General features: G+C 44.3%; 3 protein-coding genes across 16 annotated transcripts in view; 2 read left to right on the forward strand and 1 right to left on the reverse strand.

Annotated features, from left to right (window-relative positions):
* The first annotated feature begins 12954 nt into the window (after positions 1 to 12954).
* STAT3 (signal transducer and activator of transcription 3) lies at positions 12955 to 85874 on the forward strand. 12 transcript variants are annotated; one of them, XM_072747159.1, is made up of 25 exons: positions 13052 to 13301; positions 50444 to 50592; positions 53776 to 53926; positions 55355 to 55499; positions 56238 to 56336; positions 63556 to 63651; positions 63850 to 63931; positions 64165 to 64259; positions 64435 to 64586; positions 67618 to 67776; positions 67906 to 67998; positions 69050 to 69109; positions 72441 to 72470; positions 72570 to 72663; positions 72768 to 72815; positions 75997 to 76080; positions 77130 to 77228; positions 77328 to 77463; positions 78255 to 78307; positions 78524 to 78618; positions 78738 to 78877; positions 79380 to 79592; positions 82746 to 82788; positions 83070 to 83182; positions 83856 to 85874. In XM_072747159.1, the coding sequence occupies exons 3-25, from the start codon at positions 53799 to 53801 to the stop codon at positions 83909 to 83911; spliced, it is 2313 nt and encodes a 770-aa protein (XP_072603260.1). In that variant the 5' UTR covers positions 13052 to 13301; positions 50444 to 50592; positions 53776 to 53798; the 3' UTR covers positions 83912 to 85874. The 12 variants fall into 12 exon arrangements, with proteins under 12 accessions (XP_025842776.1, XP_025842779.1, XP_025842778.1 ...); XM_072747164.1 differs by having other exon boundaries at positions 13130 to 13301; positions 79380 to 79589; positions 83120 to 83182; XM_072747161.1 differs by having other exon boundaries at positions 13136 to 13301; positions 79380 to 79589.
* A 1278-nt stretch (positions 85875 to 87152) lies between these two features.
* On the reverse strand, positions 87153 to 109236 carry LOC112910775 (signal transducer and activator of transcription 5A). The gene is made up of 19 exons (XM_072747166.1): positions 108988 to 109236; positions 108015 to 108152; positions 107521 to 107677; positions 106243 to 106332; positions 103563 to 103737; positions 96878 to 97008; positions 96466 to 96617; positions 95892 to 96047; positions 95296 to 95475; positions 93615 to 93702; positions 93390 to 93512; positions 92931 to 93023; positions 92228 to 92434; positions 91538 to 91632; positions 91312 to 91442; positions 90708 to 90863; positions 89977 to 90028; positions 89558 to 89665; positions 87153 to 88563 (listed from the first exon to the last, which is right to left on the reverse strand). The coding sequence occupies exons 2-19, from the start codon at positions 108140 to 108142 to the stop codon at positions 88401 to 88403; spliced, it is 2385 nt and encodes a 794-aa protein (XP_072603267.1). The 5' UTR covers positions 108143 to 108152; positions 108988 to 109236; the 3' UTR covers positions 87153 to 88400.
* Positions 109237 to 119038: 9802 nt separating this feature from the next.
* Positions 119039 to 143235, forward strand: part of LOC112910740 (signal transducer and activator of transcription 5B) — a 68043-nt gene continuing 43846 nt past the window's right edge. For 2 of the 3 annotated variants that reach the window (XR_011999644.1, XM_072747167.1), the window contains exon 1: positions 119052 to 119186. The gene's annotated coding sequence lies outside the window, so the exon portion shown is untranslated. Of the gene's footprint in view, positions 119187 to 143235 lie in introns of all 3 variants that reach the window. The other variant, XM_072747168.1, reaches the window with a different exon arrangement.

The raw sequence follows: 143235 nt of genomic DNA on the forward strand, positions 1-143235 counted from the left end.
AAGTCAGAGACCCTGACTCAGAGTGCTGAACATCCTAGAGAAAGGATTCCAGAGAATGTCATATGTGCCAGTCATAGCCACACAACATAGTTAATTCTCCCCACATCCTGGGATGGGCACCTATGTTGTTGCCCGTACAGCCTCTTTTCCCCATGACCAAGCAGCCTGCTCTACCTGTCCACAGGTTACCGATTTCCTTTTTTTTTTTTTTTTTTAATTTATTTGATAGTCACACACACACACACAGAGGCAGAGACATAGGCAGAGGGAGAAGCAGGCTCCATGCACCAGGAGCCCAACGTGGGATTCGATCCTGAGTCTCCAGGATCACACCCTGGGCCAAAGGCAGGCGCTAAACCGCTGCGCCACCCAGGGATCCCCAAGTTACCGATTTCCTAGAGCAATGACTCAAGTCATCATGTAGATTCTGCGTATCAGAACCACCCTAATGAAAATAGTGTCATTTCTGGGGCTCCATCCTAGCCTTCTGCCACTACTCAAACAAGCTAAGTCCTTCCTCATGAGCCACACATTCCTCTTCAACTCTCCTGCCCTTGCCCCCCAGCAATAAGCACAGCAGAGTCTGGAGTTCTAAATCTCCAAGAAATGGTTGGCTTCCCGCCAAAAGAAATGAAATGAAAGCTGATGCTGAAAATTCAGAGCCTGCTAGGAGTGGATCCTTCTTCCTCTGGGACCCAGATGTACAGCTGTGAGAAGCAGGGAATGATGTCAGGGTCCCAGCTGTAGAGTAATATGGGAAACCAGGAAAAGCCCTGGGATACCAGGCCATCATTTACTTCTCTTACCTACAATAAGGCACCTGACACACACACACACACCCCTTTCCTTGTTGTCATGCCCTTGGCTGGTCCACCTCCAGGATGACTTGGCTGTACCTTCCTTACTCAGTTTTATTTTGGTTACCACTTGTTAAGAACAGTCCTAATTCTCTGAACAGCCATATTTCTGCTGGTTCCTGCTCCATGGCATTCCTTCTTTACATCTAAGTGTGGCGCCACAGCTTCCCTGGAATTCTTTTCCCCTTCCTTTGCTGCTGAGGGGAGGAGGAGGGCTAGTCTCAGGCACTGATGATATAGTCAACTGCCTACGAATAGGATTTGATGGCACTCCAAGGTCCCGTAGCTTCAAAGCATCTCTTCCAGTAACTAGTCCTGAACTTGCCCACCAAGCATTTTCCATAACAATAAACTAGGGGTATTGTCTTCTCAAAGGATCCCCAGCAAATGTGATCTGGGATCTAAGGAATTTCCACTACAGCCTCAGATTGAGTTTATCAGATCTCTAAATGGTACCTCCAAAACCCTAAGAGGTAACTTTCTATTGTGGTAGAAAGAAAACAGCTGCAGCCAGTCTCACATCCGTGCAGACCCTTATCTGCTCTAGGAGCATTTGAAGGCCCTGGAGTATTTGAATGGACTTTAGATTTTCTTTCCAATCCATTCCCCACATTGCTGCCACGTAGAGATAAAGATAGAAAATAGAGGGTTCTAGAAATAGGGAAATAGATTTTTTTTTTTTAAAGAAAACATATAGTTAAAGCCTTCTTTTGACCAAAGGGTTAAACTTGGTGACATGGCTCATGAGGTCCCTTAAGAATCTGGTCTGGGGGCGGGGGGGGGGGGGGGTCCCTGGGTGGCTCGGCGGTTTAGCGCTTGCTTTCAGCCCAGGGTGTAGTCCTGGAGACCTGGGGTTGAGTCCTGCATCGGGCTCCCTGCGTGGAGCCTGCTTCTCTCACTGCCTATGTCTCTGCCTCTCTACTTTCTCTCTCTGTGTCTCTCATGAATAAATAAATAAAATCTTAAAAAAAAAAAAAAAAGAATCTGGTCTGTGGAAAGCCTGGATGGCTCTGTGGTTGAGCGCCTGCCTTCAGCTCGGGTCATGATCCTGGGGTCCTGGAATCAGGTCCCCGCATTGGGCTCCCAGCATGGAGCCTGCTTCTCCCTCTCCCTATGTTTCTCTGTGTGTCTCTTATGAATAAATAAATAAAATATTAAAAAAAAAAAAAAGAATCTGGTCCCTGCTCCAGTTCTTACTGTTCTTCAACATACTCTTCATAGAGTTTGCTGACCAGAAATGGACCATACATTTTCAAATCTGCGGGCCTTTGCTCAGTCTGTTCCCTCTCCATGGAATGGCCTCCCTCTCCCCACCTCTCCTCTTTTTTTTTTTTTTTAAGATTTTATTTATTTATCTATGAGAGACACACAGAGAAAGGCAGAGACACAGGAAGAAGGAATAGCAGTCTCCCCACAGGGAGCCCGATGTAGGATTCGATCCCAGGATGCTGGGAATCTGGGATCACACCCTGAGCCAAAGGCAGGAGCTCAATTGCTGAGCCACCCTAGTGTCCCTCTCCACTTCCCCCTCTTAAACTGACATCTTCTTCAGCTCCACTTCCAGTCATTCCCTTCTCAGGGCTCCCATAGAACTTTAAGTCAATAAACACTTATTGAATGAATGAATGATTGATTGAATGAATGAATGAATGACAAGACTCTTTCCATTATGTCATAAACTCCTCTTAAACTGGCTTCATCAGAAACAAGACAACAACCAGGGGCGCCTGGCTGGCTCAGTCAGTAGAGCACGTGAATCTTGATCTCAGGGTCATGAGTTCAAGTCCCATGTTGGATAGAGAGGTTACTTTAAAAAAAATTCAGGGCGCTTGGTGGCTTAGTCAGTTAAACATCCAACTCATGATTTTGGCTCAGGTCATGGGTTGTGGGAGAGAGCCATAAATCTCGCTCAGTGGGAGTCTGCTTGAGGTTCTCTCCCTCTGCCCTTCCCCTTACTTGTGTGCACATGTGCGCGCACATGTGCACATACATGTGTGCGCGTGCTCTCTCTCTCTCCTTTCTCTCTCTCTTTAAAACAAATAAATAAATCTTGGGGATCCCTGGGTGGTGCAGCGGTTTGGCACCTGCCTTTGGCCCAGGGCGTGATCCTGGAGACCCAGGATCGAATCCCACGTCGGGCTCCCGGTGCATGGAGCCTGCTTCTCCCTCTGCCTATGTCTCTGCCTCTCTCTCTCTCTCTGTGACTATCATAAATAAAATAAAAAAATAATAAATAAATAAATAAATAAATAAATAAATAAATCTTAAAAAAAAAAAAAGAATGAAGGAAAAAAGGCTGAAAACAAATACAGAGGAAATTAATGTAATCAAAAAGTTCTTGGTATTAGGTCCAGGAGTGTCTGGATGCAAATTCTGATGTAATATCATTGGGAGTTTCTCTCACCTCCTATTTTCTCTTTTTCACTGTGTTTGCTTAATAATCAGATTTTCCCCATGTGTTGGCAAAGATGACCATCAATAACTGTAGGTTTATGGCTTAACAAGCTGAACAACCCCAGTTAAGAGGGTTTCTGTCCAAGTCCTTCCAGCGGAATTGCGAATATGATGTCCAATGGCCCTGATAGATCGTAAACCCGAATCACTGTGCCTCTGACCACATCCAGGCAACTTCTAGAACCATGGAACAGAGAGTGAAGGAAGGCTGGTTTCCCAAACAAAAATTGAGTTGCTGTTGTCCACAGAAAGGGGAGAGGATGATGGGCAGACAAAACAACAGATGTTCTTTCCCAATGATCTGTTTGTGATCCTATGCTAGGAGCCAAGAGAATAAAAAGACAATATATCTAGCTGTTGATTTTAAAGGGTTTGCAATTAGTGGGAAAAGCATATGTACAAAAGAGCTCAAGAAGATGACTGTGAGAGAGGTAAAGCAAAATCCAAAGGTGGTACTCTGGAGAGGGATTAATCCTGCTTGGGGAATATGTGGATATTTAAAGGAGGAAGGGGGCTTCTAAATTGCTCTCCTAAACATCGGTATGATTTCAAATAGATGTTGCAGGAGAGCTGAGAAGGTATTTTATATGATTTTTGTGCCACCAGAGCCTAATGGTTCCTCAAATATTGTAGTGGTTCATGCTTATTTGGTTGGGAAATATAAGAAAAAGACATCGGTCATAAAGGGAAAAAAGAACTTACATTGGAAGACTGCCAAGATATCCCATGGACTCTAAGGAATCACTGAACATCTAAGGTAGGAAGAATAGGAATCAGGGTCTCTCCAGAGACTTCTGAGAGGGAGTTGATGGATAGCCCTCTCTAACATGCTGACATTAATGGAACTCAGCTCTAAGGGCTCCTGGGTTTTGAGCCTCTCAGTTTCAAATTCCAGATTCCTGGTACAGAGAATCTGATTAAGGCAGTTAACATCAGTGTTCACCCTGGATTTAATAATCTATGGCCAGGAGGATGCGATCATGCAATATAGACATGGCTGAAAGAACCCTTTCCAGTGTGTGATTACAGTGCAGAAAGAGGGGTAGTTCTCAGGAAGGGAGGACTTGTTGAGAGCCAGGCAAGATCCAAGAGATCTCTGTTAACATAGTAGGTACTCAGTAACGGTAACTGAATGAAAGCAGTGATGTGGGACATGGAAAGTTCTGCAGGTAAAGGGAACAGTATGTGGAAAGGCAGAGGCAGGAAAGCTGAAAGCATGGTTGAGGAACAGCTAATAGAATTATGGAATGTTGGAGCTCAAAGGGTTTTTTTTAACATTTAAAAAAAATTTTTTTATTTATTTATGATAGTCACACACACACACACACAGAAAGAGAGAGAGAGAGAGAGGCAGAGACATAGGCAGAGGGAGAAGCAGACTCCATGCACGGGGAGCCCGACGTGGGATTCGATCCCGGGTCTCCAGGATCACGCCCTGAGCCAAAGTCAGGCGCCAAACCGCTGCGCCACCCAGGGATCCCAGGGGTTTTGTTTTATAGATGAGGCAACAGAAGGAACTATTTTATTTTATTATTTTATTTTTTTTTAAATTTATATATTTATTCATGAAAGACAGAGACAGAGAGAGGCAGAGACACAGGCAGAGGGAGAAGCAGGCTCCATGCAGGAAGCCCAATGTGGGACTCGATCCTGGATCCTGGGATCACGCCCTGAGCCAAAGGCAGATGCTCAACCGCTGAGCTACCCAGGAATCCCTTTATTTTTTAATTTTTAAATTTTATTCAGAAGGAGCCACTTTATTTTTTTTATAATAAATTTATTTTTTATTGGTGTTCAATTTGTCAACATATAGAATAATACCCAGTGCTCACCCCGTCAAGTGCCCACCTCAGTGCCCGTCACCCAGTCACCCCCACCCCCCGCCCACCTCCCCTTCCACCACCCCTAGTTCATTTCCCAGAGTTAGGAGTCTTTCATGTTCTGTCTCCCTTTCTGGTATTTCCCACTTATTTTTTCAGAAGGAGCCACTTTAAAAGGAAGTTGCTGTGCACCCAGGAAAGAAAGTAATTTATCTCCACCTACGACTCAGCACAAAAGAGTTGTCAAAAGACAAGTGGTCCTTAAAGTGCTAGAGTTTGCCAAGGGAGGGAATCAGGAGGAGAAGAGGATGGAATTTAGACTTAAAGATAGGAGTGCCCACCTTTGGGAGGTTGTGGAGATTGAAAGGTGAGGAGCTGCCAAGTGGACCATGGATGGTCAGAGAAGTGAGAGGACACCTTGGTGAGTGTATGGTACTTTCATAAACATTATTTCAGGTAATTCTGACGAGTATTGGATGTCCCTCTGCTCAGAAAAGCCCCTTTCCTTCCCTCCAGGGCTGTGTCTCTACCAGGTGACCGTGATCCTTGCCCCTGTCCACAGCTGCCTTGTCAAGGACGGATATCTGGTCCTTTTTGGGCCAATGAAATCCTCTCTGCCAGCAATTCAGAATTTTGAGCTGACAGCCACAGAGACTGAACATTTTCATCAACAGCTTCAAGTCATAGCAAAGAATGGGCAGAGCTTGAGTGAGACATTCTTTTTTTTTTTATTTTAAGATTTATTTATTTGAGAGAGATAGAGAGAGCACAAGGACGGGCAGAGGCAGAGGCAGAGGGAGGAGAAGCAGGCTTCCCGCTGAGTAGGGAGACTGACTTGGGGCTCAATCCTAGGACCTGGTGACCATGACCTGAGCAGAAGGCAGATGCTTAACCATCTGAGCCACCCAGGCACCCCGAGTGAGTTGTTCTACAAAGATTCCCTTTGGTGTGTGGTTCCTGAAATTGCCTTTCCCAAGATGTGGTTGTTCAACTCTTCATCGGAAGTTGGGATGGGACGCCTGGGTGGCTCAGCGGTTGAGCGTCTGCCTTCAGCTCAGGGCATAATCCTGGGATCCTTGCGGGGAGCCTGCTTCTTCCTCTCTGTGTCTTTGCCTCTGTGTGTGTGTGTGTGTCTCATGAATAAATAAATAAAAATCTTTTAAAAAAATAAACCTTTAAAAAAAAGAGGAAGTTGGGAGAAATCTGTTTCCTTCCAACAAGTCTCCCTGATTTTGCAATTTATTTTTTTATTTTTATTTTTTTAAAGATTTTATTTATTCATGAGAGACACAGAGTGAGAGAGAGGCAGAGACACAGGCAGAGGGAGAAGCAGGCTCCATGGAGGGAGCCTGATGTGGGACTCGATCCCGGGTCCCTAGGATCATACCATGGGCCCACGGCAGCACTAAACTGCTGAGCCACCTGGCCTGCTCTGATTTTGCAATTAAAAAAAAATTTACAAAAAAAAATTACATAAGATAATGATAGCTAACATATACATATATATTTTTTAAAGATTTTTTTAAATTTATTCATGAGAGACACACGGAGAGAGAGAAGCAGAGACACAGGCAGAGGGAGAAGCAGGCTCCATGCAGGGAGCTCGATGTGGGACTCGATGTGGGACTTGATGTAGGACTCGATCCCAGGTCTCCAGGATCACGCCCTGGGCGGAAGGCGGCGCTAACCTGCTGAGCCACCCGGGCTGCCCCAATAGCTAACATATATTGAGGGGTTTCCATGAGCCAGACTATACTGAATGCTTTGCAGGTTATCTTATCTAATCTTCACAACAACCTATGAGGGAGGTGCTCTCATAGTTCCTGTTTCATTGAGGAGGAAACTGAGGCTCGGAGAGGTTGCACAACTGGCCCAAAGTCACATTACTGCATAGGTGGAGTGGCTGAGCACTGGACCCTGCCAGGACCTGGCTTTTATCAGCTATGCTTCAGTTAGCTTGAGATTATCTTCCAAAGACATTTTGGGGCACCTGGGTGGCTCAGTCAGGTAAGTATCTGTCTTGGACTCAGGTAATGATCCTGAAGTCCTGGGATAGAGCCCCAAGTCAGGCTCCCCTTTGAGCGAGTAGTCTGTCCTCTGCCCCTCACCCCACTCATGCTTGCTCTCTCTCTCAAATAAATAAAATCTTCTTTAAAAAAAAAAAAAGACATTTTAGGGACGCCTGGGTGGCTCAGCAGTTGAGCGTCTGCCTTTGGCTCAGGGCGTGATCCCGGGGTCCTGGGATCAAGTCCCATATTGGGCTCCCTGCAGGGAGCCTGCTTCTCCCTCTGCCTATGTCTCTGCCTCTCTCAGTGCCTCTCATGAATAAATAAATAAATCTTAAATATAAAAAAAATAAATAAGACATTTTAATGTAAACTAATCAGTATCAGAATTATGTTCTCCATTCAAAGATGTGAGTGCTGAGGCTCAGAGAAGGTAGGGAACTTGGCCAGAGGAGCACAGTTCATTTTGTGTCAAAGCCAGGATTCAAACCCAGTGTGTCTCACTTCAGTTCCATCAGCTTTGTAGTTAATGCAATGGCTTCCACTGACCACTGCAATGGTCAAGGGAAGAGAAAATATCTTCAGAGATAAAAGAGAAGGATAAGTAGAGAAGGTCAGGAAGGAGGGGAGAATTGATAAAACCCAGAGAGGAGACTGGTGGGATCAGACCAAGAGCACTTCTATTCATTCACTAAGTATTTATTAAACACCTACTATATGCCCAGCACTGCGGAGACAAGGAAACAACAAGATTCATTTTCCTGGAACTGACAGATAAGAGAGTCTATACAGATAAATAAAATGAGAACAATAAGAGTTCCACAGGAAACGCACAGAAAGATAGTGATTAACACACTGGGAGCAACTGCAACTGCTGGTGGAGGTAGTTAGACAAGGCCTCTCTGAGCAGCCGAGACCAGTAGGGTGAGAAGAAACTAGCTGTGCCAAAGAGGAGAAGGAAAAAGAATGGACTGTGCAAAGGCCCTGAGGTGGAAAACGGATTAGCTGGAATTTGGCAGGCAGGAGGGAGGTTGGTGAGATAGGCAGGGCCTTGACAGGGATAAGGAAAAGGAGAACAGGGCACCTGAGTGGCTCAGTCATTTGGGCGGCTGCCTTCGGCTCAGGTCATGATCCTATGGTCCTGGGATTGAGCCCCACATCGGGCTCTCTGCTCCTCTGGGAGCCTGCTTCTCTCCCTTCCTTTGCCTCTCCCCCACAACTTGTGCTCTTTCTCTCTCTCTCTCTCAAATAAATAAAATCTTAAAAAGAATAAAAAAGAAAAAGAAGAACCATTTTATCCTAAGCCCCATGGAAGGCCACTGAAGGGACAGAATGACATGGTATGCATGATGTTTTAAGTAGCATAGGAACAGAGCTTTGCCTTGAAAATATTGAGGAAGGAGGACTGCTCTTCAGACAGGAGGAGGGAGAGATGATCTTCTCTGTTACTTTAGTGAGGGGGAAGTTGGGCAGTCCTGGTGAGTCTTCCCATGGCTGAGCCCCACAGGGGTCACCACATACACATGTTACTCCTTGCCCCCTTTGGTCACCACAGTGACTTGCCACTTATCACCCCCAAGATTCTTCTCCAAACCTCTTCTTTGCTGTGTCTTCTAGATTTAGAGCTTAACTGCCAATTCCTCCAGGGAAGAGAGAATAAGTAAAGTTTCTAGAACCTTACAAAGTCAGTTCCTAATCTACTTCCTGAGTCTCTCTGAAGTGATAAATGGAAACTTATCCTACTTATTGCTATGTAACAAACCACCTCAAAACTTACTGGCTTAAGACAATGACAACATTTATTTTGCCCATGAATTTGTAATCTGTGTAAGACTCAGCAAAAATGACTCACGTCTGCTTCACTAGGCCTCCATTGGGGTAGCTTGAAAGCTGGGGGCTGGAATCATCTGGAGGCTGATCACAGTTGATGCTTGCTGTCAGTTGGGCCTTAGCTGACTGTTGGCCAGAACACCTTTATGTGGCCTCTACATAGAGCTTGGGCTTCCTCAAACTGTTCCAAGGGTGAGTATCCCAAGGGAAAGAGTCACGTGGAAGCTGTATCGTGTTTAAAGGCCTAGCCTCAGAAGTCATGCAGCATCGTTTCCACTGTATTTATTAGAAGTGAGTTACTGAGGGAGTGGACTCAGACTCTACCTTTAAATGGGAGAAGTATAGGGTACCTGGGTGGCTCAGTGGTTGAACGTCTGCCTTTGGTTCAGGTCATGGTCCCAGGGTCCTCTGATCGAGCCCCGCATCAGGCTCCCTGGAGGGAGCCTTCTTCTCCCTCTGCCTATGTCTCTGCCTCTATCTCTGTGTCTCTCATGAATGGATAATTAAAATCTTAAAAAACATAATAAATGGGAGAAGTATCAAAGAATTTGCAGACATGTTTATAAACCACTACAGGCTTGGGGCGCCTGGGTGGCTCAGTGGGTTGAGCATCTGCCTTCGGCTCGGGTCATGAGCCCAGGGTCCTGGGATTGAGTCCCGCATTGGGCTCCCTGCTCCGTGGGGAGACTGCCTCTCCCTCTGCCTCTCTCTTTATCTCTCATGAATAAATAAATAAAATATTAAAAAAAAAACACTACAGGCTTGAATGGGATGGACTCTGGGTTATTCACTTGATGGGTAGATGGTGGGCACTCCATCTTTCCCCTCCTTTAGACTCTTCCTTGGGAATCCAAGAGGAAATTTAAGCCTGGAGATATAGTCGAGGAAGAGCAGCTATTCAGGCTCTCAAGTTAGACACACTTGGATTTGAATCCTAGCTCTGCCATTTATCTGCTCTGTTTTTGGATAAGTCACTTAACCTTGGATAAGCAAGCCTCCTATTCTTCATCTGTAAAATCATAGTATCCTTCTCATGGGGTCATTATAAGGATTAAGTAAGTTAAAAGCTGGGTTACATAATATATGCTCAGAACAGTGGCTTCACAGTAAATGCTCGTGTTAGCTACTGCTGATATAATTATTCAAAATATGTTTATCAATATTTAACCCATGCTTAGGTGAGTTCTGGGCTAGATGCTATACCCTAGAATTACGAAAATGAACATGAAGGGGCTCAAGCTTCCAGGAACCTACAGCTCAGGGGGATATATTTTCTTTTAAGTAATCTCTATATCCAATATAGGGTTTGAACCCATGTCTCTGAGATCAAGAGTAGTATGCTCCACCGGCTGAGCCAGCCAGGTGCTCCTGGGATGTGTTTTAAGCATGCAGGCAGAGTCTAGGCTTTGAAATCAGCCAGACCCGATTCTCATTGAGTTTGTCCATAGTTTCTAGTTGTGGGAACTTGGACCTGTCTTTCACTTTCTCAACCATAATTTTCTCAGTTGAAAATGAAAATTACAATAGTATCTACCTCACTGAGTATTGGTGAGGATCAAATGAGATAATTCAGGTAAAAAGCTTAGCACAATTCCTAGAACATGGTAGTTACTTAATACCTGTTAACTATTAATTTCATTTATCGGGAAGTAGGCTAAATAATGGAGACATTATAGTCCAAGGTAAAGAGTGCTATACTAGACCAGGAAATAAGCTACTAAAGGAGTCCAGCAGATTACTTTTGCCAGGAAGAATCTCAGAAGGCCCCGAAGAGGTAATGTTGGACTGGGCTTTAAAGAATGAGTAAGAGTTTTCTGTCTGGATGAGGAAAGAGGAGGCATTCCAGACAGAGGGAAGAAGATCTGCTAAGGCATAAAGTCACAGAAGGTGTTGACATGTTTCGAGGACGATTATAGATTCAGTGTGGGAGTTTAAGGTGTGTGGCATGGAGGGAAGGAGGTGGGACAACATACTTCAGGTCAAAGCATTGGCTTACGTGGGAGAAACTGCCATCTGTAAGCTGGGGAGATTCAGTAGAGTGTGGAGAAAGGCCAGTGGTGGGGCTGGAGAGAGTTTTATAGGTGGAACAGATAGGCTCAGGGGAACATTTTATGTGCATGTGGGGGAGGGCAGTGAAAGAAACAAAGGCCATCTCATGAGGAGTCAAGGGAGGAGGCAGGGTTTGAGTGGATGGAACAAAGCTATGGGATGGGGAGTCCAAAAACCTGGCTCTAAACCCACCTGGTAGGGACTCCTGGGTGGCTCGGTGGTTCAGGGTTCAGTGGCTGTCTTCGGCTCAGGGGGTGATTCCGGGGAATCACAGCAACACACACACACACACACACACACACACACACACACACACACACATACACACCAGATAAATAGAGTAATTTCCACATTGGTGCTGGGCTGGATCTACAGGAGGGCAACGGGAAACTCAATTCTACCACCAGTGACTCTACCAATTGTGCTATAGATGTTTCACTTCTCCCTTGGATTTAAGGTGGTCCAAAGATCCAAATCTGGAGTCTTTGGGCTTCAGGTATCTGGGGAACTATCAGAATTGTGAGTAGAAGTCATGCTATTAATTTCTTGGGGTTAGAATCCATAGTCTTTAGCCAATCTCAGAAGGATCTGTGACACTCTCCCTCTACCCCCTCCCCCCCAAAGATTAAGGGTCATTGATTTTTCTCACCAGAAATTGAGAAATTTCTCACCAGAAGGCAACAGATGTTCATTTTTAAATTTTGACTATTTGATTTTTCAAACCATGGGCATGTTTCATTGAACCATGAAATGAAAAGTTTCACTGAAAAAAAACTCATCAGGGGTTATCTGGATGGTTTGATAAGGGCTCTGTTTAGATTTCATTTTTTTTTTAATTTTATTTATTTATGATAGGCACACAGTGAGAGAGAGAGAAGCAGAGACATAGGCAGAGGGAGAAGCAGGCTCCATGCACCGGGAGCCCGACGTGGGATTCGATCCCGGGTCTCCAGGATCGCGCCCCAGGCCAAAGGCAGGCGCCAAACCGCTGCGCCACCCAGGGATCCCTAGATTTCATTTTTATACCTCTTTGTATTAAACACAATAAATGCAAATATTAATAGCTGTTATTTAAAAAAACCCTGGTAGTGTCAGCTCGCAAACACACACACACACACCCCATTCCATTATGCAGGGTACATCCCTTATTTTGTAAGGTAAAATGTCTCCATTTCCTATAAACTACTGACTTCAAAGCAGTAAAACTTGGAATCGAAATAGAGTAGACGAAAAAGGAAAAGGCAGGTAATTTCAAGTATTTTAGCTCAGACGCATAAAGATAATGTGTCTATGTGTCAGTCTTCACATGCTCTCTGGGCTGCCTTCTTGTGAACCCGCCAATGTGCGAGCCGTTGGCGTTTGATGCTAGAAGCGACGGAACGAGGGACAGGGTTAAATCCACTACCCTCTCCCCACGCACTCTAGTAATTACTCTATTTCCACGTCATGTTTCCGGGTGTGTGTGTCCCGACTCACGCAGAAACTGAAGTTCAAAGCAGGCGGGAGTCACCCATGTTCATTTTGCTGTCCCCAGAAACCCAATTCTGGCTTTGGGCCCCCTGAGAATCTGGCGATACCTGGGGACTATCTAACTGGTTGATTCCCACGTGGTAAGTGGCTTGCAACCTCGCCCCCACGTGGTGCCAAGAGCTGGGAAAAGGGAGAGCGGGCAGGAGAGAGCCGCATCAGGGGCATTTAAAGTGTCCTGACGTCACGCATTGCCAGGAACTCAGCTGAGTTTTCAGCAGGACATTCCGGTCATCTTCCCTCCCTCCCCCCGGGCTTCTGTGCCCAAGGCCGCCGCTCCTCTTCTGCTGTGGCGGAGGGAGGAGCACTAAGCGCTCGGAACAGCCAGCACTGGGGCGTTCCCAGCCCAATATTGGCTCCGCCCTTTCCCCCAGAGGCTCTCCTCATTGGCCGGTGGGTGGGGCCTCGGGTGTACTGTATATGCATCAGTGCCCTGGGTGGCCGGGAAACCTGGCCGTCTCATGAATTATGCAGAAGCGGCGTGTCCCTGCCAGGCTGGGGCTGGGCGGGGATTGGCTGGAGGGGCTGTAATTCAGCGGTTTCCGGAGCTGCCGCGGCGTAGACAGGGAGGGGGGGAGTCTGGGGTTCCGACGTCGCCGCGGAGCGAGCGAGCCCGAACCGGATCCTTGACGAGCACCCCTGCTCGGCGCTCTCTCTCCGCTTCTGCCCGGAGAGGCCCCGCGGCCTGAGGGAGCCCCGCGGCCCGCACCCCGGCGCAAGTGCAGCCCCGGCCTGTCGGGCCTGAGCCCGAGAAACAGGTGAAGGGGGTGAAGGGTGGGGCCGCCCCCCCCCACACCGGCCCCCAGGCCTGGGGATCCCGGGTGGAGGGTGCCAGAGGGTCCAGGAGCTTCTGCCTTGTGTGGGGGAGTTGTGGATGGAAACTTGAGTGGGGCAGGGGGGAGGAATACGTGGAGATGGGAGCGTCAATCAGAAGAGACAAGTCCCGGGATGACAGGAGCGGGCCTTGAAGGGACAGGGGGCGCTGGAAGGAAGTTTCGTTCTTTGGAGAAAGGGCAGACTCCGAGGGAGAGGGAAAATGGGGTTAAGGAGGAGGACTATGGGGCGAGGACACTCTAGGGTGGGGGTGGCAGGAGTGAGGGACAGCCCCCCGACTTCCTGCTCCCTGAGGCTCTGGGGACGTTCCGGCCTCAGGAGCAACTGTCACGCCGGCGGAGATCACGGGGGATCCAGGGGTGGGGGTTTGGGAAAGAGCTTTCTCTGCGCTCCCCGGCGGCTGCCGGCGGAGCCAATTCCTCGGCCTTGCTCTGTGCCCTCTCCTTTAGGAGCCAGCCTTGCCCCTCCAGAAGTAGGAATAGGTGTCTTCCCCCTACAGCCCCACAGGCTGGTTGGTTGTGGGTCGGATTATTGCATAAGAATCAAGTTTCCTGTAGGGAAATTGACAGTCTTGTACTCTTTTTAAATTCCTTCCCGGCTTTTTTTTTTTTTTTTTTTCCTCCCTAGATTAAAAACCCTGCTTCCCTCCTCCCCTTCTGAAAACAAAGCAAAATACCCCCCCCCCCTTAAGCCAGTTCTAGGGAGAAATAAGCCTCTTTCTTCCTTGACATTGTTCTTTTATAGACACCTGGTAAACTTGGCCAGAAGATAAATAATTGAGTCCTTGCGTTTACTGGATTGTGGTGTTGCTTAATTGCATAGGACAGAATGAACCAATCGCGAGTGGGAGTTTTCTGTCTTGGAGCCAAGATCTTGGGTAAACGCAGAGGGAAACAAAGACAGGCTGGCCTTGGCAAAGCCATGTGTGCAAACTTTTACCTGTGATTGGGGGGTGTGGTTGGGCTTAAGTTAGCAAAATTCAAACCCTCATCCAAGTTGCTTTTTTCTTATTTAGTGCATATCTTTCTCTATTACATCAGGTGAGTGTGTGGTATGGACACACTTTTTTTTTAAGTTAAAAATGTACATAATGTGTCTCTGCTGGTTTTTATCGGGTGTGCATCTACAGGCTATGTTCTGTGTATGGGTTGTAACTTTTTGGCTGCTGTGCTGATAATGCTCTGGTTTGAATAAATCAGAACTATAAATCATCTCAATCTTTTATATGTGAATTTAGACTGCGTTGTGACTTGATTCAGCCAAATTTCTGTTTTATATTAAATATGTCTGTGTTCCTTGAGGCAACACATCTATTTCCTTGTTATATGTGCCAGACTGGATTACTAGCAGAATTTTTGCTCAGACATTTATTTGCATAGTGAGATGGGGAAATCTGGGGGAAAAAAAAAAGTATATATTGGGAGGTTGATCTTGAAGTCTATATATTTGTTAGTGAATCTTCCACAGAAAACGACTAGCAAATTCACGATTTTTAAAATTTCTGTATATAGTACTTTTGGGAAGGATAACCATTTAGAAATATCCACAGCTATGACTTGCGGTACAGAGGGTAGGTAGTTCACATGACATTAACCCCATTTTATAGATAGGGGAACTGAGGCCCAAGGAACAAAGCACTTGCCCAAGGCAGTGGAGTGCCATAGTGTTAGAACTTGTACCTTTGGTGTAGTTTGTTATTTTGACCTATCTATATTAAGTATTAGGTATTGGTTTACAGTGAGTGAGTGTAGACCCTGCTGGGAAAAGTGTCATTGAAATTCTAACATATATCTGGACAGTGAAATATCACCAACAGGCTGCTAAGACTCCTACAGAGAGAGCCAATAAACAGATGCAAAAAGAAGTAGAAATAGGGTTTGCCTAGGTTATTTTTCCATCTTCTGTGTCTAATGTGGGAAGTCACAAACTTTTTAGTCTGTGTGACTTGTCATTAGAATTTAGCTATTTGCTAATGGAGGGAGATAAAAATTCCCTTTAATCCAGAGTGCCTTGTGGCTTCACCAGTGATCATTTGTGTCTCAAGAAAGTTGCTTTCTCCTGCTTGCCTCTACTTGTCTTGACTTTCAGATGTGAGTTGGGGCAGAGGTAGTGACCATCGCAGATGCTGAGGCCAGCACCTTTCTACCTTACAGTTTCCTCAGAGATGGTGTACAGGTCAACAAATATTTACTTTTTGCAACGTTGTGAAAGTTGCCATGAAGAATCAGAGGATTTGTTCACAGCACTTGCAGTCCACTAAGGGGACTTGATAAATGCTTTGTCCCTATAGTGCAACATGTCCTCAAAGAGATGGTGAGTCGTTAAGGCTGTGCTCTCCAACAAAGAAGCTATTATATATTAAAATATGGATAGCACAGCTATAGAACATTTCCGCTATCCTGAAAGTTCTATTGGATAGTGCTGCACTAAGTGCTACTGGTCTTCAGAGGAAGGAGAGGTCATGAGACCTGGAATGGTCTAGGAAGTCTTCTTGCCAAAGGTGAGATTTGATCTGAGTCCCAAATAATAGTTGGAATTTGATAGGTGTAAAGAGCTTGGGGTGAGGAGGTATGATGGTACAGTAGGAACAAAATCCTGGTAGATTAGGAAGGTGAGTAGGGGAGGAATGTTTGCTTCTTGTTAGAGGCCTCATTGAATGCCAGGTCACAGAATTCCAGATTCTGTCCTTTTAAAGATTTTTGAGGTCAAGTATTAGTGTTTAATTATGGAGTGCCTACTATGTGTAGGGCATGTTCCTGGCATTGGTTAATTTGTACAAGGTAGATCAGTGCACATGGCCTCTGCCCTAGGGGAGTTGTCTTTGGGGCTGAGCTTATAAATTGGGCCAGACCCAAAGAGAGGTGTTCTGACTTATTACCAGATTTGTGTGTTTAAGTGCAGAAATGCCTTTTAGGATTTTTAATTGGCTGTAAATAGCCACTTACATTTTATGTCTTCCATATTTGAACAGTTGTACTATATTTTTTGGGTCATTCATAAAACCACCAAAAGAGCAATTGAGGGACATCCCCAAATCTTGAAGGAGTCCTGGTGTTCTAGAGCAGCCTTGGTGAGATCCAGCAGGATGACACTGAATGGCCGTTTCAGTCTTTGTTGGCTATAGTGAAAAAAATTAATATCACCATTACACATTTGTTACTAGGAACCTTGGCTTACTATGGTGTACTTTAGTCAAGATGGCCAGATGGTACTTTGGTGGTCAGTTGTTAGAAATGTCTCTAGTTTTAAAAGGAATAGTGTGTGGAAGAATGAATTTCTGTTCTGCTTAGTTCTCATTTGTCATGTTAAGATTATTGTAACTCTTAAGTCAGATAAGGCAAACATTTCATTTTGTTTTGCTTTAATTTATTTATTTATTATCAGCAAACATTTTATGCTGAGAGCTGATTACTGTGCTAGGCAGTATCCAAGGATAATGAAATATGGTTCCTATTTTCACAGAACTAGAGGTGTTGTGCGGACCAAGGTATGTGTTGCTTTACACAGGGCAGAGGAGGTGACAGGATAAGTGGTTTGAATCTCTCTCTCTCTTTTTTTTAAGATTTTATTTATTTATTCATGAGAGACACACACACACAGAGAGAGAGAGGCAGAGACAAAGGCAGAAGGAGAAGCAGGCTCCATGCAGGAATCCTGATGTGGGGCTCAATCCTGGGACTCCAGGATCATGCCCTGAGCCAAAGGCAGATGCTCGACTGCTGAGCCACTCAGGCATCCCAGTGGTTTAAATCTCATGCTCTGGAGTCAGACAGGTCTGGGATCAGATCCTGAATCTGCTACTTCCTCTTCAGAACCTGAATCTCAGTTTCTTATCTGTAAAAGTAGAGGATAACAGTGCCTATCTCTGAGGCCCATTAAAGATTCAATGAGATAAAAGAGGTAAAATGCTTAGCATAATGCATGGCACACAGGAAGAACTCCGTAAATCTAAGTTCTTATTAAATGCCCCAGGAAAAGAGATTAATTGTCTTCAGGAGTGAGAAAAAGGCTTTATTACAGAGGGCCTTTATTACTTCGAACACCTATGAACAGCATTTTGTAGGATGAATAGGAATTCTGACAAAGTTGAGTGGTGAACAGTTGCTTACGGGGCCAGGAAACATGAATGTGCAGAGGCTTAAAACAGCAGATTGTGTCCAGGGAGCTACAAGTAGAAGTTTTTTTTTTTTAAAGATTTTATTCATTTATTCATGGGAGACACACAGAGAGAGACAGAGACATAGGCAGAGGGAGAACTAGGTTCCCCACAGGGAGCCCAAAGTGGGACTTGCCCGCAGGACCCCGGGATCACGCCCTGAGCTGAAGGCAAATGCTCAACCACTGAGGTGTCCCTAGAAGTGGAAGTTCTTAATTTAGGAGGACTGAACTGAGGGGAGAAGAAGCTGCTGAGCCATGGCTCTTAACCCTTCTCTTAATTATTCTTTTCACATATCATTAAAAGTAAGTTGTTTTGTCCTTCTTACAAAAGAAATATTTGCTGTTACAAAAAATTTAAATTTGTAGAACGTAAACTATGTGTATTTTATGTATATCTTGTTAATAGTTTGGTATGTATTTCTCCAGATTTTTTTGTACCCTTTTCTATTTACCAATTTATCTGGGACATATTTATTGCAAATTTCTTTTTAATAGCCTAATAAAAGAACAAGAAGGAAGGCAAATCTGCCCCCCAGAATACAGTAAGTTTTGGATTATCTAGTTTTTCTTTCTGCTACCCTCATCTATAAGAATAATGACTCTTCTAATCAGTGAACTTTTGCCTGACCTTTGATTTTTTTTTTTTTTAACTACATTGGAAAAGGAACCTATTTTGAGCATTTATTAGGGAACATGGTAGTGTCGAAACTCTTAGGCTGTGTATTGGAGGGTTTCATGATCCAACATTGCTATAGGAGGTGAAAGATCAGGCTATGAGGTCAGACTCCTTGGACTTTAATCCCAAATCCAGGGACCCCTGGGTGGCTCAGTGGTTGAGTGCCTCCCTTCAGCCCAGGGTATGATCCTGGAGTCCCAGGATCGAGTCCCACATCGGGCTCCCTGTATGGAGCCTACTTCTCCCTCTGCCTGTGTCTCTGCCTCTCTCATGAATAAATGAATAAAATATATATATAAAAAAAAACAAATCCAGTGCCTCTTAGACTTTGGGTCAGTTGCTTTAACTTCTCTGGGCTTCAGTTTCTCTAGCCATAAAACATAGATACCAGGTTTCATTGTAGGGAAGTTGTGAGGATTAAGCAAAACAATGTGTGTATATATGTATGTGTATATGTTTGTTTCTTTATAGTATAATAGGCTCTATGGCCAATATGGGGCTTGAACTCACAAACTGTAGATCAAGGGTCGCATGCTCTACCGGCTGAGCCAGTCAGGTGTCCCGCAAGATAATATATTTAAAGTACTTTACACAGTGCCTGGCAGATAGCTAAAATTTGAGTGCTAATAATTAATATCATTAAAATATCTACCTACAAAGGCAAGTTATGATTCATGGTAGCCATTAATGAACCAAAGGAAAGAAGGAGTAATTGGGAGATTCTAACTAATAGGAAAAAAAACTAAATGAATAGGGACCAGGGGGATTTACATTGTGGTGGAGGAGATGGAGGCTGTCACGTAAAAGGAATAGGCAAATCGTAAATTCCTGTCTACATGAATGTTCCTGTGATAGGTCTCTTTGCATCTTCCAAAGCCTATGATTGGGGGCTATTTAAGTAATATTTAACACATTTTTAAAAAGATTTTATTCATTTATTCATGAGACACACACACACACACAGAGGCAGAGACACAGGCAGAGGGAGAAGCAGGCTCAATGCAGGGAGCCTGATGTGGGACTCGATCCCTGGACTCCAGCATCATGCCCTGGGCATGAAGGCAGACTGTAAACCACTGAGCCACCCAGGGATCCCTATTTCACACATTAAAAATGTATTACACTTAGGAATTTGAACAGTCCCTTAGAGTTCTTCATAACACTAAAACTGGAGGTGATATTGAAGGTTTGAGGGGTAGAGGAGTCAGACACGGAAGGTGGGGGTGTGGCATATCCCAAGTAGAATGAATGACCTATCTGAGGCTAGGAGGTGGTTTGTCCCTTCACATCTGTGTGTGTGTGTGTGTGTATTTAAGTGCATCTGTTTTCACCAGAGGAGTAGAGCTTTATTTTCTTATCCTGTAACTTTCCTTTGCAAACGCATCTGTATTCGAAATAGCCTTGCGGTTAAGAAGAACCACTCAGCTTCTCCCTGAAACGGGTTTTCTCACACTGACTCTTCAGTTTGGGATCCGAGAAGCCAGGAAAGAAAGGCCCCCCAGTTGCATCTAGTCCGTATGTGGGGCAGGAGGAAGCCAGCAGAGCTTGAAAGAGAAAGTAAACCTTCTGGTAAATAAATGGCTTCCTTATTGTGGAGGAGGAGCACAAATTATTAGGGGGATGTTTGGGTAGTTTTTGTAAAAGCCATTTCTGAAAACTGATTTAGATTAGCGAAGGTGAGCTCAATTGAGGAAAACCCTGCCCAGTCTGGTGTTAACCACCTGTTTTCCCGCTTTGTTGATTGATTTTATTAGTTTTCGGTATCCTGACCACTCATTCTGGTTTTGAGAAATGGAGGATTTGAGTCTGAATTTGAGCACCTGCTTAAGTGAAAGCTTCCTAAAATGCATATTTTTCACATCTTTTCTAATGTTAATTTTGTTTTGTAGTTTAGCAGACACTTTTTCTGGCAGAGTGAAAAACATTAGACTTTCCTTCTTTGTCCTCCCCTACTCTCCCCACTAGGGTAATCCTCAAAACCCCAAAGACCTATGTTAGCTGTGTAATTACCTCTCTAATAAACCAAACAGTGCAATATTGCATCGAGTTAGCATTAAAATAGTCAGCCTTTGAATTCTTTTCTACTTGTGGTTTAGACATGATAAATATTTAATCTCAGACTGATTTTGTCTGGCAAATCAGTTTGGTATTTGGGTTCCTTTTTAATCAATATGTTTAGGGAAAGCAAATTTATTGAAACGTTAACCAAAATAAAACATAATTAGGATGGTACCTGTCTTATGCATTGGGCCAAGTGGAATAATTGAAGCATTCTGGAGCCAAATAGCTAGCTTGCTTGCTTTCTTATTATTTTTAAAAGATTATTTGAGAGAGAGAGAGGGAGGAGGAGCAGTAGAGGGAGAGGGACAAGCAGACTCAAGAGCCCTAGGTGGGGCTCCATCTCAGGACCCTGAGATTATGACCTGAGCCAAAACCGGCACCACACGGGCGCCCTCCCCCCCCCTTTTATTTTTTTAACATGTATCGCATTCTATTTAATTTGGAAACTCCTGGGTGTTTTTTTGTTTTTGGTCTTTTTTAAGAGAAGGAGAGAGAGAGAGAATCCCAAGCAGGCCCCTCACCCAGCACCGACCTCACAACCCTGAGATCATGACCCGAGCTGAAATCAAGAGTCAGAAGCTCAACTGACTAAGCCACCCAGACGCCCCACAAATCTCAATATTTATTCTTAATTCTATGTGTTATTGTGCCTTTGCACTTAAGCGTGTAAATAAGAGTGGATTGTAAGGGAGCCAAAGCACACGGGGACACTTTAAGGTCCACATAATTGTCTTGGAGAATATTGGGTTCATGGAACTGTCTGAAATTCCTGTTTCTCAGTGTACCACTGTGGTGCCAAATGTTGATAGTGGACGAGGTTGTGCCTGTTGGGGGGTAGAGGGATGGGGTGGTGTGTTTATGGGAACTCTGTACTTTCTGCTCAGTTGTGCTTTGAACCTAAAACTGCGGTAAAAAGTAAAGCCTATTAGATAAAATCCTATTTCTGCAGAAAAATCCAAGGTGTCCTGTGTGATTCCATAGGCTTCTGCCTCAGTTTACCCTAAGCTTTCCAGTGAGAGTACCGTTCTTATATACCCAGTGAGAATATCTCCTGAGGAAGGGAGAATGAAGCTGGAGGTGGGAGTTAGAGACCCACACCATACAGCCTGGATTAAACTACTTCCCCTTTCCTGTGGAAAGATGAATGCTAGCTGGTCTCAACCACAGATTTGCTGCAAGAGTATATCAGTTTTGTTTTTCAGTTCCAGACTCCAGTTTTCTTTATGGTAAAAGCAATATTTTAGAAAAGAAAGAAAGAAAGAAAAAGTTTAATCAGTACCAAAAGGTTTGTAGTAAATGGAGAGTTTTCTTTTCACCTTATTCTCTGAACTCTTTCCCAGGGACAGCTAGTTATCCATTTCTTATTTTTTTTCAGAGTGATTTCATTTGTATACATGCAAATATACTATTTTTTTCCCTTCCTTAAAAATGTAGTACATTATACACATATCAAAAGGTATCTTACTTTTTGTTACTTTGTTTATATTAGTAAACACTCCACATGAATATGTTTATGTCTGTCTCATGTTTGTTTGTTTTTAAGATTTTAAGTAATCTCTACATTCAATGTGGAGCTTGAACTCATTATCCGAGATCAAGAGTCGCACACTCTTCTGACTGAGCCAGCCAGGCACACCTGTCTCGTGTTTTTAAGATGTACATAGTATTCTGGACTATGGATGCTATAATTTATTTAGATTTTTTTTTTTTAGATTTTTTTCTTTTTAAGTACATCTACCCCTCCCGCATGTGGGACTCAAACTCATGATCCCAAGATCAAGAGTCACATGTGTTACTGGCTAAGTGAGCCAGGTGCCCCCCCCTTTTGAAAGATTGTATGTATTTATTCATGAGAGACACACACACACACAGAGGTAGAGACATAGGCAGAGAGAGAAGCAGGCTCCATGCAGGGAGCCCGATGTGGGACTCGATCCCAGGACTCCAGGATCATGCCCTGGACCAAAGATAGGTGCTTAACCACTGAGCCACCCAGGGATCCCCCTCTTTTAAAAAAAAATTAATAATTTATTTAATCTAATGATAGCCATAGACCACAGAATCTAAGACAGAAAACAATCTTGTGGTAAATATCCTCATATTTGTCCTTAGGCACATATGAATAAATCTGTACATCTATACTTTAAATGTTGTAACCATCAAATGCATACTGTTTAGAAATGTAGCTTTTCAGTTAACAGAGAACACATTCTTCTGAAACTTTAATTTTGGGGAGAAGTCTAGCTATGTCATTAAATTAAACTCCCTTACCTTTACCCTGTGCCTGCCCCCATTCAATTTTTTTGAAAGCTTGCTGTTCATATTACCTATGATGTTAGGACCCAGTTTCCATTAATTTCAACTGTTCCAGTCCTAAAACAACATGCCATTTTGTGTTCTTGAGCAAGTGGGGCAGAAGCTGTTTTTTGATTTTTGTATCGTACCCTTAGATGGGCTGCTCATTGATGCTTCAGTTTAAATTTATAGAAGCAGTTCTCAAGAGTATTGCCAACAGACCCCTCAGGGCCCTGAGACCTTTCACAGGGTGTCTTTGATATCAAAATTACTTCCATAATGTTATTTGTATCTTTTACTTAGTTGGCATTTACACTTAATGCTAGTTATTGTATGTAGTGTACTCACAGAAGGAAAAAATGACTTTACTTAAGAATGTCCATGACACAACAGTAAACAATATTAATTTCATTTCCCTTTCAACTCTGGAGGATGTGCCTTTTTTGATATCCTGTGATGAAATGGGAGGTAGGCATAAAGCACTTCTGCTGCACACAGAAGTATGATGGTTGTCTCAGGGAAGAGATCTTGTGGGAACATTTCAGTTACAATCTCAACCTAGCTGCTTTTTTTTTTTTTTTTTTTTTGAAACACCATCTTTACTCTGAAAGAATGACAGACCAACTGGTATGCTGGTAGACATTTTCTCACAAATGAAAGAAGGGAAGCCATCTCTTCAAGGAAAACAACTGGCAATCTTTGTTGCCAATGATAAAATTTAAGCTTTTGAGGGAAAATAAATTTTGAGTTTGACAGTTTTTCCATATTAAACTTTTTAAATGTGTTTTTTTTTTATAGTTTATAATGAAATGTGTTGGTATTTGAAAGGTCTATGTGTCTCTGAAGTAGTGTTTTCCAAATGATTAATGTACAACATTACTAAATCATGTTTGGGAAAACATTCTACTCAAAATGCAGGATAGGGGCACCTGAATAGCTCAGTCTGTTGAGTGTTTGCCTTCTAAGCAGGTTGTGATCCCACAGTTCTGGGATAGAGCCCTGGGAGCCCTGTGTCAGGCTCCCTGCTTGACAGGAAGCCTGCTTCTCCCACTCGCTCTGTCCTTCTCCCTCTCCCTCTGCCATTCCCATCACTTCTACTCTCTGACTCTGTCAAATGGATTAAAAAAAAAACAAAATCCAAAACCCCAAAAGCAGAATAGACTAATGGATCTCAGTGCAGCTGAGTATGAAAAGTTAGTTGAGATCCAACAGCATGCAATCTACATTGCATCTAATCTTTAAGAAACTACCACTTGTTGAATTTTGGTGTGATGTTAAGGAATATCCAAAATTATCTGTAAAGGCTATTAAGATAACCTTCATTTTCCAACTGGTGTTAGATCAAGTTTTCTTCATTCACCTCTATCAAAGCAACATACTGCAACAGATTGAATGCAAAAGCAAATATGAGAATCCAGCTGTCTTCTATTAAGCTGGATATTAGAGAAATTTCCAAAACTTTTACAGTGTCACTCTCCACTAATTTTTTTGGTTTTGGAAAATAGTTATTTTTCCACAGAAATGTTATTTATGTTAACATATAATTGGTTTATTATTTTTAATGAATATTTTTAAAATTTCTATTTAAATTAGAAATTTAATTTCTAATACAATAAATATTAGTAGATATAACCTTCATAAACAAAAGTTCTTTGAGGTCCTTATTTTTAAAGATATAAAGGAGTCCTGAGACCAAAAAGTTTGAGAACTACTAGTCTAAAGATTTTAATACAAGAACCCCCAGGATAAAAAAAAAAAAAAAAAAAGAACCCCCAGGATACTTGTTTAAAACAAAAAGAAGATTCTATGGGTTTTGACCCAGAGAGTCTGATTTTAGTAGATCTAGGGACAATTTTTAACAAGCAATCAGGTATTCTCAAACAGTTGGTCCTTGGCTTGAGATATGCTGCTTTAAAGAACCATAAGCTATGAAGTCTTTTTTTCTTTTTTTTTTTTTTTAAAGATACTTATTTATTCATGAGAGACACAGAGAGAAAGAGAGAGAGAGAGAGAGAGAGAGGCAGAGACACAGGCAGAGGGAGAAGCAGGCTCCATGCAAGGAGTCCGATGTGGGAGTCGAACCTGGGAATCCGGGATCACACCCTGAGCCAAAGGCAGGCGCTCAAACACTGAGCCACGCAGGCATCCCAATATAAAGTCCTTTTTCGGATTAGCAAAGTCATGTCTACAGGGTTTATAAATTGTTGTTCTGGAGATAAAGGTAAATAGTAGGCATATAGTTTACTAAGGAAAAATGCTTTGGAGATCCTTCCTTCCTTCCTATTTATTTATCTTTTTAAAGATTTTAAGTAATCTCTACACCCAATGTGGGGCTTGAACTCACAACCCCAAGATCAAGAGTTGTATGCTCAGGTGCCTGGCATACAAGAGCAATATGCTCTTAATCTCAGGGCCCCTAGATATTTCTTTTTATTCTGTTTATTCTTCTTAGCATTTATGGACCTTAATATTAATCAGATGTGGATTATGACTATCAAAAGAATCATGATTTTACCAGATTAATATTCAGCCTTGTTTTATTGATAGATAATACATGAACATATTAAGACAGTTTTTGACTGCTTTGATTAATTTCAGATATATCTATTTCAGACATGACATGTCTTTTTAAAATATTACTTATTGAAGATTTTAACTTATTTAATTATTTTAGAGAGTGAGCACAAGCAAGGGGAATGGGCAGAGGGGGAGGGAGAGAGACAAGCAGACTCCAGAGCTCCACATGGGATAGGGCTCAGTCTCATACCCCTGAGATCATTACCCGAGACAAAATCAAGAGTTGAACACTTAACTTACTGAGCCACCCTTTCAAACTTGTCTTTATAATAAAGTTAGCTTTCATTTATTACATGTAACATAAGTAAAATTCTTATCTTCCTTTCTTTAAAAAAATATTTTATTTATTTATGAGAGATACAGAGAGAGAAGCAGAGGGAGAAACAGGCTCCCCGCAGGGAACCCAATGTGGGACTTGATCCTGGGACTCTGGGATCACGCCCTGAGCTGCTGACAGATGCTAAACCACTGAGCCACCCAAGCATCCTTCCTTTCTTCTTATAATTGCTTATATAACCAATTCAAAGAGGAATTTACTTGTCAGAAATCACACAGTATAGGTAAGACTTAAAAAGACAATTTTTAAAAAAGATTTTATTTATTCATGAGAGATACAGAGAGAGAGAGAGGCAGAGACATAGGCAGAGGGAGAAGCAGGCTCCATGTAGGGAACCCAATGTGGGACTTAATCCTGGGACCCCAGGATCACGCCCTGAGCCGAAGGCAGACACTTAACTGCTGAGCCACCCAGGTGTCCCTGGAAAGGTAATTTGATTCTACTAGCCTGGGAATTTGAAGACTCCAAGTTTGTGTTCTGGCCATACCATTATCATTGTGATCACGTAACATTTCTGTCCTTATCTGTAAAATGGGAACAACAACCTATTGATAGAATTGTTACATACAGTATCTCGGCCACCTCAGGGTTCTCTTTGGTTGAGTGATTAACTGGAAAACCCAATGTGAGTTCATGCTTCAGGCCGGGTTCTTTACGGATGTGAGTCTAAGAATTTATTCTTTTTCTAAATCATGTCCACTACCTCACATTGTTGGATTATAATTTCATGAGTAATTGTGCCTTTTCATAAGTTCTTTTATTTTTTTAAAGATTTATTTATTTATTTATTTATTTATTTATTTATTTATTTTAGACATAAAGAGAGAGAGAGAGAGAGAGGCAGAGACACAGGCAGAGGGAGAAGCAAGCTCCATGCTGGGAGCCTGACGTGGGACTCGATCCCGGGACTCCGGGATCGCGCCCTGGGCCAAATGCAGGTGCTAAACCGCTGAGCCACCCAGGGATCCCCAAGTTCTTTTATTTTTTTTAAATATTTTATTTATTTATTCACGACAGACAGAGAGAGAGAGGCAGAGACACAGGTATAGGGAGAAGCAGGCTCCATGCAGGGAGCCTGATGTGGGACTCCATCCCGGGTCTCCAGGATCACACCCCGGCTCAAGGCGGCGCTAAACCACTGGGCCACTGGGGCTGCCCAATAAATTCTTATTTGGACGCTAATGGGTAAGATCAGCTTTTTTCTGAGTGCTTATATCATGCAAAACTATGATGTACATGAGGTGACTTATTTTTCCAAGTATTCATTTTGAGAAGACTTAATAGAAAAGCTTTTTTTTTTTTTTTTAAAGATTTTATTTATTTATTCATGAGAGAAACACACACAGAGAGGCAGAGACACGGGCAGAGGGAGAAGCAGGCTCCACGCAGGGAGGTCGACGCGGGACTTGATCCCGGGTCCCCAGGATCAGGCCCTGGGCTGAAGGCAGCCCCAAACCGCTTAGCCATCCCTGCTGCCCTAGAAAAGTTTTTTTAAATGGGGAGATAGCCTAAATAAAACTTAAGCTTTGTAGGTCAGATTTATCTTTAAAAATCCTTTTCAAAAAAAAAAATCCTTTTCATAAAGTTCAACTCATATATCTTAAAAATTAATGGATTATATACATTATATATACATTTTTTTTTTTTTTTAAAGAGAGAGAGCATGTACACAGGGGTGGAGGGGAGGAGCAGAAGGAGAGAGAGAGAGAATCTTAAGCAGACTCCATGCCCAGTGCAGAGGCCAACTCAGGGCTCAATCTCATGACCCTGAGATCATGACCTAAGCTGAAATCAAGAGATGCATATTAACTGACTGAACCACTTAGGCACCCCTATAGACTATATATATATATATATATATATATATATATATATATATATATATTTTTTTTTTTTAGAGCCATTTTAGGTTCATAGGAAAATTGAGCAGAAAGTATAGAGTTCCCATATACCCTCTCCTGTCTCTCCTCACAGTTTCTCCGATTATTAACATCTTGCTTTGGAATAATACATTTGTTACTAGTGATAAGCCAGTATATATTTTTTAAATCTCTACACCAGATGTGGGGCTCAAACTCATGACCCTGAGATCAAGAGTCACATGTTCCACTGACTGAGCCAGCCAGGTGTGCCATGATCTAATATTAATACATTATTATTAACTAAAGCCCCCAGTTAATACTATAGTTCACCTTGTTGTATATTCTATGGATTTTGACAAATGTATGAGGACATATATCCACCATAAAATAGCAAAGAGCCTGATGCAACTCTAGGACATGACCTGAGCCAAAGGCAGAAGCTTAACAGCTTGACTGACTGAGCCACCCAGGTGTCCCTCCCCCTAAATTTAATTTTCAGATTCTCCTGGGTCTAGATGGGGCTGGCCTGAGGACTATAGTCCAGAATATGGATTTTTTTTAAAAGATTTTATTTATTTATTTATGAGAGAGAGAAAGAAAAGTCTCTGTGCAGGGAGCCCAACGCAGGACTCCTGGTCTCCAGGATCACACCCCGGGGCTAAAGGCGGTGCTAAACTACTGGGCCACTGGGGCTGCCCCAGAGTATGGATTTAAATACTGATCTTTATTTTTAGAGTGATCTCTCTACCCTTACATATAATGTGCTGGATAGAGTGTTGATTCTTCTCTAAGACCTGAACATTTCTAGGGATCCCTGGGTGGCTCAGTGGTTTAGCGCCTGCCTTTGGCCCAGGGTGTGATCCTGGAGTCTCAGGATGGAGTCCCACATCAGGCTCCCTGCATGGAGCCTGCTTCTCCCTCTGCCTGTGTCTCTGTGTCTCTCATGAATAAATAAATAAAATCCTAACATTTCTGACCCTAGGTAGATTGGAATAGTGGAGAAATACTGGAGGTTTCTAAATCTTTTTCAGGAGAAGAATCACTATTTTTGGAGGTCATTTTTCTAGGGCCCTTTTTAATTGCCTTTTTTTTTTTTTTTTTTTTTTGGTATATATCAGATTAAGGGATGAAAGTAAAAAGATATAATTCCAGGGGGCCTTTTCTTCTAGGGAGAAAAGTAACAAGAGCGGTTTGAGTGCTTTCGTTATCTCCTTGGTGGATTTGTCTTGGGGTTCAGAAACATTAACCCAATTTAAGTGGTATTGGATTCAGTTGAACGCCTTTTTTTCTTAAAAAACGCTCTTGGCTTCTGTGGCAACATATTCAGCCTGACTGGTCTTTCCTAGTTTCCTTTCCTAATTCATCCTCTACCTGAACACTAATGTTTGAAGGCCCTTAGGCCTCTAGGGCTTTCTTTTTCTTCCTTTTTCTAGATTCTATCCTCATTACCTGGCTTTAACATCATTTCCATTCTGGTGATTATCAAGGGTGTGCCTCCAGCCCAGGCTTCTCCAGGCTCCCAATTCCTGTGTCCTGCTGCTTACTTGACATTTATTCTTGGGCAACTTTGTAGTTGTTTCCTGTTTGTCTTATCTAAAATGTAACTCTTAAACTTTCTCACCACAGGCTTGTGCCATTCCCCCCACCCAGGGGGCATCTAAGTAAATGGCATCATCATCTAACCAAACATCTGGAATAGCCCTCATTCACCTCTGCTTTTCTTCAAATCATCTTCACATACTTTTAGTGCTACCTCTAAAGTGTTCTTAAATTCCTGTTCCTGTCTCATTCTCACTTCTGTTCTAGCTCTGTGGTAGACTAGATACACTGAAAACCCTCTTCTGGAAAACACCAAGAAATGTTGCATAAACTGAGCTTTTAAGAAAGTTAGGGAAATCTTCAGAGGCCAAAATCAAATGGCACCTCACCCAAAAGAAAGAGAAGACACCCACTTATAATGCTGAGAGTGTGGCATTTACCTATCTTTTTGCCAAGGATTTTTAAAAAATAATTTATTTATTAGAGAGAGGGCACGTAAGCCAGGAAAGGAGAAGGAAAGGGAGAGGGAATCTCAAGCAGGTTCCACACTGAGTATAGACCAACGCAGAGCTCGACCTCACCACCCCAAGATCATGATTTGATCAAGACTTGGATGCTCAACTGGCTGAGCTACCCAACTGCCCCTTTACTAAAGGTCTTAAGTTTAAAGGACACTCTAGGCAGGAGTCCAGGCCTTTGGTCTTGGTGAGGAGTTGGAGCCGCCAATTCTCCTAAAGAATTCCTAGGTATAGGCCTGCCCATTTTAACATTTGAATTTGCACTATCTTTTTGGTCCTGGAAACTACAAGCTGAGATTTTAACATCAAAAGGTCTGTTTTCCTTTATTTTTTAAAAATTATATTTAAATTCAGTTAACATATCATGTATTATTGGTTTCAGAGGTAGAGGTCAGTGACTTATCAGTCATATAATACTCAGTGCTCATTACATCACATGCCCTCCTTAATGCCCATCACCCAGTTACCCCATACCCCCACGCCCCTCCCCTCCAGCGACCCTCAGTTTGTTTCCTTTGATTAAGAGTCTCTTATGGTTTGTCTCCCTCTCTGATTTTGCCTTATTTTTTTCCCTCTGTTTTAAAAGCCAGGACAAATAGTTACTTCCTCCAAGATGACTTCCCTGACTATCTAAAGTTTGCCATCCTGATCTCAGTCACATACTATCCTGTCATCTTTACTGTTCTTATCATAAGCGGTAATTACTTCCTTATTTACTTGTCTGTCTTCCTCCCTGTCTCAAGGAGCCAGAGACCTGTCCTGTTCACCACTCCATAGCTTGCCCTTGGTTCCTGATGGAGTTTTTTTCTTTGCCTTTTTTTTTTTTTAAGATTTTATATATTTATTCATGAGAGACATGGGGGGAGGGGGTGCAGAAACAGGCAGAGGGAGACACAGGCTCCATGCAGGGAGCCCGATATGGGACCCGATCCCAGGACTCCAGGATCACACCCAGGGCCAAAGGCAGGCACCAAACCGCTGAGCCACCCAGGGAGCCCATTTTGCCTTTTTTTTTTTTTTTTTTTTAAAGATTTTATTTATTTATTTGAGAGAGAGAGAGAGCATGAGCAGGGGAAGGGGCAGAGGGAGAGGCAGACTAGCTACCATGTAGGGAGCCTGTTGTGGGACCCCAGGATCGTGACCTGAGCCCAAGGCAGAAGTTTCACCGACTGAGCAACCCAGGCACCTCATATGTTTTTCTTTTCTGGATGAACAGATGAATGAGTGAGTCAAGTAAGGAGGTTCCTTCTGAGACAAGATAAAATGATGTGACCTAAATTTTCTATTGGTATTAGCCATTTCACTTAGAAAACACAATTATAATTTTTATCCAAATAATGCATATAAACAATTTAGAAATTTAAGAATACTGAAAAACGTATATTGAAAACAACAGTCCTCTATCCCACCCCTCCTTACTTCGAAGCATTGCTTCCCAGACTGCTACTTTCTGGCCACTGAGCTTTTTCTCTGGTCTTGACTTCCATGCTTCTCAGTAATATGTGCACACTGCTATTTTTGACCTCTTAGGATTGTAGAGACCATATAACTTCATGTTATCATTGGTGAGGATGTATTTCTTTCACCACCACTGTTCCTTCCCATCCTTCACAATAGAGTAGTCATAAGTTTTAAGCCACTTTAGCTAAATACCAATCATGTATTTTATTTCAACAAAAGATTGTTCACTGGTAAGCCAAGAAGGGTACTATGGTTATGTTTCCTTTTATATACAAATACTTGTTTTTTTGAGTTAATACTTTTATTTTTAAAAACTTGTTTAGTTTTCTTATACCTATTGCCAACTTCCCCCAAGTATCCAGCAGGTTTCTCAAAGGCCTGGCAGTTTGCTTCCAATGCTTAAAACACATTGGCAATCTAATCTTTATTTTCTCGACAGTCATCCCTACCCCCACTCCCTGTCCTGCTGCAGTCAAGGTCTCCTGTGTTGAATTTCCTCTTTCCCCGATCTCATGTCTTCCTCTTTCTGGCTTTACTACATATGTTGAAGCACACATTTCAGTAACATGTTATCAAGAAAAGGTGCATGGAAACTCAATTTTTTGAATAGCTGAGTATCCGAATTATCTTTATTCTTTCTTCACACTTGAATGATCATTTGGGCATCAAATCATTTTTCATCATTTTGAAGGCATTTTGGCTCAATTATTGGCTTTAAATCCTTCAGTATTTGTGTTGAAAGTCCAATGCTGGGACGCCTAGGTGGCTCAGTGGGTTAAGTGTCCAACTCTTGATTTTGGCTCAGGTCATGCATGATCTCAGGGTCATGAGATGGAGCCCCGCATCGAGCTCCATGCTCAGTGTGGAGTCTGCTAGGGATTCTCTTCTTCTTCCCCTGCCCTCCACCTCACCCCCGATAAATAAGTAAATAAAATCTTAAAAAAAAAATCCAATGCCTTTCTGATTTCTGATCCTGTCCAAGAGACCTAATTCTTTTCTCTGGAAGCTTGTATAACTTATTTCCTCTGTTAAAATTTCACAGGATGTGCCTTAGGATGAGTCAGTTTTCATTTATTGGATTGGGTGGATGGGCCCCTTTCAGTCTGGAAAAGGAAGTTCTTATTCTTTGATAATTCCCACCTACTCTTTTTCCTTTCTCTTTTTCTGGAAATCCTCTTGGTCAGAAATTGGATCTTCTGGACATCAGAGTCTGGTTTCCTCTCTGCTTCTATTTTCCATCCTTTTTGTTCTGGAGTATATCCTAGAAGGCTTCCTTGACTCTATCTTTCAACCTATCTGCTTAACTTTATTTATTTATTTATTTTTTAAAGATTTTATCTATTTATTCATAGACACACACACACACACACACACACACAGAGACAGAGACAGAGAGGCAGAGACACAGGCAGAGGGAGAAGCAGGCTCTATGCAGGGAGCCTGACATGGGACTTGATCCCTGGTCTCCAGGATCACACCCCAGGCTGTAGGCAGCTCTAAACCGCTGTGCACAGGGGCTGCCCTCTACTTAACTTTAAATTCTGGCTGCCATTTTCAATTTCAAGAGCGCTTTTTTACTTGTCATCTTCATCTTCATCTTCATTTTTATCCTAATCCTGTTTAATGCACGTAACTTGTTTCTCCGAGGATACTATTTATAGTTTTATGATATTTTCTTTTGTTTTGTTTTTTAAAGTAGGCTCCATGCCCAGCTTGGAGCCCAATCCTGGGCTTAAACTCATGACCCTGAGATCAAGACCTGAGCTGAGATCAAAAGTCGGTCTCTTGGGACTCTTGGGTGGTGTCTGCCTTTGGCTCAGGTTGTAATCCTGGGATGGGGTCCTAGGACCGAGTTCTGCATCAGGCTCCCTGTAGGGAGCCTGCTTCTCCCTCTGCCTATGTCTCTGCCTCTCTGTATGTGTCTTTCATGAATAAATAAATACAATCTTAAAAAAAAAAAAGTCGATTTCTTAACTGAGCCAATCAGGCGCCCCTAGTGTTGTGATTTTTTTTTTTTTTTTTTAGTGTTTTGAAATTTTTATATGCTCCTAGTATTCTCTGATTCCAGGGTTCCTTTTCTAGTCTTTAGTCTCTCTAGTCTAGTCTCTCTTCCCCTCTCTCTCCCCTTCTCTCCCTGTCTCTCCCTCTCTTCCTTTCTCTCCCCTTCTCTCTGTCTCCACCTCTCTCCCTTTTTTCTCTCCTTCTCTCTCCCTCTCTCTCTCCCCTTCTCTTTCCCCTTCTCTCTCCCTTACTCTTCCCCTCCCTCTCCCCCTTTTTTCCCCTCTATGTTGGAGGTTTTCTTCCAAAGTGTAGTAATCCTTAGGGGCACCTGGCTGGCTTAGTCAGTAGAGTATGTGAGTCTTGATATGGGGGTTGTGAATTCAAGCCCCACATTGGGCTTAGAGCTTGCTTTAAAAAAGAAAAGTGTAGTAGTTCTTATTTCTCAGTTCGAGTTGGTCTTTTGTGCTTGTTGGGCTTCACTGTGGGGTGTCTGGGGAAAGCCCTGGCTCCTGGGATTCTAGCATCTGATGTATGTAGCTTCTTTTTCTTCTTCTTCCTTTTTTTTTTTTTTTTTTAAGATTTTATTTATTCATTCATAAGAGACACACAGAGAGAGGCAGAGACATAGGCAGAGGGAGAAGCAGGCCCCCTGCGGGGAGCCCAACATGGGACTCAATCCTGGACCTCAGGATCATGCCCCACCCCACCCCCCAAGCCAAAGGCAGCTGCCCAGGCATCCCTGTATGTAGCTTCGTATCTAATCTTTGTTGTTTTAGTTCACTGACTCTTGCTCTCAGCTGTGTTTGGTGTCCCCAGGTCTGTACTTGGCTTTCTCTAGACAATAGGTACTTTGTCTCCTACTAGGTTCAGAAAGAGATAGTTATCTGGGAAATCTCAATCATACAGATTTTTCAACAAGTTCTCTTATTTTCAGCCAAACCTTTCATCCCTGACCTCAACCATTTGTACTCCCTCCAACTTTGAGCTTTTTTGGGGGGATGAGAGGTGGGGTGGGTGGGGCAGTCATCCAGCATTGTTCTGGCTGGAAATTCCTTCTGCAGGCACTTCCTATTCAGTTTTTCTCAGCTGCGCTAGGTCAGTTACCATGTCTCCACTTGCTAGATTCCAGAATTCTATTGACATCTTTTGTCCATTGTCATCTCGTTTCCCATTCTTTGTCCTCTGCTTTACTATCACTTTAGTAATTTTTTTTTGTCATGGTTAACCAGGAGATCTATTTCGGTTGCCTTGAGCTCTTCTTTGTTTGCATATGCTATTCCTTGTGCTGGGGCTGGCTACTCCTTCCTCTGTAGCATTACTACCAGTCTTGGAGAGCTGCTATACCTTGTAAAGGATCTGCCTTCTCATGTCACACCATCTATTTACATATAGTTATCTCGTGACATGTCTGCTTTTCTTTCAAAACTGTATCTTCTTGGACAGGGACCTGACTGCACAACTCCCAGGAGCACCATTTGCCTAGTTATTTTGGAGTTGTGTTCTGGGTGGGGGTGCCCCTCTGAAGTTGTGCATTCCTCCTACTCTGGCAGGGACTGTGAGTTCTCTGGTTCAGGGTCCCTCACAGCTTGGTAAAACGCCTGGTAAAGAGGCACTTAGGTGGTTAGTGAACCAATGTCACCCCTACATGTAACCTTCTAAATATCACAGGTGAACCAGAAAAGCTGTGAGATGAGGATGTTATAGATACCAGGGTGACCCTAGGTAATAATATTATGTTGTATATTTGAAAGTTGCTAAAAGAGAAGATCTTAAAAGTTCTCAACACACACAACACATTTGTGAGTCTGTGAGGTAATAGACATTAGCTCAACTTGTGATCATTTAATGATATATACATATATCAAACCATTATGTTGTATACCTAAAAATAATACAGTATTATATGTCAGTTATATTCTAGTAACACTGAGAAATGAGGAAAGAAAACTTGAGAAATGATGTATTTGGTTCTTGTGCATTTTTATCTAGCTAGGTCGCAATTATGTGAACTCCTCTTTTTTTAGTCCCAACAACAAAATACTTCTTTGAGAGAATAACAACTATGACCCTGTTTTTCTGCCTGGAAATATTATTTTCTCTCTGCAGTTACATGTCTTTTCCCCCCTCTAACCACATTTTTCCAGTTACAAAGTTTATGGCTCTATGGACGCCTTGCCTCTTAAGTCATAGTGTGGTGGAAAGAGCCATAAACTAAGTCAAGAGGCTGCCTGGTTGGATATTATTCCTGATGCTCAAGTCAGTGGTCTTTTTCCACATCTGTGAAGTGAGGAGGTTGGAGGGGTGCCTTGGTGGCTCAGTCAGTGGAGCGTCTGCCTTCAGCTTAGGCCCTGATTCCAGGGTCCTGGGATGGAGCCCTGTGTCAGGCATTTTATATATTTTAAGAAATCTTAAACAACAACGATCACAAACATGTTTTTTGTTATTGAGTGGGAGCCCAAGTCTTGAGAGTAAAGCATTGAAAAGCAAGCAATTGATTTACTGTGTTAAGAAGTTTATTATTGGCAGCCCTGGTGGCACAGAGGTTTAGTGCCGCCTGCAGCCCAGGGTGTGATCCTGGAGACCCAGGATCAAGTCCCATGTCAGGCTCCCTGCATGGAGCCTGCTTTTCCCTCTGCCTGTGTCTCTGCCTCTTTCTGTGTGTCTCTCATGAATAAATAAATAATAAAATCTTTTAAAAAAAAAAAAGAAGTTTATTATTGACTCTAGGTTGGATCTTAGACTTTTTACTTTGGGAGTATCTCAAAATAAACTTACTCATCCAAGTGGTTTTGTTTTTTGAAATGCCTCATTTCAGTGTCTTCTGTCAGTATTACGTTAGGGTATAATTTCTTAGATTCCCAAATACTACCAACGTCATGAAATACGTTCTTTTAGATGATGACTGGGTAATAAAGTCTCACTATTGCAAATTAAGGAGAAATGACTATATCAGTTTAGCTTTATATCTTATTTTTTAAGGTTTTGTTTTAAAATTTATTTCCTTAAGTCATTTCTCTCTCTCTCTCTCTCTCTCTCTCTTTCTCTCTCTCTTTTAAAGGGTTTATTTATTTACTCATGAGAGACACAGAGAGAGAGAGGCAGAGACACAGGCAGAGGGAGAAGCAGGCTCCATGCAGGGAGCCTGATGTGGGACTCGATCCCAGATCTCCAGGATCACACCCTGGACTGAGGGCGGCGCTAAACTGCTGAGCCACCCGGGCTGCCCTCTCTCTCTTTTTTTAAAAAAAGATTTTATTTATTCATGAGAGACACAGAGAGAGAAGTAGAGACATAGACAGAGGGAGAAGCAGGCTCCATGCAGGGAGCCCGATCTGGGACTGGATCCCTGGACTGAGATCACACCCTGATCCAAAGGCAGACACTCAACTGCTGAGGCAGCCAGGTGTCCCTATTTCCTTAAGTAATCTCTAAGACCTACGTGGGTCTCGAATTCACAATCCTTTTTTTCCCCCAAAGATTTATTTATTCATGAGAGACACAGAGACAGAGAGAGGCAGAGACACAGGCAGAGGGAGAAGCAGGCTCCATGCAGGGAGCCCAATGTGGGAGTCGATCCTGGGACTCCAGGATCACACCCTGGGCCAAAGGCAGGCACTAAACCGCTAAGCCACCCAGGGATCCCTCGAACTCACAATCCTGAGATTGAGTCACATGCTCCAAATGAGCCTACTAGGAGCCCCTAGCTTTATATTAATTTTTTTTTTTCTTGGGATGCCTGAGTGGTTCAGTAGTTGAGTGTCTGCCTTCAGCTCAGGTCATGATCCAGGAGGTATGGGATAGAGTCCGGCATCGGGCTTCCAGCAGGAAGCCTGCTTCTCCCTCTGCTTGTGTCTCTGCCTCTCTCTCTGCCTCTCATGAATAAATAAATAAAATCTTTTTAGAAAAATAAAAAAAACATATATTTTTTTCTTTTGAAGCTTATATATTTTTAAAGATTTTATTTAATTATTTGCAAGAGACAGAGACCGTAGATTGGGAGGAGGGGCAGAGAGAGGGAGAAGCAGACTCCTTGCTGAGCAGAAAGCCCTATACTGTTCAATTCAGGGACTCCAGGATCATGAGCTGAGCCAAAGGCAGATGCTTAACTGACTGAGCCACCCAGGTGCCCCAAGGCTTACATTTTTTATTTATTCACTTATTTTTAAAGATTCTATTTATCCATTCATAAGAGACAGACAGAGAGAGAGAGGCACAGACACAGGCAGAGGGAGAAGCAGGCTCCATGCAGGGAGCCCAACATGCCACCTGATCCCTGTCTCCAGGATCACTCTGGGCCGAAGGTGGCGCTAAACCGCTGAACCACCGGGGCTGCCCATACATTTAAATAGAAATTCTTCTATTGGGAAATTTTATTTATTTGCTCATCACTTAGAGTAAATCTGCATGAATTATTGCACCTATTAGCTCATGCTGAAGGAAGACCAGTATGCCCTTCTGTGGAGTTAATTAGCTTTTTAAGATATTTCAGGCTTCTTTGCTAAAAAGAATGTTACAGATTTTTTACTATTTTTAAAATTTTATTATTATTATTTTTAATAATTGCTCCATGACATTTTTAAAAAAGATTTTATTTATTTGAGAGAGAGAGCATGAGCAGGAGAGTATGGGGTAACAGGCAAAGGAAGAAGGAGTAGCAGACTCCCTACTGAGCAGCTGAGCAGGGAGCCCTCTACCAGGGCTTCTCCTAGGATCCTGGGATCATGACCTGAGCCAAAGACAGACGCTTAACCAACCGTGCCACCCAGGCTCCCCTTTTATTTTATTTATTTATTTATTTAAGATTTTATTTATTTATTCATGAGAGACACACACACACACACAGAGGCAGAGACAGAGGCAGAGGGAGAAGCAGGCTCCATGCAGGGAGCCCGACATGGCACTCGATCCCAGGTCTCCAGGATCACGCCCTGGACTGAAGGCAGCGCTAAACTGCCGAGCCACCAAGGCTGCCCTCCCCTTTTATTTTTATAAAAGATTTATTTATTTATTTGAGGGACAATGCCAGTGGGGTGGGGGAGGGACAGAGGGAGAGGTAGAGAATCTCAAGCAGACCCCGTGCTGAGCACGGAGCCCTTGTGGGGCTTGATCCCACAACCCTACATCATGACCTGAGCTGAAACTGAGAGCCAGGTACTAACTCACTTAGCCACCAGGTGTCCGTGTTACAGATAGGTTTTTTTAAAAACCTTTATTTTCATTCATTTAGTCAACAAATATTTGAGCATCCTCTAGGCACTGGGGAAATAGCAGTGAATATAAGAAGGTCTTTGCTCTTCTGCAGCATACACCTGTAGCAGGTGGTGGTGAAAGGAGTTAAAAAAGAAATACATGGTGTATTGGAGGGTACTGAGTACTGTTAAGAAATATTCAGCAGGGGTAGATGTGCTGTCTTCTATGGAGTGATGTGAAGGGATGTTTGTGCAGAGGCCTGAAAAAAGAGTGCGAGTCATGCGATAGTCTAGGGAAGAGCTTTCTGGGGAGGCATGGTGTGTTCCAGAAGCAAAAAAGGGGACCAGCATGAGCAAAGGGGAAAGCAGGGGGAAAGGAGGTCAGAGAGGCCTCCAGAAGCAAAATGGGTTATCTGGGGGGCTAAAGTAGGAGTTTGCACTTTTTCCTGATTGGGTTTCGAACAAAAGAATGGAATGATGGGACTTCTGTTTTGAAAGAATCTGTAATGTGGAGATTAGACTGTGGAGGGACAAGAGTGAGGGCACCAAGACCAGTTAGGAACTTAGCACATTGATGGCAGCAGGGTAGAGGTGGGCTAGGTAAGAGGTGGCAATGGCTCAGGTTAAGATTGTAGCAGCAGTGGAGATGGTGAGAGGTGCTCACATTCTAGATACATTTTGAAGGTAGAGCCAACGGGATTTGTTAATGGATTGGATGTTGGAGGGAAGAGGTGGAGAAGAGAGATTGGAGCCAAGGCTTATTTAAAAAATTTTTAGCCTGAGCCTGTGCAGAAATGGAGTTGCCATTTGCTTAAATGGTGAAGTTGGCCAGGAGAGGTCTTTAATGATGGGGTTGGTGTGGGGTACATAAAATTTGATCTCTTTGTTAGTCATCCAAGTGGAGATGCTGAATAGGCAATTAGGTAGAAGACTGTGGAGCTCATGAGAGAGGATAAGTCAAGGGATGTAAATTTGGGGATTGTCAGTGTGTAGATGTCATTTTGAAGAAGTAGAATTGGATGACTAACTTAGAAAATGAGTGCGTAGAGGAAAGAAGAGGTTTACTATTCAAACCAGTTTGAACAGTGGCGACTCTTGATCTCAGGGCTGTGAGTTTGAGCCCCCATGCTGTGTGGGGCAGCAGGGTAGAGGTGTGTTATTTATTAAATAAATAAAGCTTAAAAAATAAAATAGTTTTAACAAAGCCTTTTCCTTTAAAACTGCAAATTCTTTTCTCATGGAAGACTCTCTATAAAGAATGATATTCTATCACTGTTTAGTAAAATACTGTTTTTCTGCCACCAAATGCAATAAGCCCCTTCAAACTGGGCACCAAGTGGCTCAGTGGGTTAAGCGTCTGCCTTTCAACTCTAGTCATGATCCCAGGGTCCTGGGACCCACCCCCATGTTGGGCTCCCTGGCTCATCGGGGAGCCTGCTTCTCTCTTTCCTCTCTGCTCATGCGCTCTCTCTCTCTAGAAAATAATAAATAAATAAACAAACAAACCCCTCAAATTCAGTGGCACAAAGCTGTGGGCAGATAATCCAGCCACCTAGGTACCCCAGATAATCCAGAAAGGCACAGCAGGAGTGGCTGCCTTTGCTGCACAGTTTTGGGAAGACTTGAACATCTGGGGCAGCCATCATCTAGAGGCTGCTTCACTCACATATTTGCTGCTGGGCTGGGATGATCTCAGCTGTGACTGCAGACCAAGTGCCTCCATATGGCATCTCCTGCCTTGGGCTTCTCACAGGCTGTTGGCAGCAGGGTAGAGGTGTGTTATTTATTAAATAAATAAGCTATATTATGGGTCGGTGATACTTAGATTCAGAAATTTAACTTCCCTTTCCCTGGTTTATTCCAGTTTCCTGTCTTTGAAGAATATTAATAATTCAAGTAACATTCCAGATCAGTGGCTGCTTTTTTGACTTGTATTTGGGTTTGTCCAAAGATACAATACCTACAGGCTTCTACCAGCAACTTGTCCTCTTTCTCCTTTCAGTTGCCCTCAAACCTGCAGATTTTGACATTACGTTTGCTTGCCCAATCCACAGTTGTTTCTTAAGGGCTGTATTCCTTCCGTTTTAAAAAGTTGGCAGCCTGGGGTACCTAGGTGGCTCAGTCAGTTAAGTGTCTTCTTTCCACTCAGGTCATGGTTTCAGGGTCCTGGGATCGAGCCCACGTCAGGCTCCCTGCTCAGCAGGAGAGTCTGCTTCTCACTCTGTCTTTGCACACACACACACACACACACACTCTCTCTCTCTCTCTCTCTCTCATAAATAAATAAATAAATAAATAAATAAATAAATAAATAAATAAATAAATAAAATCTTAAAAAAAAAATTGGCAGCCTGCCTCAGATTCTTTTGAGGGTGAGGCCCTCTGCATTTGTAGCTTGTTGGAAGAATACTCCTCCCCAGAAAAAATTCTAGATAACCGATCATCCAGGGGAGAGCCAATCTTGTCTCCTTGGATGTAGTTGTCGTATTTGTGTCCTGCTTTTCAGTATGGTGCCATTAGTAGACGTTTTTGCAATAGGAGGTGGTATTTATGTCTGTGTACAAATGTGAGTGAAGGAAACTAAAGGGAATGTTCATTTGGCATCATCTTACATCCAGTTGGAAGCTCTAACTCAGAATGATACATGAGGGTTGCCAGCTGAGAACTCCTCCCATGGAGAAGGAATCAAAGCAACAGGATAATTTTTGACATGACACATGTTTAAGTACTGTGGATGTTCAGAGTTAAAGCAGTGACTGTACCAGAGATGGGGTTAAAGAAAGCCTTTTTTTAAAAAAGATTTTTTAATTTATTTATTTATGAGAGAGAGAGAGAGGCTTAGACACAGGCAAAGGGAAAAGCAAGCTCCATGCAGGGAACCAGACGTGGGACTCGATCCCGGGCCTTCAGGATCACACCCTGGACTGAAGGCGGTGCTAAACCACTGAACTACCCGGGCTGCCCAGGGAAAGCCTTTCTAACAGAGACAGTAAAGAGACATAAGGTACCAACAAGAAGAGAAACACTTTAGGCAAGAACATCTTTGAGGAAGAAACAAAGGCTGGGGTCATTCAAAAGGAGGAAATAAATGGACTTGAAAGTCTTCTTGATGCTGGAGAGAGGAGGGAATTAATGGAATTGGCTGAGGACTTGGGGAACCTTAGCCAGGGCTAAAGATTTGGGATTGGAAAATGAGAAATTAATGTATGTCTTTATGCTGGGGGAGTGCTGTCTGTGATTTTACTGTTATTGGAAGGTCCCTGAGGGATTATCCTTGAATTTTTCCAACAGCAGAACTGAAAGAGTTGATCAGTTGGTCTGCTCCCCAGAATAATTCTTACCAGATGTGGTGTCCTTGCCTGGGACCATCTGGCTGATTCAGTATAGTGGTAATATCCCAGAGGTTTATTCAGTACATGGTTTGGGAATCTCTATTATAAACGTGGCTGTGCTGGATGCTTCAAGGGTGAAGAGGAGAATGCACTAATGAGCAACAGCCAAAGCTCTTTCTGCCCTTGTAGGGCTGGCGTCCAGCAGAGTGGTTGTAAGTGCAGGTTATGGAGTCCTAGTGCTCAGGGATGGGGAGGGATGGTGATAGGAGGACCTCGGGAGGGAGGCCTTGGTGTTTTTGAGCAGCTGGAAGAAGAGCATAGTGAGTGCTGGGCACTCAGCCAGCAGACCAGTGCCAGCCAAGACAAGAAAGGCATGGCTCACCAGGCCATCGGTCACAAGTTAACACGTACAAACACAGACTGTGTGGCAACTGTGTCTTAAGTTCTTTGTGGACATTAACTCTTTCAGTTGTTATAATGACTCTCTGAGGTAAGTTCTGTTTTCTGCCCTTTTCCACAGGCAGGGAGACTGAGGCACAAAGAGGCTAACTGGCTGGCACTCACTCCCCTACACCTAAGTGGTGGTGTCTGGATTCACGCTTTGAGGCATGGCACTATTCTGCCTTGATATGACATATTTTGGTTTTCGGCCTGAGAAAAAAGCAAAGTCATCAGAGGTGCTCTAAGTACGGGAGTAGCAAGATCAAGCCTGTGTCCTAGAAAGTCCTCTCTACTCAGAGGATGAAATGGGACTGGTGGGAAAGCAAGCACACTTAGGGAGACCATTAAAAGCTCTTGTCATGGCCCATGTGTATTTCAGCTTTGAGCTTTCTGGCTGATTTTCTTTTCCCTTTGATTACTTTTCTGGGGATTTGGCAGGGAGGGGAATAGGTGAGTTTGTCAGTTGACATGCAAGCCCCAGACCCTTGTTGTTAAATGTCAATGTACTCCCTCCGCTGCAGCATTTATTCTTGGCTCGCAGGAACCTTCATATCTTGAGGGAATGAAGCCTGATCGTAATTTACAGACTAAATAGTCTTTGGAGGCCATCCTGCCCAGGATCCTCCAAATGGACATCAAACGCAGCAGGAGCCTGGGAGGTTGTCTCTTGCTCCTTTCTTTGTCTGCATCCCTTTTACCCTTCAGACAGTCATCAGACCCCATCATAACTCCCTCTTTAATATCTCTGGAAGATGTCCACTTCAGAATAGCTCTGGGGCTGCTGCCCAACTTCCAGCCACCGCCAAATCTCACCTCGATTATTGCTGCCTGAGGGATCTTTCTGAAATGTCAATCAAATTGTCACCAGTCTGCTGAAAACTTTTTAGACTTCCTTATTATCCCTGGTCAAGAGTTCATTATTTCTTAGTATGACTTACACAGGAGCCTTCTCCAACTTCATCTCATGCCATAATCTTTACACAGTCATTGTGATGTCCTGCTTCATAGCAAATGCCTGAACTCCATCCCTGGAAATTAGTATTCAGACCATCAGGAGTAAGGACCAGCATCCAGCTTCTGAAAGCCCCTTAGGTGATCCTGATGATCCAGAGTTGAACTCTGGTCTCTGCTCTTACTCCAGGATTCTCAATCTGGCCACACAATTTGCATCATCCGAGGAGATTTTTTTTTTTTAAGATTTTATTTATTTACTCATGAGAGACACAGAGGATTTTAAATTATCGAAACATGGTTCCTTCCTTCAGTAATTCCGATATAATAAATCTGGTTTGATTTCCCAGGCATCTCTACTTCCAAAGAAAAAAAATTGCTCTTGGAATTCTGATCTGCAGCCAGGAAGGGGAACCTCTGCATGCAGAGGGAATATTCCAGAGGGCAGAATTGGGGGTAGGTGTTACGAGGAAGCAGATTGGTTCTGGAGTGTTTCGCCCTTTCATGTGCAGATCTCTGTGTATTTGAAGAACTGCTCTTCTGTAATTATCTTCCCCTCTCCTAACCACACTTCCTATTTCCCAAGTCTTCTTAGTGAGCAAAATGTTCAAGTTCTGACTCCTCACACCCTGATTATCCCTCCCTGAATAGTGTCTGTTTCTTAGTGCGCCATTTTTTTTTAATTATTCTTTTTTTTTTTAAGATTTTATTTATTTATTCATAGAGACACAGAGAGGCAGAGATACAGGCAGAGGGAGAAGCAGGCTCTGTGCAGAGAGCCCGGCATGGGACTCGATCCAGGGTCTCCAGTATCACGCCCTGGGCCGCAGGCGGCGCTAAACCGCTGCGCCACCGGGGCTGCCCTAGTGGGCCATTTAAATTGTGATAAATTAGAGATTCATTCTAGATGTGGGCCAGTTATAGCGGGATGGATAGATTCTTTAATTCAAACACTGTATATGGCTGTTTAAAATGCTTTAAGATCAGGGTGCCTGACTGGCTCAGGTGTAGAACATGCGATTCCTGATCTTGGAGTCATGAATTCAAGCCACACGTTGGGCAGAGCGCTTTCTTTAAACAAAACAGAACAAAACCCCATAAGATCACATTGGCTTGATGTCATGATTAACTTCATAGGTTACTCAAAAATCAATGAAAATTCCCTCTCTAGCCTAATGTAACCATTAGGTTCAGAGCAAGAATTCTGAAAACAGACTGTTTGAATTAGGATTCTAGCTCCATGACGTTACTACCTGTATGACCTTGAATGAATCACTTAAAATTCTGTACTTAGATTCCTCCTCTGTAAAACAGGGATAACAACGAATCTATCTCCTAGGGTTGTTGTGAGGATGAAATGAGTAAATAAAATATGTTAAGTGCGGGCAGCCCCGGTGGCGCAGTGGTTTAGCGCTGCCTGCAGCCCAGGGTGTGATCCTGGAGATCTGGGATCGAGTCCCACGTCGGGCTCTCTGCATGGAGCCTGCTTCTCCCTCAGCCTGTGTCTCTGCCTCTCTCTCTCTCTGTGTGTCTCAATAAATAAATAAAATCTTAAAAAAATATATATGTTAACTGCTTAAAAATAGTGCCTGGAACATAGTAAGTGCTGTACAAATATTAGTGATAATCATTAGTCATTAGGCCTAATCATAAACCAAGATTCTTACTTTCCATCTTTTTCTTTCATTTGGGTTATCACTTAGTGTTTTCACCATTAGTCTGTTTAGGACCTGGAGCTATCCTTAGGTGGACTGTGTATGGAGATACTTGATTGGGGGGCACCACCCAGCCACCTCCTCTTCTTCTCTTCTCCCCTTACACATACACACTAAATCACAGCTTAACAAATTCCCTTCTTCAGGAGATAATACAAAGACTCATTAAAATGCATGTATTTTATGTGGCAGGGAAAGCTGACTTCATCATTTAACACAGCTAATCTGATGAATTTATCTGTTTCCCTGGGCACTAGGAAATGGAAGTTAGCATAGGAAGTACTGACAAAGGAACCACAGTGGGAGGAAGAAACAATTCAGTATACTGTGCACCCAGCATCACCTAGGAGAGATGCTGTGTATCCATTATTGTTATTATTATTATTTTTTTAACTTAAAGCAGTCTTTCAAAAGAGTGGCTCTTCCCCATTTAACTGAAGGAAAAGCCAGTTCCGTAGTTAAGTAATATCCTTAAAAGAAATAGCTGGTAAATGGCAGGCAGAGTTTGGACCCTGGCCCATCCCACGTCAAAGTCACTCCCGTGTCCTAGGCCTCACACCACCCTGCTTCAGTGGAGCGTGTCTGGTCAGGGGAGTGGAAGTGTCACAAAATGGGGAGGCTGTGTGACGCACCAGTTTGGTCTGTGTTGTGGTTTTTATCTAGAGCTCAGACCTGTTCTCAGGCAGCTTTAACCATAAGCTGCACACTCTGTAACTGACAAAGCACATCTCCTTGTGTTACTTTCAGTTTAGAAGGAATTATGTTTATATTGTTGCTCCTCCCATCTGAAATATTTGTAATCAAATATAGTGCCTATGCCACATGAAGTATGGAGAATACATCATTTTTTAAAAGATTTTATTTATTGGGACACCTGGGTGGCTCGGTTGGTTAAGCTTGGCTCAGGTGATGATCCCAGGGTCCTGGGATCAAGCACTGCATTGGGCTCCCTTCTCAGCTGGGAGTATGCTTCTCCCTCTTCCTCTAGCTCCCCCTGCTTATGCTTTCTCTCTGTTAAATAAATAAATAAATAAATAAATAAATAAATAAATAAATAAATAAAATCTTTAAAATTTTTTAGATTTACATATAATCTTCCTATTATAAAGGCAAACACCTGCTCTTAAACCTTATAAAAGTACTATTTGGACATGTTTACTATACGGGCATACTTTTTTTTTTTTTTTTTAAGAGAAAGTGAGTGTGTATGAGTTGAGGGGGTGGAGGAATAGAAGGAGAGAGAGAAAATTTTAAACAGGCTCCATGCCCAGCATGGAGCCCCATATGGGGCTTGATCTCAAAATCCTGAAATTATGACCTGAGCCAAAAGCAAGAGTCAGTCTCTTAACCAACTGAGCCACTCAGGGTCCCCCAAGCATACTTATTTTGAATTATCTTTTTCTAATTTGAAATTTCAGAGTCTTCATGTGTTAGGTAGTTGTGAATGCAATGGTTAAATAGTTAAAACTGTAATAGTTAAATGTGGGCTCCCTGCTGTTCATTACACCTTTATCCTACAGTGAAAATTTTATGAAGATTAAGTATCTTTGCCTAGCATTAATTGCCTTTTACTTTACTCATTTTTTTCTCCTCCCTGATTTACTCTATGGGGTTTATAGTTACCTCAGATTATTTAAGAATGTCATATGGAAAAAAAAATGTCATATGGTGGGACACTTGGGTGGCTCAGTGGTTGAGCGTTTGCCTTTGGCTTAGGATGTGACCCCAGATTCCTGGGATCGAGTCCTGCATCGGGCTCCTTGCATGGAGCCTGCTTCTCCTCCCTCTCTGCTTGTGTCTCTGCCTGTCTTCCTGTGTCTTTAAATCTTAAAAAAAATAAATAAATAAAATTAAAATAAAAAAAAAAGAATGTCGTATGGTAAGGAAAAATTAAATTAAAGCTTGCAAATCTAAATAATTTTGTGGCCCTCAATGAGATTAGCAGGATTAGATTAAAAACACTGATAGAAATCAAGTAGTTGTTTTGTGGCCTTTGAACAAAAATATCTTTTCATAGAAAAGTGTTTACTATATATTAAGTTTTAAAAGAGAAAATTAAAAAAAATAAAAAAATAAAAATAAAATAAAAAAAGAGAAAATAAAGCTGTAAAATTACTCTGATCCCAGTGTTTTAAGATTTATTTTTTTACTTTTTTTAAAAAAAGATTTTATTTATTTATTCATAGAGATGCAGAGAGAGAGAGAGAGAGGCAGAGACACAGGCAGAGGGAAAAGCAGGCTCCATGCAGAGAGCCTGACATGGGACTCGATCCAGGGTCTCCAGATCACACCCTGGGCTGCAGGCGGCGCTAAACCGCTGCGCCACCCGGGCTGCCCCTATTTTTTTACTTTTAAGTAATTTCTACATCCAGTGTGGGTCTTGAACTCACAACCCTGAGATCAAGAGTTGCATGCTCTCTACTGACTGAACCAGCCAGGCACCCCTAACCTCTTAAAAGAGATAACGGATATACATACTCTGAGATAGATTAAAAGGAATTACATGAACTTGTCAACTGTGGTTCTGGAAAGTGGGATGGTTAGGATATGGGTGATTTTATCTATTGTTTTTTTGTTTTTTTGTATTTTTCCAAATTTTCTATAGTGAACATTATTACTTTTATTATCTTTAAAAACATCTTAAAGGGGTGCCTGGGTGGCTCAGTCAGTTAAATGTCCAACTATTGCTTTCCACTCAGGTCATGGTCTCCTGGGTCTTGGGATTGGACCATGTCAGGCTCTGAGCTCAATGGGGAGTCTGCTTGATGATTCTCTCCCTCTGCCCCTTCCCCTGTTCTCTCTCTCTCTCTCTCACAAATAAATAAATCTTTAAAAAATATATATATCTTCAGAGTGCCTGGGTGGCTCAATTGGTTACGCATCTGCTTTCGGCTCAGGTCATGATTCCAAGGTCCTGGGATCAAGCTCTGTGTCAGGCTCTCTGGTCAGTGGGGAGCCTGCTTCTCCTTCTCCTTCTTCCCCTGCCTGTGTGCTTTCTCTCTCTGTGTCAAATAAATAAAGTCTTTTTAAAAAAAGTCTTCTTAAAAGGACTAATTTCTATAGAAGTTAGTGCAAGAATATTTCTGTTACTTTATACTTAGGTTGCCTTAGTCACTGGGCCTTTCCTGACAGCAAAGAGGGGCTTAGTATAGGCAACTGATAAAATAATGGCTATGCTCTATTTATAATATAGGTATTTCTAATATAGAGTATGGCTAGTACCCAAAGGAGAATCTTGTGACATACTGCAAGGTGGAACAGAAATTATCTTTAGATCGCTTTCTGTTCTGGATTGTTGGATGTCCCCAGGGGCCTCACTTTGGGCCCTCACTCCACTTGTAAATCCACCAGTGCATGGATGTGAAGTAGAAATCTTAATTTAAAACAGTGTTATGAAATGATAATGAATCCCTTTTGTAAGGGGTCCCGATTTGTGTTTCTCAGCACATCTCTTGGTTTCCTTAGAATGCAGTATATTAATGAGAACTGTGACTTTGAACAATTTTTTTTTTTGTGTGTGTGATCTTTACAGTAATAAGTTCCCCATCAGACAATAGCTGTTTGCTTTATGACTTGTTGGTAAGTTATATCCCCAAGGGGTTGAGAAATTCCTGTTTTGAAAAGTCCGGAAAGTCTTTGGTGACTTACTGTTTCATTTTTATTTTTCTTTTCTCTAAAGTTGTAGAAAACAGGATCACACTTACATTCCCTTTATATGCTAACATCTGCTGTCTGCTAACCTAAACTTAGCACTCATCTTTGGAGAGAATTAACCCGGACATTGTGCCCTCAGCCAGCCCCTCTGTGGAATGAATTCACTTCTCTCCTGTGCGCACCGAATGGTACTTGGCATTCAAATTGTACAAATCATTTTCTGGGCCCTGCGGTTCAGTGAAAGTGGTTATTAAATTACAGGCTTAGCATTATTCTGCAGATAAGAAATACTTTAGTTAGAACTTAAGTGGAGTTCTTTAGATTAATTTGTAATTTGAAAGAACAGAATTGAGATTGTGAAATAAGTAGGCTCTTGTAAAACTTTTTCCAGTAAAACAGTGGCCACAAGTTAGTTGGCAGTGGTTTTCCTAGACAATTTGGCTAGTGATCTCCTAAGGATATGCAGTTCTCATGAAGAGCATTTGGGCTGATTGCCCTGTGACTGCTGTGAGTTAAATATGGTTTATAACTAAGCTGCCTGTAAGGAAGTCATCACTACTTGACCCTGCTCATGTTCTCCTTGAAAATGCTACCTGCTTTTTGGCTTTAATTTGCAATGATTTTTTAAAAAAAATATAGGATAGCTATTACGAGATTACCTGAAGTGATTAGACTAAGAAGTAGAGCATAACGCCAGTCATTTTTGGTGCTTTAATTTTACAGAAAAAAAAAAAAAACAACAAACAACTAGTAACTGGTTGCTGGCTTAAGAAATGACATAGTTGGGACGCCTAGGTGGTTCGGTGGTTGAGCATCTGCCTTTGGCTCAGGGCCTGATCCTGGGGTCCTAGAATCAAGTCCCACATCAGGCTCCCCACTGGGAGCTGCCTTCTCCCTCTGCCTGTGTCTCTGCCTCTCTCTGTGTGTCTCTCATGAATAAATAAATAAGATATTTTAAAAAAAGAAAAAAAGAAATGGCATAATTATTGTGCTACTTACTATCCCCATTGTATCATCCCCCCCACTAAAACCAAAACTACAACAACAAAAAAAACCCTGTGAGTTATGGACTAGAAATGAATTAGATGATTTTCAACAACTTGTAACTTTTTAATGGTTTGAAAATGCAGACATTTGTGTGTGATCCCAGTGTTTCATCTCTAATTGAGCAGGTGTAGTGGGATGTTGCTTTATGGTTCTAAATAAAGTAGGACTTCAGGGAGGAGATTGTGATGGCTCTACATTTGTATCCAAGATAAGCAATTAAGCAATTAGTCTATTTTTTATTAATTTATTTTTTTTAATTATTTATTTTTGATAGTCATACAGAGAGAGAGAGAGAGGCAGAGACACAGGCAGAGGGAGAAGCAGGCTCCATGCACCGGGAGCCCGACGTGGGATTCGATCCCGGGTCTCCAGGATCGCGCCCTGGGCCAAAGGCAGGCGCCAAACCGCTGCGCCACCCAGGGATCCCTATTTTTTATTAATTTATAACACTGGACTTTATTATAAAAAGTAGGGGTCTAGGGGCTCCTGGCCAGCTCAGTTGGTAGGGCATGTGACTCTTGATCTTGGGGTTGTGGGTTTGAACCACACATTGCAGTTACAGAGTGTACTTTTAAAAAGTAGGTATCTATTTCTTTAAATCCTTTATTAGGAGAACCATCGGGGCAGCCCGGGTGGCTCAGTGGTTTAGCGCAGCCTTCAGCCCAGGGCTTGATCCTGGAGGCCCCGGGATCGAGTCCCACGACAGGCTCCCTGCATGGAGCCTTGTTCTCCCTCTGCCTGTGTCTCTGCCTCTCTCTCTGTGTGTCTCTCATGAATAAATAAATAAAATCTTAAAAAAAAATAAAAATAAAAATAAAATAAAAAAAAGGAGAACCATCGTTTTTTGGTTATATCAGAGAGGCAGTGGCCAATAAAAATAGAAAGTAAGGGACACCTGGGTGGTTCAATGGTTGAGCATCTGCCTTCGGCTGCTCACCGGGATCAAGTCCTACATCAGGCTCCCTGCATGGAGCCTGCTTCTCCCTTTGCCTATGTTTCTGCCTCTTTCTCTGTGTATCTCTCATGAGTAAATAAATAAAATCTTAAAAAAAAACAAAGCAAGACACATATGTAATGTTAAATTTTCTAGTAGCCACATTAGAAGAAGTAAAAAGAATTGAGTGAGATTAATTTTAATAACATATATGTGTGTATATATATACATATATATGTGTATGTGTGTGTATATGTATATGAAGAATGTGTATATATATATATATAAAGATTGTATTTATTTATTTGACAGAGAGAGAGAGAACACAAGGAGGGGGAGCAGCAGGCAGAGGCAGAGGGAGAAGTAGGCTTCCTGTTGAGCAGGGAGCCCGATGCAGGGCTCGGTCCCAGGAGCCTGAGATCCCAACCTGAGCCGAAGGCAGACACTTAACCCACTGAGCCACCCAGGTACCCCTGAATAATATATTTAGTTTAACTCAGTATATCTAAGATACCATTTCAACATTGAGATATTTTACATCCTTTGTTGTTGTTTATACGAAATCTTCAAAATCCAGTGTATACTTCACACTTATAGCATGTCTCAGTTTGAACCAGCCACCTTTCGAGTGCTCAGTGATCACATCTGGCTAGTGACTATCATACTGAATTATGTAGTTGTAGAGTTTTGGCACTTGTATACAGTAGCATCTACATAAAGTGACATATTATACAGATTTCTATGCAAATCACATCCTGAGAAACATAAGGCAGATCTTCATACTTGTAGCTTTGAGACAGATTTTACCTTGGCCCTAATGTGCATGTTGTAAGAGAGTTCTAGTGGCCTTTGATTTCTTGTTGAGAGTAATATACACCATGGTTATAATACCTTAGCTACTGCTTTCATTCCAGCCAGTTTAGTATACATGTACCACTGCCCAAGCAGCATCTGTCCTGTGGCGGGTTGGTCGTGGGGGTAGTGAGGACAGGGGCAACAGCAAAGGTGTGGTAGCTGAAAATGTTTGGGGGTTGCCTAACAGGAAGCAGACATTGTTTTGTTTTGTTTTGTTTTGTTTTGTTTAATCTCAAGTGCCACTTCTAATATTGTTGAAAGATTTACTTTGTGTAAACATTGGTCTGACTGGGGCAAATACCTCATTCTGACAATCTCATTGCTTTGCTTGTTGAACCTTTCACCAGAGTAATTTAAGCCTGTAAATACCTCAGTTCTGTGCTGCAAATGTAAAGTGCACACTGGATTTAGAGAATTTAGTACCAAAAGAAGAATGAAAAGTACCTCATTAATTTTTGTGCAATTACATGTAGAGGTGCTAACGTTTTAGATATATATACTTTTTAATTTAATTTTATTATTATTATTATTATTATTTTTAGTAAGCTCTGTGCCCCATTCAGGGTTTGGACTTGTGACTCAAGATCAAGAATTGTATGCTCATGGGACGCCTGGGTGGCTCAGAGTTGAGTGTCTGCCTTTGGTTCAGGATGTGATCCCAGAGTCCCAGGATCGAGTCCCACATCAGGCTCCCTGCATGGAGCCTGTTTCTCACTCTGCCTATGTCTCTGCCTCTCTCTGTGTGTGTCTCTCATGAATAAATAAATAAAATATTTAAAAATAAATAAATAATAAATAAAATTAATTTACTTGTTTCTTTTTTTTTTTTTTTAAGATTTTATTTATTTATGAGAGAGAGAGAGAGAGAGGCAGAGACATAGGCAGAGGGAGAAGCAGGCTCCATGCAGGGAGCCCGATGTGGGACTCGATCCCGGGACTCCGGGATCACACCCTGGGCCGAAGGCAGATGCCCAACTGCTGAGCCACCCAGGTGTCCCCTTTTTGTTTGTTTGTTTTTTTAATATGACTACTAGAAAATATAAGATTCCATACGTAGCTTGTGTTATATCTGTTGGATAGTGTTGCCTTAGATTGTTCATTATTCAGTGTAAAAGACTACTGGGGGCAGCCCTGGTGGCTTAGCAGTTTAGCGCCGCCTTCACCCCAGGGTGTGATCCTGGAGTCCCAGGATCGAGTCCCACGTCGGGCTCCCTGCATAGAGCCTGCTTCTCCCTCTGCCCTTGTCTCTGCCTCTCTCTCTCTCTCTCTCTCTCTCTCTCTCTCTTTCTCTCTCTCATGAATAAATAAATCTTTTTTTTTTTAAATTAAAAACATAAAAGACTACTGGGAAGGTACTGCCTGTGCTTTTCTGAATGTGTGCGTGAGAGTTCCACCAATTGATGGCATCTTTGCAATAGCAGGTGGGGTATTCTGTGTGTGTCCCCAAAGAAGATGGAGGGAGAACTGCAGTGCAGGCCTCTCGAGTTCTGTACAGAAACCTGATCTTGAACCACATAACTACCATTACGCTTGCTTCTTTAAAAACAGAAGACCTGCTGGTTTTGTCACCAGTTTGCCCCATACTTTTTAACGAAAAGAGCAGTTATGAGGGTGCTTCTTTGTGCCTTCTCTGAGAAACAAATCCAAGAACTCTAGATAAGTGTACGTGTTTGTGTGCATTCAGCCTTTCATTAAATGTTCGCACAATCCCAGAGAATCATCTTAGTATACTTTGATCTGTAAGTATATTAGTCTTTGGCTATTACTCTAGTTATTTTGGCCACTTCTTAAGACTTCTTAGTCTGTAATGATATTTTTGTGACCTAAGCTATTCAGGAAGAGGGCTAAAGGCGATCAGTTGGATTGTTTTCTCATACGTGAGCATTTCTCTGGGGTATTTGTGAGCTTGGGGACAAGTTGTATGACTGGTATTTAGCCTCTCTTCTTTCTCATCCTCAACTGAGAACTTTTAAAATTTTTATTTATTTATTTATGATAGTCACAGTGAGAGAGAGAGAGAGAGAGAGAGAGAGGCAGAGACACAGGCAGAGGGAGAAGCAGGCTCCATGCACCAGGAGCCGGACGTGGGATTTGATCCCGGGTCTCCAGGATTGCGCCCCGGGCCAAAGGCAGGTGCCCCGCTGCGCCACCCAGGGATCCCTCAACTGAGAACTTTTAAAAACAAAATTGCTTTTCATTAAGTGAGAGAATCCCAGGAAGGTCTTTGCTTATACTTTTAAACCTATATTCTTAGAGTTAGCTCTGTATCTTCGCTGAACAGCTACATCCCACATATTGGGTTTAGCGTATGTTTGTTGACTATATCTTCCAGTTAACCCTCTTAAAAAGGGGGATAGAGTAGAAAGAAAGGAGCTGACATCTGTTGAGCATCTGTTGCATGGCACATACTGAACTGAGATATTTAAAAATATTATCTCAACAGCCATGAGAGGTGGGAATGATGATCTCTGTTTTATAGATGAGGAAGTGGAAATCTGGAAGTTAAGGTATTTTTCAACTTCACATACCTCTGGTAGTTAATGGATTCTGGAACTTGGCAGATGCCATGCTCCCATTGACATCCCAGTGTAGGAGAAACTGTAGTGTGCTTCCAGAGGTAGAGACTATCAATGTGTCTGTGTTGCTGTAAACTGGGAGAAACATATAGGATCCTGTCCAAAGCATCTTGTATCCCTAATCACAGACCTGATGCCTGTGTTGGGTAGATGTGGTGTTTCTAGATTGTTTACTCACACTAGTGCTTGCAGTGACCATATGAACATTTTGGTTTACAGTTGGGACCCCTGATTTCCACAGGATGGCCCAATGGAATCAGCTACAGCAACTCGACACACGGTACTTAGAGCAGCTTCATCAGCTGTACAGCGACAGCTTCCCAATGGAGCTACGGCAGTTTCTGGCCCCGTGGATCGAGAGTCAAGATTGGTAAGTCCTTCCTGAGAAATTCCCCAAAGTGTCAAGTTTTGATTTGAGTCAGGAAACATAACCTATTCTAGCTTAACTCTGTCCTATTTCATAAAAAAAAACTGATGGGTACAGGTGATGGGATGAAAGAGATCAGGAGATAAAGAAGTACTCACAGTCTTGCAAAAGCATTTTATCCATTAGAAGTGTGTGTGGGCAACTGTCTCTTGGCACCTCGAAGCAGCCTGCCTGGGGTAGCTGTTTTGAAGGCTAATTTGAATCTCATTTCCTTGCCGAGGTCCTCTGTGTGTTCTGACACTCCAGGGATGCACTACAAATATTTTTTGCTTCAGTGAGAGTTCTCTCATGGGTGGAAATTGGGACCATAATTCTGATTCCCCTTTAATTAAAGGAATGAGACACAGAGTAAGAGAAATAAACTCATTCATAGAGAATATAATGGCTCAGAATTCCAACAACTATTTCCTTTTTTTTTTTTTTTTTTTTTGAGAGAGAGCTCCAGGAAAGGGCAGAGGGAGAGAGAGAATCTTATTTTTATATTTATTTATTTATTTGTTTTAAAGATTTTATTTATTTATTTGAGATAGAGATAGCAGGAGAACAGGGGTAGGGAAGAGGGAGAAGCAGGCTCGTTGCTGAACAGGGAGCCTGATGTGGGGCTCGATCCTAGGCCCTGAGATCATGACCTGAGCCGAAGGCAGATGCTCAACCAATTGAGCCACCAAGTGCCCCGAGAATCTTAATTTTAAGCAGGCTCCATGCCCAGTGCAGAAGTCACACGGGTCTTCATCTCACAACCCTGAGGTCATGACCTGAGCCAAAACCAAGAGTCAGATGCTTAACAGACTGAGCCACCCAGGTATCCCTTTTTTTTTTTTTTTTTCATTTTGATATGTTCAGATCCATCTATTAATTTTCATTTAATTCAGGCCTATGACCTAGTTTCTTCTAGAATTTGGTGAGGGCCCAGGGAGGTGAGTCAGAGATGATGGAGATGGGCCACCCCAGCCTGGGATTGCTTATTTGCTACTAATAATCTGGCTGTGGAGCTGAGAAAGCAAACTAGCATATCTGTTCACTTTGCTCTAATATCTTATAAGTATATAAGATATTAATCTTATAATATACTAATATATTTTAAGTATAGACTATGACAGTGGCTTGTAGTATCTGATTATAATTGTTAATAATCATTAAATTCATGACATATCTTGTTGCTGAGCAAGGTGAATCTAAAGTGATGAGTGAAAAAAAAAAAAAGAAAAAAAAAGAAAAAAAAATAAAGTGATGAGTGAGTTAAAGCATCAGGTTTGTCTTGTTTTCTTCGCTCCTTGATGGTAATTTCTGTGCATGCATGTGTGCGCATGTGTGTGCATGCGAGTGTATGTAGGTTTCAGAATCATTCTGTATCCTTCTTTCTTTTCCCAGGGCATATGCAGCCAGCAAAGAATCACATGCTACTTTGGTGTTTCATAATCTCTTGGGTGAGATTGACCAGCAGTACAGCCGTTTTCTACAGGAGTCAAATGTTCTCTATCAGCACAATCTGCGAAGAATCAAGCAGTTCCTTCAGGTGTGATAAGAAACTGACCCTGCAGAGTAGGATGTTAGCTTCTGTCCAGGAAGTATTTCTCTTCTCATTAGCCTGGGTAATGAGATTCTATCTTGTACTTTAAGTCAAAGGAGAAATTATTAGCCCTTTCTCAAACCTCTGTGTACCCTCCCTTGAGCATCATTATCTGAAATCCAATTCTTTTGTCCGTTGACGTCATCACATAATTGTTAACGGTAATCGTATTACATTAGCATGTTAATAACAAGATCAGAACTAGTGGTTTCATAGGAAGATGATCTAATTTTTTTTTTTAGTGGGGGGATGTGGGCAGAGAGAATCTTCACCAGGCTCCATGCCCAGCAGAGCCCAGTGCAGGGCTCAATCTCATGATCTTGAGATCATGACCTGACTCAAAGTCAAGAGTCAGATGCCCAACTAACTGAGCCACCCAAATACCCCAGATGACTTATTTTTCAATGTTAAATGTTTGACCATAATTGGACACCTGCGGACAAGGTCTGTCACCTCCATGTAAGACCACGATAGCATATTGTCCAAAGACTCAGACTAATGTACCTTTTGTCACAGAAGTACATCTCATTGTGACGGTCTTTTTTCTGTTCTTCCTTCATCTCCCACCGGTGGAAGCCAGGTTCTGAGGCCCTTGTTTTATTGTTTCATGTAGTAGATGTAATCTTTTGGGTCCACATCTTCTTAGTTTACTGCTACTTTTCATTTTCTCTCTCCTACTTATAGAGCAGATATCTGGAGAAGCCAATGGAGATTGCCCGAATTGTGGCCCGGTGTTTGTGGGAAGAGTCCCGCCTGCTACAAACTGCAGCCACTGCAGCTCAGGTGAGACATGGGAAGAAACAAAGTACTATTGAAGATGTGCTTTTCTTCTTGTGCACAAAGATGTGCTTGCTCTTACACAGTCATTAGGATGGACACTGACTTCCATGGTAGAAGTGGATGTACTGGGGGTTTTCTTTTAAACAATGAAAAGAATTTATTTTTTTTCTTGAGTACATAATGTACTCTTCTTTAAAAAAATTAAAACTTGACACAATACAATAGTACAAAGAATTAAAATGACACAATACAATAGTACAAGGAAGAAAATTTTACAAAAATCTAAGATGTCATTCCCTCTCTTTATTATCTCTTCCCAGGAAATCAACATTAATAGTCTAGTGTATATCCTTTCATGCCTTTCTCCAGCCTTGTATAAACTACAGAAAACACATACACACACACACCATATTTATTTATTTATTTATTTATTTATTTAAAGATTTGTTTATTTATGATAGACATAGAAAGAGTGAGAGAGGCAGAGACACAAGTGGAGGGAGAAGCAGGCTCCATGCCAGGAACCCGACGTGGGACTTGATCCCAGGACTCCAGGACCACGCCCTGGGCCAAAGGCAGGCGCTAAACTGCTGAGCCACCCAGGGATCCCCCACACCCCATATTTAAATGAATTTAATTCTCTGTATCTGGCTTTTTTCATTTAATATTATATCCTATAAATCCTTTAGTGTCAAGTTGTATAAACTTAAGTCATTTTCTTTATTTGCTGCATAATATTCTGTGGTGTAGATTTGCTGTAATTTATGCAATTTTCCCCTCTTTGATAGACATTTGCTCCATTCTAGTTTTTCTTTTCCATTATAAAAATTACTACAGTGTCTCTCTTTACAACTTTACATATTTGTGCTTTGACTTCTCTATGATAGATTTTCAGGCATGGAATTGCTAGGTCAAAGGGTTTATGTATTTTAATTTTATAAGTCTAGATTCCTTTCCCCAACTGTAACAGTTCACATTTGCCCCAGTGAGGTATGATAATGTACTCTTCTTAGGTGTATAGCCTTGGAGATGGTTTGGGATTAAATCATTCAGGTTCATATGCATTTCTCTTTTGTGGTTAACTTTGAGAGTATGCTCACTAGAGCTAGAGATACAATTAGTTTAGGGAATAGAGATAACATGACACTAACTGGCCCATTGAAGAATAGTTCCATGCTACTGGTCTTCTCACTTACATTAATATATGAGAGACATGTCTATCTAGTATATTAATATATTATCTGTCTAGATATATTATCTATCTAGAACATTTAGAATATCTAATATATCTATAATATCTGATCTATTATGTGTGTATGTGTGTACATATCCTATGTGTTACGTGAGTTTTGACCCTTGCTTTTGAGGTGGTTGTGGTCTGGCATAAAGAGAAAAATCAAACAACTTCATAATGCAATAAAACACAAAATTAAAATATACTAAAAAAATACTAAATAAATAGATCAATGACCATAAAAAATATATTGAAAAAAAGACTTTTAAAAAATGTACACTCCCTATCCCACCAAAAAAGCCAATAGACCCGATGGTTTCAAAGGTTTTGTTTTAACAACTTTTGTGGTATAGATAGTTCTATTATCATTTAAACTCTTTCAAAGTATAAAAAGACAAGAGGTATTTCCAGCTTATTTTATGAGGTTGGAATAATCCTAATATAAAAGCCTAAAAAAGAAGTGTAAGTAAAGAAAATGGTTAGGATTTTGGTATCTTTTTTAGTGTACCAAGCATGGCTTATATTTTTGGAATGCAAGGATGGCTCAACATTAGGATCAAGAATTTTATTAATGTAATTCATTAAATTAGTAAGTTAAAGAAGAAAAATGATATTTTTGTTAGACAACAAAACTTAGTGCCCATTCTAGATGAAAATAATTTCTTAACATAGTAAAGAATATTTGTCAGGACCTTCTTAATACAATAAAGAATATTGTCAGAAACCAAATGGAACAGAATGCACAATGGTGAAACACTAAATACTAAAGTATTTTCATTAAAAACAGATACAAGGGGCACCTGGGTGGTTCAGTTGGTTAAGTGAGCTCTTGGTTTCTGCTAGGATCATGATCTCATGGGTCGAGAGATTGAGCCCAGTATTGGGCTCCCCACTCCATGGGAAGTCTGCTCGAGAATTCTCTCCCTCTGCCCCTCTTACCCCACTCTCTGTCTCTCTCTCTCTCAAATAAAATTTTTTTAAGATTTTATTTATTTATTCATGACAGACAGAGAGAGAGAGAGAGAGAGAGAGAGAGGCAGACACAGGCAGAGGGAGAAGCAGGCTCCATGTAGGGAACCCAACACAAGCCTTGATCCTGGGTCTCTAGGATCATGCCCCCAGGCTGAAGGCAGGCACTAAACAGCTGAACCACCGGGGCTGCCCTCAAATAAATAAATCTTAAACAAAACAAAACAAAACAAAACAGTTACAAAATTGAGGATGCCTCCTACAATTGATATTTTTATGAAGGATGCAACTAATACAGTAAAACAGAAAAAGGAATTGGGTTTAAATATTGGAAAGCTAGAGACAAAATTGTCATTATTTATAGATAGATAGGTCTTCCTATAAGATCCAAGAGAAATAAAAAAAATAAAAAAACTATTGACACTAAGAAGAGTTCAGAAAGATGATTGCATTCAAGATAAATATTTTAAGAATCTTATGTAGTTCTCTTATATAATAGCAACAGTAACCTGTTAGAAAATGTCAGGAAAGAAAAGATCTGATTCATAATAGTAAAAACACTTGTATGCAATATGCATATATTATTGGTATGTATGATAAAATGTCTGGAATGTTTTATACCTGATTCATCACAGTGGTTGGTTATAGGAGACTTTTTTTACTTTCTCTAAGTGGGTTTTATTTTCTTTACTATAATCAGAGACTTTTTTTTCTTCCCCCACTCCACTTTAAAAAATGTTTTTGATAAAATACACGTAACATAAAATTTACCATCTGAGCCTTTTTTTAAAGCTTTTCTTTATTTGAGAGAGAGAGGGAGAGAGCATGAGTGGGGGAGGGGAAGAGGTAGAGGGAGAGGGAGAAGTGAACAGGAACCTGATGCAGGGCTGGATCCCAGGACCCTGAGATCGTGACTGGAGCTGCAGGCAGATGCCTATCTACCTGAACCACCCAGTCGCCCCTATCTGAACCGTTTTTAAGTGTACAGGATAGTAGTGTTGAGTTCACTTACATTGTTCTACAATTCCTCTCCAGGACTCTTTTCATCTGACAAAACTAAAATCTATACCCATTAAACAACAGTTCTTTGTTCCCCTCTCACTGCAACCCCTGGCCACCACCACTCTACTTTCTGTCTCTGTGAATTTGGGACCTCATAGCAGTAGACTCATACACAGTTTGTATTTTTGTGCCTGGCTTCCTTCACTTACCGTAATTCCTTACTTACAGTCCATCCTTGTTGTAAATGAGTTGGAATTTCCTTCCTTTCAAAGGCTGAATAATACTCCACAGTATATAGACCACATTTTGTTTGTCCATTCATCTGTTGAGGGACACATGGGTGGTGTCCACCTTTTGGCTGTTGTAAATAATGCTGCTGTGAACATAAGAGTACTTTTTTTTTTTTTCTCTGATATGACAAAGATGTAGCCAGAACATAGAAGAAAGGACATGTAAGCCTAACTGAGGGAGTCAGGGCAGGTATCACAGAGAAAAGAGATTGTGTTTGAGCCAAGACTTAAGGCTGATTACATGTATACCCAGCTGATGAGGAGAGAGCACTCCAGGCAGAGAGAAGATCATGATCAGACCTGGAGACATTAACACATTTATTCTTGGGAAGGGTTGTGGAAAAATTCAGCATCTGGTTGGATAAGGAAAGGTCAAGGGCCATATTGTAAACACCTTTAGGTAGTCGTACCCATCGACTGGGCTTTGGAAAAGCGGTTTACCACAAGGGTTTGGGGGCCAGACTGCCTAGGTTTGAGCCTCATAGCTTTGCCACTTGCTGTGTAAACCTCAGGCAGTGGGAATGTTCCTCCATTGGGAATGATTATAGTACCTACTTTCTAGAACTAAATGAATCCATGCCTGTAAAATGCTTAAAACAGTACCTGACACATACGTGTGAAGTAAACGGCAACTTCCCTTAGCTGCTGCTGTCGCAGTCACTATCACCCGCATCATCAATGTCACCAAGACTGTAAGAAATGAAAACCCGCTGAAGAACTTTAAGTAGAGTGTTGATGTGCTCAGATATGGGCAAGGGGGAACAGATAACACTACTGTTGGAGGCACTGGAAACCAGGAGGTTATCAAAGAGTGGTCACCCATGCATGGGTTTTGGAGTTTTCTGTCATGGAGAACCTTTATATTTTCATCCTGTCCCATAAGATAAAAATACTCGATTTGAGCCAATGTGGGTACAGGCTCTAACTTTGTCATAAGAGGCAGGGGAGAGTAGATGCCCTACGGATGTTCCCAATCTTGTAGATACAGGGTTGGCAAACAGTACCGATGGCCCAAATCCAGCCTGTTATGCCTGTTTTTGTAAATGAAATTTTGGGGAATACAGCCACACCCATTTAGCAATACGTTGTCTGTGGTTGCTTTTATGCTGCGATGACAGGGCTGAGTATTTGCAGCAGAGACCGTATGACCCACAAAGCCAAAAATATTTACCATCTGACCTCTGCAGGAAAAATTTTCAGCCCTTGATCTAGAACTATGAATTGAATATTTGCGGCCTCAGCCTAGGCCTTGCTGTTATTTTCTCTGTTTACATCATCTGGCATATTCTTAAGTATCTTATGAGTAGAGCATCAGAGAGGAAGATGAGTAGATGTGATCCCTACTAACCAGGGCTCTCAGTCTAGTTGGGATGATAGATATACAAACAGTCAAAGTGAGAGAAACATAGAGGAAGATGTGAGTAATTTTGCCTACAGAAGTTGAGTAAGGTTTTACAGGAGAGCAAATAGTTGCACTGGGTTTGATTGAAGGTGAATGAGTTTAGGGGTGCTTGGGCAGAAGCACATGCCAAGCTGAGTGGACAGCTCGTGAGGAGGTAGAGTGTGAAAAACATGCTGTGTGTGTGGGAAGACTGAGTAGTTTGGGATAACTGCAACACAGGGAGGGAAGGCTTCATTTGTCATCAGATTGTGTGAAGCATCTGTCTGTGCTGGGTTGAGATGGATATACCTGGAAGCAGCGGGGAGCCAATAGTGTTTTATAAGGGTACTAGAGGCAGGCTTCCGTGGGTAGTATTTATTCCCCTTTACGTACAGTGCCAATTTAGAAATAGACCTGGCAGTCAAAAACAGACCAAAGTCTGAGCTGTATTGTTGTTGGTAAAACAAAACTGGAAAACATGATTTGGGCTGGCAACCCTTGGGGATCTCTGATGCCTGCCCCTATATTAGATCTTGGGGTGCAGAGATTGGGTTTGCAAAGCATCACATCCCCAGCCATCCATATTGGAGCTTCAAAGACCAGAGACTAATACTTACTGAACACAGAGCGCTAGGTCTCTAGAACTGCTTCTAGAAACCAGGCGCTCACTTCTGCCCTGAGTGTACCCTAGGAAGGCAGAGGTGGAGGAGAAGTACCAGCTAAAGTGCTGGGTTCTTCGAAGATCTGTGAGTGCAGAGTCTTTTTCCTAATCAGATGAGTCACTCCCCCTCTGAAGAGAATAAATAGGAGAGGAGGTTGCCTTCTCTAAATTTCTCAGGGAAGTTTGTGTTCTGTGGACTTGGTTGGGGACAATTGGAAAGGGGGAGAATGGGTCCCTGTAGAACTGGCATGTTTGGATCTATTTTGGTGACTCCTGGTATCAGTGTAGAAACCAGATTGGAAATGAGGATTAGAGGCAAAAAGGTCAATAGTTGGGGCTGAAGCTGAGCCGGGGCACTAGAGATCTGTTTGTGTAATTACAGAGCACAGAGCCAGGAGGATTTGGTGATTCAGTGTGAAGTCTGTCTCTGAGACAGAATTTCTAGTTTGGAAAACCGGGCCTATGATGTCTTTCCTGGACTCTCAATTCTGTTCCAGTGGTTGATACCTCAGTCCTATACCAACATACACTGTCTTGATTACTATAGCTTTTTTTTTTTTTTAAGATTTATTTATTTGAGAGAGCATGCACTCAAGCAGGTGGAGGGACAGAGGGTGAGGGAGAGAATCTCCAGCAGACTCCCCACTGAGCACAGAGCCTGATGTACCTTGATCCCACAACTCCGAGATAAGACTTGAGCCAAAATCAAGAGTTGGCCACCTAACCGACTGAGCCACCCAGGCTCCCCTATATGGTCTTTTTTTGGGGGGGTTCAAGTATCTTATTACTCTTTATTTTTAAGTTTTTATTGATTTATTCATTTTAAGTAATCTTTGTACCCAGCACGGGGCTCGAACTTACAACCCTGAGGTGAAGGCCTGCATGCTCCTCCAACTAAGGCAGCCACGTGCCCAGATATCCTATTATTTTGACAAAGTTTACCATGTTCACATTTCATGTGCTATTTGACCTTTTCAAGGTACCAGCTTCCCCTTCTCCTCTGAGGTATTTTCTCTTAATCTGGCATTTCACCTCTGGGACAGTGGCTTTTTTATTATGCCACAGAAATGTGTTGGACACCACCTACACTAAATAGGCATCCGAGATCTGCAGTCATAATTATTCTGAAAATTTAAAAAGATTTTATTTATTCGGGAGAGAAAGAGAGAGAGAGAGCGAGCATGAGTAGGAGGAGCGGCAAAGGCAGCAGGAAAGGGAGAAGCAGGCCTCCCGCTGAGCAGGAAGTCCAGTGTGGGGCTTGATCCCAGGATCCCAGGATCCCAGGATCATGATCTGAGCCAAATGCAGGCGCTTAAACAACTGAACCACCCAGATGTCCCTATTTTTCTGAATGTTTTTAACATACTTAGCCTAGAATGAGGTTTTTGAAGATAGGGACCATGTCTTAGCTCAACATGTGGTCTCCTAGTGCAACACAGAATGGCTTTCTAGAATGGCTTAACGTTAAAAAGGCAAGAGCAGAGGCAAGGTGTCGGGAGAGCCTCTGTGGCATCAACCTGACATTGCCCCACCACTACCTCTGTTTCCCTTTCCCTCCCAGTGGCAGCCACACCACAGCCAAAGAGGAAGGGCAGTGGGTGGGATGGCGACTGGACAGAGGGGGAGAGTATTTTTCTCCCTTTATTTCCCGCATTCTCATGTGTGCTGATTCCCTTCTCTGGCAGCAAGGGGGCCAGGCCAGCCACCCCACAGCCGCCGTGGTGACGGAGAAGCAACAGATGCTGGAGCAGCATCTTCAAGATGTTCGGAAGCGAGTACAGGTGAAGCAAGTCGTGGGCAGGAAGCCTTTCCTTGGGGACATTGCCTGTGGGTCCTGCGTGTGTCTTTTTTGAGGTTTTGGCTCCATTTTAATTCTCAGAAACTTTCTTTTCCCTCTTCCCAGGAAAATCTTTTTCACTTCTGCTTTTTTGTTTTGTTTTCTTTTGCTTTGGTTTGTTTTGTGTCTTTGTTTGAAACAGGATCTAGAACAGAAAATGAAAGTGGTCGAGAATCTCCAGGATGACTTTGATTTCAACTACAAAACCCTCAAGAGTCAAGGAGGCAAGTGAATAATATTGGAGACATTAAAATCCACTGTAGAAAGTGAGCCTGTTCCCTGAGTTTCAGGACTTACCGGATCTGGCATCTGTTTAGACATGGTGCTGGGGGTGGAGGTGACACACAGGGGTATGGGGGTTGGGTGGGGTGGGAGGTGGCTACTAGCGCTTCGGGGAGCACCATGGTTAAGGATACAAGTATTCCATCAGGCCAAGGAGGTTTTCCTTCGTCCACAGACATGCAGGATCTGAATGGAAACAACCAGTCGGTGACCAGACAGAAGATGCAGCAGTTGGAGCAGATGCTCACTGCACTGGACCAGATGCGGCGGGTAAGAGCACTGTTACCGCCCCTCCCCCTTTGTGCCGCCCCCCCCCCCAACCTGTATGGCATCTTGTGGCAGAACTTGCCTGGTTTCTAATAAATTCCTTCTCTGGAATTGACTAGAGTGTGGTTAGGGATGGTCTGAGAAAATGTTTTCTGACTTTATTTGGGTTTCCAACCAGAGCATCGTGAGTGAGTTAGCGGGGCTGTTGTCAACTATGGAGTACGTGCAGAAAACTCTCACCGATGAAGAGCTGGCTGATTGGAAGAGGCGGCAACAGATTGCGTGCATTGGAGGCCCCCCCAACATCTGCCTAGATCGCCTAGAAAACTGGTAAAAGATGACAGAGAAGTGCCTCCTTTCTTTCTAGAAAGCTGTGCTATAAAAACATGGTCATAACTGCAGGCTCAGGAGTTGGGTGCCATCTCACAGGTGCAGCTTTCATGTCCTCAAATTAAGTCTGAGAGTTAAAATCTGAAGAGTTTTACTTTATTTGGGCCAAATTTATTTTTTACTTTTATTTTTATTTTTTTAAAGATTTTTATTTTATTTATTTGACACAGAGAGAGAGCCAGAGAGTACAAGTATGGGGAACAACAGAGGGAGAAGGAGAAGCAGATTCCCTGTAGAGCAGGGAGCCTGATGCAGGGCTCGATCTCAGGACTCTGGGATCATGGCCTGAGCCCAAGGCAGCCACTTAACTTACTGAGCCACCCAGCCACCCCATTTGAGCCATTTTAAAATAAAAATTTGCTTATGTTGCTATATCTTAACTATGTTTTTATTTAATAATTTCTTTATTAGAGAGAGTGAGAGAGTATGTGGAGGGAGGGGCAGAGGAGGAGAGGGAGGAAGGGAGAGAATCTGAAGGAGATCCTGCACTGAGTGCAGAGCCCCTTGCCAGTGAGATCATGATCTGAGCCAAAACCAAGAGTTGGTCATCCAACCAACTGAGCTACCCAGTTGCCCCTGTTTTATTTAATATTTTAAATAAAACTTTTGGCTTAGGGATCCCTGGGTGGCTCAGCGGTTTGGCGCCTGCCTTTGACCCAGGGTCCCACGTCGGGCTCCCGGCATGGAGCCTGCTTCTCCCTCTAGCTGTGTCTCTGCCTCTCTCTCTCTCTGTCTATCATGAATAAATAAAAAATAAAAATAAATAAAAATAAAACCTTTTGGCTTAACTATGTAGCACAGACCAAAGTTTGAATTTTAGTTACTCTAATAATCTAAAATGACACATACTGTCTATAAGGGAAACCACTTCATACACAGGAAATTATTAAAGAGAAGAAGAGCCTTTTAAAAACCGATCATTGGGGATCCCTGGGTGGCTCAGCAGTTTAGTGCCTGCCTTTGGCCCAGGGTGTGATCCCGGATTCCCGGGTTTGACTCCCACATCGGGCTCCTTGCATGGAGCCTGCTTCTCCCTCTGTCTGTGTCTCTGCCTCTCTCTGTGTGTGTCTGTCATGAATAAATAAATAAAATCTTCTAAAAATAAAAGGTAAATAAAAAAAAAATAAAAACCAATCATTCAGGGATAACTGGGTGGCAGTTAAAGATCTGCCTTTAGCTCAGGTCATGATTCTAGGATCCTGGGATCGGGTTCTGCTTTTCCCTCTCCTTCTGCCACTCCCCCTGCTTGTGTTCTCTTTCTCGCTCTATCAAATAAATAAATGAAAACTTTAAAAAAATAAAAATAAATAAAAACCAATTGTTCAGAGATACCTACAGCTAAAATTTCAATGGCCATCCCTCTAGCCATCTGTTATTGAACATATATCCATAAAGATAGTCATCTCTAGGGGCAACTGAGTGACTTTGTTGGTTAAGCGTCAACTCTTGATTTTGTTTCAGGTCCTGATCCTCAGGGTCGTAAGACTGAGCCCTGTGTTGGGCTGTGCCTTCAGTATAGAGTCTGCTTGTCCCTCTTTCTCTGGCCCCCACCCCTACCCCCAATGCACATTCTCTCTCTCAAATTAATAAGTTAAATCTTTAAAAAAAGAAAAAAAAGATGGTCATCTCTACATTGTCACATCAGTGAAATCATTCTTTTTTTTTTTTTTTTAGTGGACTCATTCTTTGTCTGCTCTTTTGCTTTCATTTATGCAGCAGATCTTTAGTGAGCATCCAGATGTGCAAGGCCCAGCAATGTGCATGATGCATGGGCTTGAACTATGAGAAATTTGACATAAAGGGGCACCTAGAGACTTAGAGCATGACATTGGAAATTTAGGATAGCCCTACATGAGAAAGCCTGTTTGTTCATATCCTCACTAACCCTGAATTTTGTTAATTCACTTAAAGCAGTGTTAAGTGTTTTCTGGTCAGGGACCCAGAAAGCTTAAGTTCTGGCAATGGGAGAATGTAAGTGGCAAAAGAGAGTTGGGGAGCCCAGAAATCTCAGCAGCTGTCCTGTTCCTCCTCATGCTCCACACCCCCCCACATCTCTGGCCTTCTCTCTTCAAGGTCTTTTAGTGTTTATTAATCATGCGCTTCAACCTCTTCTGTCATGCAAGGGGACACAAAGACCTGTGCTGGCAAAGGGACGTGGCCAGGGTTACACAGATAGTAAGTGACAGAGCTAACTCAAGCCCATCCTCTTGGGATGTCTAATTGCCTACATTTCCCACATTTTGGTACAAGGATGGGTTAGGATAAAGGCAGTACCACATTTCATATTTAATGTTCTCCATACCTGGGTTTGAATGCTTGTCACTTTCTTTTTTTTTTTTTTTAAGATTTTATTTATTTTAAGAGAGAGGGGGAGAGAGAGAGAGAGAACATAATCGAGGGGGAAGGGCAGAGGGAGAGGGAGAAGCAGGCTCCCCGCTGAGCAGGAAGCTCCACCCTGGGCTCAATCCCAGGACTCTGAGATCATGACCTGAGCCAAAGACAGATGCTTAATGTCACTTTCTGATGATTATTCTATTCCTGCTTCTTAGGGATATAAGTTTTAACACTTCTTCCTCTATCCCAGCTCTCTTTGAAATGTTAAATTTTAAGAAGGAACTGTTAAAATGCAAAATCCCTATTTCTTATATTTATTTATTTATTTACTTACGTACTTACTTACATAAGCGCTGCACCCAACATGGGGCTTGAACTTATAACCCCGAGATCAGACGGCACATGCTTTACCAACTGAGCCAGCCAGGTGCCCCCCATTTTTTTATTTGATATTGCTGAATGATACACTCACAAGTGATAAATGTTACGTTATACCACAATAATAAAAAAAAAATCCCCCTTTCTTACCCGAAGGGACTGCATGGTGGTGTTTATATCTGTGGGCTTCCCTTCCCCTTCTCCAGCTCACCAGTGTGCACTCACTTAGTAACTGGTAGCTTTCTCATTTTATTGGCAGGATAACCTCATTAGCAGAGTCACAACTTCAGACCCGCCAACAAATTAAGAAACTGGAGGAGTTACAACAAAAAGTGTCCTATAAAGGGGATCCCATCGTCCAGCACCGGCCAATGCTAGAGGAGAGGATTGTAGAGCTGTTTAGGAACTTAATGAAAAGGTAACTTCGAATTCCGGTTCCTTTCCCTCATTGCTCCCCACCCCACCACCTCCTTTGCTTTGAGGCGTAGAACAAAAACCAGTTCACTGCAGAGTGTGTATGTGGACTGCTGTCCTCTTTGCCTTTCAGTGCCTTTGTGGTTGAGCGGCAGCCCTGCATGCCCATGCATCCTGACCGGCCGTTAGTCATCAAGACTGGCGTCCAGTTCACTACCAAAGTCAGGTGGGCCCCATATTTCCTCTTTTGGTAGATATTTTATTTTTTAAATAAATGTTATTTATTTATTTATTCATGAGAGACACACAGAGAGAGGCAGAGACATAGGCAGAGAGAGAAGCAGGATCCATGCAGGGAGCCTAATGTGGGACTTGACCCTGGGACTTCTGGGATCATGCCCTAGTCTGAAGGCAGACGCTCAACCACTGAGCCACCCAGGTGTCCCTGGTGGATATTTTATTGAGAGATGTTCTTAGGATGAGAGCTGAGTTGATGGCCAGAGTTTTCTTTCTAGGCCTCACGGGTGGTAGTATAGTGGGTATGGAATTTGCTGGCATAATATCGTATCAATTTGCTTCTTAATTCTCCTGTCAAAAGCTAAGGAATGATTACCTCTTTTTGAAGTTACATGAATATATTCCTACAATTTCAGGCCTATAGTCTTGGGCCATTGTGTCTCCTTCATCCCTGCAACAGAGGCACAATAATCCTGGTTATGTTCTATCCTTGGTGCCTACTTTTCCCTAAGAATTTTAGGGGAAAGAGTAAGGTATCGAGATATAGAAGCTAAGAGGCCATAGAGCAGGTGGGTGGTGGGCCTGCAGGGTGGGGTGTGACTTTCACACCCAAGTCAGGACAGGTATATTGGGGTTTGGTCTTCTGCAGTGAAATTTCCCTCTTCAGAAACTGGGTGTTAGGTTTCAGGCTTAACAGAAAGCATACCAGCTGCAGAGCGCGTGTTCCTGTAATAATTCTCATGAAACGACTTTCATTATCCTTTTGTAAATCTCATACAACTTTGTCCAAGTTTGTGGTTTTTACGCTTTCTATCAGTAACAATGGGGCTGAAGGGGTGATACTCAGTGTAAGGTCAAAGATGGCACTAGTAGGAAGAGGAATCTGGGATTGTGTTTTATTCACCTTTTAGAAATGAAGGGTTATGAATTCTGTATTCCTTTGAGTAGGAGTTAATGGTGTAGCCTATTGACTTGTTTTTAAAACTGATATATTTTTTTCTTTACTCAAAAACTTTCCCTCCCACTTTCTTTTGAAATAGATTGCTGGTCAAATTCCCGGAGTTAAATTATCAGCTTAAAATTAAAGTGTGCATTGACAAGTAAGTACTCTGTATGTTATCTTTTTTTTTTTCTTTTTTCAAATGAGAGACAGAAATGAGAACTTGGATAATTATCATGTGAACTTAGAGGCTTTATCTCCATTTGGGGATCTTCATTTTTTGAATAGAAGTTTTCAAAAGTCTTGCAGTTCATTGTCATTTGCATGCCTGAACAAAAAACCACAAAGCTGGTGGTACAGATATGAGTTGTGATTGCTATTGTGACTCTGGGTCCTCCTTTTTCTTTAATTTTTTACCTGCAGACTTTTATTATAAAGATGTTGATCCTTCTTGAGAAGGTTAATGTGGCATAAGCAAAATGCGTATAGAATTTCTTAAACTCTTGACTTGCTCTTCAAGCTGTATCTTAGATGAGAAAAATAGCCAAACATTGTTTGTTTTTTTAAAGGATTTATTTATTTATTTATTTATTTATTTATTTATTTATTTATTTATTATGGTAAAAAATTTAACATAAAATTTACCATTTTAATCATTTATAAGTGTATAGTGTTACATAAATTCACATTGTTGTGCAACAGATCTCCAGAACTTCATCTTGCAACATGGAAACTTTCCAACCATTAAATAACAAATTCCCGTTTCCCTGTCCTCCCAGCCCCTAGCAACCACCATTCCACTTTCAAAAAATATTTTTAATGAATAAAGATAAATAGGAGTGGTGTAGGAAGATGCCTTGCCAGATATTAAAATGTATCACATTTAAATTCAGTTACTAAAATGTAAATTCAGTTACTAAATGAGTGTGTTACTAGGGCAGGAATAAATTGATTGATCATTAAAACAAAACCTTATGTCCAGAAATAGACTTCATATTTATAGAAAGAATTAATATACGTTTAAAATGATATCTCAAATCACTGAATAAAGGATGGATTATTCAGGAATTAATTATGGGAAAACCTGATACTGAGGGAGAGGTGGAGGATTTGAATGATAAATTAATGTTTTACTTTTTGTTGTCCATCAGATGTATTTATATGTTTAATGATCTTAAAAGCATAGGTGAATGTGTAATATAATGATGGTAAAATCGCAAAATGGTGAGACCACTTTGGAAAAGACTTTGGCAGTTTCCTACGAAGTTAAACATGTATCTACCCTGTGAGCTTACTATTCTATTCCTAGGTATTAACCCAAGAGAAGTGAAAGCATATGTCCACACAAAGGGCTATATACAAATGTCCGTTAATAGGTGAATGAATTTTAAAAATGATTCTTGAAAAAATAGGTGAATGAATAAACAGTTTGTGGCATTTGTATAAACATACACTAACCATACCACTGGAGCTTCATGATTTGTGGTATATCTATAAATGGAATATCATTTACCGATAAAGAGGAATGAGCTACTGACAATTGCCACACATAAGAAATCTCAAAATAATTACACTGAATGAAAGAAGCCAAACCAAGAAAAGTGTACATACTTTGGTTTCCATTTCTATAGAATTCTAGAAATGCAAATGAATCTATAGTGATTGAAAATAGATCAGTGGTTACCTGGGGACAGGTGGATGGAGTGTGGGATTTGGGAATGGATTACAAATGGACTTGGGGAAACTTTGGTGATGATGGATATGTTCAATATCTTGTTTAGGCTGATGATTTCACAGGTATTTATAGCACGTATAGATATGTCAGACCTTATCCAAATACATTTTCAATAGTGCACTTTATTATTCATCATTTATGTATCAAAGCTGTAATACAAAAATTTTTTTTTCTAAAAAGGAAATCTAAGGGTGCCTGGGTGGCTCAGTCAGTTAGGCTTCTACCTTCAGCTTGGATCATGATCCCGGGGTCCTGGGATCAAGCCCCATGTGGGGCCCCTTGCTCAGTAGAGGGTCTGCTTTCCCTCTGCCTGCTTGTGTTCTCTCTCTCTCTCTCTGTTAAATAAATGATTAAAATATTTTTTTAATAAAATAAAAAGGAGATCTAGGTTGAAAATGAGGGGAATTTCCTGGTAAAAGGACTCTTAAGTTTTAAAATGTGATATAGGGAAAGATACCTTCTAAATGGTTTAAAATTTGATCTATTTTATTTATTTTATTTATTTGAGAGAATGAGCAAAAGAGAGTGACAGAGAGTACAAGCAGGGGGAGCAGCAGAGGGAGAGGGAGAAGCAAGCTCAATCCCAGCAGGGCTCAATCCCAGGACCCTGGAATCATGACCTGAGCCGAAGGCAGATACTTAACCAACTGAGCCACTCAGGCACCCCAAAATTTGATCAGTTTTAATCTGTAAGCCCACATGAAATGTTTTATTTAATAAATGTGTAGATATATTAGTACATATATAGCAATGGATAAGCACTTTTAAAACTACTAAAATAACAAAAAGAAGAAAGGAAAAAAAAGAAAGGAAAAGACTGAAAAATGTGACTATATAAAAAAATATAGGGACGCCTGAGTGGCTTAGCGTTTGCGCATCTACCTTTAGCTCAGGGTGTGATTCCGGAGACCCGGGATTGAGTCCCACATGGAGCTCCCTGCATGGAGCCTGTTTCTCCCTCTGCCCGTGTCTCTGCCTCTCTCTGTGTGTGTCTCTCATGAATAAATAAATAAAATCTTTTTAAAAAAAACCTATATATTCAAACACATAGAGCTGAAAGATGGTGGATGTAGTGGGAGGACTATTTCCAGCTAACATGAAATGGGATGATCTGAGTTGTGGGTAATAGTAAACCTTTACAGAAAACCCAGTGTGGCTTAATTAATAAGGAAATTTGCAGCCCAGTGTAACTGGAAATGCAGAGTTAGGGCAAGTTCCTGACGGTGAGATTAGTGACTCACTTATGTCACCCAGGACCCAGAAACTTCCGTCTGCCTTCTCTGCCATCATAAGTATCACCAGCTTTGTAAGGTTCCCTTCTGAGTTGCAGTATGGTTGCTTGTAGTAGTTAAGAATCCATGCTTCCTTGCTCATGTTCAGTTGAAGCTATGGAAAGTAAATCCACCCTGGGTTGTAATTCCTTCCCAGTCTACATGAGACAGGGTAGGCACGTCCTCACCCGAGGACCACTGCACTGTAGACATGCTGTGATCTGATATGCTTAATGATCAGGATCCCTGGAAGTGGGGATGGCAAGGATACTTGAGCAGAACCAAGGGTCTATTGCGAAGGAGTTGACGCCAGGTAGGTATGTAGAGGGTTGTCGTATTTCATATATGAAATGTAGTTGAATTGTTTACAGAAATTCCTGGGAGAACAGTGATTTTTCCGGCAAAGTAAATTATAGGTATTCAAAGTAGACTTTTTGAAGAAACACGGAGCTAGTTTTATTAACACCAGTTTATATTCTTAACAGAGACTCCGGGGATGTCGCCGCTCTCAGAGGGTAAGTTCAGCCCAGAGGCTTCCTTTTGATCTATTTAATCTAACTCTGTCCTCTGGCTACTCAGTCACCTATGTGGTTGGTTTTTCTCCTGTGATTCAGATCTCGGAAATTTAACATTCTGGGCACAAACACAAAAGTGATGAACATGGAAGAGTCCAACAACGGCAGCCTGTCTGCAGAATTCAAACACCTGGTATGAGGCAGAAGCCTGGATCCTGGTCTCCAAGGGCCTCTGGCAGAGGGAGAGGGTGGTAGTGGAGAGCCTCACATGACTCAGGTGCTCTGCTTTTCTTACAGACCCTGAGAGAGCAAAGATGTGGTAACGGGGGCCGAGCCAACTGTGATGTAAGTTTTCTTGGGAATGAAAGCCAACTGGGAGGGTTTTCTTTGATGGAAAGAGAACAGGCGCCTTCTTATTGCCCAGAATTGGAGATACTGACCCATGGTGAAGCTGTAGTCATACAGAAAAATCATCACAGGTCAAAATAACATAGTCAGAAGTCACATCTGCTCTGGAGTTCTCCAGCTTAGAGCATTTCCTTGAGTGTCTCAGGAGTTGGCGGGAGTTGGCTCATCTTTAAGGAGTGGAAAGTCCCTGGCTGACTTACCCACACCCATTTAATAGAAAAGAAGCTTTCCACCTTGCCTGGGGCTTTCCAAATTCCCCTTCCAACTTCTGCCAGTGGAGGCTGCTTGGCTCCATTTTTTAGTGACCTGTTTTTCTCACTGAGGTGGCATAGAAGGTTGTAATAGATCAGAGTTAAACATCTAAGAAAAAGAAAAAGAATCAAACTGGTCCCCCTATTTCTCTTATTGTCTTCCTCCCTTGGATTCAGGTTATTGGATTCTTAGTGTCAAGAATAAACTTTTAAAAAAAGAAATAGGTAAATGTGACCAGGAACTAGTTTTTAATCTTTTTAAAATCTTTTTAAAAGATTCCAGCAAAGTAAATTATAGGTATTCAAAGTAGACTTTTTGAAGAAACACGGAGCCAGTTTTATTAACACCAGTTTATATTCTTAACAGAGACTCTGTTCTTTTTCTTTTCTTTTTTTTTTTTATATTTTATTTATTTATTTGAGAGAGAGAGAGAGAGAGGCAGAGACACAGGCAGAGGGAGAAGCAGGCTCCATGCAGGGAGCCCGACGTGGGACTGGATCCTGGGTTTCCAGGATCACACCCCAGGCTTCAGGAGGCGCTAAACCGCTGCACCACCAGGGCTGCCCCCCTGTTCTTTTTCTGATGTTTATGCCCTGGGCCATTTTTCCCTCCTCTCTAAAATATAGAAGACCTTAAAAAAAAAAGTGAATTTATAGTACTTGACTATAAAGAGTGATCTATGTGCAACAACATAGAACAATGTATGTAGCATATTTGTTTAGAAAAAGCAAGATGCAGGCACCTGGCTGGCTCAGTGGGTAGAGCATGAAACTCTTTTTTTTTTTTTTTTTTTTTAGCATGAAACTCTTGATCTCAGGATTGTGAGTTCAAGCCCCACACTGTGTGTGGAACCCACTTAAAAGAAAAAAAGAAAAAACAAGATGCAAGATAATTTGAGTAGTATATTGGTGTATCTGTTTAAAAAGTATGCTATACTTTTTTTTTTGTCTATTCATGTGTGCATCACAAAGTTCTCAAGGAACTTTGTATACTGAACAGTGTTTATGTATTTATAATGCTGTTAGTATCCAAGACTACTCTATTCTATCTCTGTAATATCTGCCTGTATATTATTTTTATAGTGTAAAAAAAGTGTTTTAAAAATGAATTGGAAAAAAATGAATTGGAATTGTGTTTCTGAGAATTTACTGGAAGTCTTAGTGAAAATTAGGTTTCTATATTGCTGGTGGGAGTATAAATTGTCACTTCAGAAAACAATTTGGTATTGTAACAAATGAACATAACCTATAAACCAGCAATGCCACTCCCAGGGTGTTTTTTTTTTTTTTTTAAGATTTTATTTATTTATTCATGAGAGACAGAGAAAGGCAGAGATACAGGCAGAGGGAGAAGCAGGCTCCATGCAGGGAGCCCAATGCAGGACTCGATCCCAGGACTCCAGGATCACGCCCAGGGCCAAAGGCAGGCACTAAACCGCTGAGCCACCCAGGGATCCCTCCAGGGTTTAACATTAGAGAAATCTTTGCACATATGTACTAGGAGACATGTACGAGATGTCACAGCAGCCTGATGGTAGGTCCTAAATATAAACCATCATCACCACTAGAGTAGCTAAAGGATTTGCGGTAGAGCCATATGATGAAATACTGTTGAGCTGTGAAAATGAATTACCAGCATATTCACACAACCATGGACACAAAAAGTGAGGTATGCAAAAGTGAGTCACTAACACATAGTTTGTTTCCATATGTAGAAGATTCACAAACATCTAAAACTAAACAATGTATACATTATGTAGAGATATAAATATGGTAAAGCCATAAAGAAAAGCTAGGAAAAAGGGGCTCCTGGGTGGCTCACTTGGTTAAGCATCTGCCTTTGGCTCAGGTCATGATCCCAGGGAACTGGAATCTAGCCCTGGGTCAGGTTGCCCACTCAGTGGGTAGCCTTCTTCTTTCTCCCTCTTCCCCTGCTCATGCTTTCTGTCTCACTTCCTCATTCTCTCTCTCAAATAAAAAAATTTTTTGAAAGGAAGGAAGGAAGATAGGCAGACAGGCAAAGCAAAGCTAAGCTAGGAAATGATAAACCCCAAAGACAAAATAGCAGTTACATCTAAGGGAGGAGGGACAAGGATGGGAAATGCACCCTGGGAATCTCAGTAGTAATGATCTTTTCCTTAAACTGGATCATGGGTACAGGTGTGCATTGTTTTGTCCTGTTGTTTTTTTTTTAAAGATTTATTTATTTATGATAGACAGAGAGAGAGAGAGGTAGAGACACAGGAGGAGGGGGAAGCAGGCTCCATGCCTCGGAGCCCGACATGGGACTCGATCCCCGGACTCCAGGATCACGCCCTGGGCCAAAGGCAGGCACTAAACCACTGAGCCACCCAGGGATCCCCTGCATTGTTTTGTTATTCTTTGTGCCTTGCCCATCTTATCAATAACCTGTTGGGTCTGTACCATTATAAAAAAAACCTGTAAAAGATGAGGTTGAAGGGATGCCTGGATGGCTCAGTGGTTGAGCGTCTGCCTTTGGCTCAGCTCATGATCCTGGGGTCCTGGGATGGAGTCCCACATCGGGCTCCCCGCAGGGAGCCTGCTTCTCCTTCTGCCTATGTCTCTCTCTCTCTCTCTCTCTCTCTCTCTCTCTCGCTCTGTGTCTCTCATGAAAAAATTAATAAAATCTTTAAAAAACTAAAAAGATGAGGTTGAAGATCATAGCACTTAGAGTTGAAGGGCATATGTACTGAGAGTCGTCTCCCTGGCTGCGTGTCCATGGCCTCCTGGTGGATTACCCTTCATGGTACAGTGTGGCTGTGGCACGTCACTCTCCTCAGCTGTGGCTGTTAGTATCCAGGACTGTTCTCTCTGAGGAAGGGGGTATGTCCTTCTTGTTATTGTAGGCCTCCCTGATTGTCACTGAGGAGCTACACCTGATCACCTTTGAGACGGAGGTGTATCACCAAGGCCTCAAGATTGACCTTGAGGTGAGTTTTGCTGCAGAGTTGGGACAGGACTGTCTGCAGGGGTGATTCAGGACAAGAACTTGTAGTTAGGATTTTTTTCTACAGAAGGTAGAGTGATGATGACTCTTTGCTCAGCACTGTGTTTGTTTTCACTTGTTTTTCTCCAAAAACTCCAGAGTATACCAGTAAAGTTTTGCGTGGGTGCTTAGAAGATGCACAGTTGACCATCAAACAACACAGGTGTTAGGGGCACCAACCCCCTGCCCAGTTGAAAATCTGTGTAACTTTTGGCTACCCCCCCCACACACACACACACTTAACTACTAGTAGCCTGTTGCTGACTGGAAGCCTTACTGATAACATAGTCTATTAACACACATTTTGTATGTTTTATATATTCCTATGATAATGTAAGCTGGAGAAAAGATCATATTACTAAGAAAATCATAAGAGAAAATACATTTACAGCACTGTACTCTATCAAATAAACCAAATCATCCACGTGTAAGTGGACTTACGTAGTTCAAAGCCATGTTGTTCAAGGGTCAGCTATAAAGTCAGCTTTCAGCAAACTTGATATGAAAATCTGCATTTAAAAATTATAGTTGACTTTATAAAGTTTGAGCAAAACAGTCTTTAGACTTAAGCCAATGTCTTTAGGATACAGGAAACCTGGCATTTGCATTCTGTTTTACCAACTTTCTTGATTTTAAGTTCAAGATATACCCGAAGAAAGCTTTGTCTTTGACTACTGGGACCTCTCTGTTTAACGGGTAAATGTAGCTTCAGTTCTCAGAGAATGCCTTCCAGGTTTTCTAAATGTGGAATCTGTGGACTGTGAGTCTGACTTTGAGCAAGTCTGATTTTCAAGTTCCTAATTATGTCCTGTGGCCCATGTTTGGCATTCTTTCCACTCTTGGTGTTGAGCTGACTCAGCCACACTCCTCCCCAAAAGTTGACAGTAGGTGTGGTTCATGGCACATCCTTTATTCCCAAACGTGCAGTTATGGCTAAAGAGATGTTCAAAATTGTGAGGGCCCTCCCCAATTCATTCTCCATTTTCTCCACAGACCCACTCCTTGCCAGTTGTGGTGATCTCCAATATCTGTCAGATGCCAAATGCCTGGGCATCAATCCTGTGGTATAACATGCTGACCAGCAACCCCAAGGTAGGTGCCCATCCTCTGGAAACCATTATTGTGGTCCCTCGTGTAGGTCATCAGGCGCCGCTCTCTCATCCCAATGAGCAAATGTGTCATTTTGAACAGAACGTGAACTTTTTCACCAAGCCCCCGATTGGAACCTGGGATCAAGTGGCTGAGGTGCTGAGCTGGCAGTTCTCCTCCACCACAAAGCGAGGATTGAGCATCGAGCAGTTGACTACGCTGGCAGAGAAACTCTTAGGTTAGCATTTTCCCTCTTTTCCCTGCTGCCCTCCTCAGAGAAGGAATCTGGCCCGTGGGGCTATTCATTCAGGAAAATTTGCTGAGCAAAGCACTGTGCTGGGGTCAGAAAACATGTGCTCCAGCAGTTTTGGGGGGCGAGTGGAAGGATGCAGAGGCAGCTTGCCTCGTGGTTGTCATTTCTGAGGTAAGAGGCAGATTTCTTTTCTCTTGGTGGCTGGACTCCTCACCCCTTTCAGAGCACAGCTTCGTCTAACCTTAGGAAGATATTTTTTAAGTGCATGTTAGAAGGTGGAGACGTGGCTTGACATCCACGTCTGTTTCTTCAATAAGCTGGAGGCTTGTTTTTTATGTTTTTCTCCTGAAAAAAATTTCATGCACTATTTTACATGCTACCTGGACTATAAGTAGCTTTATCCTGTGCTGTCCCCAAACTCGCCCCTCTAATTCTGTCAGCTTATCACTGTGTGCTGCTGGTCCCCTGTCCATCACACAAGACCAAGAAGGTGGTGTGTGAGTAGCAGGGAGAGACTTGGTATGTCATCCACCACCTCTGCGAGGCTAAACAACCCCTCAGGTGATCAAATGATGGGGTTTTGTGAGGGTGTATGTGTGTGTACGCATGTATGTGCACATACATGCCCTCTACTGTAGGGACCTGCAAACACATGAAAGCCGATGGTTGCTCGGCCCATTGTGGGACAGATGTGTGTGAATGTATGTTCTGTTACAATCCTAAGATCTTGATTCAAAGCTGAAAATTACACTGTTTTATTTGTTCTTTTCCTTCAGGACCTGGTGTGAACTACTCAGGGTGTCAGATTACGTGGGCTAAATTTTGCAAAGTAAGCTATTTTATTAAATCCTTATGGATTGGGAGTGGGAGTGATTGCACACCTGTGAGGTTGTCCTGGATGGCACTGGGCTTGAAGACTCATGGTCTGGAGGCCAGTAGGACCTACTTGAGGGGAGATGGGCCTGGGGATTTTGGTGGCATGGTGCCCCTGGGAAGGAAAAGACTGGAAGGGTAGACTTGGCTTTCCCATTATTCTTTTCTTTAGGAAAACATGGCTGGCAAAGGCTTCTCCTTCTGGGTTTGGCTAGACAATATCATTGACCTCGTGAAAAAGTATATCCTGGCTCTTTGGAATGAAGGGTAGGTTGAAACTTTTGTGTCTGGTGGAGTGCACATGTGTAACAAGTCACTTGCTCCCTCAGCAGGCTGGTGGTGGGGAACCTATCAGCTCACATCTGGTTGCTCTTCTTTGGCTCCAGATACATAATGGGTTTTATCAGTAAGGAGCGGGAGCGGGCCATCCTGAGCACAAAGCCCCCAGGCACCTTCCTGCTACGGTTCAGTGAAAGCAGCAAAGAAGGAGGTGTCACCTTCACTTGGGTAGAGAAGGACATCAGCGGTAAGTTTAACTCTCACCCACCCCACCTGGTGGCAGTTGCCTCCACCGCCATGGTTACTACTAGTTTCAAGCACCTACTTCCCCCTAGTGGGCAGAGATGGCTTCGCACTCCCCTGCCATGGACTTGTAAAACACTTCAGTGACTTCTTTTCTCCAAATTCTTTCAACTGGAGGATTGTTTGCCAGTTTTGTTTTGTTTGCTCCAGGGGCTAATATTTGCCTAGCAGTTTAAATCTCATTCTTCATCTCCTTGCTTACCTACCCTGTTAATATATCTCACACGAGTAGTTATTCAGGTATATTGCCTACCACCCAACTGGGTAGTCTCTCCAGAAGCCAACTGAACATTTCCACAGTGCCAGGTTACTGAACAGGATATTCAGGGCTCCGGAGCTAGGTTGGCATAAGTCTTTCCCTTTCAAGGAAAAATAAATCAGGTTGTTTTCTCTGAGATTACCTGGCCATAGGTTCCCTTATCTTCCCTTACAATATCCCATGACAGGTAAGACCCAGATCCAGTCGGTGGAACCATATACCAAGCAACAGCTGAACAACATGTCGTTTGCTGAAATCATCATGGGCTATAAGATCATGGATGCTACCAACATCCTCGTGTCTCCGCTGGTCTATCTCTACCCCGACATTCCTAAGGAAGAGGCGTTTGGAAAGTACTGTCGACCAGAGAGCCAGGAACATCCTGAAGCCGACCCAGGTAGTTGTTGATTTTCCGAGGCTGGCATTTAATTCTGGGAAAAGTGGGAAATTGCAGGATCCCAGGTGTACAAACAGGTAAATGCCCAAAGAGCCTGGTGATCTTTATTCCTCTTTGTGGGAAAGAACTTTGTAATGAGTGCTTTTTTGGGGTGGCTGATGGGGTTGGAGAGAGGAGTCAGAGTCACTTGTCTCTGCCCCACAGGGAACCTGCCAGACTAAAGGGAGAAATAAGCACATACATACCCAAACATCTAAATTGCCACCGAGAAAGAGTGAGAGTGAGGACAGGACTCTTTAGTAACAGGATGTCCAGCCAGCACCACACTTCTTACACAGTAGCTGCTGGAAGGTTTACAACTCAGACTTGAGTCTAGTGTATTTCCTTTTCCCCATCACTGAACAATGTGAGCAGTGTCGAGTGGGATGGAGAAAAGCTTTCTGGAGGAAATGAGTGTTAGCAGCACTGAAACGTGGTTTATGGTTTGTAAGCAGAGGCAGCGGGGGAGTGGTGATTGAAGGGGAGCCTATAACCGGTGGGAGGGCACAGGATGGGATGCAGAGTGATTGAAATAAGTGGTTGTGTAATGTGCAAGAGCACAGGTGTTTCTGTAAGTCTGTAGACATTGTTCCACAGTAAGCTTGTAAGGGTTAGTGCTGTCATCAGTGCGGAGGGGGGGCCCTGCTAGTCTGTCCCATCCGAGTTTGCTTCTTTGGCTCCCTGTGTTCTTCTCCATCCATATCCTGATGGGGAATCTATGATTTGCCATTCTTTGTTTTTATTTCACTTCCCTTAATCAGAGAGCCTTCTGGGGGCTCCTTAAAGTCATCCTTTGAGGGTAGCTTCCCTACCCCAGTTGCTTTTGGAAAAACTGTTTTTATGTAAGGACCTCAAGCACGCATACACCCACCTTTTCCTAGGAATCCCCTCTGAGGAATTTCTTGGGATGGGGGAAGACTGGGACTTGGAAGAGGGAATTTGAGTTACTTGATAATTGGCTTCCCTCTTTCCTCTGCTCTAGTGCTGGGTTTTGTTCATACTATAGGGGAGCTAACTCTCACTTCCTGTCTGCTACTTATCTTGCTTTGCAGCCGTGCTTCAGTTGGGAGATCTGTTTATCAGCCTCGACACACTACTCTTTGTTCCTTTTGCAGAGGACATTTAGGTCCAAGTGCTGGTCCTTTGGCTCATTTTGCTTTCATGATCCAAGTTCCCAATCTGAGGCCATGCCCTCCATTATCATCAGCCATCCTGCGTGACTGGGAGGCAAGGTCCTTTCCTGCCTATAGTCACCGGTGTTTTCTCAGGAGCAAGACCCCAGGCATGAGAAAGGAACCAATTACTTGAGTGCTCTGCCCACCTCCTGGGGAGGCGAGTGTAGGCAACGGGCACTGGGGGGCTTGGTGTGGTGGGAGCATGATGAGGGGATTGGCCCAGTGCTACGGGAGTGCCTGCATTAAAGTGGGAGTCCTCTGGGAGATGGATCTGTGCCCATTTCCTCTTGTTTTCCATTATGAAAATATTTTTGTCCCCAGGGATAGATCATCTTCCCAGGTCTCTTCTTTCCTCCTTACTTCTCCACCAGACCCCTCAATGGCTTGAAGGAGAAAGTCCTCTCTTAGAAACAAAAGCCCCCTTACCTTACAAATTGGATGAAGTATGTTGACAACCTTGTATGCAGCCATAGCTCCGCTTCGAGTCTGGGCCTCCTCTGTTTCTGGTCTTGCTGAATCTCAGGCCGAGGCTCATTTTCTCTGCTATCTGATCACTGAGGAACTAAATCCTTTTCTGTCAGGGATGTCAGCTCCCCTCAGGTCTATGCCACAGTGGATTTATGACACCAGAACCCTGCCTGGGTAGTGTCTTTGGATTCTGCACCATGTGAATCTATTTCTTGGCCCCAGATAACCTTGGAAGGCAGTCTAGTGACCCCGACAATGGCTTTTCTCAGATTGTCAGCATACTTTCTGCCTCCTTAGTCTCTCTATAAACCACAAGCTTTACAGTTGTGCTGCTCTTGGCCCACCCCACACCTACCCCACCCCTGCCTCACACCTCCTAAGTGATTTGCTCACCTGAATCCCTCAGATTTCATGCCAGTGCCTCCAAGCTCCTTGACCTCTTGGTGTAAAGATTTAGCACCTAAATTCATTTATTCCAGTCCTCACATTTCTAACTACGGAATAAGAATTAAAAATGACCGGGGCACCTGGGTGGCTCTTGTCAGTTAAGCGTCTGCCTTTGGCTCAGGTCATGATCCCAGGGTCCTGAGATCGAGCCTCGCATCGGGCTCTGCTCAGTGGGGAGTCTGCTTCTCCCGTTCCCTCTGCCTATTTGTGCACACATGCATACGCACTCTCTCTGTCAAATAAAATCTTTAAAAGATAAATTATAAATGACAGAGATGGGCACCTCCCTCTTCCCCTCCCTTTTAGAGGAGAAAGTGCTTCGCCCTGGGTGTCTTAGCTGTGGAAGACATAATGAGGCCCCCTGTCTTCAGCCCAGAGTGGATGGTACTGCCACACCAGGCAGGCTCCCTTAAGAGAGAGGCTGCTTTTTGCGTGATTTCACTATCCAAATGGGGAGTTACTAATATAGCTCATCTGAAAAGTAGTAGAGGCAGATGGATGCCCATTAGGAATGAAAGGTGTGACTCTGGGCCTCTCCAAACAGCACGAGCAGTTTCCCCTTTCTCTTCAAGACTTGGCAACTTTGGCATCTGAGCAGGACTGTGGTATCAGAGCCCAGACAGCATAGGCTCCAATTCCACCTGCAAAGACATTATCTAAAAGACTCAGCCAGGCCAGAACACAGTCCTCAGATCACATGCAGGCAGGTCAGTGCTCACATCGTCTAGGGAAAGGATGAACGCAAGGTTCTAGGCTCAGGTGGGACCAGTGTGTGCTGAAAAGTCTCTGCAGGTCAGGAAGGCTTTACGGAAAAAGTTCACCTGCCAAGCTGCAAGCTCCTCGCTGGAACCCCAAGTCATACAGGGTGGTGGGCGGGCAGCCCTGAAGGGAGATGGGGTTCAAAACAACCTCTGCTCCAGGATGAGGTGAGATGCATGTCAGCCAGCGCCGTGAGGCAGCCGGCTTCCTCACGCCCTCTACCCACAGTGGGGTCGCAATTAGTAAGTCCCACTTCTTTTCTTCCCAGGTGCTGCCCCATACCTGAAGACCAAGTTTATCTGTGTGACACCGTAAGTGGCTTCCCTTCTCAATTTGGCCTTCATTTCTGGTGTCCTCAGTTATCCTGGGAGTAGGACACTGGGTGAGAGCTACCCTGTGAAGGGCCCGAATGCCCTGGGCTCTGTGTAGTACTCAAAGTGACCTTGCGTGTTTAAAAAGCTTGAGCTTTTATTTTTCTGTTGGAGACCAGAGTTTGATGGCTTGTGTGTGTGTGTTTTGTTCTTTTTTTTTTTCTCCATTGTGTCTTGTCAACCCGGCCCTTTCCCCTCCTGCTGCTCCCCATTTCCTACAGAACGACGTGCAGCAATACCATTGACCTGCCGATGTCCCCCCGCACTTTAGATTCATTGATGCAGTTTGGAAATAATGGTGAAGGTGCTGAGCCCTCAGCAGGAGGGCAGTTCGGTGAGTGTTTGGTGACAGACTTGGGCCTTAGGAGGGAAGTCTGTCCCCTTTGTGTGGCCAGCCAGCCCAGAGCTGGCCCCCCATGCACTGGTAGAAAGAGGCTGTACAGCAACACTCTCTTAGAAACAAACACTCTTAGAAACCAAATGCGTACCATGCCTGTGAGTGCGAATTTTCTAGTAGCAACATGGGAAATAGCAATAAGAAACAAGTGAGGTTAACGTCAATAATATCTTTTCTGTAACCCAATAAATCCCCAATACTAGCATCTTAACACATAAGAAAAAGCTAATGAGGTTTTTTGAGGCTGTACTAAATCTTTGAAACCTGCTGGGTGTTTTACAGCAACGACCCATCTCGATTGGCACTAGCCACATTTTGATGTTCAATAGCCACCTGTGGCTCCAGGCTTCCGCATTGAACAGGACAGCTTTAGATCTTCTTTACACATGGACAGTGAGGAACAAGTTAAGGGATGAAGGGGACTGAGCCCTTCCAGAAGATAATACGCTGTAGGGAGGAGAGTCCATCTGGATTATCGGGCCCCGTCTTGGCCATAAGGGGCAAGGACACTGCATGGATGTGGTGGCAGTGGTGGCCAAGCCTCATGAGTGTGCCCCACCAGCTGTTGGGCTCAGGCATCTGAACGAGCTCTCCCGGTCTGTCCCCCCAGAGACCCTCACGTTCGACATGGAGTTGACCTCGGAGTGCGCTACCTCCCCGATGTGAGGAGCGGCGGGCTGAGGCTGCAGAGATTGGACGGAGGCACCTACCTGTGTTCCATCACCCCTTACACAGCCAACCCCCAGATCGTCTGAAACTCCTCTAACTTTGTGCTTCCAGATTTTTTTTTTCAAATCTCCTTCTTCTGCTATCTTTGAGCAATCTGGGCACTTTTAAAAAATAGAGAAATGAGTGAATGTGGGTGATACGCTTTTACCTAAATGCAAATAAGAATGTGTTCTCAGAGACTGTGATCGGGGGATGTGGAAGAGGTGACAAGAGGGAGAAAAAGGAAATGTTCTGGTCTTTTCTTGCTCCCCCGCCCTCCTTTCTCGGCAGCTTTGTGTTGTTAGACAAGTGCCTCCTGGTGCTCGCGCATCCCTCTGCCTGTCTCTGTAAGCTAATGCCTCTAGCTACATTACTCCTGGCATTGCACTTTTAACCTTGCTAACGTCCAAATAGAAGATAGGACTTTCACAGCCCCTATAGGTTTCTTTTTAAATTAAAAAAAAATTAAAGGGCAAAAAACACTGTATCAGCATAGCCTTTTCTGTATTTAAGACAAGTCAGTAGCCTTCTTGGTGCTTTAGGCATTCAGCTTTCTTCAGGCTGATAATTTATAGAAATCCTGAAATGGGCTTCAGATCCAACCCTTAAAAGACATCTGAAGCTGTGGCTTGGCCTTTGGTTTTGAAATAGGAAGGTTGAAGGACAACCTGAACCTAGACCTTTTTTTAATAAACAAAGTTTTTTTTTTTTTTTCCCCCTTTACTGTGTTGGCCTATCAGTTGGTAAGGCTGGGCAGAGGACCCCACCCCACCTCCCTGGACTTCCGCTCCTGTTCCAGAGCCTGGGTCTTGCCTCTGGGTGCCTTATAAGGGATGGAGTGATCCTTCCTTCCTCCCTGTCCACCTGACCCCCCCACTCCTCGTGTAGGGCTCCTTCCAATGTCTAAAGGTCCCTTGTCCTGTTTGCTTTGGGAATCCTGGAATGAGAAGGTGAGAGTTACAGGCTGACCACCACAGACTGTGGGGCCCCAGCCAAGGGTCTAATTGAGCTCAGGGAATACGGTTCTTTCCCGGTTTCTTGGTGATTTCCCGAGGCACCTCTAATCACTTCTTCACTTGGTTAACCCAGGGGCAAAGGCTGACTGATAAACTCGAGGTCTATCCCTTGTGTGAGGGAGTGTATACCCTGGCCTCCCCCCAATGCTGGTGACTGTCTCCTCCCCCCTGGGGCCTCCCAGATGGGGCACAGCAACTCCCGTTTACTGTGCATTTCAGAACACTGAGCGGTCTCCAATATTCAGGCCTCCTCTGACCCAGAGGCCTGACTAGATTGTGTGGTCCGGGACCACCTTATCTGGGTTGGTCAGAGTTTCTGTGCTGTTTGTTTTGCCCATACTCACCAGGTTCAGAACTAAAGGGAATGAGGACCTTCTCTCCAAGACAAACAGGGGTTGCACTTTGCTATCCCTGTCCTTCAGCCTAGAAACAGTTGGTAGGTAGTACAGAGCTCTCCCTTCTCCAGCAACTCTTCACAATAAGCTCAGAAACTGAGAGAAGATTTAGATTAGAGGGACCTGGGGCAAGGATCCCGGCTTCTCTGGAGCAGATATTATAAAGTTCATGGCTTTGAGGTAGCATGTGTATCTGGTTTAAACTCTGTAGCAAAAGTTCTGAGAGGCTTCGAGACTTGTTCTGACCCCTTCCCTCCAAGCATCGAGCCCTCCAGGACCTGCCCACCTTCTCTCCACCGTCTCCCCCTGCCCACCCCCAGCCCAGCTGAAGGGTTCCCATAGATGGCTCCACCTACCTGCACAGTGGTTTGTGTGCTGCTGTCCTGGTCACCGCATCAAATTCCAATGTATACTTCATAGTGTAAAAATTTATATTATTGTGGGGTTTTGTTTTTGTATATTGCTGTATCTACTTTAACTTCCAGAAATAAAAGTTATATAGGAACCGTCTGTGGGTGTGGCAGCTCTGTGTCTGGCTGCTGGAGATGCTCCCCCTCACTCCACCCCCTTCAGCTCCGAGGGGGCCTTACCCCCAGGCGGAGCCTGGGTCCTGACAGGAGTTGAGTGCCCCTGGCTGCTGGTCACTGTAGCCCACCTCTGGGGCCTCCAGGGCAGGGGGAGGGGGGGAGGGGGGCAATCCGCAGAGGCCTGCCTTCTCCCCCGCGCCCCTCCCCGGGCTTGCAGACCTCTGCAAGCCGCACCAGCCTGGCTGGGGTCAGATAAGCGCTACCTCAGGGGGCTCGGGGTGCAGATACTCCCACCCCACCCCACAGCCTCCCCTCCCACAGCTGCTCCATTATCGCTTTCTCTTCAGTTCACTCGGCGGGGATGAACGGAAACGCTCCACCGGCTGCGGGGCCCGGGCCGAGGGCGGTGATAATCCGCAGACGTCGACGCGCCCCCTCGGCCGGCTCCCCGCCCCCGCCCCCGCCCCGCCCCGCCCCGCCCCGGGAGCCCAGCGCCGAGGAGACCGCGCCGCCCGCCGAGATGCGGGGGGAGATTAGCGGCCGCCCCGCCCCCGCCCGGGGCCCCTGCGCCTCCCGCGGCGGCCTGCGCACCCCTCCTCCCTGCTTTGAGCTCCGAGGAAACCTCGCGAGTAGGTCCTGGCTCCCCAGTCCGGGCCCCCGCCTCCCCTCCCCGCCCAGGGCCCCAGTGACAGCCCCTGGGCCGCCAGCAGGCCGGAGCCAGGGGTCCAAATGGGAGACCGTCCTGCCCGCCCAGCTTCCCTGCGGGTCACCGGCCCGCCGGCCCCTCGAACGGGCTGGTGGCAGCGGGATGGTGCCACCTGCTGGCGTCCGGGGAGAGGCCTCGGGAGGAGGGACTGGTGGGGAGGCGCTGCCGCCCCCGGCCCGCCCCGGCCCGGCCCCGGCCCTCCGCCAAGGGCGGGCTGCACGATCGCTTGGAGCGGCGACTGAGCGGAGAGGCCGGACCCCCCGACCCCGTTCTTCCCGCTCCCGGCCCCTACCCCGGAATTCCCGCCCCACCTTTCCCCAAGGCCTCAAGCGCTGCTCCGTCGTCTGAGCAGCACAGACAGCGACCCGGGGCTGGACGGCATCCTCAACACACGCAAGAGGGAGCAGAGTTGTAGCTTTAGAAACATATTACAGCATCAGGCACACAGGAGGGAAGGCCAATGCAGCCCCAGTGCCAGGGATCCCCATTCCCAAGGAGCAGGCGGGGCGGGGGGGGGGGGGGGGGTCCCAACCAGGAGCCGTGCCACCAAACATATGAAAAAAAAATACTTTATTCAAAAACACTGTTTACACAAATGTGTGGCCTATGTACAAAGTACACAAGAATCCCTCTCCTTGTCCCCACCTTCCTTCAGGGATGTTTAGACCTGAGACTCCCCACCTTCTGCCACCAGCGGCCCCCCACTGCATGTCACATAGCCTCAGAAGGAGGGGCGCATGAGGCTGGGAGCCAGGCCTTCTCAGACCTCAGTGTTATGCAATGGTGATGAGGCCTGTTCCAGGTGTACCCCCCAGCAGAGTGGACAGAGACAGGCTTTTACCCCTGGCTCCAGATTGCACAGGCCTGCGGCAAGCAGCTATAATTGATGCTGTCTCTTACTGCAGGGTTTTTTCTTCCAGGAGGGGAGGGAATCAACACTGAAGTCCCGGGTCCTCTGTTCACCCACCATGTCCTAGACCTGTTCCTGGCCGTGTCCTACCTCTCCTGGGAGCAAGGTTGCAGAGCGTCAGGAAAAGGTGGCTGAGGCCGGATGGAGGGAAGGGGAGAGAGTTGGAAAGAGAACAGGACTGGGCAACAGCACCACAGATGTGAAGCCCAAGTACCCTGGCTGGAGGCCAGGAGGCCAAGGAACTACATGCTTACAGCAGCCCTGACAGACCCGACTCCAATGACCCATTTCTGCTGTATTAGGGCCACGGCCTGGATAAGCGCTTGGTTCACAAAAGTCACAAGTCCATAGTCATTAAACTATAAAATATTACTCAAAATTGAACCCCTGGCCTCCCTCCCGAAGGGAAGAATCAATAGACCAACACACGTTGAGAGCAGATGCACATACATAAATGCACGTGTACAAGCTTTGGGAGTCAAAGCTTCTAACTCAGGAGTACGACTTAAGCTTAGAGACATGACCTGCCTCCGGGGCCCTTCTTGAATAATTTCATTCAAACAAGTGCTAGGCAGTAAAGGCCCCTGCAGGAATAGGTTTGCCCGCATTGCGTGCCTGCAATAGCAGCAAAAGCGGCCCCTTCTACAACAGACACAGGCCCCACGTGCTCTTGGGATGCCCTGATCTGAAAAGCAAGAGGGTGGCTGCTGTCCCAGGAGGACAAAGGCAAGACAGGCACATCTTGTGTGTCCGCACGCACACACATACATGTACGTGTGGACATGTGCTGCCAGCAGAGGCACCAATATATGCACAGCAACACTAAAATCACAATTAACATGACCCCTTCACACTGAGTGTTGTTTCCAAAGAGAAGCCTGGGATTCAAGCATTCATGAGAGGGAGCCTCGGGCCCCGGTGAAAAGACCAGCAGGTGGGGAGAGGCGGGGGTCCAGACTGTCCATTGGGCGACGTAAGAGTTCCTCCACGTGCCGGGCTACGTCCATGGTCTCGTCCAGGTCAAATTCTCCATCCTGGTCAAGGACGGAGTCAGGGCTGAGAGGGAGAGGGTGAGGGAGGTCAGAGGGAGCTGGTGTGCCTCCGGCCCCCTCCGCACTCAGACTACAGTCTCATGGGAACAGGAGTGGCTCTGCCTGGACGCCTCCCTAACCCCAAATTGAAAACGTCAGTTGTTGGCTCACTGGGAGATACTCAAGTTCTAGTCTCAACTCTCACTGCCTTCTTCAGTGGATTCAGAGAGTTCCTCTCCCCTGCCCCTGTCCCTCTCGTCCTCTGCAAAACGGGGCGGTTGGGCCAGTGAGTTTGGCCCACTGCAATGCTATTCCGCTCTATCCTGGGCTCCTTCTGCTGAACACCTACATCAGACTGAGCCTTTTAACCATGTCACCTTAGCCACCTGTTAGGTAGGTATTAACTCCACTTTACAGAGGGGAAAACTGAGGCTCAATTTAGAAACTTGTGCAGGGCCACCTGGCTGGCAAATTGATTCAGGACTGGTCTTTGTGACTTGTAACCCATGGTCATCTCACTGTAGCTTGTGCCTCCCAGGCACCCAGACACATCCAGCTGGGGCCACCCATGGCTCAGAAGAGAATTATTTCTCTGCCCTGGAAACTCCAGAGGAAAGCAATTGATACCTTGTTTCCACCCAACTCTTAAGAACAACAGCTTCACCTGAGCTAAATGCTTTTACCTGTACTCTCTCAGTCCTGCCCCCAATCCCATGTGGTAGGTATTCTTGCCTTTATTTTACAGATGAGGAAACTGAGCATCTGGGAGGCTCTATAATTTTCCCAAGGCCACACAGCTAGTCAGCCTCAGAGCAAGGAGCCTGCTATGTGTAGCCCATGCTCTACACTTTTTACTGACTGATCCCCCTCCCTGCACCTGGGTACATGCTAGAGCCCGGCCTGGGTGGTCTTAGACCTACAGGAGCTCTGGGTCCCTTTGCCCACCAGCCCTCTGGGGGCCCAGCCTGAGGCCAGGTGCCCAGGTCCTCCCCGAGAAGCCCCATGAGAACACAACCTACTTCTGTGGGTACATGTTATAATGAGCCTGGGGGCACACAGCTGGGGAGGGGGCCTGGTCCATGTAGGTGGCGCTGGCCCCAGCAGAATCTGTAGACGCGCTCACAAACCTGCAAGAGAAACGAGGCAGAGCCTCAGCGGCCTCACGGCAGCAGCTGACCTGGAGAGGGCTCAGGGGGTGTGGAAGGACAAAGTGCCCACTGTGCCTGGGACTCCAGATGCGGGCCTGGGGCCCTGGGTACTGGTCCCATTGACACTAAGCCCAGTTCCCTCTCCAGGGGGAAACTGAGCCAGGTTTCAGGGGGAAGGGAGGGCTGGGCCATGCAGGGCCTGTGAGCGGGAGGGGCAGTGGTGAGAGGTGAGGGATGCTGGGGGGAAGAGAGAGGCAGTGGGAGGCCAGAGCTGGACCCTGGGTACCTACTCAGGGACCACTTGCTTGATCTGTGGCTTCACGTATCCGTCTACTGCTTTAGCTGCCAAGAGGGGGGAACAGTGATGAGAACCAGTCTCTGGGAGCTCAAGCCCACCGCATGCAGCCTGCCTCCTATTCCCATCCCCCAGGGCCTTGGCAGGGATGAGATTTCCCAGACTATTCCTATAAACACCTGCTGATGGCCTCGGCCTCAGGGCCACCCAGACCCCACTGCTCTCTCGCTCCTCGCCCCACCTCTGCCAAGGAAGTAAAATCAATGCCAAGCAGCAAACCCAACAACGGATTGGGGACAAGTTGAAGATGAAAAACTTGTCCATTTTGCTTCCTACACTCAACTGGTGGGGTGGGGTGGGGGGAGTGGGGACAGGTTTGAGGTTGGGAGTCCTGAGAGCAGCCCATTAAGATAGGAGTAACGGGTGATCTGCCAGTATGATTATCCTGCCTCCTTTGCCAGCACTGGTGTCTCTTCTTCCCAGAGTGCAGAAGGGAGAATCCACCCAGCTTTTTTGGTTTGCAGAGAAGACAGCTGGGTCAAAGGTTTTGATTTCCCTCTCGGTTGTAAGTTCTGAAACCCCCTCCATGAGCTCTGCACCAAGCCATGGACCCAGTCCACAGGCGAGATGGACCCTGGGCTCTTCCTGGGGAGTCCCTGCTGCCTGGCCCCAAGAGCTTTGTCTACAGGCTGAGGAAGGGCCCAGGAGCATCAGGGTGAGACACACCGAACACAGGGGTGTAGTACTTGGAGAAGACCTCATCCTTGGGCCGGTCGGGAAATACGTAGATGAGATAGTTCAGGTCACCCAGCCGGTCCGCCAGAGACCGGATAGAGAAGTCCCGTGTGGTGAACGGCTTCAGGTTCCACAGGTTGCGGTCAGCTGTGAAAGGGAAAGGCTCATTCCCACCACCCACCACCCTCAGGGGCAGGGGCATGGGGTTTGAGATCAGGCTTGTAGAGACATTTGGGGTTTTACTAGCCTGCTCTGACAGCCCACCCCTTGTCTTGTGCTCCTTTGGCATAGGGTGAGCAAGTGACCATGGGACCATTCTACCCAGCGAACCAAGCAAGGAGATGCCAGCAAGGCTAGGTCAGGGCAGAGAAAGGAGAAGAACCCAGAACTGCTGAAGAACTTCCCCAGCAGCTCTGGAGGCTACGGGGCCAGTGATTTTAGGTTCTCCACAATGGAAGATGGTAGAAAGGGAATTCAGGTCAAGTCTTTCCCCTGGTGAAACCTTTTAAGGATGCAGATGTCATGGAGAATGGGGAGCAAGGACATGGGAGCCCAGGCTCCTGGGGCCAGAGTGTGGGCAACATAGAGCACTCACGAGAGTCAAACTTCCAGGCAATGGTGATGCCCCCAATTTCGGAGTCGCTAAAGCGCAATAAAAAGGTCCCATCGGGCTTGTTGATGAGCAGGTCATGGGCCTGTTGCTTATTCACAAAACCTAGGATGGCCCTGGGTGCATGGAGCATAGAGTGTCACTACTGGGCCAGCGTCTCCTGTTCCCTGAGCCCATGGCCTCCCAAACCCTGGGCCTCTCCATTCCTCACCCGTCATTCCAATGGGGCTTGTGATGCTTCTTCAGCACTTCCATGACCCCATCGAACCACTGCCAGAAGGTATAGTTCCAGCCGGGCAAGTTCTCCTGAGAGCCCCCAGGAAACCCTCAGTCAGTCAGGGTTTGTGGCCCGGTCATTGCAGGTGGCCCAGGAAACAGTCAGTGCCCTCTTGTACTCACACATACTCTCAATTCCTCACTTGACCTGCCCCCCACTCAGCAGTCCGTAAACGGACACAACCCCAGCCCGTAGCCTAGCGATGGGACAGTAAACCCGACTCTTGCCTCTCAGACACAGAGGTTGGGGGTAGGAAGTGCCCAGAATTCTCTGAGCTGGACGAGACCTCCAAAGTCATTTCTACTACAAGGTACAGGTGGGGAAACTGAGGCACAGAGCCATGAAGGGCCTGGCCATAGTTAACAGATCTAGGACAGGGATCCTGACTCCCAGCCCCAGGGTCCTTCCACTGTCCTGCTCTGGCTCTTAGAGCTAAGTGCAGTTTCTCATTGCCCCTTCTTCCATTCCCTGGGGTATTAGCTCCTGTCTCTCCTGGCTGTAGGAGAGGGCAACTCAGGATGGAGGGTGGGGCACTGACTGAGGCCAGTAACCTGTCTGTGAGGTGGGGAGAGACTGGCAGGGCATGGGTGGTCCCAGGCAGGCGGCTGGAGGCAGTTTCCTCACCCTGTTGAACTGGGACCAGGACACCGACATGCCGTTATAGTCTTCAAGGTGGCTGCTGCTGCTGTTGAACAGTTTCTGTGCCAGGAACACGAGGTTCTCCTTGGTCAGGCCCCGGTTACTCTGCACTTCAGCCTTGAATTTCATGTTGAGCGCCTCACACAGCTGTGGCCACAGCACTTTGTCAGGCACGGCGAATGGCACCCTGCCCTGAGAGGGAAAGAAGAAATATTTACACACACACACACACACACACACACATACACTCAGATACACAGATACCACTTGAGACAGGACTAAGAAAGATCCAGAAAAGGAGACGCAAACACAAGAGAAAGAAAGGCAGGGTGGCAGGGGCAGAGGGGTGGGCATACGGTGATAGAGACCCAGACTAGGAGTCTGGGATAGAGATCAAGGACTCAAACCACAAGCTGAAGTGAGATCAGAGACCAGAGTCCAAAGTCTAAGCTCACAGATTTAGGAAATCCCAGTCCCGAGACCCAGACCCCAGATGGTGCCTGAGGACGTGTCATGGGTGGCGCACTCACACAAGCTGCTCCTTACCTTACCTCAGCTCTGATGTGGCCATGGGGCTGGTGGGGGATCACCCAGCAGGGGCCCAAGGGGTTGGGGCCTACCCAGGGAGACTCCTAGGGCCTAGGGGGGCTGGGGGGGGCGCTGAGCTGGGGATCCCACGAGGACTCACCGGCTCGGCAAAGGCATTGTCCCACAGCACGGTGGCTGTAGCATTGTGGTCCTGGCTGCCGTGAACGATGACAACCACCGGAAGGGACAGAGTCTACAGGAGTTAAAGGAATGAGTATAGAAGGCACACAAGCACCCACCTTGCCCTCACGTAGCCCTCATTCCTCACCCAAGATCCCACCCACAAGCCCTCCCAATCCAACCAAGGCAAAATCAAACAAACACAACACAGCAGGCTTCTTCTTGGCCCATTACCTAAGCTCTGTGGCTGGTACCAGATTATAACTTAGCAAGCAGGCACCAGCAGACTGAAAGCAGGTTTTCTGATAGCCTCATGGGCTAAATGGTCCGTGACCGGGTGAGGATTCAGAACTCTGGCTTTCCCAAACCAGTCAGGTGTCCTCGGCTAAATCTTCACCTTTCTAGGTGACCTATGGGGGCTGGTAGAGCCCGGCCTCACCTTCACCTGGAACACAAGCTCGTTGCTGCCAACGCTGAACTGAGACTCAAACAGGACTGTGAACTTCTCCTCCGTCACAGACTCTGCGCCCCTCCGGTCAGCACGCTTGATCCTCTTTAGGGACTGCAGGGTAGGGCATGGGGGCGGCGGATGAGGAGAGAGCGCTGGTTACAGCTACTTGGCCCTGGGCAGACATTCCCTCCAGGGGTCAGGCCTTGGCCTCACCATGTTTCTGAAGTGCGCGCTCAGAGTGCCGGTGGCTTGGTGATACTCCATCACACAGCAGTTGTTCAGGATCTCTCCACTGCACTCACTGAGAAGGAGAGGAGAGCCCTGTCATGTGGGCCCCAGCCAGGAGCAGGGCTCTGTGCTTGCCCTGGGCCGGGGGTTCACGCCGGGGAAGCCCGCCAGCAGCCCAGGCCTCGTCCCCCAAGAGCATTTTATCTCCAGGCGCCAGGGTGGCTCTGTCAGTTAAGTGGCTGACTCTTGGTGTCGGCTCAGGTCGTGGTCTCAGGATTCAGGGGATCAAGCACAACATTGGGCTCTGCACTCAGCATGGAGTCTGCTTGTCCCTCTCCCTCTGCTCCTCCTTCTGCCCCTCTCCCCACTCTTTCTCTCTCAAAAAAAGAAAGAAAGAAAGAAAGAAAGAAAGAAAGAAAGAAAGAAAGAGTGTTTCTCTCCATGTCTTGGGCTTATTTTCTCATTAACCTGAGAGTAAAGCAAAGTCTTCAACGGTGGGCTCTGGGTCTCTGTCATTAGGTTAAAAATTCCTTCAACATTGAGATTGATGTGGGGACCTTCAGGGCCCTCTGGCAGCTTCTAATGCACTTAACAATAAAAACCATGACCACAGCCAACAAGGACTCCGTGGTCAAACCCTGCCCCAGTTCCCTGGCCTTAGTGGGTTCTTCTCCCCTCACATAGGACAAGGGGAGCCATGCTGACTTGTCTATTTGCTGAACATGCAAACTTGGTGCTACCTCAGGACTTTGGCACCTGTTCTTCCTATTGCCCCAAACATTCTTGACTTTCTTGTTTAGGTCTCAATTCAAATATCTCCTCAAAGAGGCCTTCTCCAGCCATTCACATGGTGAGGTAACATCTATCCAGATGCTGTGGCATCACTCTGTTTTCATTTTCTTTCTAGAGTTCATCACTTTTTGACACTGCTGTATTATTACAAGCGTATAATTGTCTCCCTCCTGAGCCAACATGTAAGCTCTAAGAGAATGAGAACCTCTTTGCCTTCTTTATCATCCTGTCCCCAGACCCCATGGTAGGCACTCGATACACAGGACCAAGTCTCCCACTTCACTCATTTACGCCCTCATCCATTCATTCACTGCATCCTTTGTGGGCAGCCTGCCCTGATCCCTGGATCCCACTCGGGGTTCTCTAGCCACATAAGCCTTCTCTCCACTCTCCTTTTGGTCAAGGCCCATGTTCTCTCTGTCTGAAAGTCGTCTCTCTCTTCTCCCTCCACATGTTCTCACTAGCCACTCCCATTCACCTGCATCCCAACACTGCCATCCTGCCCCCTGCCCCAAGACCTCCTTCTGCAGGGCCCTACATCTCCCCTGTCACACACAATACTCTTCTCATGACTGCCACCTGCTCTGCTGGGTTAGGCAAAGATGGGACCAAGTACTGTGTGGATCATCACTGTGTCCCAGTGATTAGCACGGGTGCTTGAACAACCCAACAGTGCAATCCATGCAGACCAACTATGTGCCAAAGGAACAAAATATATACCAGGACAGACAGAATGAGCTAGAGAGACACTGGACTATGGCTGCAGAAAGGGAGGCTGAGCTGCTCCATCACACAGGACCCTGGCTACAGAATAGACATGAGCTTCCAGGCCAGAACCGGGTGGGGGGGAAGGCAGGGACTGGGGCACACGTACTTGCGAGTGTTCTCATTCTTGAGCAGCGACTTGGCCTGCTGCTCGCTGATGATGGTGGCCTTCACCTGGGGGGGGTTCATGTGCACGTTCAGCTTCCCGCCCACCAGCAGGCGCACTGTCGCTGCAAACTTGGTCTGGGTCTTCAGGACCTGAGGGGGCTGCTTCTCAATAATGAATGTGCTGCAAGGACACAAGGGACCAGACCAGACATGATGCTGGCTCAGGAGACAGGGCCTGGTCCCCCTTGTGGGGAGGCTACTGGGTTTCGGCAGGTAAAGGAAGAGCACGTGGCATAGCTCCTGTTCCCAGAGAGGCCACTGAGAAGTCAGAGGAGATGGTGGGTCGGGGGAGGGGGGCAGTGAAATGACAGCGGCTGGCACAGGCTGGCAGGGGGTTGGGGGAGTCCATGTAGCGCCCACAACAGAAACCCAGCAAGGTCAACACCAAGCAGCCATTGCAACTGAGGACAGAGGGCTTTGGGACCCGGGCAAGAGACAAGGGCTCAGACAGGAGCTGCCCCCCACCCCAGGGGGCAAAGCACCTGCCTCCCCCAAGGCAACCACCCAGGGCTGGGCGTGGCCAGAGGCAGCAATCACCTGGTCACCAGGGCTGAGATGATGTCTGTGATGGTGGCATTGACCTCGGCCAGCATCTCCTCCACTGGGCCAGGGATGGGCAGCTGCTGGCAGAGGTGCTCAGCTCTGCGGATCTGCTGCCGGTTCTGCCAGATGATCTCAGCCAACTTCTCACACCTGCACGGGGGCCCCAGGCCACCGGGAGGGCAATAGAGTCACCCTATCGCCCGGGCTCCAGGCCCCAAGTCCCAGCTCCAGCCTCACCAGGGAAGGCTCTGCACCTAAGCTCCCGCCCCTGTCCACAGAGCAGAGCAGAGCAGAGCGCCCTGCCTCTCAGGAACACACAGAACCATGTGGGAGCAGCAACTCCAAACTGAGTCCACTCAGCCCTGCCCTCCTGCCCCCTCCCCAGCACAGTGACTCCCTTCCTGGGCAGGTGGCACAAGATGGGGGCCCCAAAGTCGCTATCAGACACCAGAACCCCTAGTGAACGAAGCCTTGCCAAGGGGCGGAGCGAGCTGGCTGCTCAAGAAAACGCAGGAGGCAGAATGAGCAGCTGGTAGCACCACTCCTGCCCCGGGCCATCCCCCATTACCAGGACTGTAGCACATCCAGGCTGCCCTCGGGGGGCCCTCCGTTCCCTGCCAGCTGCTGCCGCCGCTTCCACTGGATCAGTTCATCGTCCAGGATGATGGTCTGCTGCTTCCGCAGCAGCTGCAGGGTCTTCTGGTGCTTCTCGGCCAGCTCCTGAAGGGAGGTGGGGACAGCAGGCCCTCCTGGGCTCCCAGACAACAACCCTGCAGGCCTCGCTCGGGAGGCACAGGCCGTCCCCTCTCCCAGACCTGCTCTGCCTCAAGTGCCCTCCACAGAAAAGAAGGATCTGGCTTCCAGCTCTCTCAGGTCCTGCTCTCTTCCTGGCCTTAGCCCTCCCTCGGGTTTCATGGGTAGCTCAGGATGCGGACTGCAAAGCTTGGGAGGAGAGGAGAGAGGACGCAGATCCCACTTACCACGCGGTACTGCTGCAGCGTCTGGGCCTCACGCTGCAGCCAGGCCTCCAGGGACACTTGCTTCTGCTGGAGGGCCGTCTCCCGGCTCAGGCGCTCCTGGGGATTCAGCTGCGCCAGCTGCGAAAACTGAGCTACAGGAGGGGACAGGACACCCATGACCATCATCTCCCAGCTTCCTGCAGGAAGCCCCGTGTAACACACACACCTGTTCTGGAGGAAACACCCTCGAGGGTCTGCCTGACATCTGACCAATGGAACCTGGGCTCCTAGCGGCCAGGGGGGCCAGACCTGAGCAGGCTCTGGTCCCTGGCCTCTCCACTCTGATCTCCCCTTTAGGGAGTGTGCAGCCGGAAGGAAGCCTGAGGGCACAGAGAGGAGGATCCCTCCTTGAGGCCTCCCCTCCCACCTCAGTCTACATAGCTGCCTGCCACACAGGGGTCTAGCATGGAGCCTCGCTGCCTGGTTCGCCCTGTGCCCTCACCATTTACTACTAACTGGGTGAACTGGGGCAAATCATTTCACTCTTCGGGGCCTCTGTCTGTCCATGTGCTAAATGGGAGACTCTCCGCCCCTGCCTCAGTGGGTCGCTGAGGATTACAGAAGTGATGATGCCCAAAAGGCTCAAGGAACCGCCCAGCACAACATGGATGATGTAGGTGAGTTAGTCCTGGCTGGTTATAGTGGCTTACAGAGCAGGTTTTTTTTTTTTTTTTTTAAGATTTTATTTATTTATTCACAAGAGACAGAGAGAGAGGCAGAGACACAGGCAGAGGAAGAAGCAGGCTCCATGCAGGGAGCCTGACGTGGGACTTGATCCCGGGTCTCCAGGATCATGCCCTGGGCTGAAGGCGGCGCTAAACCGCTGAGCCACCTGGGCTGCCCACAGAGCAGTTTTAAAGGGTGACAGAGCCCAGTGGCGGCTCAGTCCCACCCATGACAGAGCCTCCTCAGCGAAGCCCCAGCCTTGTTGGCCTGGGTCCCACCCCTGGAGCACAGCAGCCTTTCCTAGGGAAGAGGTGTTTCTCTAGGGGCTGGGAGGAGCCTAACATGTTTGTTTGTCCAGATTGGGTTACTGTGAGCTCAGCTGACCAACCAGAATGAGATGGAGAGGCATGGAGAGGGACAGAGAGGGACAGAGAGAAGGCGAGAGAGAACATCCAGGGCCCACTGGCCACACAGAAGCAGCAAGATTCTCTCAGGAGAGGGAGGCAGCTTCTCTCCATACCAGTGTTGGGACTCACCCATGGCAGCAGCAATAGGGAGTCAGGGAAGCCTCCTTACCCTTTTACCAAAAATCTATTACGAAATACTTAAGACCCAGGGAAGGAAGAAGGAATGATGCAAGGAATACCTGTGTATCAATAACCCAGCTTAAGAAACCATACATTTCCACGGTGAAATCACACCTACACATCCTTCCCTGCTTGCAAACCCATCCCTGCCTCTAAAGGTAACCCCTATCCTAAATGCTGGGATTATGATGCCTTGCCAATCACCTTTCTGAATATCCCAGTGTCCTCACTTGGGCTGAGTCAAGGAGATGTGAGCATCGGCAAATCATTGGTAAGTTCACAGCAGGCCTCGGAGGGCCATGTCACACTGACCTAGGCCCTGTCTCATGGACACACAAATTGAGACAGATTAAAGCAAATCTAGACAGCCCAGAGAAGCCCAGAACGAAAACACAACTGGAAATACGGTTCTGATCCCACTACCACGGACTGAGAGAGAATACTGTTCAGGTGTGTTACGCAGCAGAGTAGTCCTGAGGCCGCCTCAGAAATCCTGCCACCCAGAGGGAGGTCATGGTGATCCTCACACCTGGGCCCAACCTCCCTAAGCCAATGACCCACTTAGGTCTCTCCTGGCACTTTGCAGAAGCTTCTGGGAGGGAGGTCAGAAGATGTGAGGCAATTGTCTTCTCTGCTGAGGGAGCTGAGCCTTCCCTCACACAAATAGATCAACAGTCTGTGTTCCTGATGAATGAACTTGATAAATGAGACAACTGACATTGCATGATGGGTACAAACCCAAAGCAGAATCTAATCCAAACCCATAAGGAGGAAACAGAAAACCCAGGAATAGGATCGGAAGTACTATGAACCATCAAAGGCTTGGGGTAGAACTGATAGCCTGGGGGTACCTGGTTGACTCAGTTAAGCATCTGACTTCTGCTCAGGTCATAATCCCAGGGCCCTGGGATTAAGACTTGCATCAGGTTCCCTGCTCAGTGGGGAGCCTGCTTCTCCTTCTTGCTCTGCCCCTCCCCTCACTCGTTCTCTCTCTCTCAAATAAATAAAATCTTAAAAAAAAAAAAAAAAAAAAAAAGAACTGAGCCTGAATTCTCCTATTCCAAATCTAGGAAGAAGGCTGTTCTTTCTCTGGGGTCAGTCTGAGATGGATTCACAGGAAGGCATGCTAGAATCATCTCACCAATATTTACTCAACACCTACTATGATTCTGGCAATGTGTTGAGAAATTCAGAGTACAGGAAATACTGACACAGCAGGGTGCGGAGAGCTCAAATAGTTAAAATGGCATAGGGGCACCTGGGTGGTTCATCAGTTAAGCATTGGACTCTTGATTTCTGCTCAGATCATGGGATCAGGGTCTTTAGATCAAGCCCTGTATGGGGCTCTGTGCTCAGGAGGGAGTCCGTTTCTCTCCTCCCTCTCCCTTTGCCCCTCTCCCTGAATGGTCCTTCTTTCTCTCTCAAATAAATAAATCTTAAAAAAAGATAAAATAAAACAGCATAACAGCATTCCAAAAATATTTAAATAGTTTTTAAAAATTAAGGAACAGAGGCAAATAAAATTTAGGGAGAACACAAAATAAACATTAAAATATAGATCTCAATGCAACTGTATTAAATAGTACATTAAATATTAGTGGAGTAAACACCTCAATTAAAAGCAGAGATTGTCAGAATAGATATAAAAGCAAGATTCAACTATATGGTATCTACATTTTTTTATAAAGATTTTATTTATTTATTCATGGGAGACACAGGAAGAGAGGCAGAGACACAGGCAGAGGGAGGAGAAGCAGGTTCCATGCAAGGAGACCAATGTCGTACTCGATCCCGGAAATCCAGGATCACGCCCTGAGCCAAAGGCAGACCCTCAACCACTGAACCACCCAGGTGTTCCTATTTTATCTTCTTTTTTTTTTTTTTTTAAGATTTTATCTATTTATTTGAGAGAGAGAGAGGAGAGCTTGAGCAGGGTGTGTGTTGGGGGTCGTAGGAGGGCAGAAGGAGAAGCAGATTCCTCACTAAGCAGGGAGCCCAAAGCAGGGCTGGATCCCAGGACCCTGGGAACATGACCTGAGCCAGAGGCACTTAACTGACTGAGCCACCCAAGCACCCCAGTATCTACATATTAAATTTTAAAAAACAGGGATCCCTGGATGGCTCAGCGGTTTAGTGCCTGCCTTCGGCCCAGGGCATGGTACTGGAGTCCTGGGATTGAGTCCAGTGTTGGGCTCCCTGCATGGAGCCTGCTTCTCTCTCTCTGTCTGTGTTTCTGCCAATCTCTCTCTGTGTCTCTCATGAATAAATAAATAAAATCTTTAAAAAAAAATTTTTTTTTTAGGGGCAGCCAGGGTGGCTCAGCAGTTTAGTTCCTGCCTTCGGCCCAGGGTCTGATCCTGGAGACCCGGGATCGAGTCCCACATCAGGCTCCCTGCATGGAGCCTGCTTCTCCCTCTGCCTGTGTCTCTGCCTCTCTCTGTGTGTGTCTCTCATGAATAAATAAATAAAATCTTAAAAAAAAAATTTTTTTTTTTTTAAACACGTATCAAGATATGCTGTAGCTGTACAGAATAAGAAGGCTGGAGGGAGGCAGCCCGGGTGGCTCAGCGGTTTAGCGCCGCCTTCAGCCCAGGGCCTGATCCTGGAATCCCAGGATGGAGTCCCATATCAGGCTCCCTGCATGGAGCCTGCTTCTCCCTTTGCCTGTGTCTCTGCCTCTGCCTCTCTCTCTCTCTCTCTCTGTCTCTGTCTCTCAATGTCTCTCATGAATACATAAATAAAATCTTTATTTTATTTTTTTTAAGTTGCTTGCATTTTATTTATTTTTTATTTTTTATTTATGATAGTCACAGAGAGAGAGAGAGAGAGAGAGAGAGGCAGAGACATAGGCAGAGGGAGAAGCAGGCTCCATGCACAGGGAGCCCGACGTGGGATTCGATCCCGGGTCTCCAAGATCGCACCCTGGGCCAAAGGCAGGCACCAAACCGCTGCGCCACCCAGGGATCCCTAAATAAAATCTTTAAATAAAAAAAAGAAGGCTGGAGTGGACTTCAAGATAAGAAGGATTACCAGATATCAAGAAAGGCATTTCAAAGTTATCAACGTAGCAATCAATCAGAAAGACATAATAAGTATAAACTTATATGCATCTAATAACAAAGCTTCAAAATACACAAAGAATATTTACAGAAATAATTGGAGAAGCATACAATTCCACAATATAATAGTTTTTGATCCTTTTTCAGCATGTGATAGAACAATTAGGCGCCCCCCCCCCCCCCCCCCAAAATCAATAAAGACATTGACCATGGTGGTTCTTAAAGTGTGGACCAGGGATTCCTGGAGGCTTTCCAAGAACTTTACTGAGAATCTACTAAGCCAAAACTGTTTTCATAAGGTCTGAAGACCTTGCCTTTTCTCTTTTGATCTCTTATAGGAACACAGTGACATTTTCTAAAGGCTACAAGATATGTGCTCTACAACAAATTGAAAGCAAGACCCACCTATCTCATACTAAACCTCACATTAAAGAGATGTGTAAAAATCTAAAAGCAATTCCACTCGCTAAATTTTGTTTTGGAAAACACAGATTTTTTTTTTGGTTTGGGGGATTTTTTGGGGTACAACTTTTTTATGTTAACATTATGCATTATGTTACATATGTTAATATTAATTAACTTTAAATTGCTACTTTTAAATGAAATAACTTTGAAATACACCTTCTTTCAAAGTCCCAAAGATACATTCACCAAGATAGGACATACACTGGGCCATAAAACATGTCTCAATAAATTTAAAAGAACTGAGATCAGGGTGCCTGAGTGGTTCAGTTGGTTAAGCATCTGCTTTCAGCTCAGGTCATGATCCCAGGGTCCTGGGATCGAACCCCCTGGGGCTCCCTGGGGAGAAGCACCTCCCTCTCCTTCTGCCCCTCCACCTACTTCTGTTCTTTCTCAAATAAATAAATAAAACCTTAAAAAATAATTAACATAAATAAAAGAATTGAGATCATACAGCATATGTTCTCTGACAATAGTGGAATTCAATAATAAAATGCAACTAAAAAAAAAAAAGACCAAAAGGAAACGCAAGTGAAATCAATAATGATATGACATCTAGGGAGAAAAAAAAACAAATATTTGGGAATTAAACAATATACTTCTAAATAATATGTAGGCAAAATAATTATTCAGAAAAGAAAATATTTCAAAATCATGAAATTCAGCTAAAGCATTGCTAAGAGAGAAATTTAAGCTCTAAACATATGTATCAGAAAATAAAGGCTAAAGTCAATGACCTGTGGTTTTACCTTAAGAAGCCAAAGAAAGAAGAGCAAAAGAATGGGCAACTTGACACTTCTTAGTCTCACTAGGATGGGGTCTGTGTGGAGTTGGGAGAAGATGGACCATGTCTCAAGACTCCTCAAATTATACTGAGAGTTAATTTGTTCTGAGTTAAATTTACTTTCCCCACACACTTATCATGACAGTCACTGGAAAACTATAGACCTAGGAGAAAAGAGAATTTTCTACTGTCACCTCCTCTTTCCAGCTCCATATCCTATCAGGGAGGCTCAAGAAGGGGCATTTCTGGAGTTCTACCTTGCCCCAGCCTGGTTCAACAGGAGATTCCCAATCTAAGTCCTTCCTCTAATTGGGGAACACCTTGTCCATATTCATTCATTCATTGAGCTACTCACTGAATACCTACAATTAAGGAGAGAATATTGTTTAATAGAGTACAGGGATTTTATGACATATCTCTAGTTGAGATCTGGTTCCACAACTAATAAACAATCCAGGCCAAATTACCTCCTCTCCTGGAACCTCAGTCCTACCTTCTATAAAATAGGGATGATACAAACTATCTACTTCCTGGGGCTGTTGTAAAGTTTGGATTGAAAAAAATGCATGCAGGGACACCTGGGTGGCTCAGTTGGTTGAGCATCTGCCTTCAGCTCTGGTCATGATCTCAGGGTCCTGGGATGGAGCCCCTCATCAGGCTCCCTGCTCAGTGGGGAGTCTGCTTCTTCCTCTCCCTTTGCCACCCCCGCCCTCCCTCACCCATCCTCTCTCTCTCAAATAAATAAATTAAATCTTAAAAAAACAAAAAAGATGGGATCCCTGGGTGGCGCAGCGGTTTGGCGCCTGCCTTAGGCCCAGGGCGCGATCCTGGAGACCCGGGATCGAATCCCACGTCGGGCTTCCGGTGCATGGAGCCTGCTTCTCCCTCTGCCTGTGTCTTTGCCTCTCTCTCTCTCTCCCTGTATGACTATCATAAATAAATAAAAAAATTAAAAAAAAAAAAAAAAAGAAAGAAAAAGGAAAATGCATGCAAAGCCTGAAGTCTGGCCCATAGCAGGGGCTCAATCACAGGGAACCATTACTTTACTCCAAAGCTCCGAGTAAGGCTCTGTGGAAGCAGACACTCACCCTGGATCCTCAGGCTCTCCTGATACTGGATGATGAAGTACTCTTGAGTCTGCTGCAGCTTCTTCAGTTCATTCTCTGTGTCCTGTGTGACCAGTCTCAACTCCTCAAATGTCTGATTGATCTGGAGGTGTTTCTGGGACATGGCATCAACCAGGATGCCAGCTGGAGAATTACCCTGGGGACATATTAGAGGGAAAGTGTAGGCTATAGTGAGCTGGGCAGTGAGGATGGAAGGCAACCTCAGGCTTTGGGGAACACTACGATCACAGACCCCAAACTTCGAATCTAGAGTAAAAAGGGTAATTTGAGTCAGAAGGATAGTCATTTACCAGAATTGGTGTGGAGTTGGAAAGAAGGAGGGAACACAGGTGACCTGGCAGATTATGGCAACTTCATAAAGCACAACAGAATCTTCTATTATTATAGTTCTGGCGTCCACCAGAATCACCCAAACAGGGTCTCTCTTTGGAGAGACTTGAACTCAACACATCCAGGAGTTACCTGGGTTTTCCTGTGAATGATGATGACCCCCTCATTCCACATCAATTCACTGATCCAATGTCTTGGATCATGAGAATTGCTGGGGACCCAGTGGAGAACAAGGCTGGGTGAACACACATCATCTGTGTCCTCACACAAGATCTTCTTGTAACTGAGGGAATTTACAGGGGAGGCATCGATAAAGCCTTGGATCTGGCCATTTAAGTGACCTGGTCTGATCTATTCCTTCAACATCTGGCTGAGAGGAGACCAAATCTTCAGGGCCTTTCCAGTAAACTGTTGTCAGAATAAAATCCAAACTCCTTCTATAGCCTCCGCTGCCCTAGCCGGTAGCCTCTGCCTACCGCCACCCCGCCCCCCCCCCCCCCCCCCCCCGCCCCACTGCTGCCCAAGCACATCAGGTACTTTCCGTTCTTTGAATACACAAACATGTTCCTGCCTCAGGGCCTTTGCACTTGTTCCATCACTCTGGAACATTCTGGCACCAAATCTTCCTAAGGCTGGCATTTCAACTGGCACCTTTTCAGAGTGACTTTCTCTGATGGGTCAATTTCAAATAGTACCACCCTTATCTGAAAGTGTCTTGTTCTTTTTTCTTTCTTCCTTGTCTGCCTCTCTGCACTAGGATATACGCTCCCTGAGTGCTAGAACCTTGTCTGTCTTGTTCACCACAAAATCCCCAAGGGGTAGGTCATCAGAGGTTTTCAAGAACAGCTTGATGTGGTTGGGAGAAGGAATGATGTCCCCTGTGAGCATGACAACCCCTATATACATGCTATAGACATGTATTTCTTAATTGGAGCTAAACTCATTCATATGTTTACAGAGAGTTCTGCGGTGACAACAAGTCAAGGGATATAAAAGTTTCCTAGAAGACTCTTTGTGACCTGGGAGAAGGAATGATGTCCCCTGTGAGCATGACAACCCCTATATACATGCTATAGACATGTATTTCTTAATTGGAGCTAAACTCATTCATATGTTTACAGAGAGTTCTGCAGTGACAACAAGTCAAGGGATATAAAAGTTTCCTAGAAGACTCTTTGTGACCTGGCTTTTGCCTCTCTCTGGCTTTACCTATTGGGATTCCCCAGTTGGTTCCCTTCCCCCCAGTACCACTGGCTACCTGCAAGTCTTCAAATGTGCTAAGACGGTTCCTACCTTCCTACCCACACATATACTCTTGTTACTTTTGCTCATCATTCCTTCCCCCTCACCCCTATAGCTTAGACACCCCTGTCTTCATGACATCCCCCTGCCAGGCTGTCCCAGTCTGAGCTGGGTGCTTTTTCCATATATGCCCCCTTAGTACCCAGCTCAGCCCTAGAGAATTTATCACTGCTTGAATTCCTTTTAGGTGAGGACCAGGCTTTTATCTGTCTTCCCAGTCCTTCAAAGGACCTCCATAATTGTTTACTGGATGAACTGTAAAATTCCTGACATCAGCATCCACAGCAATAAATAAATAAGCTCCAGGCACTATTCTGTGGTCTGTACCCATGTGATGCCATGTTATGAAATTCATCTTGCTCTACTCTGGATAATATAATGTTCGTCCCATTGTTCAAGCAGATGTGCAATGCTTCCAAGATTACAGAGCCTGGGGGATGAGGTTCTAAGCCTCACCTCTCTGAGCTTGCCAGGGTTCTCTTCTGACACAGATCTCAGCTCCACCTCTCCTCACAGACACCACCAGAGAACATTCCTTATTTCACCTCAGTAGCATTTATTAAATGACAAATCATTTCCCTAGTGGTTTGTGATGCCATGTCCAGTGTGGGTTGAATTTCCAGGCATGTATGCATGTGTATGTGTGTGTGTGTTTAGGGCCTCCTTTTCTGTTTCATTGGTCTGTTTGTCTATCCCTGGCCTACACAATATCTCATTCAACCCTGATACCAACTCTATAAAGTAGATGCTGGTACTATCTCCATTTACAATTGAAAAACCAGGCTAAGCGAAGTTAAGTAACTTACTCAAGTTACACAGCAAGTAAGTGCTTGAGCTAGGGCCTGAAGCCAAGGACTGTACATGCATGTACTGTTCCTTCTCACACTTGCCCATGTCCCTTATCTCTCCAGTGCTCTCTTGCCAGCATTTATAAAACACAGTTGTGTCTGGAGAAAAAGACATGTGGAAGGATTCTCAGCTCCTGTCCCCACACCCGTGGGACACTCACATTGTTGGCTTCTCGCACCAGCCTCTGTTCATTGTATAGAATATGTCGGATGCAGCGGACCAGCTCCATGGGGCAGCCATCATATGTGTTCTGAAAGAATCCAACAGCAGTTCTGATTAGCCACCCACCACTCCCACCATGCCGGTCGTGGTGCCATGTGCCCTCCACCTACCCCCCACCTCAACCTTTTTCTCCTCCGGCCTCTGGCTCAGCTTTCCCTGAGAAATCTCAAGAACTGTCACCAGACACCACTATCTCTCCTTGACTCGATTTCCCCTCCCAAAGCTTTATATTTGGTTTGCAGTGCATTAGAAACTCAGTTCACGAAGTTTACAAAATACTTCCAATCTGCCGTCTCCTTTGGCTTTCAGAGCATGGATCCTATGATGCATGCAGAAACTATTATCCCTATTTTGCAGATGAGAAAACTGATGCTCAGAAAGGTTAAGTACTTGTCCAGAGGCAAACAAATGAGCAGATGACTCAAGACTTGGGGCATCCAATGCCAAGGTCAGGGTACTTTCTACCATGGCCCTGGCCCTGGGTTCCTATTTTGCCTTCCTCTTCCTCCCAGCTTTCTCCTGTTTCCCTCCTCTTCTGGGATGGACTTTTCATTGCTCTGGCACCCTGCTGCTTGCATTTAAGAAGGGTTCTCTAAAAAATATAAGTAAGTTCCAATAAATGCTTGGCTGTGATTACCACCCACACCCCTTTCCTACTTCCACAAAAACTTCCTCTCCCCCCTAGACTCTTCCCGCTACCTCCCCAACCTTCCCGGTTAAGAAGTCACATCTTAACAACTGAATCCTTCATTCAAGGCTCCTTTATCCAGCTCTTGCCTTCAGGGCAGTTGTGCCCCTCTTCCACCTGACTTCAGCTGTTCTGGCACCTTTAAAAGCGTCTTAGGTGGGATGTCTGGTTGCCTCATTTCCTCATCCCCTCTTTTCTAGGACTTTCAGGTCTTCCTTTCCCTAGCAAAGTACTCTTGACTCAGTCTATCCCCATCCCCTTTGCTTCATCAGTTTAGAATGCCACTTCACCCATCTCTCTTCTGTCCGGTACAAACACACACCTCCTCTTGCTCTGTAGCATGGTAAAGGTATCGACAGGTCTGATTTAGAAAGAGGGGGTGGGGGAAATTGAAGAGCAGAAGTCATGGAGCAGCTCAGGGTCACACAGTGAGTCAGTGACCAGGCCAGGAAAAAACCCAGGGGTTCTGATGCTGTAAAGAGAATGCAGACACTGCTTTCCTGCTGATGACCTAGTGTTCACACCCACCTGCAGCTGCGAGGCATAGTGCCCCAGCTTGATCTTCAATAAGAACCCATCTTCCCCGACTTGGTGCTCTGCCTTCTTCTGCAGCTCCTGCACCAGGCCCTCCAGGAGCTGGGTGGCCTGTGCTCGGTCCTGGGGATTGTCCAGGTCAATGGCATCCCTTGGGGCAGGGGAGGGGAGAGAAGCCTACTGTGATGTCTCCTTGGGCAAGAAGGTCAGGCACCAAGAGGGACTTGGAAATCCCAGGCTCTGGTGAAGGGCACTCCAGAGCTCACAAGACTCGTTCCCTGGCAACTCCACAGGCCTTGGAGTCTAGAAACACCCCCTCTCTCCTCCCAGGGTCCCATTTCCCTGTTCCCCTTTCCCAGGGACGCCACCCCTTCCACACAGACGGGCAGAAAGGACCAGAATCACACGAAACCACAAAGAGGAGAATTAAAGGTCAAGGGGCCTGGCTGGTAGGCCCCGCAGCGGACAGCTCAGGGCAGGGGACTTACCACGGCTGGCTCTCGATCCACTGCGCTAAGTAGTGCCGAACCTCGATGGGGAAGTGCTGCCCATACAGCACCTGCATCTGGCGCAGGGCATCTCCCTGCAGCTGCTGGGCTTGGATCCAGCCCGCCATGTCTGTTCACCTAGGGTCGGCAGGGGGCTGCAGGGGCGTGTCTCCGCCACAGGGGTGAGGGCTGGGCCTGCCTCCGCCCTGCCGAGCCCACCCATCCCTGGACCGCAGTCAGGCCTGGCCCCTCCCCTCCCACAGACACAGACACGCTTTCCTGTGCGGGAAGAAAGATGGTGAGGAGGGGAAGGCCGCCCTGCCCTCCAACAAGGAACCCGCTGAGGCTTGGGGAGGGGCTCTCGAAAGTCAGGTGCCCTCCCCCTCTTCCTCTCCCCTCGCCCCACCGGGGCTTCCCCGGGGGTGGGGGGGAACAGCTAGAAAACTGAAAGAGAAACTTGACGCCGAGGCCCACGGGCCCTCTGGGGAGGGCTGCAAGAACCCCCACTACCCTGCCTCGAGCCCCCCGAGTCCCAGGTTCTGGGGCGGGGGGCGGGGTGTTATTCTAGCCCAAAGTTTGGGCGACGGCACCGACGGCTCCCCCTAAAAGCTCGCTCGGTCCCCGCCGGCACGTGGCTGGGGTGGTTGGAGGAGGCAGGACGCGGGAGGCAGACGCTGCCTCTTCCACGGCGCCCCCCGGCCGTGCCCCGCGGTCTCCCACGGCCCAGCCCGACAGCGCCCCCTGCTCCCGGTGCGCGGGGACGGCGCCCACCCTCGGCCCCCTCCCTCCGTCCGCGTCCAGCGTCCCGCGCCCGGCCCCCTGCGCCGCACCGAGGCTCCCTCTCCGGTCCCGGACACCCGTCCCCGCCCGGGCCGGCCGTCGGGCTCCGGGTCCCGGGGCGCGGGGGCCGCGGCGGGAGTCGAGCGCCCCGGCTCCGCGCGCGCCGCTCGGGCAGCGCTGCCGGGCCACCCACCTGGTGGCGCCGAGCGGTCGGGCGGCGGGGCCGGCTGTGCGCCCCGCGGCTCTCGCTCGCGGCCCGGGCTCCCGGCAGCGGCGGCGGCGGCTGTTACTACAGGAAGGAGCAGAGAGCAGCGATTTCCTCCTCGAAGGTCAGCTGCCTCCGATAGACCATACACAGCGCGCGAGCTCTCGCCAACACCCCTCCCTGCCTCCGCCCTCGGTCGCTGGCTCCCCTGCGAGTGCGCAGCGGCGGCCGCGGCCCGGGCCCCCGGCGGCGAGGATGGGCGGCGCCGCGCCCGGGGGCTGCCCCGACGGCGGGGTCCCCCGGGAGTCCCAGGCGGCCCTCGCCGGTGGGCCCCGGACCTGCGGGCAGCAGGCTCTGGAGTGGCCGGGGATGGGGGTGGGAGAGCCGGGAAACCCCGGCTTCTGGAAATCCCAAACCAGGGCCTCAGTTTTCTCACCTGTAAAAAGGGAGGTGGGAAGGGTTGGACTAGCTAGAGATGCCTTCCAGCTCTGCATTTGTCATCTTTTGAGTCTCTAGGTTAAAAAAGTAAATGTAAATGTGTGTATGTGTGTGTGTTTCTGTGGGTTGGGGACACTGGCTTTTGTGACCTCAGAGGCAAAGCCGTAGGGAGGGGAAAGACTGGGGATTCCAGAGAACGCAGGCAGTTCACCACCAGGGCTCCACCTCCCCTCCTTCCATTCCTCCCACCACCCTGAGCTCGCCCCTGCAGTGGAAACAGGAAAGAACTTGGCAGTCTTATGTTTCAAACCCCTCCCCAAAATTGTGCAAAGAAGAAATGGAAGCCCAGAGAGGGGAAGGAGCTTGCCCAGGGTCACAGAACGGGCATATGGCCTGGTGTGCAGACTATGATCCATAAATGAGCCTGCACCTCTGCTCACCCAGTCCAGTCACATCTGAGGCTGGTCCTACCTTCAGAAAGGTCCAGGAGGGCTGTCTTGAATCCTCACAAACTCACAACTGCTGGTAGGCCTTGCCAGAGTAGGACACGCCCTCCCTGAACCTTGCCTGGATTACAGTCCCCCCTCCCTGAGAGCCCCCTACGGGGCCTACAGAGTTGGGCAAGGCTCCGCTGGAAGCCTTCCATCCCCTTTGCCCAGCTTCCCTCTCCCCTGGGCCTCCCCTCTGCCTGGCAGCTGGCATTGGCAGCACCAAGGGAGAGCCTAGCTGGGCCAAGACCATGTGTCCTGGAGGGAATCGTTCTTGTCTACCTCCCTCCTTCTCTATGCCTTCTTGCATCTGCCTTTTCTCTCCATTCCCTACCCCCCTCACAACACTCCCCAACCTTCTTGCTCCTCCCTACCTCCCCCACTTTAATTCTTTTTTTTTTTTTTAAGGTTTTATTGATTCATGAGAGACACACAAAGAGAAGCAAAGACATAGGCAGAGGAAGAAGCAGGCTCCCTAAGGGGAGCCCGATGTGGGACTCGATCCCAGGACCCCAGGATAATGACTGGAGCCAAAGGCAGATGCTTAACCACTAGGCCACCCAAGCATCCCTGATTTTTTTTTTTTTTTAATTTCAGAGAAAAAGCCAAGTTTCAGGCTCCTTAAGCTGGGATGTCTAAGTCTGACACACATGCTTCCACGTATGGCTACAGTATCTTAGTCTCATGGAGGAGGAAGCATGCAGCCTCTCCCTCGCTTCTTCCCTCACTCTGGGTGATTCATTTGGCAGAGGAGGACCAGACACATAGCACTAGGAGGTCACCTGGAATAAGAGTCAAGTGTCAGAGGTGGGAAAACCTGTAAAGATGGTTTCAAATGGGGAAACAGAGGCTGGAGAGAGGAAGTGATTTGGCCAGTGTCATACCACCTGTCAGTGGCAGATGCAAACCCATTGCCCACGAGCCTCTCACCTCCAGCAGATGGGTAAGCCAGTTGTTGGGAGGAGAGTCCTTGGATTCTGAGTCCTCTGAGCCATATCTGGAAGGCAGAGAACCATCCTTGCCATGGACCCTCTTCTGGGCATTTGAAGAAGGTGATATGGGGGCACCAAGTCCAGAGTGGGAGCCCTGCCTGCCCCCTTCCAAGTAGCCGCCTCTCTAGCCTACTCCCCAGGGCCTGTAGGGGCCTGCTGCTCCAGCTGGCAGCTGCACCCACCAAACATCTGGCTAGATTGGGCTGGGCTTGGCTAGAAGGTATAGATAGTCCTGGGTCCTAAAAAGCTAGGACTGAAGTGCCAGTGAATATAACTGGAGGGGTTGGCCTATAAATGGATGTGCCCCAGGACCTTCAGGGAACTCACACGCTATGCCCTCACCTTGTGTCCAGTGGCTGCCACTGCTCACCTGGCTAGACCTGACTCTCTCCTCTTTGGCCTCTGTCTGTGAGGCCCTGAATCTCAGTGTCCTTCATGGCCTGTTGCCTCCTCTTGCTTTATGATTTTCCTCTTCTTTTAGCTTCTTTCTCTCTAGGGCTCTGTCTGGTTCTCTGGTCCTGTCTGGGTTTCTCTCCATTTCCTTGTGCCTCTGTCCTCCCTTTGCGATGCAATGGGGTGGAGGAGGAGCTTTGGAGCTTTCCCAGGATGGGCAAAGGCCACCCAAGGGAGTGGCAGAGGGAAGGGTGTCAAAGTTGGGTTGGGGGCAGAGGTGATTGTGGTCGTGGCTCTGGATAAAACAACTACCCGGAAATGTCAAATTTGGGGTTTCTTTTTGTTTTCAGTCCCCTGCTTTGGTCTCTGCTATTTCCCACCACAAAACACCCTGGTGGTTTTAGGGGCCCAGACTATAGAGGAGAAAACTGAGGCCTACGGGATAGGGTTCAGGAAGATCAGAGATTGCTTAGGGTCCCAGGCTGGCCTCTGTTAATTGCCCCTCATTTCCAATTCCAAGACACACCATTACATGGAGAGTGAGAAAGGATTTTAAAAAATCATATGGGGGGCAGCCTCGGTGGCCCAGCGGTTTAGCGCTGCCTTCAGCCCCGGGGCGTGGTCCTGAAGACACGGGATCAAGTCCCACGTCAGGCTCCCTGCATGGAGCCTGCTTCTCCCTCTGCTTGTGTCTCTGCCTGTGTGTGTGTGTGTGTGTGTGTGTGTGTGTGTGTGTGTGTGTCTCATAAATAAATAAATAAAATCTTTAAAAAATCATATGGGACTACATCCCCCAAAAGAAGACAGACCATAAAATATTATTAGGAGCAGTAATAATCCCTAACCTAGTTTGCAGTTAGCATATGATATACATAGCCTGACTGAATCATGGCACATTGGTATACAAACGTCATCCTACCCTCTAACTCAACTGATCCTTGTGACAACCTTGAAGGTAGGCAGAGCCACCTTCATCCACTTTGGTTACTCCAGGAAGGAGAGCTGTCCACAGGTGTCTGGCCAGTTAGTATACAGCTGGATCCAGTTAGTATATACCAGGATCCCAGTAGCCCAGTCCATGTGCAGGTCTCCGTAGAGCCTTCCCGACATCCCCCAACCCCAGCACACACCCACAGAGGGAAGACGTCTCCTCTGGCTGGGCTAGCCCATAACTGTTCTGTTGCACAGTGCATGGTACATCCATCTCCACACCAGTCCTCCGTGCCCCTGCTCTGTTGACCTGTGCGTTCTGTGAAGGTGGGTTTGAATTTACAGAGGAAGGGAAGAATCATCCCAAGTCCCATTTCCAGCCTGCCCTTGGAAACCAGGTTAGCCTAGAAGGCTGTGCTCATGCCCCTTCCCTGGAAAGAACAGATTGAGGTCACCTTGACCTAACCGTCCCTGGGGGGTGGGAAGGGCTGGCAGAGGGAGGTGGTATAGAGATGTCTTTGTTTCCTCTGCTCCAAGTCCCTTCTTCAAGGAGAGTTCCCTGTCCTTGTCGTTTGGGAGCCAGAGGGCAGAGGGGAGGCGGGGAGGGGGTGAAGAGCCTTCCCAAGAAAGCTGGAGGCATTCCAGGAAGTATCTCTGTGCCGCAGAGAGAGAATTGAAGCCCTTGGGCTTATCCATTCTGCTTTCCCCCACCTTGCCTCTGCTGGATTGTCGACCTCCTCTCTAAACTCTTGGAAGGGGAGCCATAGGCCCACATTCAGCCTATCCTGCACCCCCAGGATCACTGTCCCTTTCTCTCCCCAGACTCCCTCCCTATCCTGGTACCTACCTGTAGGAACACTGCCCCATTCTAGTCCCTGAAGAATGTCCTTCATTCTTCTTACGGGCAGCAGGACTTACGGAAGAGGTGTGTGTGCAGTCAGTAATTCTGCGTGAATTGGGGGGAGGGGAGGAAGCTGCTGGGTCCTGGGTGAAGCCTGTCTGCCCTTCCTGCCTCTGTCCCTTGTCCTCCACCACTCTTCAGGGAAGTCAGTTTACAGTGAAGTTACCAAGAGAACACAAGGCCATCCTGCCTGAGGCACAGTGACTATCTCCTGTTTCTGGGAATAGGGGCGGGAGGGGTTCAGGACCCATGCGGGGGGGTGGGAGGGAACACCTGCCTCTCTTCCTTTGTCCAGCTGCCCTATCCACCTGCCCAGGGAGAGCCACCTATGGGATGAGGAGGTGAGAGGGAGAATGTCTGTGCTCAGCACACATTTCCCCCCAGTTAGGAGAACAGGGAGGAGCTCATCCTTTGCTCTTCCTTTTCAGGGCAGGGGTTAGATCCTGCTGCCTGCGGGGTGGAGAGAGGACAGGTGGCCCCCAAGTGGGACTGCCAACTGTCCTAAGCAGCCCTGCCTCGAGTCTGGCTCTCATCCTCTCCCACGAAGACTACCAGGTCCCTCTACTCACTCATTTCTTCTCCTTCCAGACCAACAAGAAATCTTTTGTGCCTCAGCCAGCCAAGAACCCGACCTCAAGCCTTCAGTGGGATGTGTGGGAGAAGACCGTGCCTCTCCTTGCTTGCCACCCCCACGGCTTGGCCATTCTCTTTTGTTATGACTAGAGGGGGTTCCTTTCTCCCTGTCTGTTTTTCATTGTTCCCTGGGTCATTATGTTACAAACCCACCCACAACTGCCCACAAGCTGCCGTTCCCCTGCTCCCAGCCTCCGAAGGTGGCTCCCCAGCACAGCAAGTGGTAGATGTAAAGCCAAAATGAAGATGAGGCCAATGCTCCATTCCCTCCCCACTGGCTACTGGCCTGCTCTTCATTGGCTACTGGGATCCACCCTACTCCTGGGCCTTCCCTTTACTCTTTCTTCAGCCATGCAGTCTCCCCAGTGCCCTGGCTTCTCTCACTCCAAGCTTTTGCCCCCTTCATTCCACCTCTCTGCAATACCATTCCTCCCTTGGCCACCTGGTAACATCCTGCTCATCTTTCATGCGGTCAGTGTGATGTAGAGAAAAATATAAAGGCTTTGGAGTCCTAAGGACCTGGTACAAAGCCTGGCTCTGCTGTGTGACTTTGGGCAGCTGAGTTTGCCTTTCTGGGCTGAGCTACCTCCTTCGTAAAAGGAAAACAGTGAAACCCATCTCCTAGGATTGCTCTGAAGAGTCAGTCACAGTGACTAGCATATGATAGATGTTCAGGGACCCTGGCCAGTAGAGCTAGGCATTTTCTCCTGGGCCTCCCTGTAGCTCTCAATCCTGTACTGAGGCCACTTCTTCTGGCTCTTCACTAGTTGCTGAAAGGCTATGTTCCACTGCTTGGTTCATGATAGAGGCTTCATAGATACTTGTTGGCCTTTTTTTTTTTTTTTTTTGGTTTAATGAAGGTCCCTCAAAAAGGAGAGGGATTCCCCATGTTCCAACACTTCAGGGGGTCCCTTGCACTGATACAGACCTCTGTTTCCCTTTCACACATCCTGACCCACAGCACCCAGAAGGCTCTCTCTGCCACCCTGGCCTTTGCCTGCTCTAGTGCTACTGACCTGCTTTCCTGCCATGGCAGCAGCAGCAGCCTCATCATTGCCTGAAGCTGGGCTGACTTTCGAATTCTTAATCCCATTCTCCAAGCCAGGAAGATACTGCCTGAGGTGACGCTCTGCTCCTTCCCTCTGTGTCAATTTTGTCCTCCCTGGATACCACCACATTGCCCTAGGGCTCTGAGTGGAGAGGGCACTGTGACACTGTCCCAGGAGGCAGGTGGAGGCCCCTTTGGCTTTCCAGAGAGCCATTCCTTTAGTTCTGGCTGGAAGGGAGCCCAAGTAAGTGAGGCACACAAGAGCAAGACAGACAGTGTGTGAGAATTCCCCTGTGAGTCCTGCAAGGACCTGCACATCCATCCTTCACATCTCATCTCCCCACCCTCACCTCACCGCCATGCCACCTACTCCCAGCCCAGCAAGCTGCCTGGGGTTGGGCTGAGGGAAAGAAAGAGTAAATACACATTTATTAAGTGCCTTCTGTAAGCCAGGCATGATGCTTGGCTACTTTCACAAATATGGTCTCTCCATTTTTTCTTTTTAAAAAAAGTTTGTTTCTGTTTTATTTTTTTAAAAGATTTTATTTATTTATTCATGAAAAACACAGAGAGAAAGAGGCAGAGACACAGACAGAGGGAGAAACAGGCCCCTGCGGGGAGTCGATGCAGGACTTGATTCTAGGACCCTGAGATCACCCAGGTGCCCCTAATGTTTTATTATCATTAATAAATATGTAATCTCTACACCCAACATGGGGCTCGAACTTGTGACCCCAAGGTCAAGGGGTCACATGCTCTTCCGACTGAGCCAGCCAGGTGTCCTTTCCTAATGTTTTATTTATTTATTTTTTTCCTAATGTTTTAATAGGTAGTACAGCACATGGCAAAAACTCAGAAGATTCCAGGGTGCCTGGATGGCTCAGTCGGTTAAGCGGCTGCCTTTGGTTCAGGTCATGATCCCAGGGTCCTGGGATTGAGCTGCGCATCAGGCTCCCTGATCAGTGAGAGGCCTATACACCCCCACCCAAGCATGCTTGCATGCTTTCTCTCAAATCAATAATTAAAATCTTAAAAAAAAAAACCTCATAAGATTCAAAATGGTGAAGAATTAATTTTCCACCTTTCCTGTCCCCCAGATCCCTTTTGCAGAAGCAACCACAATTACTCGGGTCTTGTGTGCAGCCCAGAAAGATTCTATGTATTTATAAACCTATATTTTACTTCCCATGACTCACACATAAGGGGAAACTGAGGCCCTGAGAGAAGTGAAGTAAGGTAACACAGCTGGTAAGTTGGCAGAATTGGGATTTGGAACCAGATCTAATTGAAAAACTCAGCTCTTTTCACCACCCACGCTCTGGCAGAGGTAAGCCCTGGCATTGACAAAGCCTTTCCTGAACCACCGGCTGTGACAAATCTCCATTCTAAGGCCCTAGAGATCTGGAGATCTGCCTTGCTGTCTGTTGAGTGTCCAATGCCTGTATTGACTTAATAAGGAGGAATCATTCCCCTATGAAAGAAGATAATTTCGTGCCAGGGTCCTTCCTTGGCTTCTGTCCCCAAGAATAGCCTGATTCCCAGGGTTCAGAGCATTCTGGAGAGGGAAGCCACATGAGCATAAGTCTCTGACTAGAGGGGATTGTGGTTGTGGTTTCAATGATGTTTCCAGAAAATGGTCTCATGTTCTCCCTGTGGCTGGGCAGGGCTGAGGGAGTTGTGAAGCAGGGAGCTGTTCTCTCTTCTCCATGGCAGCCAAATGTGTGTTCTTGAGAGCAGGGGAAAGAGACTGGAGTCAGTCCCTGGGTGAGAGTAGGTTGTATGTATGCACAACGGCTGCCCACCAGAATTCCAGGCTCTCCTCAAGCCTTTTTCTCTCCTGGGTCAGAACAGGGTCAGCTAAGAGATGACCAACTCTCTCTTCAGTGGGTGTCAGTGCGTCTGTAGGTATGTGTCCGGGAAATTTCTATGTGGGCTCTCTGTAGGGCTTTCTGGATCGTAGCTTCCCATTCAGTTTCTTTCTCGGATTCCTTCTGTGTTATGTCCCAGTTCCGTGTCCCCTCCATCTAGGGAACTACATCCCTGAGGCCCAAGAGAAGAGGGTCTCACCTTATCTGAATTGGCAAGTAGGGAGAGGTAGGTGTTAGACCTTCCTTCCTGTCTTAGGTTGACAACATTCTTGTTTTGCTGAGGTAGTCACCCAGAACATTCCGTCTTTCGTGTCTGTGCACACAGCCAGCCAGATCTAGCTTGATTCATAGTGGTCAGTCAGACATGTGCTGTGAGACACAAGAATAAAGAGGTGTACCTACCGCACCCTCCAGGACATTCTAACTAGCACCCTGTAGCCGTCACTCAGCAGCAGCCAAGGCAGCTGGACAGAATTCTAGACCTCACTAGTCCTAGGAAGAGGGATGCACATCTTTGCTGTTAATAGCTCAGTAGTGCCTAAGTCTTTCAAAGCCCTATACATGTATTATCTCACTTAATTCCACAACAATGCTACAAGGTAGGTCCTATGACCATCACCACATGACAATGAGGAAATCTAGGCCAAAAACTTGCTCAAGCAGTTGACAGCAAGTCTGGTTTTAGATTCTTTGCTCTTAATTACTACACAGTCCTCCTGATTTCCATTTCTATTCTTAGAGTATAGGGTTTGTTCCTCAAATATTTATTGGGTGTCTGCTCTGGGCTGGGCATGGGATGGACTTAAAGGTAAATGGGATATTGTGTGCTGTCAGGGGTAGAGAGATACATAAACAAGACATTGTCCTTCAACACAAGAGGTGCCACCATCAAGGCATGAACATCATGTGATGGGAGACAGGGAGAGGGAAGTTCTCACTGCCTAGACAGAGGGCAGACATCTAGAGGGCAGGACCACATTCCAGGCAGAGGGAACAGCATGTGTGCAGATGGGGAAACTTACAAGAAGGAGAAATATGGTATACTCAAGTGCCAAAACATCTTGCACAGTGACCGTCAGAGGGGTGCCAGAGAGCTCAGAGCTGGTGTTTCCGTCCAGCTTCCTGCTCCAGCCTGTCCTGCTCTAACCTCCAAGTGCCCCGCACCTACTCTGGGCAAAGCACTGTGCCAGGTGTTGGCCCAAAGTGTGGGATAGAAGCAGTTGCCTAGGTGGGGGTGGGGGGGAGGGAGGACTTTGTGATCAGCTACAGACACAAAGATCTTTGTGGTTGGTGCCATTCTGGAGGTAAAGGGAAGGCTGCTGGGAAGAGCTGCCAAAGGAGGTTTATGGGAGAAGTTGGGGCCTTGCAGATCTAGATCATCTCTTGACAGGAAGATTTTTCAGACTGTGAGGAAGGAAAGCTCGGTGTCTCTGTGTGGGGTCCTCCTTCTGCCCCTGCAGCTAGGTTTCTGGAGATCTGACACGTCTTGCTTTGGTGCTGGCCCTTGGAGGGTTGCCAAGGAAACGGTTGGCCAGCTCCAGAGATATAGCCAGAAGAGAGGAGAGTGGGTGACTCAGGCTCCCAGACACCACACCCCCTCCCCATTACACGGAAGAGGCTCTCAGAGACCCCTTTCCTCTGGATCTTACAGAGGCGATCGTGTTTATTCTTCCCCTTCTTGATAGAGCAGTCCTCCCCTCCCCGCAGCTCTGACTGGTGGGAGCTAGCAAAGTCCCAGGGAGGGAAATGGTGTCAGACGCCCCCCCCCCCCCCCCCCCATTCACTCTGAACAGTGGACGCATCCAGTTGGCCTGGGCGAGTGTAAACTCCCGCTGTGCCCATTCAGGCTTTCCGCCCGGGTGGTAAGCAGGCAGCCCTGGCTGAAACGCCCTCCAGGGAGCAAACCCGGGATAATTATTGATGGGGCAGCGGTGGACTTCTGACCTGGGCCTGGGAGGGACAGGCCCCGGAACGCGGGCCTCGGCCCGGGGGAAGGGCGGGTGGCGGGCCGCGGAGGGGGGCCAGTCGACGCGACCCCAAGAGTCGGCCGCGAGCGCGGCTCGCGGGGGTCGAGCGACCCAAACAAAGCGGCATGCGCTGGCGGCCCAGTGGGGCCCGGCTCGGGGCCCGGGAGGGGACGCCTCTCGCAGCGGCGACAAGGGGCTGCGCGCGGCGCCCGCCCCTCCTGCACGCCGGCGCGCCGGGGGTTCCGGGTCCCTCCCCGGCGGCCGCGGCCCGGGTGCGAGGGGCCACGGGGCTCACGAGCGCGCGCCGGGCGGAACCAGGAAGCGGCGCGCGCTGGCGCGGGGCGCGCTCGGGCCGCGGTGCGCGAGCGGCGCGCGCGCCCCCGCGGGCCCCGGCGTGAGGAGACACGGCGGCCGGAGCCGTCACCCCGGGCGGGGACCCTGCGCAGGCGGCTACGCGCGGCGGCCCGGCCGGAGGAAGGAGCGAGCGGGCGGGCGGGCGGCGGCGGCTGGCGCCCGGAGGGCCGACGAGGTAGGAGCTGCTGGGCGAGCGCTGGGCGAGCGCTGGGCTCGGGGCCGGGGAGCGAGGCCGGGGAGCCTGCACGGGCGGGGCCCCCGCGCCCCGGCCGCCCAGACGCCCGCAGGGCCGCGCCGCCGCCGCCATCGCTCCCCGGGCCGCGGGGGCTGCGCGCTGGGGGCGGGGGCGCGGGGGCGCCGGGGCACGCGAGGGGCGTCGAGCCGAGGCGGGGGCGGGCGGCGGGGGCCGAGTGGGGGGGCGGTGCGGGCGCGCGTGCCGGGGTGGGCGTGTGAAGGGCCCGGCGCCGACCCCTGCCGGTGGAGGGGGGTGGAGGGGGCTGCCGGCGGCCACCCCGCGCCTCCGGGTTGCGGTGCGGGGCAGCCCCTGGCGGCTCCTTGCCTTGCCTCCTTTTTCGAAAGGGGGATCTGCGACTCCCGGGGTGGGATGAGCCCGGGGGTGCCCGGTGGGGTGAGGAGGTGTTAGCAAGCCTCAAGGAACAGTGCCTTATAAGGAGTCAGGACAACAAATACGAACGTTTCGATCCGGCTCAGGGGTCGGGGATCCCACATCAGGACCCGCCAGGCCCCGGCTGGTGCGTGTGGCAGCGGGATGCGGCATGCTTTGTTTTGTTTTTTCCCCTCTTTCTTTCTTTCTTTCTTCTTCTTCTTCTTCTCCTTCTCCTTCTTCTTCTTCGCTAGCCAGGGATAGTAAAAAAAAAAAAAAAAAAAAAGCCCTGGTGTCGGGGGTAGATATGGAGAGTCGGAAGGCAAGTCGTGGTGTCACAAAAGCTGGTCTGAGGCTAAAGGAATCTGGCACGATGGTCAGGCTGATCAAAGAAGAAAAAAGAACTTGTGTGGAGCAAGAGGCGTTTGCAAACACTTGTAGCTAGCAGTGATGGAAAAGGCAAAGAAGGAAAACAAGTGCCAGCTTTTGGGAAGATGGGATTAATGAAAACCACAAGAATGTGAAAGGCAGAAAGAGAAGGGATCCTTCCCAGTTCTTGTTCTTGTCCCTCGTGAGCCTGTCAGACCTTTGTATCAGATAAATAGTACTAAAAGTGGGTCATAGAATGTTGGAGCTGGAAAGGACCCTGGGATTATGCTACATTTTCTTATTGTACAGATGAGGAAATTGAGGTCCCAGGTAGATGGAATAAGTGGCCTGCTCTGTTGCCGCAGCTGTTCAGTCCTTCTGGGGCTGAAATGTCGGGTTGAGGACTCTCAGGTCAGTGCTCTGCCCAAAGCACTGTGCAGTAGATCTTTACCTAAATACAGGTCCATTAATTGTCGCTGGAATGTCCTCGGGGAATGCCCCTTGAAAGGGCTAGTGTGTCAACAAATTATTAAACAGGTTTATGTCTTTTTTTTTTTTTTTTTCCAGTCTTCAAATGGTGTTTATCATCTACTGGTATCTTAGGTTTCCAGTGTTTGGATAGCCGCCTGGGCCATAATAAGCTTTCAGCTGTTGCGTATATTATCTCAGATAATTTTGTTATTGTTCAATGGAGATAGCATAGCTTTGCTTTTTTTCTCAACTTTCTTGTTATTTGTTTGTTTATATTTTTCAGCTAGTAGGAGAAGATGTGTTTTATTTCATGTGCTTTTCATGTTTTTCTAATTTTATTAAAAAAATTTTTTTTATTTTGTAACACTGAACATTGGATCAGTTCTGATAATTTCAGATAGTGGAATCCTATTGATTGATTGACTTTTTATCGAGGCTTTGAGTTTTTTGTTTTGGTACCAATTTCCATCTCATGGCAGATTATAGTTGTTAGAATTGATAGTGTAACTGGGAGAAGGGGCTTCTGATTTTAAGAAAAATTTACCATTAGACAGTTTGTGATGTCATGTTTAAGTAAAACACTACACCTTTGGTCTGGTAAGTGTCATCTAGTAGATTACTTGTTTTCCAGAGCCTTTCAGAAGATGAAAATTTCAAGTGCCTGGTTGAGACACAGGGAAGGATTGGAGAGAGCTTTCTTCAAAAAAGCAAAACCTCAGAAAAAAAAGTTGATTTCTATCACTAGCAGTTTGGTTATTGCATAACTTGGAGCTGAACTACATAAAATCTTTGCTGTATACCCAACTCCATAAATTATCCAGCCTTCTCTCTTGTCCTGGCTTTTTCAGCATTCATGTTTTTGCCAACAGGATATTTTGGATTGTGTTAAGAAATTTAAGGTGGATATATTTCTTCCATGGGTAGTTCGTGATATATATGATAGAAAGGGGGGAAAAAGTGCTATCATTGTTTGGAGTGTTACAACATAAATATTTTGGTCAGCACTTCCTATTGTGCCCCAACTTCTCATTTCATCTTCATTTTCTGGCTCTCAATTGATTTTTTTTTAAGTGTTATTTACATATGCAGAAACCACATCAAGACTAGTAAAGGGTGCCATTTATTGCTCTTCTGGTACTGATGTCAAGTTTTTCAAGTTATATTAGTGTTAGTATTCAAACTATTGGATTTGTGTTAGGTTTATATTTATGAATGTGCTTGTGGTGGTTCATTTGACTTGTTTTTGTGTAGGTAGATGATCGAGGTAATCTTATAAAGGGAAGATGTTATAAATAGGTAAATAACACATGCAAGATTAGATTGCAAGTTGAAGGTAGAATCAAAGGAAACTTAACTATTCTAGTGCCCTGTAAACATATATGAATCTCAAAAGTGTTCACAGATTTCTGGATATTCTAACTACCAGTGAGACATTTTTGCCTCTCTTGTTAGAGTATAGATTACCACATTATTCTCACAAAAGGAAGCAAAAACAAAAACCTTCCAGTTTTTATTAATTTGTCTTGAGTATTTGAGTATCTTTTAGAAAGATATCTGACAATTCCAGGTTACTGAGTTCTTCAGAAAAATAATATCCCTTTACTGCACAATAAAGTGTCAGAATACTTTGACTCCGGAACTTAATAAAAATAATGTTGAAAAGTTAGCTCTAAAGTACCAGTGTCCCCAATTTTGTGTAGTGGTTAAAGGAAAAAAAATTTTTCTTTAAATCTTAGCTTTGTTAATAGAAGTGTTCTAAAATCGGAAGTATTTTTTCCCCTGCAATGTTGGAAACACAAGTTTTAGGCTTATTTCTGGGAATAAGAAAGTCAAATTTCACAATCTAGTTTCCATTGATCAGACTGTTTTTTTTTTTTTTTTTGTACATTTAAATCGTGAGCATCACAGTGATAAAAAACTTTTTTGAAATTGTACTCATTTTTAATTATCCTTATTTTAAGTAGAATATTGACATTGGATCTTGTTAATGATGATAATCCCTTGTTACTGAAAAACTTAAGTCAGTTTGGAGATTTTACAATATAAATCTATGCTCTTTTTACTAATCAAAGAGAGGAGTAATTTATAGGTGTTAGATTTCTAGTTGGTTGAATGAGACCCTCACTTTTGATGGTTTCAGGGTTTTAGATGACGTTTATTACTTTTGTTAGTTTTGGGCACACCCATGACTTCCTTGGAAGGTATCTTTGAGGTTTGGTTTCCTTTTTTTTTTAATGGTAATATTGGGGTGGGGGTGCTTCCTGTTTGTATTTTCAAAATGAGGTCCACATGTTAACTTTCTGATACTGTCACATTTTAATTTTAAACATATAAAGACAAGAATCAGATGACATGTCGTTTATCTTTGTCCATTGTACTGCTTGCTTCCTGACAGCCTTACTGAGCTCAGCCTGAATACCCAGTTAGGAAGGCAGGGCATTCCTGATTCTTTTCCCAACTGTCTTCAAGGTATAGCAGCCTCAGAAGGACTCTTACAACAAAGGTGCAGTTAACAGAAAAAAGGGGCTGTTGGTATCTGTCCAGGTACCTAGATAATGTACAGCACTAAGAGTTAAAATGTGTTCTGTGGAGCCTTGAACATCAGAATTTTAAAGAAGGGTTGCCTGGGGCTTATGTTTATATAGTCTAGAACCCCTTGTATTAGAGTGATTATAGCAGGTTTTGTTTTGTTTTGTTTTGTTTTTTTAAATTCGTGAGAGACACAGAGAGAGGCAGAGCCCTAGGCAGAGGGAGAAGGCAGGTTCCTTGCAGGGAGCCCAATGCAGAACTCGATCCCCACACCCCAAGGATCAGGCCCTGAGCCAAAGGCAGACACTCAACTGCTTAGCCATCCAGGCATCCCTGACTATAGCAGTTTTTCTGACCTCACTTAAGTCATACAGAATGTCATGGAGAATTTAAATAAGAACTAGAACAAATTTAGGGTATGGTAGTAGAACTTAGGAGAAATCACCCTCAGCTATAAAACTCTTCTTTGACCCTCCTGGGTAATTTTTGTGTGGTATGTCACCTTTAACATAAATATTGGAATATGGGTTATATGGAGCCTTGAAGAGAAGTATATCCTTGAAAGGAATACATACAATATTGTTTCAGGGATTAAAGCTAGTGGCCTTTTCCTGGCTCTTAACTAACTATATTCTAAGGACTATAATGATGAGATAGACTCCAAATTAAATTGGCATTCAAATATATTTGCAGCTCAGGGGCATTTTATGTCTCCTAAATTTTCTTTTGTATCACATTAGTAAAGTCAATTACCATGTTGCACAGTTATGCATAATGCACTTTGCAGTTGAGCTTAATACAGGTTATCTTGACCTCCCAGTCTCCCCTCCTCAATATTCAATAAAGGAGAAGTTATAATTTGTCTCATACTGGATATTTTCTTTCTTGGATTTATTCATAATAATTATATCCATTTCCTATGTATCATAGTACTATTAAGATGAAAAAACATATATTGATTGATAAGAACATTTATGTTTTGGAAGCTAGCTTGCAAAATCTACTCCAACATTCACTCTCCATTTATTACTCCATTGCTTTTGGCACTCTCTTTTTAAAAAAAAAAAAATGTTTTCCAGATTTATTTCTATTATGTGAAGTATCTCTACATTCAGTGTACTGCTAGTTTTCTGAGGTGCTTGTGCTGACTCATTTTTTTAATTATACTAAGATATAGAGTATGATTTGAGAGCGACAATGAGATTCTCAGAAAATATGAAAACTTTCCTTTCTGACTAGTTAGAGAAAGGTTGGGGAAGACAAGGGGAAATACATCAATGAACCAATCAATTATTGTTATTTGTTGGGATTAATTTGATGACTAATATTTTCAATGCCCATCAGGCTAGGTAAAGGGAATTTGGCTTTACCCTGTAATGATAATAGGACAAACCCAAGTATTTTCTAATACTGCTTGTTTTCCCCTGGTTGGGGAATTTTTTTTTTTTTTTAGCATATGGGAAATCAAGCCAAAGTTACCAGTAACAGCCACATCCATTATTTGTATTAAAAACAACTATTTACCACTCTGGGCTATAGCTCTACCTATCAGGGGCTCATCTGGGAAGATGTTAATAGTTATCTGCATAATTATTCCATCTTTCAAAAAGTGATCAGAAAATTGGTTTAAAAATATTTCAAATTGGGATGGCTGGGTGGCTGCCTTTGACTCAGGGTGTGATCCTAGGGTCCCAGGATCAAGTCTCGCGTCAAGCTCCCTGCATGGAGCCTGCCTCTCCCTCTGCCTATGTCTCTACCTCTCTCTCTGTGTGTCTCTCATGAATAAATGAATAAAATCTTTTAAAAAAAACTACTTCAAATTATGTCCAAAGCCTAAAAGTGGAAAGATAACAAAAATAATACCTAACACTGCCCACTTAAAAGTGTGCCAAGCAGTGTTATAAGCTCTTGCCATATTTTAACTTATAATCCTCAAAGGAGAGAGTATCATTTTCAGATGAAAGATGAAGAAATGGCCACAGAGAAGTTAACTTGTCCAAAGTCATATTGCTAGTAATAATGGCAAGACTGGATCTAGACCCAGGACAAGCTGACTCTGTAGGCTGTGTCCCTAACCACTGCACTGCAAACGAGAGCAGGCAACTGCAACTTTGCAATAACATTTGGTGTCTTTAAGGCTTATATTTCTTTATTTGTGCTCCCAAATGGACTCTTGTTTATTTTTAATAGAAAAAAATATGTATTTAGAAATTTTTAGTTTATGAATGTGATAAGTATTTTTCCAACTAAAGTATATAATCATGGTAGAAATTACGTTAAAACAGAGAATGTCTTAATTCTGACTATAGATTGTCCTTTGTTGTTCTGCCACTAGCATTATCAGATATATCATAGAAGAGCTATAAACTATCTCCTTGGCCTCTTCTTTACAAACAAAAGGATCATTTGCACCAAGTTAACATGTAACATATTTGTTTATTGAAAATGCAAATACCCAGTTCATTTTATTTACAACTTTATTTTGAAGGGATTTGCAACCCTATTCTTGCTGTATTGAAGCTTTTTAGAGTTACTAATTGTGATTTCTAAGAATTTTATTTTGGGGTTTAATTTTTAAGGCAACTGAAGCAATTATTGTGTGTTTAGAGCTATGCAAACGCCAGAAACTAGAAACTAGTCTCAGAAATTTATTCCTTTTTATATGCAGTGGTCTCAGTGTTTTTCCTTGGAGGTAGATTGTTGTGAAGTTAAATCTTGGAGACAGAATTCACTACCCTAAAGTGTAGTAGTTTGAATTTGAGAGGTCAAGTCAGAGAGAAACTCGAATTCCCTGAGCAGAGGGTATAAACTTGTTCAAATAAACAGAGGATGTTGTCTTCCAGGATTGTCAAACTGTCACCTTTGACCAGGGTTGAATTTTCTTTGAATGTTGACAGAAGTTACAATGTCAGTGGAAAAAGCTTAATGTGAAGTATCTATAACTCAGAATTTCCTTATGTTTGTGTCAGTGAGATCCTACAATTAAAGCTGTTTTTTTTTTCTTCTGTGTCTGATGAGTTTTAAAAAGCCTTCAGTGGGGTTTTCCATCCTTTAGGTAAGAGTAAATTAGAAAGTTTGTAAGAAATTATTTTGTGTTGTCTAAAATTCAGAGCCTATAATCTGTGGCAGATTGTTATGTTTTTATAAAGAATGAGACTTAATTCAACCTGCAGAAAATGTGTTAAATAAGCTACATTCACAAATGCCATTGTAGTTTTTGTTTTTTTTTCCATTGTAGTATTTGTAAATAGAAACTTTTGAGCCCTTAATCTGTTAAAGTACTAAAAATTACATTTATCAGCTTTATTTAATTTTTTTCATTTCTTTTTTTTTAAAGATGTTTTATTTATTCATGATAGACATAGGGAGAGAGAGGCAGACACACAGGCAGAGGGAGAAGCAGGCTCATGCAGGGAGCGCGACATGGGACTCGATCCCAGGTCTCCAGGATCACACCCTGGGCCAAAGGCAGGCGCTAAACTGCTGAGCCACCCAGGGATCCCCAATTAGCTTTATTTTTTCTCAGAATTTATTTACTTATTCATGAGAGACACAGAGAAAGGCAGAGACAAAGGGAGAGGGAGAAGCAGGCTCCCTGCAAGGAGCCTGATGCGGGACTGGATCCCAAGAGCTGAAGGCAGATGCTCAACCACTGAGCCACTCAGGTGCCCCAAATTTATCAACTTTATAATGCAGCATTCTACAAGATTAAGATAGTCATTTGTAGTTTGACTAGGTAAAGCTTTCTCTCAGAAATAATTTTAATTTTATGTTTTCATTTTGCTTCGTGTTTCTAAAATATTTTGGTAATCTTTTATGCTTGAGAAAAATAGCAGACTAGAGATCTACAGAAATACATAGCTCTTTACAAAATGAAACAGTCCACCCTGTGGGTTTATATTTTACAATTTGTGATCTGTTTCTGATAGAAAGTGAGAGAGAATTAATGAACTGGACATTATAGAGCCTTACTCAAAAGATATGGAAAGCCTAATAGGTACAGATGCAATGCACATACTCCTCTTCGTGTTGTTACTGTTTCAATTATGTAATGATATAAGGAAACTCTGAACCTATCCTGAGCATATTTTAAAGATAAGTTTATCTTGAAATGAGTTTTAATATCAAATAAAAATACTGAATTCATTGTGATGCATATAGATTTATCTTCCTCCTTAACTGCTGAAGGTATCAAAACAAAATAGAAAATATTTGACTTCCTGAATGCCATGGCTACAGTTAATATGCTGAATTGTGATGAAGCAGGATTCCTTGATTTTGCAATACCAGAGCATAGCACATAATTTTAGAAGAATGGATCCTTAAGTAAGTTATTACCTTAAGCACACATTTTAAATTATGTCCTAGAAATATGACATTGTCAAAATTTATGGTTTTGAATTTCTATTACCCAAATGTGAGAAATTCTAGTTTGAGAGAACTTTGTAATACATTCCAGTTCTGTTGGTAAATTTGAACAAGGCAAACATAAAAACTAGCCAGTGGCTTTTATGGAATAACTCATAAAAGAAAAAATATATATGTAAGTGCATAAATATTAACAAGTTCCTTATGTCAAAAAAATGCCAGAAGCCAAAGATAAATGACAAAAATAAGAAAAACATTGCAAACATAGATGGCAAAAGGTTGTGGGTTAATATTATTGTTGTATTTATTTATTTATTTATTTTTAAAAGATTTTATTTATTTATTCATGAGAGACACAGAGAGAGAGGCAGAGACACAGGCAGAGAGGGAGAAGCAGGCTCCATGCGGGGAGCCCCGGTGGCCCAGTGGTTTAGCGCCGCCTTCAGCCCAGGGCCTGATCCTGGAGGCTCGGGATCGAGTCCTGCATCGGACTCCTTGCATGGAGCCTGCTTCTCCCTCTGCCTGTGTCTCTGCCCCTCATGTGGGACTCGATCCCGGGTCTCCAGGATCAGGCCCTGGGCTGAAGGCTGCGCTAAACCACTGGGCCACCCGGGCTGCCCTGTTGTTGTTTTTAATAAAGTCTGTTTGTTCGTTTGTTTAATGAGAGAGAGAGAGAGAGCGCACGCGCATGTGTGTGTGTGTGCCAGCCAAGCAAGGGGAGGAGCAGAGGGAGAGGGACAGGCAGATTCCTGCTGAGCACAGAGCTGGATTCGGGGCTTGATCCCATGACCCCGAGATCACAACCTGAGCTGAAACCAAGAGTTGGATGCACAACTGGCTGAGCCACCCAGGTGCCCCAGGTTATGGGTTAATATTAATATATAACGAATATATACCAAAATTAAAAAGATGGTCTCCCAAAGGGAAAATGAACAAAAGAAGAGTTACAAATGCTCAGCAATCATATAAAATTATGTTCAGTTGCACTAGAAATCAAGAAATGCAATAAAACAATTACATGATTTTTCCACTGAACAGATTTACAAAACTAAAAATATTGAAAAAATAAAAACAGTGTTGCTTAGGAATGTGGGGAAACTGACACCTTCATATTCATTGGTCAGCTGTAAATTGGTACTTTTTTTGAAAGGCAGTTTGATGTATGTATTGAAAGAATTAGAAATGGGCATTCCTTTTGACCTAACAGTTCTATTTAGAGGACATCCGAAATATATTAAAAGATTTATATATAAGGATGTTCCTCATAGTGTTATTTATTTATTTATTTATTTATTTATTTAAGATTTTATTTATTTATTCATGACAGACGCACAGAGAGAGAGAGAGAGGCAGAGACACAGGCAGAGGGAGAAGCAGGCTCCAGGCAGTGAGCCTGATATGGGACTCTATCCCAGGTCTCCAGGATCACACCCTGGGCCAAATGCAGGCACTAAACTGCTGAGCCACCCGGGGATCCCCATAGTGTTATTTAAAATAGCAACAAATTGGAAAAAAACTTCAGTATTCAGCATTAGAGGATAAATGAACTAAATTGAATATTTTATATAATGGAATACTATTCAGCCATTTCAACATGTTATAAAACAATATTTAATGATGTAGGTAAAGTTTACAATATATTACTAAATGAAGAGGCAAATTGCAAAGCACAACTGTGCTTGGAAAAGTATAATCATTGAAAACATATTCTTCGTTATAGGATTCTGGGTGTGTGCGTGCATGCGTGGTTTCTAAGTGTCTTCCCATTACAAGTAATAATAAACGGAATACTTTGTGTTCAAGAAAGAAGTTATTTTTAATGAATGGAAAAAGAAAATATGAGATATATATGTGTAACAATATTATTTAGCTATAAAATAAGGAAATCTTGCCATTTATAACAACATGGATGAATCTAGAGAGCATTATGCTAAGTGAAATAAGTCAGAGACAAATGCTGTATGATCTCACTGATATGTGGAATAATAAAAGTAAAAAACCAAACTCATAAAAAAAAAAAAGATTGGTGGTTGCCAAAAACAGGGGTAGAGGACTGTGTGAAGGTGGCCAAAAGGGTACAAACTTCCAGTTACCAGATGAGTAAGTTCTGAGTATGTAATGTACAGCATGGTGACTATAGTTAACTGTATTGTGTATTTTAAAGTTGCTAAGAGAGTAGATCTTAAAAGTTCTCCCCACACACACAATTGTAGCTATGTGAGGTAGTGGATGTCTTTTTTTTTTTTAAGAGTTTATTTATTTATTTATTCGTGAGAGAGACACACAGAGAGGCAGAGACACAGGCAGAGGGAGAAGCAGGCTCTATGCAGGGAACCCGATGTGGGACTCTATCCTGGGACTCCAGAATCATGCCCTGGGTTGAAGGCGAAGGCAGGCGCTAAACCGCTGAGCCACCCAGGGATCCCCGGTAATGGATGTCTTAACTAACCTTATTTTGGTAAATGTTTTACTATAGATATATGTGTGTATATATATGTATACACACACATACATACATATGTCAAATTACTACATTGTATACCTTAAACTTACACAATAATTTATGTCAGGTATGTTTAAATAAAGCTGAAGGGAAAAGTTAAAACGACTTTCGTGTGTTGATTTGGAATGAGAAACTTATTTTTATTTTCAGTTAGTATTTCCTTTTTAGGAGCAGAAAGTGAGTAGTTTGTGATGTTTGTGTTAAATATTTCCCATAGTATATTTATTTGGTGTGGTTTATGACTTTTTGTTAAAGAACCATATTAAAACTATTCTAATTTTATATTTAATGTTTTCAGAATCAACATAATTTGAACTTGAGGACTGAGTTATTTCCTGTATTTGGTGGAATGGTCCATATTTTTATATATAAGCTGATGGTGAATTACATTGTTTTTATAATTGTAATGAAGAGATTATATTGCTTTATTTGTGTATGTGCTCTGTTAAGCTACCATTCTTTTTTTTTTTTAAGATTTATTTATTTATTTATTTATTTATTTATTTATTTATCTATCTATCTATTTATTTATTCATGAGAGACACAGAGAGAGAGGCAGAGACATAGGCAGAGGGAGAAGCAGGCTCCTTGCAGGGAGCCCAATTTGGAACTCCATCCCGGATCCCGGGTTACCACGCCCTGAGCTGAAGGCAGATGCTCAACCGCTGAGCCACCCAGACGTCCCATTACCATTCCTTTCATGTTGAAGATGTGTTTTTGTTTTTTTGTTTGTTTGTTTGTTTGTTTCAACTTTTGGGAAAAAAAAGTTAGGTCTAGTTTATTTTAACATGTGGTAACCCTGTGAACATTGTATTATTTCAATATATTTTGTGTATTTCTTTTGTACTGCTTTCTCTTTCATGATGATACCTACAAAGATTGCTAGGTTTATGGATTTTTTTTTCTTGTAATCCCATTAGTCATGCTTAATGACTTCTCTAAATGTTTATTATGTTATTCATTTGGGACTATCTGGTAAAGGAAATCTCTAGTGAAAGATATTTTCTCTTGGGTGTATGTCATTTCTAATACAAGAGACTTGTATTCTGCCTTAATTAAATTCACATTAAATAGTTTCTTTGTAATTAGATTTAGTGTTTAAGAAGTGTTAAGTGTTAAGTTTAAAGGAGAAAAATGAAGATAAATTACAAGTTGATGTTTCAGAAGAATTTTGGTGCACAAGTATTTAGGTCTTAGCACTTTTGCAGCAAATAAAATTACAGTCTTAAAATATATATATTTGAACCCAGCAGAAGACTTACTTATTTTATTTTTAAAATTTTAAAGATTTTATTAGAGAGAAAGTAAGCATACAAACTGGGGGACGGGCAGAGGGAGAGGGACATGGATACACTCTGCTGAGCAGGGAACCCAACTCTGGCCTTGATCTTAGGACCCTGAGATCATGACCTGAGTGGAAGTCAATCGCTTAACCAGCTGAGCCACCTAGGTACCATAAGATTTTTTTTTTTGAAGTAATCTCTACATCCAATGTGGGGCTTAAACTCACCACCCCAAGTTCAAGGATTGCGTGCTCTTCTGACTGGGCCAGCTAGGTGTCCCAGGCCTACTTATTTTATGTAAAATTCAGCTCGTTAAAAATCTTCCTTAACCTGGATTGTGCCATATAATTTATTATAATGGAATTTGCTGTAACAGAATTTTAAGTCAGTTTTGAGAATACTAAAACATAAGAGAAATCATATAGTACTTTTTAGTGCTTTGTAAACCTAAATCCATAAAATAGTTAAATGTATAAAGATAAATATTTTCATGTATTAAAGTTAAAACCATAAGCATATACTGCCCAGGATGCCTTCATAAATAAATCCTGTTGATTTTCTGGTTCTTTTTTGCTTATTATTTCTTAAACTTCTCTGCCTCCTAAAAATGTGATCAGTCTCATTTAATCCAAAATTGTTTTCCTTTGGCTTCAGTGTATTGATCATTGCTGATTTTCTCTCTCATCTGTTTTATCACTATGATATTATTATGATCAGTTAGAATAATCCCCTTTCTTCTATTTTTTTTCTGCAATTTTTATGTTTTTATTTGAGAGAGGGAGTATAGGCAGGGGGAGGGACAGAGGGGCAAGCAGACTCTCCACTGAGCAAGGAGCCTGTTGTAGGGCTCCATCACATCCCTGAGATCATGACCTAAGCTGAGGTCAAATGCTCAACCTACTGAGCCACCCAGGTGCTGCCCCTCCTCTTTCTTCTTTTATGTATCTGAATCATACTTACCAAACCATGAGATTCTTAAAAAAATCACATAAATTTGGAGCCTCAAATTTAACATCATAACTTTTATAATATAGCATCAGCAAACTATAGAATATATTTTTAAATTAAGATATAAAATGATTGGGCACTTGGGTGGCTCAACTGGTTAAGCATCTGCTTTAGGATCAGGTCATGATCCCAGGGTCCTAGGATCAAGTCCTGTGCTCTGTCCCTGCTCTGCCTTTTAAAAAGGTATAAAATGATTTATTGCTTTCTTAATTTAGAACTAGTTACTTTTTTTAAATTTTTTTTTATTTATTTATGATAGTCACACACACAGAGAGAGAGAGAGGCAGAGACACAGGCAGAGGGAGAAGCAGGCTCCATGCACCGGGAGCCCGACGCTGGGTCTCCAGGATCGTGCCCTGGGCCAAAGGCAGGCGCCAAACCGCTGTGCCACCCAGGGATCCTGTAGAACTAGTTACTTGATTGTGTTCTAGTCTTTTTTTTTTAAGTTTTTTATTTTTTGTTTTTAATTTGAGAGAAAGAATGAGAGTATGAGTGGGTGGGATAGGGAGAAGCAGATTCCCTGCTGAGCAGGGAGCCTGACCTGGGGCTCCATCCCCAGACCCAGGGATCATGACCTGAGCCAAAGGACGCTTAACCTACAGAGCCATCCAAATGCCTCGATTGTGTTCTATCTAGTCTTTTGTCCGATTTTTGAGAACTTGGTTATTTCTCACAATAAGATAAGTCTTCCCCAAGTCTGTAAATCTTAAGGTTATCTCTTCAAAGGAGCTCAAATATATGTAACATTCAAAAGATTAAAAAAATATTTCTTTCAAAAGTTATTATAATTTTGTTTGAAACTCTTTAATCTGCTTTTTGTTTCTTAGCTGCCAGAGGGCTTTGTGTGTATGTGTGTGTGTGTGTGTGTGTGTATGTACTTAAAAATACTTCCAAAGTGAGTAAAGAAATTTATTTCAAAATTTTCCAGTAATTGGGCTATCAGTTAAGGTAAGACTTAGTAAATATTTGTTGACTGGTGAATGAATGGGCTGTATAATCACAATACTTTTTATTTTTTATTTTATTTTTTTTATGATAGTCACAGAGAGAGAGAGAGAGAGGCAGAGACACAGGCGGAGGGAGAAGCAGGCTCCATGCACCAGGAGCCCGATGTGGGATTCGATCCTGGGTCTCCAGGATCGCGCCCTGGGCCAAAGGCAGGTGCCAAACCGCTGCGCCACCCAGGGATCCCAATCACAATACTTTTTAAGGCAAAATTAGATAACAACTTGCCCCATTAAACTGTATTTGCTAGGGGTTCTTAACTGTTTGGAAATGAGGGGACCTTTTGAGACTAATGAAACCATTGACTCTTCCCAGTAAAATACACATACACATAAAATTTTGCATACGTTTCAAGAAGTCCATGGACTTGGGTGGCTCAGTGGTTGAGTGTCTGCCTTTGGCTTAGGGCATGATCCCTGGGTGCTGGGATCAAGTCTCACATCAGGCTCCCTGTAGGGAGTCTGCTTCTCCCTTTGCCTATGTCTCTGCCTCTCTCTCTCTGTGTCTCTCATGAATAACTAAATAAAATCTTAAAAAAAAAAAAAGAAGTCCATATATTCAGGCTACAAACCCCTAATATAAACAGCCAGCCTTCATTAATACAGGTAGTGGAGGTGGGGGCATATGGAGAAGAGATAATAATCCAAATTTACACAATGTATACTTATTTTAAAACCTCTAGCCTAATTTTCTTACCTGGGGGCTCAGGAAGGACTTATTTACCCCCAGAAACTCAATAAATATCAATCTACGTCAGTATTCAAAAGGTCTATTTCATTGCATAGCCCTAGCATAATTTAATCTACTAACATCTATTAATGGATATTTAAGTTGTTTCCAGTTTTACTTTTTTATAACCAATTCTGTGGTGTAGATTCTTGAGTGGCTGTTTTTGCATTTACTGGACCATCCTTTTATTTTTTTAATTTATTTTAAATTTATTTTTAAAGATTTTATTTATTTATTCATGAGAGACACAGAGAGAGGCAGAGAGAGAAGCAGGCTCCGTACAGGAAGCCCAATGTGGGACTCGGTCCCAGGACTCCAGGATGACTCCCTGGGCGGAAGGGAGGTGCTCAACCACTGAGCCACCCAGGCATCCCTGGACCATTCTTTTAATGTAAGTTCTAGAAGTTAGAGTTGCTGAGCAATTTGCATAAATAGTTCACCCTCCAGAGAGACCATTCAAAAAACACCATTGGTAGTTAACATGCTTACTAAGAACTAGTGTATGATGAGGATGGCCATTTCCCCATATCTTCCATGACTAATTATCGATAACCTTTATATCTTTGCTGGTCTCTATATTTTTATTTCTTTGATTTCTAGCAAGGTTAGACAGTGCTTCACATGTTTAATGGCCATTTTGTTTCTTCTTTGTCATTTGCCCTTTTATATAATTTAGCTAATTTTTTATATAGCTGTTTGAGTTTTCCCAAAGATCTTTCTGTCTTATGTATTTCCTCTCAGGAAATTACTTGCCTTTCAACTTTGTGTAGTATTTTTTTGCAGTACAAAATGTTAAATTTTTATGTTGTCTAATTTAATAGTCTTTCTTCTCTGATCTGGGTATTAAGACATGCTTAGAAAAACCATCTCTACCCCAAAATTATAAAATTTTCATTTGTATTTTCTTTTAGACTATTTTGTGGTTCTATTTTTTGCATTAAGTTTCTCCATTCATCTGGAATCTATTTCTGTATAAGAAGTGAAGTGGCAATGTAGCATTGTTTTCCTGAGAACAATACTATTTATTGATCACTCACTATATGCCAAGCATTGAGCTAAATATTTCACATGTATTAACAATTTTAGGGCAGCCCCAGTAGCGCAGTGGTTTAGCGCCGCCTTCAGCCCAGGGCGTGATCCTGGAGTCTGGGGATCAAGTCCCACGTCGGGTTCCCTGCCTGGAGCCTGCTTCTCCCTCTGCCTGTGTCTCTGCCTCTCTCTCTCTCTCTCTTTCTCTCTCTGTGTCTCTCATGAATAAATAAATAAAATCTTAAAAAAATTTTCTAACCTAAACCAATTCCAAATGGTGAGCTAGTTATTAAAAGAAAAAAAAAAAAAACACCATTCCCCACCATCTCAGCTCCCTCTTTGTATACTGATAAAGTACATGGTTAACATATATTTTAAGCCCTCATAGCTGTTTAGATCCATTGCTTCTTTGTTAAGTTCCAGAGATCAGTGTGTCTCTGAATATATCCCATTATTTAAATTATTGGACATTTTATTTGGTTCATTACAGTTTTTTCAGAGAGTAAGTCGGAGAGGTGAGAATTTTTGTGGATTGCCTCTGAAATAGGCATTAGGATAGATTTTTTTATCTGACTCAAAATGAATTTCATTCTTTGAGCAGATGGTAGATAATCACCAGTAGTTCCATTAAAGATACACTAGATTTAGTCTTAAACATGTGTTCCTATAGAGATAGTAACAGAGTAGTAATTTTTTAAGATAATACTCTGTCCACTTTCAACTCCCAATAGTGTAATTTCATTATGACATTTCAGTAAGTTATAGTAAAGCTTTATTTTTTTAATTTAATTTAAAAGCTTAGGATTGCTTTCAAAATGTTCTTCTAACCAAAACATTGAAGGAAAGTTATACTTGTTACAGATAAAACATGTATGAACTAGAAAAATGTACACAAGAGTTATATAGGGCTATGTAAAATATTTGTTATGGATAAGCACAGTTGAGTACAAATACAAATGCAGTTTTCTAGTAGCTACCTTTATTTTTTTAATACATTGAACTTTATTGAAATGAAGAATGTTTGTTCATCAAAACCACCAAAGAGTAAAAAAACAAGCTACTGAGAAGATATTTGCAACATTTATCACTAGTAGCTACCTTTGAAAAAGCAAAGAGAAACTAGTGAAATCAATTTTAATAATATATTTTCTTTAACCCAGTATATTAAAAATATTGTAAAAGGTGAAAGATTTATGCGATCTGAAGAGAAACCAAAGTATATGTATTCAAAATATTGTCATTTCAACATGTACTCAATATAAAAACTACTAATGAGGTATATTTTACCTTCTATTTTCTGTGCCAAATCTTTGAAATCTGGTATTTTATATTTATATACCATATCTCAATTTGGATGCAAAATTTTCATCAGAAATGTGTGAATTGAATAAAAAATACATATACAAAGTGTTTTCAGATTTCATAAGATTTTCAGTTGATGAAGTGGATTCACATAGCCAGGTTGTTCCAAACATACTTGAAAATTTTCCAATAACTAAATCAAGCATCAATTTTTAAATTTACATTTAAGTTTATTAAAATAAAATAACAAACTCAGTTCCTCAGTCATACTAGCCACATTTCAAGTACAATAACACATGTGACTAGCGGCTATCATATATTAGGCAGTGCAGTTACAGGCCTTCTAAAGAAATAAAATATAGGCTAGTCTCCTACTTTTAACATCTAGCTTACAAATGACTCAAGTACAAATAGGGTCTCTTGCTCTCTGGGAATTGAAGCCATTGCTCTGTAAGGTAGCGGAAGCTACTCTTACCTAAAGATGATGCTGATACCCCTAAAACTTCCCACCAGACAGACCCTCCACCACCACAAAATACACATAAACATATACAGATGCACTTACTTTAAAAAAAAAAAAAAACTGCTGCACTGAATGCCTGGGTGGCACAGTCACTTAAGTATGCAACTCTTGGTTTCAGGTCAGGTCATGATCTCAGGACTGTGGGATCAAGCTCCACATCGGGCTCTAAACTCTGCGGGGAGTCTGCTTGGGATGCTCCCTCTCCTCCTCCCCTTCCCTCCTGAGTGTGTGTTCTCTCTCTCTCTCTCTCCAGCAAATAAATAAAACAAAACAAAAACAAAACTACTGCACTGAAGTATGGTTGAAGCATTATCTACCTCCTGGAAGCCCTTCTCTTTTCTTGGGAATAGGAGAAGACCAGTCTGGCAGCTGGGATGGAGAACAGACAGGGGTAGAAAGATTATTATTTTTTTTACTAATGGTATCCCTGACTAGAAATCCTAACATCTTTTCCTTCAGAAACAAAATTATAAAGGGTAACTAGTTTTTACAAGATTGTAGATCAACTGAGGTTTTGGGGTTTACCTAGGTATTTTCATCTCTTTATAGCTTTGTTCCCAAGGGAAAATGTTCCATGTTCCAAACAACATATGTACAAATGCATTTTGAAATATAATTACATTTGTAAAGTGACCAGGAAGAGGATATGGGAAAGATGTTGGGAGTTGCTTGTCATTTTTATTATAGGAAGGTACGGGGGCTTGAGTACTGAACTTTGACGCATCAGACCAAATTGTCTCTTGTTGCCCATATGACCTTATTTATAGCTGTGGAACTAAAACCTAAAATGGCCCATTCAGTTCTAGGTATAACTCGCCTATCAAATCACTTTTAGGTAGAGTTTTTTGTTATTTTGTTTTCCTTCTCTCTCTCTCTCTCTGTCTCTCTCTCTCTCTCTCTGTGTGTGTGTGTGTGTGTGTTTAAAATTGAATTTGCCTAGAAAACATCTTTTGGTCTTAGCTACTATTCATTTTTATGATATACATAAAGTTGATGCTTAGAATTTGAAACCTTCTGGTTACAGTTGAATTCTTTTCCTTTCAAAAGAGATTACTGGGCAGCCCGGGTGGCTCAGCGGTTTAGTGCCTGCCTTTGGCCCAGGGCGTGATCCTGGGGTCCTGGGATCAAGTCCCACATTGTGCTCCCTGCAAGGAGCCTGCTTCTCCCTCTGTCTGTATCTCTGCCTCTCTCTCTCATGAGTAAATAAATAAAATCTTTAAAAACAACAACCAAAAACAAAAGAGATATTCCTCCCCCCCCCCCCAATGTTAGTTTAGTCTTTGAAGATACCTAAGGAGGAGAGTAATTTTTAGTTCTCTGTAGATGAGGTGAGGATAACTCCAACTGTGTGAAAGATTGAACAAATAGAGCTTCAGAAAACCCAACTTGGTAGAGAGATTTTGGAACCTAGATAATGCCTAAGCTCCATTTTTTTGCCATTCTTAAGACCTTTCTACTTAGTTTATCTTATCTATTTATCATTTTTTTTAAAGATTTTATTTATTCATAGAGTCAGAGAGAGAGAGAGGCAGAGACACAGGCAGAGGGAGAAGCAGGCATCATACAGAGAGCCCGATGTGGGACTCCATCCAGGGTCTCCAGGATCACGCCCTGGGCTGTAGGCGGCGCTAAACGGCTGCGCTACCGGGGCTGCCCTATTTATCATTTTTTAAGTAGGTGTTCCACACTGGGCATGGGGTCCAAACTCATGACCCTGAGACCGAGACCTGAGCTGATATCGAGTCAGGTGCTTAACCGACTCAGCCACCCAGGCACCCCTCTACTTAGTTGGAGATCTAGATCTTTGATTCTAGAAGGAATCCTTGAAGAAATGGATAGAACTTGTGTGTTGCTTTGAATATTGGCTGACCTCTAAGCCATATTAGTTGGCTTCTTAATGTTTAATATAATATACTTTGTAGCTCTTATTGCTAGGTAGGCCTTAGGAACTCCTTTATTTTAGTTTGGTCCCCAAAATAGGTTAATTATATTAATTATACACACATGCAACACCCCAATATAGTTTATTGAATATAAATTATTCCTCAATAAAATTGAGGATTATTTTCATTAAAAAACTTCCTGGGGTGCCTGAGTGGCTCAGTTGGTTAAGTATCTGCCTTTGGCTCAGGTCATGATCTCAGGGTCCTAGGATTAAACCCCACTCTGGCTTCCTGCTCAGTGGGGAGTCTGCTGTTCTCTTTCCCTCTGCCCCCCACCATGTACTCTCTCAAAAAAAAAAAATCCTGTTTTTCCAATGTAATATGACAACCTATTTTAGATTATTTAAAATATCTTAAAAATGAAAATTTAAGAGCATGCATAACAGTTGTTATGCTTTTAGGGAGTCTGATTGTTTTGTTTTAAAATTCATTATATTCATTATTAAACAAAAAAAACGGTTGTGTTGATTTGAAAAGCAGGTGGCGCATTTTCAAGTATTACAAAGTATTTGTTATACCTAAGTTTTCACTGTGATGGTACTTGTTATTTTAGTAGACTTTGATCTGTATTTTATTCTGTAGGAAAAAGAAGAAATGGAGTGTTTGCTAGCCACCTACCACCTTGTGCTGCTGTGCATTGATAGGTAGAGACTTGAGTCCCATTGAATTTTTAACTCTGCCCTATATTTTTAATACCTTGTAGAGATTGAATCTGCAAATCATCTTTGAAAGAGAAATGATTTGATGTGATTGTATCAAGCAGGAAAGCTATCCATATATAACTGTGTATCTTGGAAAAAAGCTAGACTAATACCACACTGAAATGATCTTAACTGTGGAATCCTTGATTAGACCCGATTTGTTTTGCATGTACTATATAGCTCCTTAAAGATGACCAGCTTTAAACAAGGATAAACAGATGTCCTAGTTTTATCAGAAATTGCTTTTACATTGCCAGGCCTTTCACAAAAGCAGCCTTCACATTTTCTGGTTGATTTTGTTGAGGTGCTTTTAAAACTTTTTTTCCAAATACTGTTTTGAATACACAGATTTTGTTCTTGTAAGATCCTGTCTCAGGTGGTATCCTTTGACCCCAACAGAAAAAAAGAAGAAAATTAAAGGCAAAAATTAGAAAGTATAACATAGTCTGTATCTGAATTTTAAAGTATTTAATACTAGGATCTAAGTTCCATAAAAGGCATGTCTGTTTTGTTCACTGCTATATCCTTAGTACCTAAAATAGAACATGGCATCTAACAGATGCTCAATAAGTATTTATACAATAAATACTGTTTCTGTGAGAGGGTTGATCCACTTTTGTTTGTGGTAGGTACTCATCTTCGGTAATAAGCATTGGCTTGTGTTGAAGATACCTTAACTCCATTTATTCCCCTTTAATCTCAATATAGAGGACATATCCAGAGATTGCTTCAGCCATCAGAAAGTGTTGCCTTTTCTATGGGAAAAAAAAAACGAGAGGGGAAAGCCAATTCCCTTTGTTACTTTTGCATTTAAAGTTAAAGATGGAAGAAATATGAGTTAACTAGGTAAGAACTAATAAATTTACCAGTTTAACCAGTTCATTCCATTAAGTACATTTACATTGTAGTACAGCTATCACCATTCATCTCCAGAATGTTTTCATTATCCCAGACTGAAACTATGCATTAAACAATAACTTCCCATTCCTCTCTCCCCCAGTCCCTGGCAACCACCATTCTACTTTCTCTCTAGAAGTTTAACTATTCTAGGTGCCTCATATAAGTAGAATCCTATAACATTTGTCTCTTTGTGTATGGTTCTTTTTTCTTTTCTTTCCTCAAATTTTTTTAGTTTTTGCTTTGTACCTAGACCTAGCCAGTGATACACACAAAATAAATATCCAAAAACAAGTTAATTCAACAGCTTGTTGCATACCACTAGGGGGTTATTAAAGCTTTGAAAATAGGATTCCTAGTCTTTATGTCTGTAAGCTTATCTCCTCCAGGTCTTGTTGATAAACTTGCACTCACAGTAATAGCAGAGATTAGTCTTTCTCCATGTTTAATAAAACAAATTGTTCTTCTTTTAGCCTGATGATGAACTGGAAAATTACTGGTACACTGTTGGAATTGTTTATACAAATACTAAGGCAAACTCTACATAAGGGACAGCAACTACAAAAGAGATTTTGATTGTAGCTTCAGTAAGAAATTATGCACCCAGGGTACCTGGGTAGCTCAGTCAGTTAGGCATCTGTCTTTGGCTCAGATCATGATCCTGGAGTCCAGGATCAAGCCCCATGGAGGCTCCTTGCTCAGTGGAGAGTCTGCTTTTCCTCCTTCTCCCTCTGCTCCAATCTCTACTCATGCTCTCTCTCTCTCTCTCAAATCTTTAAAAAAAGAAATTTTCATAACTCGTTTCTTTTCTGTTTTCTATTCTCATTATATCTTCCTTGTTCCTTCCCTCCCTTTCCTTTCCTTCTTTCTCCAATCTGTCCCTTCTTCTCTCCCTTCCTTCCTTTTTGTTCTCATTTTTCCAAGTAGTTGCTACAGAGACCAGCAGACCCTGTGGCCCAAATATAAATAAAATAGTCGTGACTCTCCATCAGTTTATCTGGAAGGATAGGGAGAAAGAGAGAGAACTGAACTGAAGGAGGAAATATCCCTAATTTTTTTTTAAGGGTGGAAGTAACTTGTTCAGAGAAAGAAAAGAAATATACTGTGAGATCTAATGCATAAAGAAAGAGAGGGAGAACCTTGGAGAATGATTTGAAAAACAACCCATGCAATTTAGATTTCAAGTAGAATCAATCTGTGGACTATTTTAGAGCCTCTTAAACAGAACATTAAACATATGGCCATAAAGAGATTTTTTTTTTTTACCACTGTATCTCTTGCTCACTGACCTTGGGCAGATGATTTGTTATCCTTGACTCCATCTTCTCAACCTGTAAAATGGAGTGTCACCAGTTAGGTTCAGAACCAGAGGAGTTTGGGCCAAAGCCATAAAAATATGAAAGGCATTTATTTATTTTTTTAAGATTTTATTTTTATGTAATCTCTACACCCAAGGTGGGGCTTGAACTCACAGCCCTGAGACCAAGAGTCGCATCATCTACTGACTGAGCCATCCAGGTGCCCCTGAAAAGTATTTTTTAAATTCAGTTTTTTTTTATGTCTACTAATGCAGGTGTTAGTGTGTGAGAGACAGAAGTACTGACAATGAGAAATTACCCAAAACCAAGATTGGTTTCTATTAGAAAGGTAGAAATAGTTGTCATGGAATTCAGTAACCTCAGTATTCTGGGATTTCTATAACTTTCAGGAAGTTAGGAGAATATTCCAGTCCTTCTTGTTTAAATATGAATGGATGTGTATTGCTATTATTGCCCTGCCCCACTTCTTACAAATTTAGATTGCCAGTATTTATAAAGTTTACTGGTCACAAATAGAGTCTTGCATCTCCCATTCCTTGTCATAGGGCCCTCTTGCAGTTCAATATGCTTTTATTGGCACTTACTTTGGTTTTCTTTACAGCAGCAGCTGCTAATTAGTGACAGCTTTTGAGCAAGCAGCTTGTCATTTTTGGCAGGGGTAGGGGACATCCATAGCAATTCAAGACTATATTTCACTTACTAAATTTACTTTTGCTTCATGGAAATACATCTCAAAAAAAGTCTGTAGTCAAAGGTGGTTGTGTTTACTAAAATACCTCCCCGAGTTGGCATTCAGTCCGACAGTTGAAGAACCCTCAGGAGATTAAAAAATAGGTTCTGTGTCTATCAGACCAATGCCCATTCATTTGTCCTGAGTCATCCTTCTAACGTTAATCTACATTCTGGTTGTAGAACCTCATCATCTTGTTTTGGCACAATAATAAATCTTACTGGATTGTATTTGGTAGTATGCATGGTAACCAGAGGAGTGAATTGTTGATAAATGTTGTGCTTTCCATTTATACTCAGCTTCTTTCTTGAGACATAATTAAAGGAAAGAAACAGTTTAGTTTTCATAAAGAAGAAGCTTTCTTTGGAATTTCAGCTTATATTAGCACCATCGTATTTCATGTAATTCTCCTCTTTGAAATTGCTGCAATAAGATGTTAGCTCTATTTTACAAACTTGTCACGATGTTTGTGGAATGGTACATTGCAATTATATTTATCTTGATTAGCACCAATGATGAGTCAAAACCTCCGTCACAGTTTCTATAAAGTGTGATTCAGTCCCATTATTCCTGTAATAAGGATTCAAGTTAATGACTTCCATAGTGTCAAAAATAACATCTTGAAGAAAATAACTGACCTACCATTCATTTCCACCAATTTAGCTTCTTTTTGTAACATGAAGGTCTACCAAAATTATATTTAATTTAACACCCAATTATTGATTATCTCCCATGTACCAAGTACTGTGTTGAGGAAATCAAAATGAATGAGAAATGGTTCCTGCCCTGGGATAACTTCTAGTCTAGTAGTTAAGCAACAGATAACCCAAAATAGCATTGGTTCTTATGCCCAGAGTGTAGGGTAAATTCTAATTCTAGAGAGGTAAAGCATTCTACCTTTTAAAAATGGG

This window comes from Vulpes vulpes, chromosome 2, assembly GCF_048418805.1.
Source record: "Vulpes vulpes isolate BD-2025 chromosome 2, VulVul3, whole genome shotgun sequence".
Classification (NCBI taxonomy): domain Eukaryota; kingdom Metazoa; phylum Chordata; class Mammalia; order Carnivora; family Canidae; genus Vulpes; species Vulpes vulpes.

What these genes read in the sequence shown, in the direction of transcription:
- STAT3 (XM_025986991.2), top strand. Translation starts at nt 53,799, where the DNA reads ATGGCCCAATGGAATCAGCTACAGCAACTCGACACACGGTACTTAGAG. An exon ending in GAATCAAGCAGTTCCTTCAG is followed by an intron (nt 55,500 to 56,237) that starts GTGTGATAAGAA and finishes TCCTACTTATAG; the next exon opens with AGCAGATATCTGGAGAAGCC. An exon ending in GCCTCAAGATTGACCTTGAG is followed by an intron (nt 76,081 to 77,129) that starts GTGAGTTTTGCT and finishes TTTTCTCCACAG; the next exon opens with ACCCACTCCTTGCCAGTTGT.
- LOC112910775 (XM_072747166.1), bottom strand. Translation starts at nt 108,142, where the DNA reads ATGGCGGGCTGGATCCAAGCCCAGCAGCTGCAGGGAGATGCCCTGCGC. An exon ending in ATCTCAGCCCTGGTGACCAG is followed by an intron (nt 95,476 to 95,891) that starts GTGATTGCTGCC and finishes GTGTCCTTGCAG; the next exon opens with CACATTCATTATTGAGAAGC. An exon ending in ATCAAGCAAGTGGTCCCTGA is followed by an intron (nt 89,666 to 89,976) that starts GTAGGTACCCAG and finishes TTTCTCTTGCAG; the next exon opens with GTTTGTGAGCGCGTCTACAG.